Raw genomic sequence first — 144179 nt, 5'->3', positions numbered from 1 at the left:
AAGGAAATTAATTTGGCAAACAAAAAAAGCCATCTGCACATTAATGTTTATTGCAGCTCAATTCACAATAGCTAAGACCTGGAACCAACCCAAATGCCTATCAACAGTAGACTGGATAAAGAAATTATGGGACATGTACTCCATAGAATACTATACAGCAGTCAAAAACAATGAAAACTGGTCATTTGCAACAAGGTGGAGAAATCTGGAAAACATTGTGCTGAGTGAATTAAGCCAGTCCCAAAGAGACAAATATAATTTGTTTTCCCTGATTGGAGACAACTAACTGAGCACCAAAGGGGAAACCTGTTGAAGTGAAATGGACGCTATGAGAAACAGTGACTTGATCAGCTCTTGTCCTGACTGTTGGTCTACAATGTAATATTTTATCCCTTTTCGTATTTTTTTTTTGTTCTAGTACTATTGGTTGAACTCTGTAATTAACACACAATTATTCTTAGGTGTTTAAATTTTAACTGAAAAGTGATCCCTGTTAAATATAAGAGTGGGAAAAAGAGAGGGAGGAGATGTACAATTTGGGATATGCTCAATCAGACTTGCCCCAAATGGTGGAGTTAGAAACGTGCCAGGGGATTCCAAATCAATCCCATTAAGGTGGCATGTACCAATGCCATCTCACTAGTCCAAGTGATCATCTTCAGTTCACAATTGATCACACTGATAGGTCTAAGAGTCAAAGGCATCACACAAACAAGACTAGTGTCTGCTACTACTAACTCATAGAATCAAAAAGGGAGAGAACGATCCAACTTGGGAAGAGGGAGATACGGCAGACTCATAGAATGGCAGAAGTCCTAAACAACACTCTGGCCTCAGAATCAGCCCTTAAGGCATTCGGATCTGGCTGAAGCGCCCATGAGAGTATTGTAGGCATGGAAAGCCAGGGAACTCTGGCAAAAAAAAAAAAGAAGACCTAAATGAAAGACCTCTGTGAGTGAGATCCCAGTGGAAAGAACGGGGCCATCAAAGAAGGAGGTACCTTTCTCTGAAGGGAGGAGAGAACTTCCACTTTGACTATGACCCTGTCCAAATAAGATCAAAGTCGGCGAACCCTAAAGGCTTCCATAGCCTTGGCAACTCATGACTAGAACCTAGGGAGATTCCTGACGCCATAAACAAGAGTGTCAAATTGTTAAATCAACAACAGGAGTCACTGTGTACTTACGTCTCATGTGGGATCTGCCCTTAATGGGTTGTCCAATGTGAAGTAATGCTATAACTAGTACTGAAACAGTATTTTTGCACTTTGTGTTTCTGTCTGGGTGCAAACTGGTGAAATCTTTTCTTAGTATATAGTGAATTGATTTTCTGTATATAAAGATAATTGAAAATGAAAAAAAAACTTGGTGTTAAATTGGAAATTGCATAGAAAATTAATCAATTTTTTTAAAATATCATGTAGGATCTCTGTCCTTAATGTGCTGTACATTGTGATTTAATGCTATAACTAGTACTCCAACAGTATTTTTCACTTTGTGTTGCTATGTGGGGGCAAACTGTTGAAATCTTTGCTTAATATTTACTAAACTGATCTTCTGTATATAAAGAGAATTGAAAATGAATCTTGATGTGAATGGAAAGGGAGAGGGAGTGGGAAAGGGGGGGGGTTGCGGGTGTGAGGGAAGTTATAGGGTGTGGGGAGCCATTGTAACCCATAAGCTGTACTTTGGAAATTTATATTCATTAAATAAAAGTTAAAAAAAACAATTGGCAAATGAGAAAAAATTGGCAACAAAAAGGAAAAAATAAATTATGTGATGTCTTTAGACATTCTTTAAATCAGTATTTAAAAAAACACAAATGACTCGAGAAATGTGTCTTATGTAAGTTGAAAAAGAAGGCTCAGAGGCCCCTAAATATCCATTAGATTGTAACTTACCTGAAGCAGGGTCCTGCAACCTCCACGTAGGATCCTTAGAGTGACAGGGACCAGGGAGCAGGAGAGAGCCCAGCAGGAGGCAGGACCAGGGATGAAAAGCCCTCCCACAGAAGGCAGGGCGGAGCACTGGAGAATGAAGTTTTGGTACTGAACCCAGATCTCCCCTCTTATTTTTTCCCTTCTGGCACTTAAGCACTGTAGAGGATGCTGATTGGTTGCATCTTTTATGACACTGTACATGCTCATGGCTATCTAAACTGTGCAATCAGGAGTGATGGATAAGTGCTACATAACTGTGAAGGATTTAGATGCCATAATCATTGTCTAGTTCTGTGGCGGACAGAGGTCCTAGGAGGGGGCTGTGCTGCTAGGAGATTCATCCACTGTTCTCCGAGGGTCTTTCCCCACAGGATTGTGCACCCCTCAGAAGCTATGAAAAGGTGAGTGTAGGGTGGGCATGCAGATGGGGAGGGCTCTGGAATCTGTGGTCCTGTCTCGCTGCCAGCACAGTGCTTCCCTCAGCCCCTCTGTCCACAGTGTTGGGGCTGGGCTGGCACCCTGACTCCAGGAGTCCTGTCCCTTCCTGGCAGAGACCTGTTGGCCCAGGAGCCTGGGAGTTGTCTCTGGGCAGTTGTGGGTCAGGAGCCTCGCATCTTCCCCAATAGTACAGTGGGGATCAGGTAGTCACTAGGGAGAATACGGGCTATGGGTTTCATGCAGGTGAGGGGCTGTTGTTTATGGGGTGATTGGTTCCTCTTTTCTTCCTAGGGTGACCTGATTCCCAAAATTTTCTGAAGATGTTGGAGCAGGGTCTCAGTCCTGGACCTTGACCTCTCAGCATAGCTCTTTCTGGGGTCTGACCTCTCTTTATGTTGCTGACATAAGTGTCACAGACTAGGTGAATTAAAAACAAAACAGGTTTATTTGGTGCAGGGTTTACCTTGATGTGTTAGAGTGGCAGGATGCCACTTTAATGTGGTACTTGGATGTCATCTTAGCCCTTACACATTACCTTGACAGGTGATCATCTGTCTTTGAACTTTCAAAATAAAAATTTTAGCTAGTCATATTATGACTAAAAATTATTTTTGTTCCATAGTAACCTTCCCAATCACAAAAATACAAGTCTAGATTCCTAAATTATTTTTAATTAATAATTTAATATAGTGTAATTTTTCAAGAATATTTGAGTATAATTAAGATTCAAAATTTGTATATACTCAAGTTATGCAACCTGATGTTTTGACATGTGAGGGGACTTTTAAAGGCTTATCAAAAATTCACCTTATCTTGTAATCGCATTTTTCAAGAACCTCTTTGTGAGGGGATTTCAAGCTTTTAGAAAATTCACATTTTTATGCTATTTTTAAGGAACCTTTTTGTGCCCCCTTGTACATATAAATTATTTAATGATAGGACAATCAAACTAACAAACCAATCATCTTATATAGTTTGTAAAAAAATACTTAAGATCTTAACAAGTTGTATCTCATACTGTATTCATTTTTCATATACTGTGCTGTGTTTTAGGTCTCAAGGAGTCAATTTATCTCCTAACTGCAAATACATGTCATTAAACTACTATTTTACTTCTTTCATTCTCAGCCCCTGATAACCACTATTCTGTTCTGTGCTTAAGTTTGATGTTCCTAGATTCCTCATGCATGTGAGATTGTGTGGTATTTATCTTTCTGTGTCTTATTTCAAGCATTCTGATATCCACATTCATATATTTGGATCCATTTTTGGAGATGATTGGCAAGAAAATTCTACCTAGATTTTGAAAAGATGTATGTATTAGAGAGTGAGTGAGCGAGAGCTTCCAATCACTGGTTCACTCCCCAAATGTCTGCAAAGCCAGGGCTGGGCCAGGCTAGAACTGGGAACACCATCCTGGTGTCAGGAACTCACATACTAAGGTTATCACCATTGCTTCCCAGGTGCATTAGCAGGAAGCTCAATTGGAAGCAGGGGCAGGACCTGATAGTTGTTGTACCCATAGTTATATATGGTAATGCAATCTAAGTATGAATAGAGATTTGATTGAATGGGTTTGCAGTAAATTCATTGCTTTTTTATCATGAAAAGTTTAACGACAAATCAATATTTCCAGTAAAATCATTGTCTGCTTTTGTCAGAATGAGAATGGAAGGGAGAAAGCTGAAGGAGAAAGAAAAGGTGTCTGTATTTTTAGAAAGATTGGGAATCACAGCAACAGTGAAGGAGTGAGAGTCCAGTCTTGGTGTTGTAGAGGAAGGTGTGTTTCCCTTATCATGTCCTCCATTCAACCCATGGTATAGGAAGCCAAGTGCAATTAGAACACATCTGATTGTCATTTAGAATTTGCTCTGAAGTTATGGGAGTTGCTCATGGCCCCTTTCCATGATAAATGACTCTTTCAGGTGAAGACTGTAATTAGCAATGGGTTGAGTAGGAGGTCTCCTTTGGGAGATGCAATTTTCCCTACAACATTTCATTAAGGAAAAACCTAAGAATATTAACAAAGTATTCACAAAAAGTGTCCAATCAACCCAAGCTTGTGAGGTTACTCAGACATCTAAGTACACAATCCTGCATGGGGGCCCCCTGATCAAAAGAGCACATCTCATTCCCTTGTCACAGCTCTAACATTCTGTTCCTCATTTGTTATTGTGGCCTAGGCAGTCTTGCAGTAACATGCAAGCATGAGCAATATGAGAAGACCGACATCTCACAAAGAGATTACAGAATTTATAAATCCAGAATCTATAACCCAAAGGTTTTACAGGACCCCAGATGTTAGCAGGAAAGAAAATGCCTGGGGAAATGGTTCTGAATCTATCAGTGTTGATAATGAAGCTTTTGTGTAGAATTAACAGCAAACCTGATTCAAGTGGCTGAAATGTTAATACCAGAAAAAAAGGAACTTCAAAAACCCTTCACATGACATTAAACAGAAACAGAAACACCAAAAAATACATTCAAAATCAAGATTATACACTGTATGCCCTGAAACTCTTAACCACTGCAAACACGAAGATGAACTATACCTGTATCTTTATCAGGAATCAAAAAGACAGGACTGCCTGTTGCTCAACCATCTACACCCACACCTGAGCAGTTTCTAGACCTGTAAGGAAGATGTTTTAGAAATGGAAACATGTGTTCAATGATGACATATTTTTTACACCCCCACCTTCCTTATGAACACAGATGCCATCATTTACTCCCCTCAAAGTACTTATTTTCCCCATACAAACAACTGATAGCATTTGTTGTCTATTCTTCTTTTGTAAGAATAGAAACACCAGATTTCAAGACTTTGTTTTAGAAGTCACTATCTAGAACTCTTCATGCGTGCTATTTTTGTGCCCAATTTCATGCAATTTGAGTTTACAATTCTGGCTTATGGGGGATGTTGACAAATTAGCATCAACAACATATTTTCTAAACCTGAAAGACTTGACTGGAATAATGATCATGCTTTTTTTTCCTCTGCTGGATTTACATTCAGGCAATTTACTCAAATGTTTGGCCTTATTTGAATTATTAAGGTGACTTGTAGTAAAATGTTGCATAATTTTCTAAGAATGAGAATTTACTTTAACTGGAGTATCTAATAGAAAACAGTGTTCAATACATTGCATGCATTGCAGTCCATGTTTAGCTAATTAGTAAGAAAGACAAAACAGGGCCTGAAGACTGGAGCTGGCCTCACCTCAACGAAAGGCCAAGACTTATGCTGTTGAAGAGATGTCTGAGTTTGCCACACACTCTCAACATCAGACAATGTGTCTCCATGACTATGATGAATCAACACAAAAGATTTTGTGTAACCATGTCTCAAAAATGAAAAGGGGACACATTCCAAATCCTGAAAATGCGCACTATGTCCCTCTTGTCATTTCCATAACTGATTGGTCTTTCTTATGAATTAGCTTTAGTTCCACTCCATTCTCTCTGCCTCCTAGATAAGAACTACTCATATTACCAGGACAGAATAAAATTAACTTCCTCAAAACATCCAATGCAGAGAAGCTTCTTACTTCCTTAAATATTAATCAATATATGTGAAACAAGCACAAATCCATTAAGAAATTCTTTGGGGAAGCAGCCTCTGAGTGATAAACTACACAATCATGTATGGCCTTCTGTCATATTTATTACTCTAAATATTTATACCTCTTTGGACAACAGTTGTCATACTGATGGTCTTTGGGAAAAGTGGTCTCATAAAATATTTTTTGTCAGTTTTGGCAACACAGTACAATAAATAATGATCGTGACAAACATTGAGACTATATGTAGCTTAAAAGTAAATTTACAGGAGAAAACAATAATACTGTCAATATCAAACAAAAATCTAAAGAAAATTATAAAGTTGAATATGAAATTCATTGGACCCCTGAAAGCCAAGGGATATTTTGATTTATCTTCTCAGTAAATCAAAGTCATAGAACATGTACTAATAAACAAGTTGTTTGAACACTAAAATCTCTGCACAAGAAAATGGGGACAAATACCAAATATACATTTTATCATACTACAGGTGCAAATTCTCAAAATCATAAGCCTTTCTCCACAGGGAGTCTTACCCTCTCAGGCGGCTTCATTTGGCACACATTACACTCTGACTACAACTCTCTGGAGCCAAAAACTGCTGGGCCCTGAACTTTTCCGGGTCTGGCGCTACTTAGCTAAAGTGGTTTTTCCTTGGCTTCTGTGACACCCTTCTCCCTTCTCAAGTCTAAAAAATCAAGTTGCATATATGAGCATCTGAGTAACTGCTATATCTCCCAGCAATGGAAACTGTGGTTAGAAGGAAATCTGAATGTCCCAAGGGCTTAGAGATACAGACAGCAGGCAGGTGTACCAGGAGTTTCAACCCAGCTCAAGTCAGCTTGCTCCCAGGAAAAGGCTCAGGGCCAGGGGCTGCCCCCAGTGACTCAGGGGCTGGCATTCACCAGGCGTTTCTGGAATGAGGCGTGTTGGCCATCCTGCGCATGCAGTTTTAGGAACCAAACAAGAAAAAGAAAGGAGGGTGGGTGGAGGTGACAGCACCCTGCAAAGTTTGCAAAGAGGAACATCAACCCAATGACGTTCCAATGTCCACACTTAAGGAGTGTAAAATGAGGAGAGGTGCACGGATACTTTGCACTGGAGGGTCGGGTGGGCATTCTCTGCTTTCCTCTCCGGTAATATGGTCACCAAAGTACACCCTTTAACGTGTCATGGTGAAGCCTGCTCTGCCTCTGAACTCAGCAAGTTCATCTTCAGATGCCATCCCCAACCCTGGCCCAAAAAGCTGAGCAAAGTAAGACTTCCATTTCTGACTTCCCCATCTTGTAATGTGCACAGCTGGGGAGAAAGGAGGACTGATGACCCCCAACCTCCTCGCCACATGAACGCCACAGCGCAGTCCACTCTCCAGGATCTCCCTCCATCCTCTCCACACAACCTGGGGAGAGGCGGACTGCGCGCACACAGACGGAGAGGAGGCTCTGGAGGGAGCCGAGGCCGCTGGTGCAGGTATGGGGCCTGTCGCCCGTGTCCGGAGCCGCCCCAGCCCTCAGCGGTGGGGTCCGCGGATGGAAGAGCTCACCGGGGGAAGTCCAGGTCCCTCTGTAGTTGGTTCTGGCAGGATCCATCCGCCCACGGCCTCTTCTGGGAAACCTGGCCCCACACACTCACCACTTCCCGCTCGCGAAGCCCGGGGCTTCCTCTTCTCAGAGCGGAGAAGGCCCAGCCACCGCGGGGACGCTCTGCCCTCTCCAGGCTGGAGGCCACTAGGACACAGGGATCTCGCGAGATTACAAAGTAGACCCGCCACCCTCACCAGGGCCCCTGATTGGACAGTTGCCAAGTCGATGCGCGTTGGGGGCGTCACAAAAGCCGTAGCCAATCAGCACGCTCCCTGGCACAGTGGGCGTGGGGAGGCTGTTGCCGGGCGACGGGAGTGCTGGGCGGGTTTGGGGTCTGAGGCCGCGGCCTCCCTTGCCTGAGTTCTGGGCGGCGGCGTTGCTGTCACCTCCGTGTCCTGCGGGGCTCTTCGGACACGGAGAGTTCTCCGTGAGCTGCAGAAGCCGCTCCAGGTGAGTCACCGCTAACTGCGGTGCATCGTCTTCTCGTCTTGTGTTTCTACATATTCCCCAGCGATTTCTCTTCTGGGAAGTTGTACATGTGTGCAATGTTCGTTTGAACAAGGTTTAAAGGTATAGCGTGGTGAATCTTCTTGATTCGTTTTTCTTCTAGATACGTGTTTTCTAGTCTGTTGTCCTTTAATATGATTTCCTATTTCTTGCTGTTAGTAATGACAGGTTTTTAAAGATCATTTATTTGAAAAGCAGAGGGAGAGATGGTGGGGAGGGGGAAGGAGAGGTCTTCCATCCACTGGTCACTCCCCAGATGGCCACAAGGCCAGAACTGGGCCAATCCGAAGCCAGGAGCCAGGAGCTTCTTCCCCATCTCTGATGTGGGTGCAGGGGCCCAAGGACTTGGACCACCTTCTACTGCTTTCCCAGGCCATAGCAGGGAGCTGGATCAGAAGTGGAGCAGCCGGGACTCGAACCAGCACCCATATGGGTGCTGTATGGTTGTATTCATATAATAATAATTTCCTTATGATATCACCTGTTTATGAAACAGATGCTGTTTAATTTTATTTTTAATCCATATTATTTTTAATCCATATCCTGAAGTTCTTTGCATCGTAGATACAACACTGACTTCCCAAAAGTAATTGAAATATATCCTCTGTTTAGTTCCAATTGGAGCTTGTTTGGGAAATTTCATTTTTTTTTTCTTTCTTAAAAGTTTGGAATATTCCATATGTCTGGACCCAAAATTTGTTTGTGGAACTTTTTTCTTGGTTGATTTGGCTTCTTAAAAATTGGTTCAACTTATTAAATTATATAGAAATTTTTCTATTTCATCTTATATTCGTAATTTGGGAAACTGACTTTGAAAATTTAGCAGATTTTGATCTCCGGAGTCAAATTTTTACTTTTATGAATTTAGGAAAATCCTTAGTATTAGTAAGTTCTATAAGCTCTATAAAGACTGGTTCTGTTTTCATTTCCTGCAATTAGTTATTGGTTTATTTATTTTCTTAACTTTTTTTATTTTCTTAACTTTTAAAATATGTTTTTCCTTATATATTTCTGTAGTACTTTTGTGACTACCAACTTTTTTATTTGGATAGGCAGAGTTAGACAGAGAGAGAGAGAGAGAGAGAGAGAAAGAGAGAGAGAGAGAGAGAGAAGGGTCTTCCTTTTCTGTTGGTTCACCCCCTAAATGGCTGCTACAGCCAGTGTGCTGCGAAGATCCAAAGCCTGGAGCCAGGTGCCTCCTCCTGGTCTCCCACGTGGGTGCAGGGCCCAAGCACTTGGGCCATCCTTCACTGACTTCCTGTCCCACAGCAGAGAGCTGGACTGGAAGAGGAGCAACTGGGACTAGAACCCAAAGTGCAGATGCCACAGGTAGAGGATTAGCCTAGTGAGCCACGGCGCCAGTACTACCAACTTTTTTTAATTGATGTCTGTTGTCATCTGTTACTGCTTTTATTTAAATATTCTTCAACATTTTTCAGCTTTAATTTTTGAGAAAGATGCTGAGATCATTTGGTTTCAGTGTCCTAACATATTCACTTAAGAATTCAAATTTACTCTAAGCACTAATTTATCTGTGTTATCTTAATTTTCTCATTTGTTTCCAAAACCTGTAAGTGTAGACCCTGTCTGCCCCAATATCTCCTCCCCAAGTGCCTGCAACCATGTCAGCCTTCGTGTATCTCCAATCCTGTGCCTGAAACCCCATGTGTTTCCTCCAGTGTCATTCTCCATAGAACTGTGAGCTCTCTCCACTGTCGTATGTTGTCATTTGTAAAATCTCTGTACTCCATGTCAGCTCTCGAAAGTCCTATTCCTTGTGTCTAAAGCATGTGTCTTCATGAGTCTCCATCCCCTGTGTCTCCAGCACATTTTAAAAGTACTTGTTTGAAAGTTATTTATAACCTCCTAAGTTGTAGCTTCCTGCTAATATGTCTAGGAAGGAAACAAGTGCTGGCCAAGTACTTAAATTCCTGTATTTGGGGAGTGAACCAGCAGACAGAAGCTCTTTCTCTTTTTCCTTTTCATTTCTTTTCTTCCTTCCCTCCTTTCCTCTTTCCTTCCTGTCTCTCTCACCCTTCCCTCTCTCATACCACCCATGTGTCCCTCTCTCCTTGAAGTTCTTTCTTGAATTTTTTTAACTGTTTAAACAATGGTAGTGGGTTGGTGCCTCTCCATATGTAAAAGTTCAAATTAAAGCCTCACTTCCCATCTTAAAAGTTAGCAACAATATATGTGAACATTGAAAGAATAAAACAAAAAGCCAAGGTATTAGGATCAAATAAGTATTTCTGAAATGTGGCAAAAAATCCATAAATGGAGAATTCGATAAATACAAATAACTAAAATTTAAAATTTATGTACATCAAAAATATAAATCTTCCAGCTATGATAACAAATGCACCTATGTACAAGCAATATTCAGATATATCTGTAGCCTAAGAAGATACCCATATATCAACAAGAAAATGACAGAAAAACTAATAAAGACTCTGATACACAGGAAGTACCTGTATGATTTTAAAAAATACTATGATGACAATATCACCAATCATCAGAGAATTGCAAAATTAAAATAAGTCATCATTTGATACCCTTCAGGTTGGCAGAATTTATGGTCTGAAACCACAAAATCATAACATGTGAAACAAGAACACTCAGTTGCTGGTAATGATATAGATATATACATATTATTTAGACTGAAATTTGACAAATTTTATTACAGTTGCTTATCTCCACATTCAGCAATTCTAAATATGGTGTACACTGTTTTGTTTTTGGTTTTTTGTTTTTTTTTTTTTTTTGGACAGGCAGAGTCAGACAGTGAGAGAGAGACAGAGAAAAAGGTCTTTCTTTTTCCATTGGTTCACCCCCCAAGTGGCCGCCACGGCCAGTGCATTGCAGCTGGCACACTGCACTGATCCGAAGCCAGGAGCCAGGTGCTTCCTCCTGGTCTCCCATGCGGGTGCAGGGCCCAAGGACCTGGGCCATCCTCCACTGCACTCCTGGGCCACAGCAGAGAGCTGGACTGAAAGAGGTGCAACTGGGACAGAATCCAGTGCCCCGACAGGGACTAGAACCCAGGGTGCCGGTGCCGCAGGTGGAGGATTAGCCTATTGAGCCACAGCACAGGCCAGTATGGTGTACTTTTGTCTACATGCACACAGAATCACATCCAAGGATGTTATGATACTGCGTGAATAACTCTCCCAACCTCTCATAAGGGATTGTTTTATTCATACAATAGAATAAGATACAGCAGGTAAGCAGCTTTTCTACATGTGTTTCTACTATAATAGAACACACATTCCTGAATAGTTACTGTTTTACAAGCGGCTGCTGAAAAATAACAAAATGTGTTGTAAAAATTATGAGGAAAATTTTTAGAAGCACCCCAAATGTATGCAGTTTTATAACCAGAGCCTTAGTCATCATTTCAGTAAATGTTAAGACCATTAAATTATTAAGTTGCTGACTTTAAGTAATAAGATACTTGAGTAGATGCAGTACTGTTTCTTCAGAAAACATAAAAGGTGGTTTTGTAAAGAGGTGGGGCCTGGACAAGATATCCTTCCACATCTCTGAGACTGTGATTATTACTAATGCTATTATTAATTCCCCAGAGTCACTGGCATCTGCCCTGCAGGACCTAGGGAAGAGTCTCCCTGCATGCCACTGCTCCAGGCCAATGCAAAATAACCTGTAATGCAGAATAACCTGTATTCACCCTGTAGGACCTATCAATGTCCCATTCACATTGCCTAGTGCTTGTATTGGGGCTTTTGGTGCTGTAAGCCCAAGCATCATGCATGCCCACTCAGCAGGAACTGAGAAGATCCCATGCACATCAGATAGTCCTAGTGCCATAGATATTGACACAAGTCCCAGAATCACTCAGGTTTTCCTGGTTGGACAAGAGGACAACCCTCTGTGTCCCACAGGACAAAGATCATGGCTATCACAAACCTCAAGTGACTGTCACCCAACTTTCTATTGACTGACGACACCTTTGGAAGCACATCAAAGTCATACTACTACTGCCAAGAACTGATACACGCTAGACAACTGTGACACTCATAGACACTGCTAACATTAATTATGATCAAATCACTTAGAGGTTTACTCTTCCAGGAGAATGAATAAGAAATAAAATTTCAGTTCCCTTTGTAAATGTTTATTCTTTTTACTTAAAAGAATAGAAATTTATTAACACATTATTTATTAGATCTAACTGGTGAATGCATACCTATTTTACTATTTTCAAACACTTTTGTATGTGTAAATTTTTAATTGTGAAGAACATAATTTAAATAAAATAAATGTGATGTAAATATTTGACTAAAATGCTGAGTTGATTGGATATAATTTAAATATATAGTTAGGAAAACATAAACATGGAATGATAAATTATATTACTATAAATGAGACATCATGATTTTTGCAAGTGATTTCTTAAACATTTATTAATTTGAGAGGCAGTGTTACAGACGGAGAGAGCAAGACACAGAGAGGTCCTCCATCTGCTGGTTCATTCCTCAAATGGCCACAGCAGCTGGAGCTGGGTCAATCCAAAGCCAGGAGCCAGGAGCTTCCTCCAGGCCTCCCAGGTAAGTAAAGGGGCCCAAGAGTTTGGGTCATCTTCCAATGCTTTCCCAGGCCATAAGTACAGAGCCGTATTGGAAGAGGAGCATCTGGGATATGAACTGGTGCCCATATGGGATGGTGATGCTGCAGGCAGAAACCTAACCCACTAAGCCACAGCCACAGCCCCACATTCAGGGTTCCTTTGTCAATACTCACCTCTGAATGAAATGAATTTTTAATCCCTATGCAAATTTAAGAAAAAGACATAGAGTTTCATAGTAACTAGGAAAAATAATTTTTTTTGACAGGCAGAGTGGACAGTGAGAGAGAGAGACAGAGAGAAAGGTCTTCCTTTTTGCCATTGGTTCACCCTCCAATGGCTGCTGTGGCCGGCGCGTTGTGCTGATCCAAAGCCAGGAGCCAGGTGCTTCTCCTGGTCTCCCATGCGGGTGCAGGGCCCAAGGACTTGGGCCATCCTCCACTGCCTTCCCAGGCCATAGCAGAGAGCTGGCCTGGAAGAGGGGCAACCGGGATAGAATCTGGCGCCCCAACCGGGACTAGAACCCGGTGTGCCAGCGCTGCAAGGTGGAGGATTAGCCTGTTAAGCCACGGCGCCGTCCCAGGAAAAATAATTTTAACAGCACCACCATCCCAAATTAATCTATCTGGGTAAGTTTTTTTTTCTTTTACTTTTGAAATGTAATTAGAGCTAAAAAGCACTTTTAACAAGTCTTTTTTGATTTTTTTTTGAAATTTTATTTGTTATACAAGTTTCATGTAATTCATATATACAGATTTAGGAACACAGTGATATTTCCACCCTCCCACCCTCCCTCCTGCTCACACTCCAACCCTTCTTCCACCTCCCTCTCCCATTCCCACTCTTAATTTTTACAAAGATTTATTTTTCATTTACTTGATGATTGTATAATTAACCCTATATGAAGTAAAATAGTTCAACAAAAATGTGAAGAAAAACAATACTTGCTCAATGGAAGAGACAAAGGCTGTAAACAATCATCGAATCTCAAAATGTCTATTTCACTCCAATACATTACATTTCAGGTACTCTATTAGTTACCTCAGATCAGGGAAAACATATGATATCTATTTTGGGGGGGACTGGTTTATTTCACTAAGTATGATAGTTTCCTGTTGCATCCATCTTGTTGCAAAAGACAGAATTTCTTTTTTTTAACAGCTGAGTAGTACTCCATAGTGTATATATACCATAATTCCTGTATCCAGTCATCAGTCAATGGACATCTGAGTTGATTCCATATCTTAGCTATCATGAATTGTGCTGCAATGAACATGGGGGTACAGGTAACTCTTTGTTATGCTGGTTTCTTTTGGTTTGGGCAAATGCCCAGGAGTGTATCCAGGTAAATTTTGTTTTTCCCTCTTTGCTTAATTTTTGTAGCCATTGGGGAGTGAAGCAGCAGTGAGAAGATTCTCTCTCTTTTCCTCCATGTAGTGCTGCATTTTAAATAAATAAATCATTCAAATATTATTTTTCAAGAAAAATGCAAAATACAGTATCAGACTGAATTAATCCCCAGCAGAGCTGCACTCCAATAAATGTTGAAAAAAAATCCCTTCAGGAAGAAGTGAAATTACACCAGATAGAAATATGTAACTACTTAACAGATTGGTGAGAACTAAAAGTAAATATATGATTATCTCATATTATTTGAATATTTCTGAAATATATTTAACTTTCAGCAAAACAAACTATCCCAATTTTTGGTCATATGTATAAGCAGATTATATGGTAAATACTCATAAAATATAAATGTCAGAAGTGGCCTTTGTGAGTGCTCCACATAAAGTGTTATAATGTCACTTGAAAATAGACTGTTGTAAGTTTACATCAAAATTGTATTGAGAATGGAATTTAAAAGTAAAGTTAGGGTCAGGCATTTTGGCACAGAGGGTTAAGCCACCACTTGAGATGCCTACATCCTCTACCAGAGTGCCTAGGTTTGGGTCTTGACTCTGCTTCTCATCTAGCTTCCTGCTGATGCACATCCTGGGAGAAAGCAAATGATGCAAAGACTTGAGTCCCAGACACCCACATTGGAGACACAGAGGGATTTCCTGACTCCTGCCTTCCATCTGTCACAGTCCCATCTGTTGCAGGCATTTGGGAAGTAAGCCAGTGGATGGAAAATCAATCTCTCTTTCCCCTCCTCCTTCCCAAAACAAACTAAGTCAAAATACAGCACGGTGTTCCCTGTGTGTTGGTAACTGTGTAAAAATAGTTGCATGTGAAGTCTTTAAGACATTCATGTACATTCAAATATGAGACAAAGAAATCTACAGCCCAAAACTTATCCTAAAGGAATCAACATAAATGTGACTAAATTGTATGTGTACAGACGCTTCTTACAGCAAAGCATATGATAAAAGATTTTTAATTAAATCATGACACATCTATTTGAAGACATATTTGTAGTCATTAAAATAGTCTAGGAGTGGGCACTTGACCTAGTGATTAAGATTCAAATTAGAATACCCTCATCCCATATCAGAGGACCTGGGTTCATGTCCCAGCTTTGTCTCATGATTACAGCATTCTGCACATCCTGGGAGGTGGCAATCAATGGCTCATATAGTTGGGTTTCTGCCACCCACAGGGAGACAGCGATTGCACTTTTGGCTGCTGACTTCACTTTAGGCATTTGAAAAGTGAACCCATAGATGGGAATATCCCAGGTGGAAGGGGCCTTGGATTCTTTTTGGAGATCTGCTCCTCAACTTGAATTGTTGCCTACCTGACACTGTTACATAACAGGAAACAGAGTTTGATTATGTTGTTCTGTTACACATCTGGGGATATTTGTATTTCCATCTAGCCTAACCTAATACAATATACCAGAATAAGCCTCAACTCAATCCAGGTTAAAAAAAATCATGTTGACAGGTGTAACAGAGCCAGTACTGATTAACCATTTTCTGAATGATGAAAAACCTTCACACTGGGAACAAACCAACTTAAGATGCAGAGAAACCTTACTTTCTCATGCTTCTGGCTCCATAACTTTGTTTAATTGTACTTAGTGAAAGCAGAGTCTGTCTCAAATAAGCAGAGATATTCACACAACCCCAAGGCAGGGAACTTATTTCAGCGAAAAGCTGGTGAGAATATGCATTTTTATTAGGTATCCATTCACATGCAAGATAGGCTAAAGAGAAATGTACTTCCGAACCACTTGGAGAAAGAGTCCAGTGATTTTTAGTGGCTATTCCCATAGTCCATGTCTGCAGATTTTAAATAGTTGGCTTCAAAACTGCATTTAATTTCATTTAACGTAAATTATTAATCCTGATCTCTGTTGCCTGGAAGCCCAATCCTGTTTATTAATTGACTTATTGATTCCTGTCTCACAACCATTCAAGATGGGATGAAACCTGGGTAATGTGGGCAGGTGGACTAGTGAGTTGGAGGAGGTGAGGGCTCTGTGGGGAAGTGACTTTAATTAGTAATAATGGTTTCATACATAGCCCACTGATTTGTAATGTATGCTACGATATAGAGCAGGCAGACAAACCAACTGTCCATATATTGGAAAATTAAATTAGGTCAATTATCTAACTGTTGGGTGATTTCAAATAGTTACTTATCTCAAAATAAAGCTCTTGCTGCATGTGTCAAATCCATAGCTCAGCCTACAAATCTCACTCAAGTTTGGAAGCACAGTTTTGTCTCTCCCCTGCCTTCCTGATATGAGATTTTAATGCTCAGAAATTTCCAGAAAACCAAGAAAATGGCCATTAGGTATGGCTATATAGAAGATTTTGCTTGTTTGCCTTGGAATAATTATGTAGTCATTTGTTGAAAGTGATTAACTTGACAGAACAGGTTCATAAGTAAGTGAAAGAATTGTGTTCTATATCAGTGTGTATAATACTGTCACAAATCTATAAAACAATTACCAGCAAACATATGTGATTACATGGGCCAACAGAAAAGCATAGAAGAACCCACACAGATGGTAACATTGGTTAACTTTAGAGTGAGCATTGAGGCAGGTGAAGGGTGCACAAATATTCTTGAGATTTAATATATTATTTAGGCAATGCTTACCACATGCCAGGAATTATTCTAGTTATTTTGTAAGCATTCATTATTTTAATCCCATAACAACCACTTGACATTGGTTCCATTGTTATCCCTGTCCTACAAATGAGAAAAATAAGGCCTGGAGAATTGGGCAAGCTGAGTAAGTGGTAGTTCTCAAATTTAACACCATAGACTGGGCTCACAGGTGCTATGCTCTTCTGTCTGTATAAAATGAGACACCAACAAAATAAAAGTTACTTGGGGTATTGCAACTCCAGTTAATTTTTATTCTTTCACATATTCCAATATTCTCATGATGAGCATGGATAATTCATACAATTGAAAAATGGGGCTGGTGCTGCGGCTCACTAGGCTAATCCTCCACCTGCGGCGCCGGCACCCCGGGTTCTAGTCCTGGTCGGGGTGCCGGATTCTGTCCCGGTTGCTCCTCTTCCAGTCCAGCTCACTGCTGTGGCCTGGGAAGACAGTGGAGGATGGCCCAAGTCCTTGGGCCCTGCACCCACATGGGAGACCAGGAGGAAGCACCTGGCTCTTGGCTTCAGATCGGCGCAGCGCGCCGATCGTAGCAGCCACTTGGGGGGTGAACCAATGGAGAAAGGAAGACCTTTCTCTCTATCTCTCTGTCTCTCTGTCTCTGTCTCTCTCTCTCTCTCTCTCTCTAACTCTGCCTGTCAAAAAGAAAAAGAAAAAAGAAAGTATTACTTTGGCCCACCTAATCAGACCAGGGACTAATTTATTCATTTAGCAAGCATTTGTTCAATTCTTACTATGTTCCAATCAGTGTGCTAAGAAGTTGTCCATATTTTTCCAAATGTTTGTTCCACATGATAAATATTCCTGGAGTCTGTGTAAATGTTCCCCACTTGACCCTCAATTGATTAAGAGCCTGATTAAGGGTACACAACTCACAGGTTTTAGCAAATGGTTTTTGGTTAATCTATCACTTTCACATATTGAGTGGCTATCATCATCCATAACTGCATAACCATTACATCTTTTTTCCTCTATTACTCAGGTTTAACCATTCACAGATAGCCTCATTCCCTCATATAAGGGAGCCTCTCTCATATCTAGTCTAATTTTGGTTTCATACTCTTTAGTGTCTAAAGAGTTATTGTCAGATACTGTTTGACCAGCTTCCCCCTTCCACAAAATTTCAGCCACGTTTGTACAGCATCTGTTGTTAAACTTAAAATACCCCTTCCCAAAAGGACAGCCTCATATTTTAGGATTCTGGAATTGGTTAATCACCTTTTAGCTTTTTTGGTTTAGATATTTTTGACCTTAAGTGGGGTGTTCACTGTAAGTGCTCTACCAAAAGTTAATTTTCAGCATTCTTCCACAAATAAGGTAATGGCAGGAGCTACTTGTACACATTCAGGCCACCTCTTAGAAATTTGATTGAGAAGTTTAGATACAATGGCTATTAGCTGCCTTTTTCCTCCCCAGCTCTGGATGAGGACTTCAAGATCCACACATTGATATACCATGACTAAAGGATTAAAAATTATTTCAAGAGAGAGATGTGCTAATTACAGGGGATTTTATGAGGGCCTGTTTTCAATGTGTCTATTTCCTGGATCTCCTCTGTGGACTACTGTAAAGACTCTGGGCTTTTTCACCTAAAAGTATGAGATAAAGAATTTTTGGGGAGAATAGGACTGAATCCAAAGTCAACAATTTCCTCTGAAGCATAATAAGTTTTTCAGATCCCATTTGGTTTTAGGCAAACTCAGACATACAATATCTGATCAGGGTTGATTTGGCACATTATCTCACTTATTAGATGCCCCAAATATTTTACATTTCTTTCCACAAATTGAAGCTTATGTCTAGAAAGTTACAGCCCTCTTCTTGCAAAAGTCTAGCAGCCATTATTGCCATTCGGGGAGTGAACCAGTGGATGGAAGACCTCTCTCTCTCTGCGTCTAACTTTAGCTTTCAAATAATTATCTTTAAAAAATAAAGAAAAAAGGCCGGCGCCGTGGCTCAACAGGCTAATCCTCTGCCTTGCGGCGCCGGCACACCGGGTTCTAGTCCCGGTTGGGGCACCGATCCTGTCCCGGTTGCCCCTCTTCCAGGCCAGCTCTCTGCTGTGGCCAGGGAGTGCAGTGGAGGATGGCCCAAGTGTTTGGGCTCTGCACCCCATGGGAGACCAGGATAAGCACCTGGCTCCTGCCATCGGAACAGCGTGGTGCGCCGGCCGCAGCACGCTACCGCGGCGGCCATTGGAGGGTGAACCAACGGCTAAAGGAAGACCTTTCTCTCTGTCTCTCTCTCTCACTGTCCACTCTGCCTGTCAAAAATAAAAAAAAAAGAATAAAAATGTTTTAGATGGAATGTAAAAATACTACAACAATGTCAAAAGCTTTATCATAGAAGTTTGTTTTGATATCTGTATCACTACGGAACACATTAATGGCTAGTATCCCTAAGACATTCAAATGAATGTTTTGCTTGCTTTTCATAGGAGCAAGCCATCTGTTTCTGTAAACAATGCACACACTAAGGGCTGGGCTTCATAGCAGCAGGTGCCCTTTCCTGACACTTGCTTTGTTTTCTCTATTTCCATCTCCTTCTCTATTAATTTTCAATGTCCCCACATTTTCACTGGAACTTGCATCTTCAACCTGCAAAGCAACAGCAGTGCTGCAGGGTCAGCACCTGTGCCTGTGGATGGCACATTTGTCTTCAAGTCCCCTCAGGTAGAGCCGTCTTAGGAAACGTTACTGACACACCTGGGAGCTCTTCAGATGTTAGGCACACCTGAGGGGAGCCTCAGGGCCTCAGGCACCAGCGCTGACACACAGAGGGCCAACCGACACCTGACGCTTGCTGTAAATGATGTCGGAGGGCAGGGGCTCTACCTGGCTTTTCAGATTCCAAAGGCTGACTTGAACTTGTCTTCTTGCACTTTGCTGTGTCTCAACTTTGTCAGCGTTGAATCACTGCATCAGTATTCACCATCAGGCACATGGCAGTGTTTTCTGGTTGGGGCTCTGACCAGTTCTCTGAGGTCTGACCGCAGGGTTGGGCCATGCTTCCTTTCCTAGGCCAGTGGGTCCATCTACCCAGCAGTCATTGCAGCTACAAAACCTTGTAACTGATTGGGTGTGTGGCAGAGGCCTCTCGGTGTGAAGTAACAGGGATCACATGGAGCACTGGGCACCTCCACCCAGCCTGCTGCCCAGTGGTGGGCCTGACACAGGAACACCCACCTCACCTCAGCGCCTCGGCTCAGCTGCACAACCCCCAGGCCTTCTCACTGGAGTGGAGCTGACACAGCTGCCTCCCAGGAGCAGCAGCACCAGCTGCTGATGCTCAGCCTCACTACCTGTGGCTGCCCATGCCTGGCCCACAGCCCCCTGCAGGGGACGCCAGCCCAGGAGGCACGCCCTGTGGTCTGAATCCTGCTCCAACAGGCTCAGGAGGGAGAGCAGCAGTGCAGGTGTGGGCGGATGTGTGTCCTGCACCTGTGCCCTGTGACTGCAGGTGTAGACAAGTTCTTATGGGAACAGTGACTTATGTCTCTCTGAGAAGGGAAACCAGGAGACAGACTCACAGAGCACCACAAGCCAGAAACAGCCATACCTGCCAGGAAGGCCCTGGAAGCTGGGGCGGACTCTCCCCTACAGCCCCCCAGGAGGGTCCAGCCTGGCCGACAGGTTACCCTCAGACCTGCAGTCTTGGGAATTGTAACCGACATTCCTGCTGCTCCAAGCCACCTAAGGTGCAGAGCCCACCGGGGAACCCTGCTGATGCCCAGGCAGAGCAGGATTTCAGGCAAGCCTCAGCTGGAGGCCAGGTGCCCCCAGGCCAATGCCCTCACTGGGGATTCAGCTCCTGGACAGGACAGAGGGCAAGGAGGGCCCTAAGTGCCTTTCAAAGACCACAGCTCAGCTTCCAACTCAAATGTTTACCAAGGGCATCTGGGCAGAGAAAGGGGCATTTTGGGGCAGAGGCACAACAGTTAAAAAGGAGAGCTTTGCCTCCCTGGGGAGCCCCACTCCCCCACACACATCCAAAGGGACCACAGTGGTTTCCCAGCCCTAAGCACCCTAGAGCTCCCACCATAGGCCTCCCCACCCCACCCCCGCCATCAGGCCTGCAGCTGCCTTGGAGACATGATGTGCTGTGCACCAGGTCCACTCCCCAACCAACCGGAGGGGCATGGACAGCAGCCAGCCTGGACCCTGGGGTCCATGCTCAGGGCAAGATGGGAGGGTGAGTGCTGAGGACTGGTTGGTGGCCAAGTGGTCCCAAGATGGAGACCAGCCCTCTGCCAGCTGGGGCAACTGTGTGCAGGGGCTTCTGAGATGGAACAAGCACTCATGGGGCTACCGTGGCAACAGGTGGGGCTGGACACAGCCTGGGCACAAGGGGCAGGAGGTGTGGGGCTGGGCGGAAGTCTTCAGTAGGATTTCTGGGCCTGCTTTGGAGAGCCTCTTCATGCGCACACGCTCATGGCAGAAGAGGACCGAGTTCTGCCCAAAGCTCTTGACGCAGTAGCAGCACTGGAAGGGCTGAATCGATTCCTTTTGGTGTGTGTGGCTGCAGTGCCCAGCCAGGGGTTCCTGGCACTGGAAGCCAAGTCCCTCCTCATGCTACTTCTGCAGCTCCAGTCTGCTGGGCTGCCGGTGGATCTTCCGGTGGGAGAGCAGGTGGGAGTTGAGGCAGAAGCTCCTCCCGCAGGAGCCACACCTGTAGGGCTTCTGGGCCTCATGGGCCTCATGGGCCTCCAGGTGGCTGTCCAGGTCCTTGCCTTCGCTGAACAGCTCCCCACACATGGGGCACATGCATGGCTTCTCCCAGTACCGGTGTCTGTGTAAGTGCCATACAAAGTTGACCCTCCAGTGGAAGGCCTTCCCACACACGGGCACATATTTATTTTTATTTGAAAGGCAGAGTTACAACTGGGAAAAGACAGGAAGATCTTCCATCTGCTGGTCACTCCCCAAACATCGAAGATGGCTTGGATTGTGCCAGGCAGAAGCCAGGAGCTTCTTCCAGGTCTCCCGTGTGGGTGCAGGGGCCCAAGCACCGGCACCATCTTCCACTGCTTTCCCAGGCCATTAGCAGGGAGCTGGAGCAGAAGTGGAACAGCTGGGACATGTTGCAGGGCAGCAGCTTTACCTGCTTTGCCACAAGGCCAGCCCCAAATCTGTCTTTCAAAAGAATGAATAAATAAATATGACTGCAAAAATAAAGCCTTTGAAAGGATCAGTACTGACCCTGGTCTGTCCTAACTCCCTCGGTGGCAGGAGTGGAGCAGGCCCTCCCCTGCCCTGGAGTGCTTTCCCTACAGGGCTGTGAAGACCCAGCTGGACAAGGTGGGAGGAGGTGGGGACTTGGGGTGGCTGGGATGGGGGGATCAAGGGCCAGGATGGAATGTGCGGGGTGGGACGCACCACAGCATGGCTTGCTGGCCTCACTGCCTTTGCAGGCAGGCCTGGGTACCCAAGCACATGTGCTCTGGGGTATCTTTGAGTCTCATCGACAGGGGGCACTGATTCTGAGGACCCTACATGTGCTGTCCCCAAGGTGCTGACTTCCCAGCTCCAGCACTGCAGGCCCTGGGCACAGAGGAACTGCCCCGAGCTCTAGCATGCACCAGGCTCAGTGTGGGTACCTGAGGGACACCTGGCCCCAGCATGGCTCAGTTAAAATGAGGGACAGGGACAGGACAGGGTGTCAGTATCCAGACGACAGGGACAGGGGAGGACATCAATACCTAGACAACAACAGGGAGAGGGCATCAGTACCCAGACAACAACAGGGAGAGGGCAGGACATCAGTACCCAGACAATGCATGGGGGCACACAGGAAGCCCTGGAACAGCCTGGCTCTGCTCCGTCTGCCCACCCAGTTCTGGAACCTTCACTCACCAGTCAAGAGGGCCTGGGGCGCTTCCTTCCCCTGGAGCTCCAGTAACTCTGGCAGCAGCTCACTCTCCTCTCCCTGGAAGGGGCCTGGCAGGGCAGCTGGGTCGCCTGCTCCAGGGGAGGTCAAGGTACCGCACTGAGTGGCTCCCAAGGTGGCCGGCACAGCCAGGATCAGAGTCCAAGAAGCTGAGCGGAGTGGGGGAGGTGTGTGGTGGGCAGGAACCCCTGAGGGGCAGGGCCAGGGTCTTAAAGGCCAGCAGGTTTGAAGCCAGGAGCAGACAGTGATGCTGGGCCTCTGGTGACAGACAACCCGCGAAGCCTGAGCCACAGGTGTCAAAATGGCAGACAGGGACCAGGTCAACATTGGCTTTGGACAACCAGGCACAGACCTGAATACACTTCCAGTCTCCTGCTGTTATGGGGGGGGACACCCTGGCAGGGACCCCAGCCCCCATTCTGGGTGCACAGTCTCACTTGGGAGGGGAGACCCTGGCAGGGACCCCAGGCCGCCATCTGGGAACTGGGTCTTACTTGAGGTCACAGAGACACCACAGGCCTCCCCAATGATGAACTCTCCATAGAAGCCAGTCTGGCCAGGGTCCAGGAGGGGCCAGTCCTCTTCAGAGAAGTACAGGATCATGTCCTTGAAGGGAGAAGCCTGGCTCTGAAACCACAGGGCAGGCCTGGGTCAAGGGCAGACAGCACACCATGAAAAGACATCTAAGCAGGACCAAGGTAAGCCGGGCATCGTCTGGTGAGGGCCTGCTTCTTGGCTCAGGACCTCCTGGGGTGGAAGGTCTGGTCCCACCTCCTGGGACCTCACATAGGGGTGAGGGTTTCATTCATGAAACCTGGGCATGGATGTCCCCACCCTGGCGCTACAGCCCCGGCAGCCAGGCCCACGTCCTCCTTGCAGGCAAGCACAGTCCTTGAATCCTGACAGCCCCCATCTGGCGCAGGTGGCGCCTGTGTAAGGTGTGGCTCCAGGCGTGTCTGTGGAGATGACTGCTCCTGCCGGGAGTGGAATCAGGCACATTCCAAAAGGGTGAGATGAGGGACAGGAGGGAAAGGCCCCAGACAAGACCCAACCTGCAGGCAAGACAGCAGCCCTCTCTGGGCCTGCATCTGGGCCTCCAAGGCTCTGTGTGGCTTTGGGCAGCCCTGCCCCCACGCCACTCAGTATCCCAGCTGGGATGTCCCTGAGTGTCCCATGCTGGGTCCAGGACAGCAACTCCACCAGTCAGAGACTCTTGCACTGAAGCTGTATGGGAGAAACAGCACAGCGACTTGGGGCCATTTGTGGAGTAAATCAGCTGATGGAGTCAGTCTGTCTCAGTCTCTCTCTCTCTCTCTCTCTCTCTTTCTCTCTATGCCTTTCTAATGCATGCTCACAGGGCCACACCTTTCCAACTGTCTCTTGAGCTGCCACTCTCATTCTCCTTAACACAGACAGCCTGAGAATGTTCCGGATCTTCAGGCTCTGCTTCCCTTCTGAGTAACAACTCCATCACAAATCATTCCCCTTGTCTCACGTTCTTCACCCACAAAGTCTGCCTTCCACAGGGCACAGATCGGGGCACCCCCCCGCTCAACCCTTCCCCGTGTGACCAGGCCTCACCCACCCACATGTCCACCAACAACCTGTTCTCACCACACTGGACCTGAGGTTGGCCCCCGAGGATAGCACTCCCTCTGGCCCAGAGCCCTTGCCCATGCATTCACAGCAACACAGCTTTTCTAGGACATAGCCCAGACCCTTCCAGCCTCTCCACAGCACCCAGCTCAAAAGCCACTCCTACACGTGGTCTTGTCAGCCAGCACCTGCCGCCCTCTGGGCCAGCCTCCCCCAGGTGTCTTTGGCAGGTGTGCAAGTGTCAGTGTCATGCTGGGCAAAGGCCCCTGCCCTGGTCACAGTGGCCTTCCTGTCACTGTCCCCGCATGGCAGATGGGCTAGGCAGCTTGTGGTCTCTTAATGGTTCTTACCACCATCTGCTTGGAGACTGGGATTCCAGACCCTGGATTCTGGGGGTTGCACACATTCAGACCCTTGTACCAAGGGAGAGGGTGAGCTGGAGATGGGCAGGGAGGAGCCCCAGCAGTACACAGCTCAGGGCCAGATGTGAGAACAGGCCTACTCCCAGTGCTCTCCTGTGACACCCACAGACCACCACAGTGCTCACCCCCAGTCTATTCTGAAGGTGCAGTGTGAGGTGGGCATCGGCTCCCTGCCCTCTCTGAGAAGGGATGCAGCAAGGGCAGCACTGATGCAGCCAGCAAAGGGGTGAAGTAAACCACAGTCACCTCCAGGGACAGACATACACGCACCAGCAAGAACAAGTCAGGAGGAGCGGGATGCAGAAAGCAGCCTGGCTGGCCACTGTGTGCAGGGTGCCCAGAGGGAGGGAAGGGTCCAGAGCAAGGCAGACAGGGACAGGCATGGCGGCACAGTGAGGCTGGCATCCAACATGGTCTCCACTTCAAGACCCAGCTGATCCACTTCTGATCTAGCTCCCTGCTAATGCACCTGGAAAAGCAGCAGATGACCCAAGTGCTTGGACTCCTGTACCCATGTGGGAGACCTGGAAGAAGCTCCAGCCCCCTGGCTTTGGCCTGGCATAGCCCTGGCCATTGTGGCCATTTGGGGAGTAAACCAGCTGATGGAGGATCTCTCTCTCTCTCTCTCTCTCTCTTGTCTCTCTAACTCTCCTTTCCAATAAATTAGCAAATAATTAAATAAAAACTTAAAAAAGAGATGTACACAGCCCTACAGCATAAAATGCACACATACCCCCGTATGACAGAGAATGATCCAGACAAAAGATCAACAATGCCATGGTTGAGAAACTGCTCTGTAACACTAGAGAAAGTTAACATTAGTTCAATAATCTTCACAGGTGCATCAGCCAATCTGGGTCCATCTTGTTAGCTCACTTATTCTTTTTCCTACCATTTTCTAAGGGGCTCCTTTTTTTCTTTTAAAGTGCTTGAGGTTTACTTATTTACTTAGTTGTACTCATTTTATATGAAAGCTGGAGGGGGAAGGGGAAGGGAAGAGGGTAGGAGGGGGAGGCCGAAGGATCAGGGAGAAAGGTGGAGAGATTAAACTCCCATCCACTGGTTCACTCCCCAAATGCCCCAATAGCCAGGGCTGGGTCAGGCTGGAATCAGAAACTCCATGGGTCTCCCAGGTGGATGGCACGGGCCCAAGTACTTGAGCCATCACCTGCTGTCTCCCAGGGTGCGATCAGCAGGAAGCTGGCATCTCCCAGGAACAGAGCTGGGACTTGAACCCAGCACCATGACCTGGGATGCAGACATCCAATGGATGTTTTAACCACTGAGCTAAGCTTGCACCCTGGGCTTGTCGTTCTAATTGTTCATATGTTTTCAGTGTTGTAACAGAAAGACCAACACTATTTCAACTTTAAAATAAAATAAAAAAAAACCTTAGGGGCAGGAGTTTGGCTTGGCAGATAAGACACTGGTCGGGAAACCTGTGGCCCCTTCAGAGAATGTGTGTTGGATCACTTGCTCTGGCTCCTGGTTCCAGCTTCCTGCTAACACAGACCCCAGCAGGCGGCAGTGACGACCCCAGAAATGGGACACCCACACGGGAGTCTGGGATTGGATCCCTGGCTCCCAGCATCAGGATATTTCAGGAGTGAACCAACAGATGGGAGCTTGCTCTCACTCCATCTCTCTCTCTCTCTCTCTCCCCCTCCCTCCCTATCCAATAAGGAAATAGTTTTTAGAAGAAAAACTCCCATCACAGTCCAGGAAAACGCCCACCCAACAGAGGTGCCAGGGAGGCCAGAGCCACGTCCAGGGATAGGACAGGGCCTGGAGTTGCTCTGTGTAAAACTCCACTGCCCAGATGCCGTGCTGGAGGGCCTCGGGGATCCTGCACTCCCTGCCCACACTGCCCAGACACACGCCCAGCATCCAGGCCTTCCTGTCCCCTACCTCGACCTCCCAGTAGTACTGCCCGGTGGAGAACTGCTCCCAGGCCAGCACTCAGGGGTCCTGGTCAAACCTGCTGGCTCAGGGGGGAGGTCCTGGTCGAAGAGCAGCTGCCTCACGCCCTTCTGATCCTCAGACAGGGAGAGCTTGGGGCTGCTTGTGGCAGGGTCCAGCAAGGGACTCACTATGGAAAGAGGCCAGGGCCGGGTGTCAGGGGTGGGTCCACTGTGCCTCATGCATAGGAATCTCATGGTCTGCCCCACGTTGGGACCCCTGTACTCTTCCTGTGCTCCCTGCTGGCCATCAACCCCAAGCAGGTGACTGGGATCTGCTCCTGGGGCAGCAGAGACCTGGCTGAGTGCACAGTGTGTCTACTTGTATGTCTGTGAGACAGTGCCTGTGTGTGTGTGCATGTGTGTGTGTGAACATGCCAGTGTGTACCTGTGTGACAGTGCCATTGTGTGCATGTGTGTCTGAGAGAGCACACCAACATGAGAGCATGCCAGCATGTGTGAAAGCATGCCAACATGTGTGTGCATGTGTAGAGTAAACCAATGTGTGTATCTGTGTGAGTATAGATCTTTTCTTTATATTCTTGGCTTATTTTTCTGTTACATATTTTTTATATTGAATTGAAGATTCAAAGATATTACAAAAATTTTTTATTATTATTTTTTGACAGGCAGAGTGGACAGTGAGAGACAGAGAGATCTTCCTTTGCCATTGGTTCACCCTCCAATGGCCACCACTGCCGACGCGCTACAGTCAGCACACCACACTGATCCGAAGCCAGGAGCCAGGTGCTTCTCCTGGTCTCCCATGCGGGTGCAGGGCCCAAGCACTTGGGCCATCCTCCACTGCAATCCCAGGCCATAGCAGAGAGCTGGCCTGGAAGAGGGACAACCGGGAAAGAATCCGGCGCCCCGACCAGGACTAGAACCCAGTGTGCTGGTGTCGCAAGGCGGAGGATTAGCCAATTGAGCCACGGCGCCGGCCACATAAATTCTTAATTCATTTCTCCAATCAGAATTTATTTGCTATTCTTTATTGTGTCACTTAAAATCATTTCTTTTCTTGGTGGTACATACTAATCCACTCATTTGTATATATTCATCTTGTATTCAATAATATTGCTTAATTCTTTTAATGGTTTGTCTATTTGGATTACCCCTATATGTAATGGCATTGCCACATATACTGACAGTCTTGTTGCTTAAAACCTGATCCTTATAGCTAATTTTTTTGTACTTAATTTCTTTTACTAGAGACCTAGGAAAATATTGAAGAGAAATAGTGAGAGGAGGGAGCATTGTCCAAGTCTACTACCCAGTAAAAGTTTCAATCTCTATTAATTAAGATAGTTTTATAGATTCCTTATAGATTGCCTCAATAGCATAAAGAAAATGTTTTTACTACTCTGCTAAGAGTTCCTTTCTATGACAACATTAAATTTTATTAAATGCTTTTTAATATTTAATCAAAATGATCATGTGATTTTCTTCCTGTATTTTTCACCCACAAAGATGAGTTGTTGTATTTTGGAATGTTAACTACTTTTGCATCTTTTAGTATATCCTGCTTGCTAGGCATCTATTATGATTCCAGAAAGACTAAACAATTGTATTTTGCTTAATATACTTGGATCCATCATTATAAAAAATTGATTTAAATATTTATTTCATGCCCTTATATGACATGCTGTTCATGTAAAGCTGGATTCAGAAGAGAAATTCAAATACATTTCCTGCTTATTGCCACATTGGAAGAATTTGGCAAACTGACAGTATTTTCTTTAAACATTTGGAATACTTCACAAATCCTGGCCTGAAATTTTGCTTGTGGAATTGATTTGTTAAATTATTTTTAATTTTTTATATTGATTCAGTACTTTATATAGGAGTTTCCTATATTATGCAGTATTTGTGTTTTGGTAAATTGATTTACAAAATTTGGTAGACTTTGGTCTATGCTTTAGAAACCTTATTCTAAAGTATTTCAGAAAATCCTCTGCCTATCTTGTTAAGGTTTATACATTTTATGAGAAATGAGTTCGATTCCTGAAATTGTTTCATTTTATTTTCCTTAAATGTTTACCAGTTTTTAAAAATTGTTAATAGTTTAAAATTTCATACTTATAGTTTTGTTATAGCTATCTTGTTGATACCAGCCTCTATTTTTACTTGTCTCTCTTGTATATAATATTGTACAGTTCATTTTATTTCTTTTAAAAAAGATTTATGTACTTGAAGCTTAGAGGGAGGGAGGAAGGGAGGGAGGGAGAGTGAGAGAGAGCGAGAGCGAGCGAGTATGCACGAGAGAGCACTTCATCTATGGTTCACTCCACAGATGGCCATGTCAGGCTAGAACAGGCCAAAGCCAGGAGCCAGGAGATTCATCTGGGTCCAAACACTTGTGCCATCCTCTGCAGTCTTATTAGCAGGAACCTACATCCAAAATGGAGCAGACAGTGCTTGATTGGTGCCCATATGGGATGCTGTCATTGCAGGCCTTACCCACAATGCCATGATTTCAGTCCCTCACTTTAGTTCTTAAGAAATTTAAAATGTCAGTCTTCTAACATATTCATTTGAGGCTATACCTTTTCTAAGAACTGATTTATATAATATCTCTTGTAACTGTTCCTTTATTCTCAAATATTGTACACGCAGGTAGTCTACCTCCCAGTGTCTCTAGTACCATGTTCCTCTAGCTATGCCTTGTTTTGCCTATCTCTAATCTTGGCCCCAAAACCTATGTGGTATCTGCAGTTTCAACATCTCATGTGACTGAGACTCATGTCTATTCTTGTATTTTTGCCATTTTGAAAATATTTTTCTGCCAACCAGGCAAGCTCTAAAAACCGTTACTTGTGTCTGCTGCATGAGTCTCCATCCTTTTTGTCTACAGCATGTCTTTCCTCGAGTGTCTTTATAGTTTCTGTATCCAATGCCAATTGCCATGCATTTCTCACCTCTCTTCATATAGCTGCAATCTTCCTGTTTGCCTGGTCTATACAGCCTATGTCAGAACTACTGTTCCAATCCCCTCTCATCTCCTGTGATTTCAGCTTATGGCAGTCTTCAGTTACCACTCTGACTTCACTTAAATCCATGACTTTGTGCAAGCATCTCCATGCTATTGATCTGTAGCCAGTATATTCCTTTAGTCTCTGAAATCCCTGACTCCAGCCTATGCCTTTTCTTTTGTATCCTCATGTGCAGTATATACCAAGTGTCTCATGAGTCCTTCTCCTCTGTTCTTTTTCAAAGGTCCCCACCTACTGGGAAGGTTTGGTTATCTGTTTATATATTTTTTTTGACAGGCAGAGTGGACAGTGAGAGAGAGAGACAAAGAGAAAGGTCTTCCTTTTGCCGTTGGTTCACCCTCCAATGGCCACTGCGCTGCGGCCAGTGCACCGCACTGATCCGAAGCCAGGAGCCAGGTGCTTCTCCTGGTCTCCCATGCGGGTGCAGGGCCCAAGCACTTGGGCCATCCTCCACTGCACTCCCGGGCCACAGCAGAGAGCTGACCTGGAAGAGGGGCAACTGGAACAGAATCTGGTGCCCTGACTGGGACTAGAACCCAGTGTGCCAGCACCACAGGCGGAGGACTAGCCTTTTGAGCCATGGCGCTGGCCTGTTTATATTCTGATGGACCTCTTGGTTTCATATAGGTTATAGTCATTATGAAGCTGCTGGATGTATTTTCTTGCTGCATTGTATGTAGGCATATGATACTATTGTAGGACCTATAATAACATAGCCAGATATCTTATAAAGTATCATTGTGCATTCTGATCAACAAGGAATGAGATTTTTGAGTAGCATACAATTAAACGAATGCTAATAAAATTTTGGATATTCTACATTCAAAAACTTTGGCAGTTACATTTATTCCATTTTCAGTCCATTTTTAATGCATCAAAGCTTGCTAGAAAAGAGTTGGACAAGGCATTGAGTCATTATGTATTGTCTATTAAACTTACACAAAGAAAAAGAAATCTGAAACACCCTATCAATAGACCAAGAAGACAATAAAAGTCCAGGCAAGCCAGAAATCGGTGCAGCATTAGCTCAGAAACAAGCACTTCAGCAAGCATTAGGAAAAGGACAAGGTTAAGTGGGAACAGAGAAAGTCCTCAGACAATGAGGGGCATGGCCTTTGCCCTCACACACAATTCAAGCTGCATGGACAGTGGATAATATCTCCATTCTCCTCTACCATCTTGATCTCATTTCTAAGATTTTCAGAGCAAGGAACTGGGAGCCAGAAAGATGCTATGTATTGACCTCACTCCCCATGCACATAGCCACAACTGGGTCCACATGAATTCTTTTGTTCAATCCACAGGTGGTCCCCTTTGAAAGTTGGCACTCCTTCTCACTTCTGTTTTAAGCTTAACTTGTATATTTTGCCTTTATGTGTGCTAATTTTTCAATAAAATGTGTATATTTTATGTATAACTACTTATTTGCCCTTAAGTCTCCGAGTATCCTCGGATTTGACTCTGCATCTTATGATTAGCACTTGTACTGGATCTGGATATTGCCAATGAACTGTTCCCAACATTTAGGATTAGAGGTGGAAGGAATGACTTGTAGGACTGTCCTCTGGACAGGAAGCAAAAAAAGAGCAACTATAGCTGTATCATTCATTCATCATTACATTTATAACCAAGTCACTGAGAAATGGCCATGTCACCTAGGTAAATTGTCCATCCAGAGTGGGTACATGCTGCTATCAGAGATGAATGTAAATCCAATCAAATCCCAAGAAGAACTTTGAGGAAAGAAATGTAAACACAACATTGAAATAAAACTTAAGAGTCACCATGAGGTGGCGGAAAATAAAGCCAAAAATATTAAAGTAATTGTAAAACTACAAAAATACCATATTATTATATTTTTTACCAGTTTCTCTGTTTCAGGGGGTCCCCTGGTAAAACATTAGTCCAAGTTATTGTTTCTAGGCAAGAAGGAATTTGAAAAAAAAAAAAAGCTAGAAACAAGGAATCAGGAAACTAAATTTAAAGATAGTATGGTGCTGGCACTGTGGCGTACTAGGTTAATCCTCCACCTGTGATGCCAGCATCCCATATGGGTGCTGGTTCTAGTCCCAGCTGCTCTTCTTCTGACCCTGCTCTCTGCTATGGCCTGGGAAAGCAGAAAGTGGCCCAGGTGCTTGGGTCCCTGCACCCAAGTGGGAGACCCAGAGGAAGCTCCTGGCTCCTGGCTTTGGACCGGTGCAGCTCCAACCATTGTAGCCATTTGGGGAGTGAGCCAGTGGATGGAAGACCTATCTCCCCTCTGAATGTAACTCTACCTCTCAAATAAATTTTTAAAAATCTTCAAAAAAAAAAAAAAACAGCTAGTACACAATACTGTGGGCAACCTCAGGAGAAAATGCTGCAATTTAAAGTTTGTAGCTATCCTTTAATAGGATAGTAGGTGATGTCTGGGAAAACACCTACTTGAATATTTAAATACGGCTAAGTTGGGAGCAGGACTTGAGTATCACCCACTTCCATGCTCCTTTTGAAAATCTCAGATTGTCATAGCATCAGGTGCACATGTGGCTGGGATGCATGTGTTGAAATTTAGGAAGTGTCATGGCATGATGGGAAGAGAGGCCCAGGTGCTTGATGTTGAGTAGGTTTGCCAGTCTTCACTCAATTTGGATAATTCTAGCCAATACAATCTTAGGAACAACACACAATGTGTGGAGTATGTTCTATGTGTTCTGTTAGCTTGGGTGCTGATAGTCCTTAATTTCTAGTGCTCACTAGCTACCTGCATATCTCAAGTAGCTCAACAAAATTAAATGAGCCAGAATCAAGCCAAGTGAATACAACCGCCAGAATTCTTTTTTTAATTTTTTTTTGACAGAGTGGACAGTGAGAGAGAGAGACAGAGAGAAAGGTCTTCCTTTTTCCATTGGATCACCGCGCTGATCCAAAGCCAGGAGCCAGGTGCCTCTCCTGGTCTCCCATGTGGGTGCAGGGCCCAAGCATTTGGGCCATCCTCCACTGCACTCCTGGGCCATAGCAGAGAGCTGGACTGGAAGAGGGGCAACCAGGACAGAATCCAGCACCCTGACCAGGACTAGAACCTGGTGTGATGGCGCCGCAGGCGGAGGATTAGCCTATTTAGCCATGGCGCCAGCCTACAACTGCCAGAATTTAATTACAAACAGAAGCAAACCACAATAGAGTGGAATGAAAACAATCCAAAAAATGAAAGCAAAAAGTTACAAGCATAGTTTAAATCTCAGGAGGACTGCCTGGCACTTATGCTATGAGAACATTGTGCACACATCCCCTCTTCACCCAATAAGCAAACCTCTGGCAAAGTGGGCAAATTCAGACTTACACACAGAGAAGTCTATGATTCTCGTGAGTATAAAGGTCATCAGAGACTCATCCCCCAATCTGGGCAAACCACTCATCATTCAGAGCTGGGATATAGTATTATGGCTGGCACATATAAGTCAGGTGGCGGGCCAATGGTCACAACCTGATCTGTAGAGTCATGTGGGGAAGGAATGATAGGCAACCAATAAAGTCAAACAACTTTGCAAATGATTAGGATGATATTTCAAGTAAGTATCACACGGAAAATACTTAACAAAATTTATATGTGGAAATAACTCATTGTCATGGTCCCACTCATAATACGAGAAAGCCACAAATGCAGATTGTATGTCAAAGGAAGAAAAACTAGACTTTAAAGAACATATAGCCAGTGTCTGTCATACAAGGTAAATCCTTCATGTGGATTTCCTAATAACTGCTGAGGTGTGGTTCCATATATGTTACATTTTCAATGTTTTCTCTAATTTTACTGATGTTTCTTAAAATTTGCCTTATAGTAAAGGTTTCCACTTCCAATACATTCACAGGGTTTTTGCTCTATGTGAATCTTCTGAAAGGTGATAAAACATGAATTATGGTACAAAGTCTTAGTATACACACATGCTTTCTCTTCTCAATGTACACTGAAGAGTGACTTTTGGCAAAGATTTTTCACGTACATTATATTGATAGCATTTTCTTCTTTGTGTAGTCTATGGTATCTGTTGAGGTTTAATTGAAACAAAAGTTTTTCTTCCCACTGATTGCATTCAAAGTTTCCCAGTTTTTCAATTCTATGCCTATTGAGGCTTTGATTCTGGGGTGTTATTTTTCCGTACTCATTTAATTCATGAAATTTCTCCTATGTGAATTTTCTGATGTGTTATGAGGTCTGACTTATGGCAAAAGGCTTTTCCAGATTTACTGAATTCATAAGATTTCTCCCCTACGTGAATTCTCCTATGTTTATTCAAGTTTGACTTCTGGGAAAAGGCTTTTTCACACTCACTACATACATAAGGTTTCTCCCCTGTGTGAATTCTCAAATGTCTTATGAGGTCTGAGTTCCGGCAAAATGCCTTTCCACATTCACTGCATACATAAGATTTCTCCCCTGTGTGAATTCTCTCATGTTTCTTCAAGTTTGACTTCATGTAAAAGGCTTTTCCACATTCATTACATTCAAAAGCTTTATCCCCTGTGTGAATTCTCTGATGTGCTATGAGGTGTGATTTCTGGGAAAAGGCTTTTTCACACTCATTACATTCATAAGGTTTCTCACCTGTGTGAATTCTCTGATGAGTTATGAGGTCTGACTTCCAGGAAAAGGCTTTTCCACATTCATTACATTCATAAGGTTTCTCCCCTGTGTGAATTCTCTGATGTCTTATGAGAGCTGATTTGTGGCAAAAGTATTTTTTGCAGTCATTACACTCATAAGTTTTCTCCCCTGTGTGAATTCTCTGATGTGTTACAAAGTGTGATTTCAGGTAAAAGGCTTTTCCACATTCATTGCATTCAAAGGGTTTCTCCCCTGTGTGAATTTTCTGATGAATTAGGAAGTGTGACTTCCGGGAAAATGCTTTTCCACATTCATTACAATCATAAGGTTTCTCTCCTGTGTGAATTCTCTGATGTCTTATGAGGACTGACTTCTGGTAAAAGGCTTTTCCACATTCATTGCATTCATAAGATTTCTCCCCTGTGTGAATTCTCTGGTGTTTATTCAAGTTTGACTTCTGGGAAAAGGCTTTCTTACACTCACTGCATACATAAGGTTTCTCCCCTGTGTGAATTCTCTGATGTGTTATGAGGCCTGACTTCTGGCAAAACTCTTTTTTGCACTCATTACATTCATAATGTCTCACCACTGTATGAATCTTCTGATGTGTTACAAAGTGTGACTTTTGGTAAAAGATTTTTCCACACTCATTACATTCAAAAGATTTCTTTTCTGTGTGAGTTCTCTGATGTGTTATGACGTGTGATTTCCGGGAAAATGCTTTTCCACACTCATTACATTTATAAGGTTTCTCCCCTGTGTGAATTCTCTGATGTGTAACAAAGTGTGATTTCAGGTAAAAGGCTTTTCCACATTCATTGCACTTAAAAGGTTTCTCCCCTGTGTGAATTCTCTGATGTATTATGAGATGGGACTTCCGGGAAAAGGCTTTTCCACACTCATTACAATTGTAAGGTTTCTCCCCCGTGTGACTTCTCTGATGTCTTATGAGGACTGACTTCTGGCAAAAGGCTTTTCCGCATTCATTGCATTCATAGGATTTCTCTCCTGTGTGAATTCTCAGGTGTTTATTCAAGTTTGACTTCTGGGAAAAGGCTTTCTCACACTCATTACATACATAAGGTTTCTCCCCTGTGTGAACTCTCTGATGTGTTATGAGGCCTGATTTCTGGCAAAAGTCCTTTTTGCACTCATTACATTCATAAGGTTTCACTGCTGGGCGACCCTTCTTATGTCTTACAAAGTGTGGTTTCACGTAAAAAGCTTTTCCACACTCATTAATTTCATATAGTGTCTGCCCTGTGTGAATTCTTTGATTTCTCATGAGATATGACTTCCAGGAAAAGGTTTTTCCACATTCATTGTACCCACTGGGCTTTTCCCCTGTGTGAGTTCTGTGATGGACTGCGAGGCAGGATTTATAGCTGAAAGATTTTTTATAGGGTTCACATACATAGGATTTCTTTCCTGTGTGTGTTTTCTGATTCATTGTAAGATCTGATTTGTAATTCACAGCTTCCTCACCCTTAAAAAATTCACAGAGTTTCTCTTTTGTTTGGGTTTGTTGATACTTACTGAGGTTAGAATTTTTATGCAAAGTTTCCTTCCCTATTTGAATTGTCTTCATTGTCTTTCCTACAATAGTTGACTTGTTACAAGTGTCTCTCATATAAGCCTTCTCAAATGTAAAGAACATTTTCTTCCTTTGCAAGGTTTTTGCTTGTTTACTGTGATCAAATGGCACAGTCTGAACCTTGTGATGCGAACTATGTGGCTCTGAGCAATGAGAAGAGTCCCCAGGTACATTAGGAGCATCTAATTTCTCTCCAGCTTGCATCTCATCCGGCATACTAGGGATATGCACATTGTGAAATATACTGCATACCTCAGGTTTCATTCCTGAACAATTTCTCTTTTTGATGATCAGTTTTTGAATATGGCTTGAGCTTAAATTACGTGTTTTTCTTGATTCAATTCCCTTGTGAGTGAATGTATTGTTGTTTGTGACCACATCCTTCCTCAAATTTATGTCTTTACTTTCCTTGTTGGTCACAATCAGGCCATCTCTTTCCTGGGAAACTGAAATGAGAAAAAACACTCATATTCAAGAAGCACATCCAAATGTATCTTCTGGAATACTCAAGTAAATGATGCTTCCTCTTATACTAACTGGCTAAGGCATTCATTTATGACCATTATAAGGCTTTTCTCAAAAATAAGCTATAATAATAAATTATATCAATGCATTTCCCCAATGTTCACAATCTTTTTGTTTACAATATTAAATGCTTTTCTTTTAACTATGACAAAATAGGTTATGTGTTAAGATATGTTAAGCCAGTGCTTGAGATGACTATATCCTGTAAGAGTCCCAGTTAACATCCTGGGACTTGCTTCTAGTATAGTTTTCTGTTAATATACCCTGGGACATAGCAGATGATTACTCAAGTTCTTGGGCTCTGTCATGGAATTTTAAGCTTTTTGCTTCATTCAGAATGATTCAGCCATAACTCTTGCAGGCATTTGGGGAATGATGCAGTGTACAGAAGATATCTCTCTCTCTCTCTCTCTCTCTCTCTCTCTCTCTCTCTCTCTCTCAATGTTTAGTAAGGATATTCCAGCACTGATCACCTGAAATAAAAATATTTACTAAGAATATTCTTGGACGATTCCAAGATGGTTGACTAGGGAAAAAGATAATGCTTTAGGCAAGGGGAAAATAGTAGCAAAAAAAGTAGATGAAGTGCAAGTGAGGTAGAGAGAAACCTGTGGTAGAAATTCTACAGAAAAAAGAGGGATGCCACAGATTAGTGTAGAAGGTCTGGATGCACAGCAAGGAGCAAAAGACAGAATCAATGATCCCCATAGCTGAGAGCCAGAGGAAGTGCCACCTTCGGAGTGTGAGGTGAGAGCAGACTGCAGCAGCCCATGCCACTGATGATATTGCCAGAAGGAGAGCCTGGCAAACCACACTGTCTTTGACTCTGGTCTGGAGCCCTAATGGGGAACAGGGTACATGCCTAACCCAGTTTAAAAGTGGAAAGTTTCTTTCTCCCCATCCCCTAACAAGGGCATGTAGCATCTGGCAAAAAGAAGGCACTATATTGACATCATTAGCATGGGGGACAGCTCTTATGTATGCGTGTGATCCAGATACTACCAGATGGAAAAATCTATGTCCCCCATGACTTTGAGTCTGCTGGCTGGGAGGATTGACAGGGGGCTGGGCACTCACATAGGACTGTGAGGTACTTCCAGCCTCTCAACATATCACAGGTTCTGAGACTCACACCCTCAGGGCAGAGCACCCACAGGCAGTTGGCTTTGGGAATACCTCTGCTGTGTCAACAGACAGGACAGGCTAGTGAGGTAGAGCAATGTTCTGCAACCCATGACTATGGGAGCCTTGGGTGCTGGGACTGTGGAAACTCTGTGATTGCATGATAAGATGCGGGGTGCAGCTGGGTCTCTGGACAATCACTGTGTCTCTTGCTGGAGGTACAGAGTTTCCAAACTGCTTAAGTGGGTCATTGCAGTGGGATCCATGCTCACAGAGAGGACTGCAGAGATCCTTTGTGTGGTTCATGTGGCAGTGTAGGTGAGTGTTTAACTTGCTGTAGACTAAACTCAGGCATTGATCACTTTGGAAGAGAGGAGGTAGGGGTGTGATTATGCCAACAGAGATGATCATACACTCATCCCTACTGACAACAGAGGAGATCTACAATGCCCAGCTTGGATGTCACCCTGGCACACAGACCATAACTCCCTGACACCACCCAGCACATGCCTTTGAGTACTCACTGAAAGAGCAGACATTCCACAGAGGCATAGTTCACAAATAAAGCAACCAAAGGGGAAAATCAAGCATTTTCACAAATGACAAAAAAAAAAAAGTAGAAACTCAAGAAACAAAAATGAGCAAGAAAACATGACTCCCCCATAGTAACACAATAACACTTCAGTATTAGAATGTGAAGACAAAAAGACTGATGAAATGCCTGAATGGAAATTCAAAAGATTGATCACAGGATTACTCAGAAGCAAGGAAAAGCAAATTCATGAGTTAAAGAAATCCATATATTACATGGAAGGAAAATCTTCCCATGAAATTGAGATTTAGAAGAGAAACCAAATGGAAATATTAGAAATGAGAAATTCATCATGTCAAATAAAAATATACTAGAGCCTTAAAAACAGACTTGGTGAAACAGGAGAAACAGTATCAGAGCTAAAAGACAAATTTTTCAAAATATCTCAGTCACACCAAAACAAATATAAAGAAGGAAAAAATGAGAAAAATTAAAAATGGTATTAAAGATTTAAGGGATACGTATCTTTCAAAGGACCCAAAATATGGGTCATAGGAGGTCTGAAGGTGTGGAAAAAGAGAACAGATTAGAACATCCATAAAAATAACTACAGAGAACTTCTCCAATTTGGAGAAAGAAAGGACTGCCAAGTACACAAGGCACATAGAACTCCTAATAGACATGACCAGAAAAGATCTTCATGAAGACACACTGTAGTCAATCTTTCAATGTTAAAACAGAAAAGATTCTTAAATGTGCATGAGAGAAAATCAGATTACTTTGAGAGGAACTCCAATTAGATTAACATCTGACTGCTCATCTGAAACCCTACAGGCTAAAAGAGAATGGCAAGACAGAGTTCAAGTCTTAAGAGAAAAAAGTCAGCCCAGAATACTGTAACCTGCAAAGCTCTCATTTATGAATTAAAGAGAAATAAAGACCTTCCATAACAAAAAGAAATTGAAAGAATTTGTGACCACTCATCCAGCCTTGTAAAAGATGCTGAAGGATATGCTACACACAGAAACACAAAGTATGGCCAACACTATGAAAGAATATGAAGGCAGAAAATCTCCCAGCACAAGTACAAAGTAAATCCACAGCAGAAAATGGGGCCGGCGCCGCGGCTCAATAGGCTAATCCTCCGCCTTGCGGCGCCGGCACACCGGGTTCTAGTCCCGGTCAGGGCACCGATCCTGTCCCGGTTGCCCCTCTTCCAGGCCAGCTCTCTGCTGTGGCCAGGGAGTGCAGTGGAGGATGGCCCAAGTCCTTGGGCCCTGCACATGCATGGGAGACCAGGAGAAGCACCTGGCTCCTGGCTTCGGATCAGCGTGGTGCGCTGGCCGCAGCAGGCATTAGAGGGTGAACCAACGGCAAAAGGAAGACCTTTCTCTCTGTCTCTCTCTCTCACTGTCCACTCTGCCTGTCAAAAAAGAAAGAAAGAAAGAAAGAAAGAAAGAAAGAAAGAAAGAAAGAAAGAAAGAAAGAAAGAAAGAAAGAGAGAGAAAGAAAATGGGAGTATTTATGGAAAAACGGCAGAGCCAAGTCATTACCTATCAATAATAAACTTGAATATAAAAGGCCTAAAATCTCCTATTACAAGATATAGACTGCCTGAATGGATTAACAAAAGAGACCCATCTATTTGCTGACTAAAAAAAAAAAAAAACACATCTCAACAAATTAAAGGATGGAGAAAGATATTCCAAGCTAACAGAAAGAAAAGAAAGCAGCTGTAACCACCCTAATATCAGGTGAAATGGACTAACACAAACACTGTTATAATAGACAAAGAAGGACATTATGTAATGCTTAAGGTATCAATTCAAAAAGAAGATGTGACCATAATAAATATATATGCACCCAATGTCAGGCACCTGGCTATTTAAAACAAATGTTAACGGATCTAAAGGGAGACACAGACTCCAGTACAATAGTAATGGGGGACTTCAACACCTCATTTTTTTTTTTTTTGACAGGCAGAGACAGTGAGAGAGACAGAGAGAAAGGTCTTCCTTTTTCCGTTAGTTTACCCCTCAAATGGCCGCCACAGCCAGTGTGCTGCGGCCAGCGTGCTGCGCTGATCCAAAGCCAGGAGCCAGGTGCTTCTTCCTGGTCTTCTGTGCGGGTATAGGGCCCAAGCACTTGGGCCATCCTCCACTGCCTTCCTGGGCCACAGCAGAGAGCTGGACTGGAAGAGGAGCAACTGGGACAGAATCTGGCACCCCAACCGGGACTAGAACCCAGGGTGCCGGTGCCGCAGGCGGAGGATTAGCCAAGTGAGCCGCGGCACCAGCCCACCTCAATAGGTCAAGAAATCATCAAAAAAATAACAGAGCTAATCTACATAATAGACCAAATGAATCTAACTGATATCTACAGAACCTAGAAGAAGATACAAAAAGTGGAAAATCTTCCATGTTCACAGATTGGAAGAATCAATATCATCAGACTGTCCATACTATTGAAAGCAATTTACAGATTCAATGTGATACAAATCAAAATACCAATGACATTCTTCTCAGTTCTTGATAAAATGATACTAAACTTCATTTTGAAACACAAGAATCCTCAAGTAACTAAAGCAATCTTACACACCAAAAATAAAGCTAGAGGCATCACAATATCAGATTTCAAGACATACAGGGCAGTTATAATCAAAACAGTCTGGTACTAGCACAAAGATAAGACATGTAAGACCAATGGAACAGCATAGAAACTCCAGAAATCAATCTACTCATGTCCAACCAGCTAATCTTTGACAAAAAAGCTAAAATCAATCCCTGGAGAAAGCACATTCTCTCCTACAAATGGTGCTGGGAAAACTGGATCTTCATGTGCAGAAATATGAAATAAGACCCCTACTTTACATCTTATAAAATAATTAACTCAAAATGTATCAAGGGTCTGAATGTACAAACTGACAACATGAAAGTACTACAGGAAAACTTTGGGGAAACTGCAAAACACTGGCAAGGGAAAAACTTCTTGGGGAAAAAAAAAAACAGAACAGGGAATCAAAGGAAATATAGACAAATGGGTTACATCAAGCTGAGAAGTTTCTGCATTGCAAAGGAAAACATTCAGCAAAGTGAAGACGCAACCAACAGAATGAGAGAAAATATCTACAAGCTATGAAACTTATAAAGGATTAATAAGCAGATTCTATGAAGAGCTCAAGAAACCTAACAACAACAAAAGAAACAATCCAGTTAAGAAATGGGCAACTAAACAGCATTCTGGCTTCAGAATCAGCCCTTAAGGCATTCTGATCTGGCTAAAAAGCCCATAAAAGCATTTCAGGCATGGAAAGCCAGTACACTGTGGCAAAATATGACCTAAATAAAAGATCTCTGTGAGTGAGATCCCAGTGGAAAGAAGGGGCCATCAAAGAAGGAGGTACCTTTCTCTGAAGGGAGGAGAGAACTTCCACTTTGATTATGGCCTTGTCTAAATAAGGTCTAAATAACATGAACTCAAAAGGCTTCCATAGCCTTGGCAGCACATGACAAGAGCCTCAGGTGACTACTGATGTCATAAATAAGAGTGTCAATTGTTACATCAACAACAGGAGTCACTATGCACTTACTTCACATGTATGACCTCTGTCCTTAATGAGTTGTACTATGTGAATTAACGGTAAAACTAGTCTTCAAACAGTACTTTATACTTTGTGTATCTGTGTGGGTTCAAACTTGAAATCTTTACTTAGTATAGAGTTGATCTTCTGTATATAATTAAAAATTAGTCTTAATGAAGAATGGGTGGCAGAGGGAGTAGGAGACGGGACAGGAGTGGGGATGGGAGGGTGGGTATGGGGGGAAGAATCACTATAATCCAAAATATGTAGCTATGAAATTTATATTTATTAAATAAAAGATTTCTAAAAAGAAAAACAAGAAATGGGCAAAAGACTTGAACAGGCACTTCTCAAAATAGGAAATTCAAATAGCCAACAGACACGTGAAAAAATATTCAAGATCACTAACCATCAGAGAAATACAAATATAAACCACAATGGCTCTCATATAGAAATCAACAAACAATAAATGCTGGTGAGGACATTGTGCAAAAGGTACCCTAATCACTACTGGTAGGAATGTAAATGAGTACAGCCATTATGCAAGACAGCATAGAGATACCTCAGAAAGTAGAAAATAGATCAATCATATGACCCAGGCATCAGCCTAAGAAAGAGTTACCTATAAACCCATGCTTATTGCAGCTCAATTCACAATAGCTAAGATATGGAATGAACTCAGATGTCCATCAACTGATGAATGGAAAAATAAATTATGCTCTCTCTATATAGAATATGGAATACTACTCAGCAATAAATAAGAATGAAATCCTGTTGTTTGCAACAAATTGGATACAACTGGAAAACATTATACTTACTTGAAATAAGCCAGTCCCCAAAAGGCAAATACCACATGTTTTCTCTGATCTGTGGTAACTAAAAGAGTACCAAAAATATAATGTACAGGAGTGAAATTGACATTCTGAGATCTGATGATTATTTATAGCCCTTGTCTACTGTTGAGGAATTTTTTTTTAACTATTTGTTAATTATCAGCTTCGCGTAGGGTTAACCTTGTGAGTATATAATAAACAGAAAGTAGATCATTATAAAAATTTAGGAATAAGAAAGGAAAGAAGAGGAAGCATGCACAAGAGGGAGCTTAGGGTAGTAGGAAATATCACTATGCTCCTAAATCTGTATATATTAAATACATGAAATCTGTTTGCCATTAAAAAAAAGAAAATGAAAAAAACAAGAATGGAAGGAATTAATAAATACATGAAAAAATTCCTGAGGAAAAGCAGGGAATTAAAGTAAAGAAAGAAAATTAGACTTTAGGGAATATATCTAAGCAAGAAAAAAGTGTAAGTAGGGTCAGAAAAGGATTGGATTTTTAAAAATGAAAGCATATATTCATCAAGAGCCAAAGAAGACGTGGAGAGATACACACATGACAGCATTTCCCAGAATTTGTAGAAAGCCTGTCTGCTGCCTGAAATCAAGCTGTCACCAGGAATGGCACTTCAGAAAATAAACTGCGTGAATAGTTCTAGTGAAAATTCACTGCATTCTTTTTGGCATAGTCTCCATACCATGTATGTGCTAACTGACCTTTTAAGTTTGGGTTTAGGCATTCTTGAACTATCCATGGCTCTTCTCCTTGTTCCAACTTGAAGATCAAGTCAGGTTTTGTAATACAGTACCCTGTTAATAGGAAACATAAGACTTTGTCAAACCACTAATTTAGATGTTCTGAAGAAGGAAAAAATCTTGGTCAAGAATTCTGCAACAGAAGTTCTGATTTAAATTCTTTCCTAGATGGAAGATGTGCAGATTCTTCATGGAATCAAATCCAGTACTCATCCAGCATTAAACTTTATTAAGTGCTCATTTAGTAGTCAAATGGAAAGAAAACACTCCAGTTGGGCATGTTAGGGGACTGTCACTCACCCAAGGACAGCAGGCTGCTGTAGGTCTCCAGCATCACATCCTTGTACAGGATTCTCTGAGCATGGTTCAGGTCCTGCCACTCCTCCCAGGTGAAGTCCACAGCCAGGTCTTCAAATGACACCAACACCTGTAAGATCACATTTCTCCTCAACAGATCAGATCTACCAAAGCTGAAAGAACTGGGGCATACTCTTCCGTGAGTCTTACGTCCCTCTTACATAAGATGCAGCTAACTGTGTAATCTATATGGCAACAGAAAGCAAAATCTGAGGGGGGGGGGGAGGTGATTCTAAGACAGTGGAATAGGGAGGCAGCTTACTATTCTATCTAGGGAAAGACAGTTTAAAAAGTGGAGTGGAGGGGCTGGTGCGGTGGTGTACTAGGTTATCCTCCGCCTGTGGCACCGGCATCCCATATGGGCACCGCGTTCTAGTCCCGGTTGCTCCTCTTCCAGTCCAGCTCTCTGCTGTGGCCTGGGAGGGCAGTGGAGGATGGCCAAGTGCTTGGGTCACTGCACCCACATGGGAGACCAGGAGGAAGCACCTGGCTCCTGGCTTCGGATCAGCGCAGCGCTGGCCGTAGTGGCCACTTGGGGAGTGAACCAACGGAAGGAAGACCTTTCTCTCTCTCTCTCACTGTAACTCTACCTGTCAAATAAATAAATAAAAATCTTTAAAAAATATAAAATAAAAAGTGGAGTGGAATCTCGAGGAAGAGTAAGGGAGAAAACTACAGTGGAAACTGTGCAAGTTAGAGATTACAGGGATGGTGTGGATGTGCACCATAAACATGGACACAACACAGGACCCCCTGCAGCTGAGACCCTCAGCACCAGCTTTAGAGAGTGAGGTGAGACCAGACTGCAACAACCCAAGCCACTGGTGATATAGCTGTAGGGGGAGTCTGGCATATGTCCATCTTAGAGCACTTGGGCCACAGTGTACCTACCAAGCTACAGGGGAAAATGGAGCTTGCTTCTCTCTCCCTATCCACCTAACAATGGCATCTTGTAACTAACTGAAAGAGGGTGGGTGCCATTTTGGACACATGTCACAGCTGCACCAGCTTGTGTCCATACACCCAGCAACCAGGAGACAACTGAGCCTGGTTGGGAGAATTGACAGGGGGCTGGGCAGCCTCATAGGACTGTGAGGTCTCCTCTCTGAGGCTTAGGTTGCCTGGGTGAAAAACCTATAAGTGACTGGCTCTGGGAGTGTTTCTGTCTCTCTGTTGACAGGACAGACTGACAGGGGAGAGTGGATCCTTAGTGCCCAGTGACTGTGGGAGCCTTGTATGATGAGACTATAGAAACACTATTGCTGTGTGGTAGGGCGCAGGGTGTGGCTGGGTCTCTGGGCAATTGTGTGCAGCTCCACACACTCACATCTCCCTAATTGACTGGGCAGGGTCATCGATGCAGGATCTGTGCTCACACTGAGGACTGCACAAATCTTTTGTGTGATTCTTGTGGCAGCACAGAGGAATATTGTACACATTGGGGCTGGTACCCAGGTATTGGTTTCCTTAGAGGAGAGGTGAGTGTGAGATTACACCAACAGAGCTGATCAAATCCTCCCCCCGCAAAGCTATCATTTACGAATGAAGGTGAAATAAAGAGCTTCCATAACAAACTTAAATTGAAAGAATTTATCACCACATATCCAGCCTTACAAAAGATACTTAATGATATGCTAAACACAGAAACACAAAACATGGTCATCATTATGAAAGAATGTGAAGGCAGAAAATCTCCCAGTAAAAATACAAAGGAAATCCAAAATAAATAGGAATATTTATCAAAAAATGGAAGGACCAAGGCATTACTAATCAATAGTCCCTTGAATGTAAATGGCCGCAACTCTCCAGTTAAAAGATATATACTGGCTGAATGGATTAACGATTAACAAAGAAGACCCATCTATTTGCTACCTACAAGAAACACATTTCACCTACAAAGATACATGTAGACTGAAAGTGAAAGAATGAACAAAGATATTCCGTGCTAACAGAAACCAAAAAAAGAGCACGCATTGAGATCCTAATATCAGATTAAATGGACTTTAACATAAAAACAGCTAAAAGAGATAAAGAAGGGAACTATGTAATGATTAAGTGATCAATTCGACTGGAAGATATGACTATAATAAATGTATATGCACCCAATTATAGGGCACCTAACTATTTAAAAGAAACGTTAATAGATCTAAAGGGAGACCTAGACTCCAAAATAATATTATTGGGGGACTGCAATACTTGACTTTCAGCAATGGACAGATGAACTAGGCAAAAAATGAGCGAGGAAACAGTTAATTGATACTATAAGCCAAAAGGACCTAATGGATATCTACAGAACTTTACACCACACAGTTGCAGAATAAACATTCTTTTCACCAGTGCATGGAACTTACTCTAGATTATATCACATACTAGGCCTTAAAGCAGGGCTCAGTAAATTAAAAAAAAAAAATATATATATATATATGGAAATCAAGGACTCAAGAATCTCAGGATGACAAACACATGCAGACTGAAAAACATGCTCCTGAATAAACAGTGGGTCAAGGAAGAATTCAAAAAGAAAACAAAAAATTTCTAGAAATGAATGAAGACAATAGTACAATATATAAAAAATTATGGGATACAGTGAAAGCAATGTTTAGAGGGAATTTATAACAACTGGTGCCTACATCAAGAAATTGGAAAGACACCAAATAAATGAGTTAACAGTGAACCTCAAGGACATAGAAAAGCAACAGCAAACTAAACCTAAAACTAGGGAAAAGAAATAATTAAATTTAGAGAAAAAGTAACAAATTTGGAACAAAAAATTTAAAAGATCTGTGAAATGCAGAGTTGGTTTTTTGAAAAAAATAAACAAAATAAATACACCATTGGACCAACTAACCAAATAGGAAGAAGACCCAAATTGATAAAATTAGAGACGAAAATGGAACTATAACAACAGATACCAAACAATTAAGAAGAATCACCAGGAATTCCTACAAAGAGCTATATGCCAACAATTCAGGAAACCAGGAAGAAAGGATAGATTTCTGGACATACAACCTACCTAAATTGAGCCATGAAGACACAGAGAACCTAAACAGATGAATAATCAAGACAGAGATTGAATTTCCCAACAAAGAAAAGGGCAGGAATGGATGCTTTACTGATGAATTCTACTAGACATTTAAAGAACTAACTCCAATTCTTCTCAAGCTATTCAAAACAAGTGAAAGAGAGGGATCCTGCCAAACTCCTTCTATGAAGCCAGCATCATCTTCATTTCTAAACCTGTAAAAGATACAACAGAAAAAGAGAATAACAGACCAATTTCCCAGATGAACATAGGTGCAAAAATCCTCAACAAAATACTAGCCAATCGATTCCAAAAACACATCAGAATGATCATTCACCCAGACCCAGTGGGATTTATCTCTGGTATGCAAGGATGTTTCAACGTCTGTAAATCGATCAATATGGTGAACAAAAACCATATGATTATCTCAATAAATGCAAAGAAAGCTTTTCATAAAATACAACATCCTTTCATGATAAGAAACTTAAACAAATTGGGTATAGAAGGAACATTCCACAACACAAACAAAGCAATTTATGAGAAACTCATGGCCAGCATCCTATTGAATGGGGAAAAGTTGGAAGCATTCCCACTAAAATCTGCAACCAGACAACAGTGCCCACTCTCACCATTGCTATTTAATATAATACTGGAAGTTCTAGCTAGAGTTATTAGGCAAGAAAAATAAATCAAAGAGAGAGAAACTGGAAAGGAGGAAGTGAAACTATCTGAATTTGTAGATGACATGATTCTATCTATAAAGGATCCAAAGGACTCCACTAAGAACTCACAAAAGAGTTTGGCTAAGTGGCAAAATATAAAATCAACACACAAGAATCAATAGCCTCTGAATTTAAAGACAATGACTGAGAAAGAACTCCTAAGATCAATACTATTCACAGTAACTATAAAAAATTAATACCTTGGAATAAACTTAATCAAAGACATCAAAGACTTCTACAATGAAAATTACAAAACATTAAAGAAATAAATAAAAAAAAGCCAGTGCCATGGTTCAATAGGCTAATCCTCCGCCTGCGGCGCCGGCACACCGGGTTCTAGTCCTAGTCGGGGCGCCAGATTCTGTCCCGGTTTCTCCTCTTCCAGTCCTGCTCTCTGCTGTGGCCTGGGAGTAAAGTGGAGGATGGCCCAGGTCCTTGGGCCCTGCACCCACATGGGAGACCAAGAGAAAGCACCTGGCTCCTGGCTTCAGATCAGTGCAGTGCACTGGCCTCAGCACACCATCTGCAGTGGCCATTTGGGGGTGAACCAACGAAAAAAGGAAGACCTTTCTCTCTGTCTCTCTCTCTCTCACTGTCCACTCTTTCAAAAAAAATAAATAAGTAAAAAAAAAAGAAAAGAAAACACAAAAAATGGAAAAATCTTCAACATTCATGGATTCAAAGAATTAAGAGCATCAAAATGTCCATACTACTGAAAGGAATTTATAGATTCAAGTGATCAATCAAAATACTAAGGACATTCTTCTCAGATATAGAAAAAAAATGCTAAATATGAAAACTCAGGAGACCCCAAATAACTAAAGGAATATTATTATACAGCAAAAACAAAGCTTTGGGTATCAAATTCCAGATTTCATGAAATACTACAGGGCAGTTATAATCAGAACAGCACAAAAGCAGATGTGTAGGCCACTGGGACAATATAGAAATTCCAGAAATTAATCCATGCATCTACAACCAACTTATCTTTGACAAAGGAGCTAAAATCAATCCTGGAGCAAGGAAAGTCTCTTGAACAAATGGTGTTGGGTAAACTGGATCTCCAAATGCAGAAGTATGAAATAAGACCCCTACCCTACACCTTTCACTAAAATCCAGAATGACCTAAATCTACAACCCAATACCATCATATTATTAGAGAAAGTGGGGGAATACTGCAAGACATTGGCATATGCAAAGAATTCTTGGAAAATACCCCAGAACCACAGGCAATCAAAGCAAAAACGGGCAAACGAAATTATATCAAATTGAGAAGCTTCTGCACTCCAAAATAAACACTCAACAAAATAGACAACTTACACATGGGAGAAAATATTTGCAAACTATGCAACAAAGGACTAATTTTCAGAATCTATAAAGAGCTCAAGAAACTCAACAACAAAACAAACAATCTATTTAAGAAATGGGCAAAGGATTTGAAAAACCATTATCAAAACAGGAAATCCAAATGGGCAACAGACACATGGAAAAAAAAAATGCTCAGCATCAGTAGCCATCAGGGAAATGCAAATCCAAACCACAATGAGGTTTCACCTCACCCTAGTTAGAATGGCTTTCTTACAGAAATCAATAAACAACAAATGCTGTTGAGGATGTGGGGAAAAATGGTTCCCTAACCCACTGTTGGTGAGAATATAAACAATCGCAAGATAGTATGGAGATACCTCAGAAATCTGAATATAGACTTACCATATGACATCCCACTTCTGAGGACCTACCCAAGGGAAATAAAATCAGCAAATGAAAGTTATCTGCATCCTCATGTTTACTGTAGCTCAATTCACAATAGTTAAGATATGGAATCGGTGCGGAGGTCCATCAACTGAAGACTGCATAGATAAAGAAATTATGGTATATATACACTATGGAATATTATGCTGTGATAAAAAAATAATGAAATTCTGTCATTTTCAACAAAATAGATGCAACTGGAAAACACTATACTTAGTGAAATAAGCCAGTCCCAAAATACTACATGTTTTCCATGATCTGAGGTAACTGAGTATCTAAAATGTAATGTATTGGAGTAAAATGGACAATTTGAGATTTGATTATTGTTTATAGCCCTTGTCTCTTCCATTAAGGAACAGTACTGAACTCTTTGTTTGTTGAACTCTTTTACTTAGTGTCAGGTTCACTTTATGATCATTAAATAAAATGAAAATACATCTTTATATAAATCAAGATTGGGAATGGGAGAAGGAGGAAGAAGGGTTGGCAAGTGGGGAGGTTGGAGGGTAGGGTGAGAAGTATCTCTATGTTCCTAAATCTGTATATATAAAATAAATGAAACTTTTGTAACTTAAATTAAAAAAATATTGAAAATATTTCATGAGCCAAAAGAAAGGTAGTAAGTAAGAAACAAGACCAAATCAGGGGGTGGAGCCAAGATGGCGGATAGTGAGGACGTGTGCCTTAGTTTGGGAAAATAAACTTTCATAAAAGTGGAATTACTGTAGCCTCAGGAAAAGACTCAAGAAAAAAACTGCAGAGGAAACGCTTCCGGATCTTGTGGATGAGACACAGAGGACTTACAGGGAGCCCACCGCGTGGAAAACCAACCGAGACAAGCCGAATGGCAGCGGCGGGAGAGGAGCCAGAGCCACAGAATCTCGCCAGCGCGGGAACCGAGGAGGGTAAGACAAAGACCTCAGAGCCCCGAGACATTGGGGGGAGGGGGAACAGAGGCCTCTCCCTTCACTCACCAAGCAAAACAAAGAGCACCGCGATTTTACATATGTAAAGCTCAGCCAAACTCAGTATCTTTAGCAAAACTGGAGAAAACATTGAGGGCTGCATAAACTCTGTGTATGGTCCCAGGGGTGGATCAAACAAATACTCACAGAGGCCAGATTTCAACTACCCTCAACTCCACTCCCAACTGAGTCAAAAAAAAAAAAAAGAGAGAGAGAGAGCGAGCCAGCAAGGAGCAAGTGAGTGAGAAATCTGGGAGAGTCGCTCGTTACACAGCCTTAAACCTGAAGAAACAAGCATAGCTCGATGGCCAAACCCATCACAGCCCCTAAGGCTCCAACAAAGAAAACAGCTCACTTAGAGGCATAGTATAACGAGAAAAAAAAAACACCACAGCAAAAACACCACAAATTATCTCCAACATGCCAAACAGCAAACATAGAAGTCGAGGTAACAAGAGCAAGGATTGCACTATGACGCCCCCAAGTGAACAAGACACGCCAATGCAAGATTATGAAGATGAAGAGATAGAGGAAATGCAAGAAGCAGATATCAAAAAATTATTAAGAACATTAAGAAGTTCTCAAAAACAAATTCTTGAACTACAGAAATCCTTAATGGACAAGATAGAAAATCTCTCCTGTGAAAATGAAATATTAAGGAGGAATCAAAATGAAATGTGAAAACTAGTAGAACAGGAAACTACGATAGTGACAAAAAACCACAATGAAATGAAGAACTCAATAGATCAAATGGCAAACACATTAGAGAGCCTTAAAAACAGAATGGGTGAAGTAGAAGAGAGAATATCGGAACTAGAAGACAGAGAACAGGAAAGGAAACAGTCAAATCAAGAAAAAGAAGAAGAAATCAGAAATCTAAAAAATACTGTCAGGAATCTACAGGATACTATTAAAAAACCCCACATTCGGGTCCTAGGAGTTCCTGAAGGCATGGAGAGGGAGAAAGGATTAGAAGGCCTTTTTAGTGAGATACTAGCAGAAAATTTCCCAGGGTTGGAAGACAGAGACATCCTAGTACAGGAAGCTCATAGAACCCCTAATAAACATGATCAAAAGAGATCCTCACCACGACACGTTGTAATCAAATTTACCACAGTGAAACACAAAGAAAAGATCCTAAAATGTGCAAGAGAGAAACGCCAGATTACTCTCAGAGGATCTCCAATTAGACTTACAGCTGACTTCTCATCAGAAACCCTACAAGCCAGGAGAGAATGGCGAGATATAGCCCAGGTACTAAGAGAGAAAAACTGCCAGCCCAGAATATTATATCCTGCAAAGCTCTCATTTGTGAATGAAGGTGAAATTAAGACCTTTCACAGCAAACAGAAATTGAAAGAATTTGTTGCCACTCGTCCAGCCCTGCAAAAGATGCTTAAAGATGTGTTAAATACAGAAACACAGAAACACGGTCACCAATATGAAAGAAGGTAAAGGAAGGAAACCTCACAGCAAAAGATCACAGGAACCTCAAACCAGATATTAAAAAATATCTTTGGCAAATGGCAGGGCAAAGTTACTCCTATTCAATAGTCACATTGAATGTTAATGGCTTGAACTGTCCAGTTAAAAGACACTGATTGGCTGAGTGGATTAAGGAACAAAACCCATCTTTTTGCTGCTTACAAGAAACTCATCTTTCCAACAATGATCCATACAGATTGAAAGTGAAAGGCTGGAAAAAGATATACCATGCCAACAGAAATGAAAAGAGAGCGGGTGTAGCCATCTTAATATCGGACAACATAAACTTTACCACAAAAACTGTCAGGAGAGACAAAGAGGGGCACTATTTAATGATTAAGGGATCCATTCAACAGGAAGATATAACGATTATCAATGTATATGCACCTAATCACAGGGCACCAGCTTACTTGTTAAGAGACTTAAAGGGAGACTTAGACCCCAATACAATAGTACTGGGGGACTTCAATTCTCCACTCTCAGAGATAGACAGATCAACAGGGCAGAAGATCAACAAGGAGACAGCAGATTTAAACGACACTATAGCCCAAATGGATCTAACAGATATCTACAGAACATTTCATCCTACATCTAAGACTTTACATTCTTCTCAGCAGTACATGGAACCTTCTCTAGGATTGACCACATACTAGGCCATAAAGCAAGTCTCAGCAAATTCAAGAGAATTAGAATCATACCATGCAACTTCTCAGACCACAAAGGAATGAAATTGGAAATTAGGAACTCGGGAATCCCCAGAGCACGTGCAAACACATGGAGATTGAACAACATGCTCCTGAACGAACAATGGGTCATAGAAGAAATTAAAAGAGAAATCAAAAATTTTCTGGAAGTAAATGAGGATAACAGCACAACATACCAAAACCTATGGGATACAACAAAAGCAGTGTTAAGAGGAAAGTTTATATCAATAGGTGCCTACATCAAGAAATTGGAAAGGCACCAAATAGATGAGCTTTCAAGTCATCTCAAGGATCTAGAAAATCTGCAGCAAACCAAACCCAAACCCAGTAGAAGAAGGGAAATAATTAAAATCAAAGAAGAAATCAACAGGATTGAATCCAAAAAAACATTACAAAAAATCAGCCAAACGAGGAGCTGGTTTTTTGAAAAAATAAACAAAATTGACACACCATTGGCCCAACTCACTAAAAAAAGAAGAGAAAAGACCCAAATCAATAGGATCAGAGATGAAAAGGGAAACGTAACAACAGACACCACAGAAATAAAAAGAATCATCAGAAATTACTACAAGGACTTGTATGCCAGCAAACAGGGAAATCTATCAGAAATGGACAGATTCTTGGACACATACAACCTACCTAAATTGAGCCAGGAAGACATAGAAAACCTAAACAGACCCATAACTGACACAGAAATTGAAACAGTAATAAAGGCCCTCCCAACAAAGAAAAGCCCAGGACCAGATGGATTCACTGCTGAGTTCTACCAGACATTTAGAGAAGAACTAACTCCAATTCTTCTCAAACTATTCAGAACAATCGAAAAAGAGGGAATCCTCCCAAATTCTTTCTATGAAGCCAGCATCACCTTAATTCCTAAGCCAGGAAAAGATGCAGCATTGAAAGAGAATTTCAGACCAATATCCCTGATGAACATAGACGCAAAAATCCTCAATAAAATTCTGGCCAATAGAATGCAACAACACATCAGAAAGATCATCCACCCAGACCAAGTGGGATTTATCCCTGGTATGCAAGGATGGTTCAACGTCCGCAAAACAATCAACGTAATACACTACATTAACAGACTGCAGAAGAAAAACCATATGATTCTCTCAATAGACGCAGAGAAAGCATTTGATAAAATACAACACCCTTTCATGATGAAAACTCTAAGCAAATTGGGTATGGAAGGAACATTCCTCAATACAATCAAAGCAATATATGAAAAACCCACGGCCAACATCCTATTGAATGGGGAAAAGTTGGAAGCATTTCCGCTGAGATCTGGTACCAGACAGGGATGCCCACTCTCACCACTGCTCTTCAATATAGTTCTGGAAGTTTTAGCCAGAGCTATTAGGAAGAAAAAGAAATAAAGGGATACAAATCGGGAAGGAAGAACTCAAACTATCCCTCTTTGCAGATGATATGATTCTTTATTTAGGAGACCCAAAGAACTCTACTAAGAGACTACTGGAACTCATCGAAGAGTTTGGCAAAGTAGCAGGATATAAAATTAATCCACAAAAATCAACAGCCTTTGTATACACAGGCAATGCCACGGCTGAGGAAGAACTCCTAAGATCAATCCCATTCGCAATAGCTACAAAAACAATCAAATACCTTGGAATAAACTTAACCAAGGACGTTAAAGATCTCTACGATGAAAACTACAAAACCTTAAAGAAAGAAATAGAAGAGGATACCAAAAAATGGAGAAATCTTCCATGCTCATGGATTGGAAGAATCAATATCATCAAAATGTCTATTCTCCCAAAAGCAATTTATACATTCAATGCAATACCAATCAAGATACCGAAGACACTCTTCTCAGATCTGGAAAAAATAATGCTGAAATTCATATGGAGACACAGAAGACCTCGAATAGCCAAAGCAATTTTGTACAACAAAAACAAAGCCGGAGGCATCACAATACCAGATTTCAGGGCATACTACAGGGCAGTTGTTATCAAAAACAGCATGGTACTGGTACAGAAACAGATGGATAGACCAATGGAACAGAATAGAAATACCAGAAATCAATCCAAACATCTACAGCCAACTTATATTTGATCAAAGACCCAAAACTAATCCCTGGAATAAGGACAGCCTATTCAATAAATGGTGCTGGGAAAATTGGATTTCCATGTGCAGAAGCTTGAAGCAAGACCCATACCTTTCACCTTACACAAAAATTCACTCAACGTGGATTAAAGACTTAAATCTACGACCTGAAACCATCAAATTATTAGAGAGCATTGGAGAAACTCTGCAAGATATAGGTACAGACAAAGACTTCTTGGAAAAGACCCCAGGAGCACAGGCAGGCAAAACCAAAATTAACATTTGGGATTGCATCAAATTGAGAAGTTTCTGTACTTCAAAAGAAACAGTCAGGAAAGTGAAGAGGCAACCGACAGAATGGGAAAAAATATTTGCAAACTATACTACAGATAAAGGGTTGATAACCAGAATCTACAAAGAAATCAAGAAAATCCACAACAATAGAACAAACAACCCACTGAAGAGATGGGCCAAGGACCTCAATAGACATTTTTAAAAAGAGGAAATCCAAATGGCCAACAGACACATGAAAAAATGCTCAAGATCACTAGCAATCAGGGAAATGCAAATCAAAACCACAATGAGGCTTCACCTCACCCCGGTGAGAATGGCTCACATTCAGAAATCTACCAACAATAGATGCTGGAGAGGATGTGGGGAAAAAGGGACACTAACCCACTGTTGGTGGGAATGCAAACTGGTTAAGCCACTATGGAAGTCAGTCTGGAGATTCCTCAGATTCCTGAACATAACCCTACCATACAACCCAGCCATCCCACTCCTTGGAATTTACCCAAAGGAAATTAATTTCGCTAATAAAAAAGCCATCTGCACATTAATGTTTATTGCAGCTCAATTCAAAATAGCTAAGACCTGGAACCAACCCAAATGCCCATCAACAGTAGACTGGATAAAGAAATTATGGGACATGTACTCCATAGAATACTATACAGCAGTAAGAAACAATGAAACCCAGTCATTTGCAACAAGATGGAGCAATCTGGAAAGCATCATGCTGAGTGAATTAAGCCAGTCCCAAAGAGACAAATATCATTTGTTTTCCCTGATCGGTGACAACTGAGCACCAAAGGGGAAACCTGTTGAACTGAAATGGACACTATAAGAAACAATGACCTGATCAGCTTTTGTCCTGACTCTAGATGTACAATGTAATACTTTATCCTTTTTAGTATTTGTTGTTGTTGTTGTTGTTGTTCTAGTACTAGTGGTTGAACTCTGTAATTAACACACAATTATTCTTAGGTGTTTAAATGTTAACTGAAAAGTGACCCCTGTTAAATTTCAGAGTGGAAAAAGAGAGGGAGGAGATGCACATTTTGGGACATGCACAATCAGTCTTGCCCCAAATGATGGAGTTAGAAATATGCCAGGGGAATCCAATATAATCCCATCAAGGTGGCATGTACCAATGCCATCTCACTAGTCCAAGTGATCAATTTCAGTTAACAATCGATGGCTTGGATAGGTCTAAGAAACAAAGGGATCACACAAACAAGACAAGTGTCTGCTAATACGAACTGATAGAATCAAAAAGGGAGAGAAAGATCCAGCATGGGAAGTGGGATACACAGCAGACTCATAGAATGGCAGACGTCCTAAACAACACTCTGGCCTCAGAATCAGCCCTTAAGGCATTCGGACCTGGCTCAAGAGCCCATGAGAGTATTGTAGGCATGGAAAGCCAAGATACCATGGAAAAGAAAAAAAAAGAAGACGACCTAAATGAAAGATCTCTGTGAGTGAGATCCCAGTGGAAAGAACGGGGCCATCAAAGAAGGAGGTACCTTTCTCTGAAGGGAGGAGAGAACTTCCACTTTGACTGTGACCCTATCGGAATAAGATCAAAGTCAGCGAACTCTAAAGGCTTCCATAGCCCTGGCAACTCATGACTAGAGCCTAGGGAGATTACTGACGCCATGAACAGGAGTGTCAAATTGTTAAGCCGGCAACAGGAGTCACTGTGTACTTACATCCCATATGGGATCTGTCCCTAATGTGTTGTCTAATGAGCAGTGATGCTATAACTAGTACTGAAACAGTATTTTTACACTTTGTGTTTCTGCGTGGGTACAAACTGATGAGATCTTTACTAATTATATACTGAATCGATCTTCTATATATAAAGATATTTGGAAATGAAAAAAAAAAACCTGGTGTTAAATTGGAAATGGCATAGAAAATTAATTAATTTTTAAAAAAAAAATATTATGTAGGATCTCTGTCTTTAATGTGCTGCACACTCTTATTTAATGCTATAACTAGTACTCCAACAGTATTTTTTTTTTCACTTTGTGTTGCTATATGGGGGCAAACTGTTGAAATCGTTACCTAATTTATACTAAACTGATCTTTTGTACATAAAGAGAATCGAAAATGAATCATGATGTGATTGGAAGGGGAGAGGGAGCGGGAAAGGGGAGGGTTGTGGGTGGGAGGGAAGTTTTGGGAGGGGGAAGCCATTGTAACCCATGAGCTGTACTTTGGAAATTTATATTCATTAAATAAAAGTTTAATAATAAAAAAAAACAAACAAACAAACAAACAAAACCAATTAAGGCTTCATTATAAGTAGCCTCATGGATGACAGAATTGGAGACAATTTGAATAAATTATTTCAAAAATCAAAAAAAAAAAAAGAACAAATCAGATAAGACACACAGAAAATAAGTAGCCAAATGGCAGACATAATTTCAATCATATCAGAAAGTAGTTTAAATGTAAATGAACTAATAATTAAGGCAAAGGTTGTCATATTTTGTAAAAGAACAAGATGTTTTAGTATGCTATCTACAAGTTTCACTCTTGAGATAGAAAGACAAAAAAGTGAAAGGATGGCAACAGATATACTATGCAGAACTAGATTTACAGCCTAGTGGTTAAGATACCTGCATCACATATGAAATATCTCAGTTTGCGATATACCTTTGCACCTAACACTATTCTGCTACTACAGATCCTGGGAGGCATCAGTGATGGCTCTTGTAATTGATTTTCTGTCTGCTGACTTAAGTCCAGCACATTCTTGGCTATTGTAGTTATTTGGAAAGTCAACCAGTAAATGGGATCTCTCCATCACTGTCTCTCTCTGCCTCTCGCTCTCTTCCAAATAAATAAAGAAACAAGTAATTTAAAAGCCATGTACTATATAAACACTGACCATGAAAAACAAATGGATATACCATTTAGCAGATAACAAAATAATCTTCAATAAAAATGTATAATCAGAGATAGAGATTTTTTTCATAATAAACAGATGATAAATCAGTGTGATGTACCAATTATAAATGTTAATGTTTCTTAAAAAAGACATATAATCGGGCCAGCGCCGCGGCTCAATAGGCTAATCCTCTGCCTGCGGCGCCGGCACCCCTGGTTGTTGTCCCGGTTGGGGCACCGGTTCTGTCCCGGTTGCTCCTCTTCCAGTCCAACTCTCTGCTGTGGCCCAGGAGTGCAGTGCAGGATGGCCCAAGTGCTTGGGCCCTGCACCCGCATGGGAGACCAGGAGAAAGCACCTGGCTCCTGGCTTCGGATCAGTGCAGCACCGGCTGTAGCGGCCATTAGGGGAGTGAACCAACGGCAAAAGGAAGACCTTTCTCTTTGTCTCTCTCTCTCACTGTCTAACTCTGCCTGTCAAAAAATAAATAAATAAATAGACGTATAATCAACAGAACTAAAGAAAACATTTTTTAAAATTTACAAATATTGCTGGCTAACTAACACTCCTCTTTTAGTCATCTAAAAACAAATGTAAAAAAATATATATATATACTCCTCTTAGCTCTCCTCTCCAGCTCTCTGCTCTCTGCTCACCTCTTCTCTTTACTCCTTGCTAGCTCCTCTCCTGTTTCTCTCTTATACTCTTTTTCCTTCGCCGCCCCTTCACTATGGTCTGTTGGGTGTCCCCCAATAAACCCTTTCCCTTACTCCAGTGTGCTTTGTGACAGCTAACATTAAGATATAACATTGGTGCCGTGACTCCGATAGCCTTATATTGGTAATCCAGCATCCTCCAGTTCTTTGGGGTCCTGGATTTTTGCTGGTCACGAAGCACACCTCCGAAACTCTTTCCAAGCCACCGAATGCTCTGCGATCTCCATCCACACATCAACCTTCCAAATTTTGAGGCACAGCTGCCTCCTGAGGCCTCAGCGGCTGAAGTTCCAGCACCATTATCTCCCACACAGCAGCTGCATCCTCACCTCCCCCTCCTGTGGAATTCCAGGGGATGGTGTCAACTTCTTGTGTCCTAGCTGAAGCCCCTTGCTCAACTATTCCTCAAAGCCATTCTCAAGCCCGCCTATACTTCCTCCCTAGCTCCTACCCTCACTCTCTGTATCTCCCCCTCCCACCTAGGAATTCGGACTTTTATCTTGGAACCAGCCCTGGCCCAAAGTCTACTGTCTCTGTCTTGTCAGTTTGGGAAGGGCGGTCTCCATGATCTCCAACTGGTCTTTTGTCCCTCTCTAGTCCCAGTCTTACCACAAGAACAGCAAGGAAATGGTAGTCCCATCCTTTTGGGCTCCCTACTTATTGAGAAACAAATTAGGTATCCCACCCTTCTGATGGCTCTTTGTTTTATCAAGAGCAAGCCAGACAGAAAAATTGGGTTTCCTGCATGGACCTAGACCACTGTAACTAATTTTACTTTAAATCTAGGAAAATCACTACCTTTAAAAATATTGCTTTGTAACTTGATGAACTTGTTTTGCAATTTATTTTAACAGGTTTCCGGGTAATCAGTACTCAATGAAACAGCAATGGGTAATTAGTGCTTGTCTTAGATGAATGTAATTTTAATTTTCATTAAATTCAGATAGAGATATCAGCATCCTAAGTCATTTAGGTGTAACTGCTAATTTAAACTGGGTAAAACTTTTGTATACTCAGCATGTTATATTCTATAAAAAACTATTTGGGTTAGTTTATAAACTGTCTATGAAAATAGTTCAACACTGTTTAAAGTAACTAGGGCTAAAATTCGATGCATTACCTTAATTTGGAGATTTTAAGCAGGTTGTTTTAAAATGTAAATCAAGGACATTGGCAAATGAAAAATATCACAACTATACTAATCTATTGCTCTTTGACATAAAATTAAAATCTGATCCTCTGTAAAAGCAATGTGTTAATCTGTTATGTTCTCTTGATGTCTGTTAAATTCTAATTGTTTAAAAGCAGCTGAATTTTTATTAAGAGCTATGGGTTATTTAAATATGTGCTTATTTTCAAAGATTTGAATAATTACCTTATAACAATAATCAAATTTGGTCTACATTATGTCATGATGTTAAAGAATCTTCAACCAGATATTTTGGATTTTGAGCTTTCTTGGCATTCTTGACCGGCATTCAAAACATCAAAAGTCAAAGTTTCAAATAATTTGGACTCTGAAATTTCCAGTAAATTTTGGACTTCGGTTTTTCCAGTTTGGACCCAACTGAAAAAAAACGAAGGACCTATGTCTCGCACCTTGTAGAGACACCAACTAATCAGGCAATTTGGATTATATTAGAAGTACTGTCAAGATGTAAAGTGGTGCTAAATTTTAAGTCTATAGTATAAAATGCTACTACTACAAATGTCTAAGAATTAAAAAGTCTAATAATCTTGTGTTACTAGACATGATGGTTATCTTAATAAGAAAGCCCCAGAGGCCTAAAGATGGAAAATGCTTTGTAAAATCCTACGGGTGCTTTCAGTACAGTAACAAATGTGTACAGTAAGCAAATGCCTCTTGTTGGTTAATTAGTTTATAATTTTAAACATGGCAACTTTGTCTTTTGTCATCCACAGTTTCGTATCTCAGATTTGCTGCTCATAAAACTAAAGAATTGTTGGTTCTGTGTTTAGCTGTCTTCCTATAGGTTCAAATGAAATTTTTCCAGGCACATCTATTGTATTCAGTACTTTGGGATGGCTTTGTAAACAGATGAAGCCAACAATGTATTAAAGGTACCAACTGAGAAAATATGGTTAACTGAGGTTATTAAAAACAAAAGTAATTCAACTCAATTGGTAAAAGTTAGATTCTCTTAAAAAGCTATGAAAACTGCTATATTGGTCTATTATGTTATATGTGTATACATACTGTATGTCTACATGGGAAAATTTATTAAGTTTTATTTTAATTGGCTTATAAAGATTGTCCATAAATTTAAACAGCTAAAATTAATCAAAGATATTTTAATTCATGTAACCTAAATTTCTATCATATGTTTTAAACTTGTTGGTAAAAAGAAACTAAAAACATTTTATATGTTTGTGCTTAAATTTGCTGGTTAAACAAGCTATATCATGTTAAATATTTAAGAGAGGTTTCCAAATATATGTATTAATATTTATGGAAGGCATTGGACCTTCTGGTAAATGTTTTCATAAGTTGCTAAGTTTTCACGTGCTATTGCTATTGTTGGTAAGCGATCTAGGACTTGCTCCCTCATTTCTCTATTCTGAGCCCAACTTGTTCTTTCTCTATTCTCTTCGAGGTAGGAAACTAATTCTATTATGAAGGAATCTCCAAGACTCAAAATTTGATTTTAGAGCCTATAAAAAAGAGATGGCTAACATTTTTCTGTAATAGCATAGCCAAAATAAGAGCTTAAATTATAATTTCTTAGCTACATTTACTTCACCATCAACGAGGTAAACAGTAAACAGAAAAGACCTCCCTTTCAAAACAAAGGGAAAGAAAGTTTTAAAGTAAAAATATAGTTTTCTTCATGGGCATTGTCTGCCTCAACATAAACTACTACAGAACATGCCTGTGACTATGGACTTGTAGTTTGGGCCACCGAAGATTAGAGATGGGACTTGAGCTCCCCCCTTGACTTGTATCCTCTGGTCTGCTTTAACAAAAATCAGGAGTAAAAGAAAGCTAGGCATCAGAAAAGCAGAGATAGGTGGCAGGCCTATTAAATGTAGGTCTGCACAGTGATCTGCCCTCAAGGGGACCCAACAGGACAGTCCACTGCAGTGACTTTCAATGTGGTAAGCCTGGGCTTCAGCAGAAGTCAGCTTGTGAAGAGCCCTGGCAGCTCTGCCAAGAGTTGGATCACTGGAAATGAACCTGCCCTGGAGTCGAAGGATGCCCAGGTCAGAGCCACAGATCTTATTGGCTCTAAGCTGAAAAGCCCTTCACTTGGCGCAGCTTCCAAAGTGACCACTGCAACTGAGGAAATGGCCAAGTAGGGTCAGCAACATTGCAGGCAGAACTGTATATTTCCTGTTAAGAGTTGCCACCTGCCTTTACCTGGCCAGCTCTCCTCCCAGGCCAGCTAGGTAATGGAAGTCAACAGGGTGCCTTCCCCAAGGAGGTTCACACCTCCCTTAGGATGTAGACTACATGAAAAGATAGATGAGTCTGAGCCTCATAATTTACAAGGCTTTAAAGCTCACCTGATTATTATGGAGCCCCTCTGTCAGGTTCTATTTGCCTCTCAATCAGAAAACTTAGTTGTAGCTTAGATAACATCTTTCTTAGGTTCTCCAATAACAACTCTGTCCTCTGTATCTAGCCCACTTGGGCCTCATTCCTTTGTAATCATGACCTCTACCATCAATGGCTCTACTCCCAACCTGTGTGTACTGATGGTCCTTTCCCCCACGTAATGTTGTATGATTGTTCAGAATTTCTCTACAGACAAAACCCCGCTACCTGTGAAAGTTAAGTGGCTTTTCTCATAGTCTTGGCTGGAATCAGCTTTAAGCCACATCCATCAAACTGTCCCCATAAGGGTCCAGAGACCCCCCATTTCGTCTCCTCTATGAAATCCTCTCATTACCTGGTTATGCTACTCTTAGGATCATTGGTTACTATTCTCACCCTGTCTTTTATACTTACAGTGTCAGTTTAAGTGTTTACAGCAGGTTATAATGAAACAAATGAAGGCCTTCAACAACCAGGCAGTCCACCAAATGCTGCTACAAGGATTTACTCGGCTCCCCAACCAGGAGACAGCGGCCTGAGACATCACCCCACACCAGCGAAGTCATCGCCCCATGTCAGCAGGAAGTAGTTCTAAAGACAGATCATCATCCCTCTACCCCTCCTGGACTTTTGGGACTAATGTAACCCCATACAAACCCTGCTTTATAAAAAACAAAAGGGGGGAATGTTAGGAAACTGGCACAGTTTTAGCCAGGTGGCTGCATTGCCCAGCTACCTGAGCCAGGCTCCACCCCTATCCTAATGGGATTCGCTGCCCTTGCTTCCCTGCCCACCCTCAGGCGAGGTTTTAAAAGGGCCTGTTCCTGAACACATGCTCTCTTAGCTCTCCTCTCCAGCTCTCTGCTCTCCTCTCTCTTCACTCCTTGCTAGCTCCTCTCCTCTCTGTTTCTCTCTTATACTCTTTTTCCTTCACCGCCCCTTCACTATGGTCTGTTGGGTGTTCCCCAATAAACCCTTTCCCTTAAAAAAATAAAATAAATAAATATACTCATGAATGACAATATGTTGACCTAACATATTTATGGACCAATCTGGAACACTCACCAAGACAAGAGATATGCTGAGACATAAGACTTAAGACCAAAATCTTAGAGTGTTCTCTCTAAACTCAGGGAATTAAATTAGAAATAAATCAGAAAATAAAATTCAGAAAGGTATTCAGTAATTAAAAATAAAGTAATAGGGCCAGCCCTGTGGCACAGTAGCTTAATGCTATGTCTGCAGTACCAGCATCTCATACGGGCACTGGTTCTAGTCTCAGCTGCTCCTCTTCCGATCCAGCTCTCTACTATGGCCTGGGAAAGCCATAGAGGATGGCCCAAGTGCTTAGGCCCCTGCACCTGCGTGTGAGACCCAAAATAAGCTCCTGGCTCCTGGCTTTGGATTAGCACAGCTCCAGCCATTGCAGAGAAAGGTCTTCCAACTGCTGGTTTGTGGGGAACTGCAGGCTGGCCACCTGTGAGAACATCCTCATCTGCATAGCTTGCAGCAATCGGTCGACCACAAGGCCTACGAAAACAGCCAGGTGAAACAGATGAAACAGAATGGACTCTGCATAAACAACTAGGAGGAACCCGGTGAAACAGATGAAGTTGAGGCAGGACGGACTCTGCATAAACAACTAGGAAGAACCAGGTGAAACAGATGAACTTTCGACCTGAGACTATACGCGCCCTTTCATCTGATTGGACGATACCAGCGTGAACTGCATGTGAAGAGAGCCACTATTGGCTGTGGAGCGAATGCTCCACGGGACTTGGGGTATAAAGGGACATTGGGAATTGGGCTTGGAGCTCCTCCTCCTCCCCCCCCCACTCTTTCCTTCTGCCCCTACAAGTAAAAGTTCCTTGAGAACCGAGAAACAGTGACCGTGTCGTGACTATGTTGGACCCTCGCTGGCAAGGGTCCGACACTGGTTCACTCCCCAAATGGCCTTTCTCTCTGTCTCTCCCTCTCACTGTCTGTAACTCTACCTCTCAAATTTTATTCTTATATTCTTTATTTTATTCTTCATATTTTGTTATTGTTTAAAGTATAGCTAAGAACTTAAAGTGTTAAGAATATATAGGAGAGAAATGATAACATTGCAGTGAAATTAACTTATTTGAAATAACCTTTATATTGCATGGGCAACAAAAGGAAAAAAGGAGGAACTATAAAAAACTAAAACTTTTAGGGGGGCTGGCACTGTGGCGTAATGGGTAAAGCTGCTGCCTTCAGTGCCGGCAACCCATATGCGCGCCAGTTCAAGTCCCAGATGCTCCACTTCCCATCCAGCTCTCTGCTATGGCCTGGGAAAGCAGTACAAGATGGCCCAAGTCCTTGGATCCCCGCACCCATGTGGGAGACCCAGGAAAAACTCCTGGCTCCCGGCTTTGGATTGGCACAGCTCCAGCCATTGAGGCCAATTGGGGAGTGAAGCAGCGGATGGAAGACCTCTCTCTGTCTCTGTCTCTCTCTCTCTCTCTCTCTCTCCATCTCTTGTGTAACTCTTTTAAGTAAATAAATCTTAAAAAAAAAAAGGGGGGGGGGCAGCACTGTGACACAGCCTGAAATGCTGGCATCCTATATGGGCACCAGTTCTAGTCCCAGTTGCTCCACTCCCGATCCAGCTCTCTGCTATGGCCTGGGAAAACAGTACAAGATGGCCCAAGTCCTTGGGCCCCTGCACCCGCATGGGAGACCCAGAAGAAACTCCTGGCTCCTGGTTTCAGATCGGCACAGCTCCGGCCGTTGCAGCCAACTGGGGAGTGAACCATCGGATGGAAGACCTCTCTCGCTTGCGCGCTCTCTCTCTCTCTCTCTCTCTCTCTGCCTTTCTTCTCTCTGTGTAGCTCTTTCAAATAAATAAATAAGTCTTTAAAAAAAACAAACCTAAAACTTCGTATATCAAAAGACATTCTCAACAGAGTGAAAAAGGCAACCGATTTCGTGGAAGAAAATATTTACAAATCATTCAACATTAAATCAACATTGACAATATATAGTATATGAGAAAACAGAGATATTTTTGCAAAATACCAGCAGCTTTCAAAATGTAAAAGTTGCAAAAACAAAGAGAACTTAAGAAACTGATAAATGTACTGTCAGAGCTGAGGTGATATGCTAGAAGAGGAAAATGGCATTAGAAAAAAACCCAAAGAAATGTGAACAAAGTATGGAGTTTAGTTAATGGTATTCTGGCATATACACAGTGGATACACATTTATATGGCATGTGTAGATAAATACTAAAATGTGAATTACAGCATCTATTTTCTCTGTAACTGACATTGATTTATAGGCATTTGTAATCAAAAGTAGAGTCCTCAGTTGCCACCAATCAGGAAAAACAAATGATATTTGTCTCTTTGGGACTGGCTTAATTCACTCAGCATGATGCTTTCCAGATTGCTCCATCTTGTTGCAAATGACTGGGTTTCATTGTTCCTTACTGCTGTATAGTATTCTATAGAGTACATGTCCCATAGTTTCTTTATCCAGTCTACTGTTGATGGGCATTGAGGTTGGTTCCAGGTCTTAGCTACTGTGAATTGAGCGCAATAAACATTAATGTGCAGATGGCTTTTTTGTTTGCCAATTTAATTTCCTTTGGGTAAATTCCAAGGAGTGGGATGGCTGGGTTGTATGGTAGGGTTATGTTCAGGTTTCTGAGGAATCTCCAGACTGACTTCCATAGTGGCTTAACCAGTTTGCATTCCCACCAACAGTGGGTTAGTGTCCCTTTTTCCCCACATCCTCTCCAGCATCTATTGTTGGTTGATTTCTGAATGTGAGCCATTCTCACCGGGGTGAGATGAAACCTCATTGTGGTTTTGATTTGCATTTCCCTGATTGCTAGTGATCTTGAACATTTTTTCATGTGTCTGTTGGCCATTTGGATTTCCTCTTTGGAAACATGTCTGTTGACCTGTGGAAGTGTAATGGACACTATGAGAAATAGTGACTTGATCAGCTATGGTGCTGATTGTTGATGTACAATGTAATACTTTATCCTTTTTAGTATTTTTTTGTGAACTCTGTAATTAACACACAATTATTCTTAGGTGTCTAAATCTTAAATTAAAAGTGATCCCGGTTAAATATAAGAATGAGAAAAAGAGAGGGAGGAGATGTACAATTTGGGACGTGCTCAATCGGACTTGCCCCAAATGATGGAGTTAGAAACGTGCCAGGGGATTCCAATACAATCCCATCAAGGTGGCATGTACCAATGCCATCTCACCAGTCCAGATGATCAATTTCAGTTCACAACTGATCACACTGATAGATCTAAGAGTCAAAGGGATCACACAAACAAGATTAATGTCTGCTAATACTAACTGATTAAACCAAAAAAAGGGAGAGAAGGATCCAACATGGGAAGGGGGAGACACAGCAGACTCATAGAATGGCAGATGTCGTAAATAGCACTCTGGCCTCAGAATCAGCCCTTAAGGCATTCAGATCTGGCTGAAGAGCCTATGAGAGTATTTTAGGCATGGAAAGCCAAGACACTCTGGAAAAAAAAAAGAAGAAGAAGAAGAAGAAGAAGAAGACCTAAATGAAGGATCTCAGCGAGTGTGATCCCAGTGGAAAGAACGGGGCCATCAAAGAAGGAGGTACCTTTCTCTGAAGGGAGGAGAGAACTTCCACTTTGACTATGGCCCTGTCGGAATAGGATCGAAGTCGGCGAACCCTAAAGGCTTCCATAGCCTCGGCAACTCATGGCTAGAGCCTGGGGAGATTGCTGACGCCATAAACAAGAGTGTCAAATTGTTAAATCAACATCAGGAGTCACTGTGTACTTACGTCCCATGTGGGATCTGTCCTTAATAGGTTGTCCAAGGTGAAGTAATGATATAGCTAGTACTGAAACAGTATTTTTACACTTTGTGTTGCTATGTGAGGGAAAACTGTTGAAATCTTTATATATACTAAACTGATTTTCTGTATATAAAGAGAATTGAAAATGAATCTTGATGGGAATGGAAGGGGAGAGCAAGTGGGAAAGGGGAGGGTTGAGGGTGGGTGGTAAGTTGTTGGGGGGAAGCCTTTGTAGTCCATAAGCTGTACTTTGGAAATTTATATTCATTAAATAAAAAATAAAATAAAATAAAATAAATAAAGATGGTTTAAAAAAAAAAAAGTAGAGTCCTAAGACACAAAAGTAAAACTGAAATGAAATGACAAAAAGCCCTAATAAGCCTCCTGACATTATTCATTCCAAATTTGTTTGTGGGAAAGTTATTGGCAGGAAATTAGGAATATATTTAAGCACTCAACACACTGTCTTCTATTAAAATACACTTATTTTAAAATTTTTATTTATTTGAAAGGCAGAGAACAGAGACTGAGTAAGAGAGAACTTCCATCCACTGGATCACTCCCCCAAATGCTTTTAATAAGTTGGCATGGGCCAGACCAAATCCTGAAGCCCAGACATCTTGTCTTCCCACATGGGTGTCAGGGATCCAACTAATTGACCCGTTACTGTCTGTCTCCCAGGGAAGAAGCTGGATCAGAAGCACTATGGACTCCAATATAGGAAGCAGGTATTCCAAGAGGGGGCTTAATCTGCTGTAGCAAAACTGCCCTCAGAAAACACCCTTTGTGTGAGACTTGGAACCAACCATCAAAATGAGAGTTTCAATATTCAGATTTTAAATTGCTCTGTTCCAACTCTAGAGTATACTTCCTATGTCACGGGCATCATCATCCTTTTTGACTGATATTCTTGTTTATAAAAAATATTTGTTTGAAAGGCAGAATGACAGATTAATACTACATTTCAGAATATGAGAATACTGTGACTATGTGGTAAATATGAAAATTCTACAACTCAAACCAATAAAAGCTGAGTTAAAAATCAACAAAGATTTAAAGACATTTCTAAGGACGTGACATTGCAGCACAGTGAATTAAGTTTGGCTTGCCATGCCAGTTTTCTAGCAATCCCATATTGCAGTGACATTTCAAGTGCTAGCCACAGTTCTTCTGATCCAGCTCCCTGCTAATACACCTAGAAAGGCAACAGAAGATAAACCACATACTTGGGCCTCTGCCACCCATGCTGGAGACCAGGATGAAGTTCCTGGCACCTGATTTGAGCCTGCTTCAGATCTTGCTTTAGTAGCTATCTGGGGAGTGAAGCAGCAGATGGAAGATCAATATCTGTCTTTTTCTGTATCTCTCTGTCTCTCATCTCTCTGTGTGTGTGTGTGTGTTGCTCTAACTTTCAAATATATAAGGAAATCTTAAAAAAAGACATTTCTGGGGCTAGCTTTGTGGTGTAACAAGTGAGGCCAGCATCCTAAATGAAAGCCAGTTTGAATCTCAGCTGCACCATTTCTAATCCTGGTCCCTGCTAATGTCTGAGAAAGCAGCAGATGATGGTCCAAGTATTTGGGCCCCTGTCACTAACATGGGAGACCCAGATGGAATGCCAGGTTCCTGGCTTAGATCTGGCCCTGCCTGAGTCATTACAGTCATCTGGGGAGATAATCAGGAGATAGAAGACCTCTCCTTTTCTCTCTGTCTCTCCCTCTGACTCTGTAACTCTGCCTTTAAATGAATAAAATAAAGCTCTAAACATACATTTCTATGAAAAAGGATTTACAAGTAGTTGATCAGCACATGAAAAGATCCTCAACATTATTTAATGTTTAGGTAAATGCGAGTGACAACCACAATAAAATGCCACTTTATATCCACTGCAATGTCGTTTATCAAAATAAGTACTGGGGAGCCAGTGCTTTGGCACAGAGGGTTAAGGCCCCGGTCTGCAGCACTGGCGTCACATTTGGTCATCAGTTCTAGCCCCAGCTGCTCCACTTCCAATCCAGCTCTCTGCTGTGGCCTGCGAAAGCAGTGGAGGATGGTCCAAGTCCTTGGGCCTCTGCACCTGCATGGGAGACCTGGAGGAAGCTCCTGGCTCCTTCCTTTGGATCAGCTCAGCTCTGGCCATTGCAGTCATTTGGGGAGTGAACCAGAGGATGGAAGACCTCTTTCTCTTTCTGGTTCTACCTCTCTCTGTAACTCTTTCAAATAAATAAAATAAATCTTTTTAAAAAAATAACCAGTAGTAAGGCTGGAGAAACTAAAAATCTAATGCATTGTTGGTGTGAATGTAAAATACTAGAACCAATAAGGAAAACAATACTGAAGGGCTGTATGTGGTGATGGCTTTTTCAGTAGCAGAACTGAGAGGCAGTACAGAGAGTAACACACCAATAATAAAGAACACCCAAACATCTTGGTCTCTCAACATCTTCTTCTTTTTTATTTGGTAAGATTTATTTATTCGAAAGGCAGAGTTGCACAGAGAGAGAGGGAGACAGAAAGATTTTCCATCTACTGGCCCACTCCCCAAATGGCTGCATTAGCCAAGGCTGGCCCATGCCAAAGCCAGGAGCCAAGAGCTTCTTCCATGTCTCCGATGTGGGCACAGGGGCCCAAGGACCTGGGCCATCCTCTGCTGCTTTCCCAAGTGCATTAGCAAGGAACTGGACTATAAGTGGAGTAACCAGGACTTGAACCAACCCGATATGGGAATCTGACACTGCAGGCTGTGGCTTAATCCATCACACCACAATGCCAGCCCCTCTCTACCTTCTTTTAAAGTCACTGGTAATCAATCAGTTCTGAGTGATCCACCCTGATGACCTCATCTAATTCTATTCACCTCACCTCTCAAAAGCTTTACCTCTATGCACCAGAGTCAGAGAAAATTTCCATTCTCTTAATAACTCAATTTGGGAATTATCCCCCCAAAATCTTCAAATCATAGTAGCATACAATGAAGTAATGTCAAGCTCAAAAAAAAAAAAAAGATTTTGACAAACACTACAACATGGATGAACCTTAAAGACATAATGTTCCATGAAATATACCATTAACAGGAGGACAAATACTGTGTGATTCTACTTATAAGAAGTTGATAGAGAAGATAATTTCATAGAGACTGTCAGGGTCTGTGGTGGGGGAAACAGGGACTTATTATTTGGTGCACACAAAATTCCACCTGAGAGAGATTAAGAATTCTCCAGAGGACGAGGCCAGAGCCATGGTTCATTTGGTTAATCCTCTGCCTGTGGCGCCGGGATCCCATATGGGTGCCAGGTTCTAGTCCCGGCTGCCCCTCTTCCAGTTCAGCTCTCTGCTGTGGCCCGGGAGTGCAGTGGAGGATGGCCCAAGTGCCTGGGCCCTGCACCCACATGGGAGACCAGGAAGAAGCACCTGGCTCCTGCCTTCAGATTGGTGCAGTGCACCAGCTGTGGCAGCCATTTTGGGGGTGAACCAACGGAAAAAGGAAGACCTTTCTCTCTGTCTCTCTCTCTCTCTCACTGTCTATAACTCTTACCTGTCAAATAAAAAAAAAAAAATTCTCCAGATGGATGCTCTGATGGGTCCAAAGGAATCTGAATATGCTTAATCCCACCTAGATGTACACTGAAAATGTCAAATGTTTGTTCATGGATTTTATCACAATGAGATGCTTTTTGAAAAACCGACAGTAGTCAGAGGCTCATTACAGTCACTGCTGTGATTGATGCATACATACATCTAGTTTTCAGTATTCATTTGAAGTGGCTACATGAAATAAGAGAATAAAATGAAAGTAGCTTTAAAATGTGGCAAGTTGTTTTTGGGCTAGAAACATAACTGCATTAGTGCAAACTACAGATAGAATCATGTACATGTATGTAAGCAAAAGGTACAATTATTTTTAAAATTATTTACTTACTTTTATTTGAGAGGCACACACAGAGAGACAGGGACAGAAAAAATGTCTACCAGTTTGTTCACTCCCTAAATGCCCACAACAGCCAGGACTGTTGAAGCCAGGTGCTGAAGCCAGGTGCCTGAAATTCAACATGGGTTCCTATATGGGAGTCAGAGATCCCAGTATTTAAGCCACCACCTGCTACCTCCTAGAGTCTGTATTCGCAGGAAGCTGGAACTAGAAGCAGAGTTAAGGATTCAAACCCACAGAATCAAATATAGGATTTGGGTGAAGCAAGAGGCATATTTTTAGAAGTTGTCATTTGGGGTCAGCAATTGTGCCTCATTGGGTAAATCTGTCACCTGTCACACCAGCATCCAATATGAGCACCAGTTCAAGTCTCAGCTGCTCTACTTCTGAGTCACCTCATTGCTAATGTGCCTGGGAAAGCAGCAGAAGATGGTCTGTCCTTGGGGCCCTGCCACCCATGTGGGAGGCCTGGATAGAGTTCCAAGCCCATGTCTTCAGCCTGGCTCAGCCCTGGCTGTTGTGGTCATCTGGGGAGTAGACACAGATAGATTTCTCTCTCTCTCTTTCTCTGTCTCCTCTGTCTCTGTGACTCTAACTTTCAAACAAATAAATAAATCTCTAAAAAAGTTCTATTTAATTATTTTCATTTTATTTGAAGGGAAGAGAAACAAGGAGAAACAGAGAAGGAAAAAAAAAATAAACATAATCCATCTGTCAGTTCACTTCCTAAATGCCCACTTTAGTTAGAGCTGGGCCAGACCACAGCCAGAAGTGTGGAACTCTATTGGGTTTCCCATGTGAACTGCAGGGACTGAAGCACTTTAATTATCATCTGCTGCCTCCAAGGATGCACATTTGCAGGGAAACTGATTAGAAACAAAGTATCAGGACTGAACCAGGTACAATATGAGATGTGGGCATCTCAAGTGGCAACTTCAGCTTTTTGCCAAAGGCCCACCCAAAAGAGCCACTATCCTAACTGCTCAACAGGTAAAAATGATGTGTTTCTTCTCTCCTTTAATGCGTCTTTCTCTAGACACTGGTTAACAAGTGCTCACATCCCTAACTCCTGAATGCTTTCTCCCACTGATAGCTGAGCCTGTCACATCTTAGGATGGATCAAAACTCATCACTGAGAAAATACACTCTTCCAGATTTTTGTCAAGAGTGACACTTCTCATAAAAAATAATTCTGTTTTTAATGAATGGCAGATCCTCCTCCTTTAATCCAGTGCATGTAGGCATAAGAATAAAGGTTAAAGAACAAAAGAAAAACCAGGGATGGTATTGTCGTGTAGTGGGTAAAGCCTCTGCCTGCAATGCTGGCATCCCACATGGGTACCAGTTCAAGTCCCAGCTGATCCCCATCTGATCCAGCTCTCTGCAAATGTGCCTGAGAAAACAATAGAAGATGCTCCAAGTACTTGGGCCCCTGCACCCATGTAGGAGACCCGGAGGAATCTATGGGCTCCTGGCTTTGGTCTGGTCCAGATCTGACCATTGTGGCAATTTAGGGAGTAAACAAGCAGATGGAAGATGCATATTCCCATTCTTATTTTCATTCATTCATTCATTCTCCCTCTCCCCAACTCTGCCTTTCAAATAAATAATTTTTTTTAATTTAAAAAAAAACAAGAAATGGAAGAAACAAGATTTGCCACCAGATGAAATTTGACATGAGAGTGGAGGAGGAGTCCAGGAAAATTTCCACATTGGTGATCTGGGTCAAGGCTAGCTGACAGAAATCCCTTATACAAGTATAGGGAAGAATGAATAACGTGACCTTCATTTTAGACTCTTTGAGCTTGAGATGTCATTTGGATGGCTACAAAATGTATCCAAAAGGGAGTAGTACACCCTTGGTTACAGCCTAGGGTCAAAGACCTAGCTGGAGGAAAACAGGAATGTCAGACCACAGAGCGTCAAATCTGCCAAGGAGAATTGCAGGGTAGGATGAATGGTGGAGTGCATGGGATACTTGGAGTGGTAATCTTAAGGAGAATAAAGTAGAAAACCCAAGTAGAATGCAAGAAACCATCAGTGAGGTCATGACAGAAACAAAGAATTTTCAGGAGAAAACCATGTACAATAGTTTCAAATATGGCAGAGAAAAGAAGTTTAAAAGGGAGAGTCTTTTAGCTTTATGTTTATGATGTCAGTTAAGGTAGCCTACGCCTATTTCAGAGAGCGTGAGTTTCATTCCCCACTCTGGCTCCTGATTCCAGCTTGTTGGTAATGCAGATCTTGGGAGGAAGTGTGTGACACAAATAATTAGGCTTCTGCCACCCATGTGGAAGGCCAGGACTACATTCCTGGCTTGTGGATTCAACTATGGCCCACCTCTGGCTGCTATAGCTGTTTGAGGAGTGGAATCAGTGGGTGAGAGCTGTCTCTTTATTTGTCTTAAACTACCTCTGAGTGTGTGTGTGCATCTTTAACTCACATATAGTTGTTGTTGTTTTTTTTTAATGTGGCAAAAATTCCATATAAGGCAAGGACTAGAGAATTGTTTTTGGCTTTTACTATATGTTATTTGTAAATATTCAAAATCCAATCAATACTATTTTAAATAGGATAAAGTCCAAATGAAGAATGTGATTATTTAACTGAAGACATAAGTTTGAAAAGTCTGCCAGCCCAATCTGGCTGAGAGAAATGTTGGAAAGTTGTTTAGAAACCTGCAGTAGATTAGGTCCTAAGCATACCCCTGGTCCAATCCATGAATCCAGTACATCCTCTCCAAAACTACTGAGGACCACACTCAATTTTAGTAATTCCAAAAGAACCCTAATCAACTGATTACGGTTTTAGCACTACGTGAGACTCCTATCACTACTAAATGCTGAATGCTTATTTCCAGGTTGGTACTAAACCACTGTCCACTACATTATCTATATGACCAATAAATACAAGTAGAGAAATAAATAAACAAAACAGCTTACTGAAGATGAATTCATTTTCTTTGTCTTGGAAGCACGTAGAGATCTCTAGAATAATACCTGGAAGAGAAGGTGAATGGAGGGAGTTATGAAAGAACTGGTCGGGCTTGCTCCTGGATTTTACTGCACAAATCATGACCATGGTAGAAGTGAACACAGAATCACAGAGACACTAGATAGAAAAACAGCCTCCTTTTGCAGCAACAGTGCTTAGCACATGAGAAGGGTCAGGAAAGAGCACCCAAATTTCTATTAATTGGTAAAGATTAAACACAACTTATCATTAAGTTAATGATAATATTTATGTTACTTATTTTGTAAAAAAATAATATTACTGCAAAGAAATAATTTATAAGTTTAAGGATGACTGTTCATGTAAATCATATCATACCAAAGAAAGATCATGTTTCTGAACTACAGAAAAATACTTCAGTGGTATTAAGTATTTTCTTGTTAATACAGATATGCCACACAGGATTCCATTTAGTGTTTTCAGTAGAACATCTCCAGATTTTGCATATCTAAAATTCCAGAGAAATTATGCATCATGCAACCTGAATTTCTTTGCCCACAACTGTACAGGAAAAATGGATCGAATATACTTTAATGAAGTACACCTTTCCAGAAATTATTCCAAATGACATACCTCCCCAAATTAAAGCCTTCATATAACCCTTTCCCACAATGACTCTTACCTTTGACCTTTCACATGCTTTAGCCCTTGGGACATTAGTATATATGACACCAATATTATTTGAAAAGCATTTGTCTAGTTGAGTTTATCTTATTGGACAGTCATCTTGTGCAGAAACCTGGTACTTGTCTGTGGGAGAAAAAGGTTCTAAAACAAGAGCCAAAGCAAATAACCAGACATGCATGGCAGGGAAGGATGTTGTAATGTGGCAAATTAATCTGCTGCTTGGAACACACTATCTCTCATACCAGAGCACCTGGTTTTTGTCTAAGCTATTTCATACTCTTACACTTTCTGTAAATGTGCCTTGGATGAAGAGGGTGATGAACACACACTTGGGTTTCCTGCCACCCACATGGGTGACCCACATGGAGTTCCTGCTTCCTTAGCTTCAGCCTGGCATAGCCTTGGATCTTACAGGCATTTCAGGAGTGCACCAGCAGGTGGCAGACTTTCTCTCCCCCCACCATCCCCCCACACACACACATACACCCTGCCTCTTGCTCTACCTTTCATACAAATAAATGAATTGTCAATAGCACCAGAAAAAGTAAAATAATCCTATGTGCACTAGCATCAATCCTGTCACCAGATGCCAAGACCCTTATTTGGGATATCAGGCAACACCAGCATAGAAGCGTTTCAGCTGAGTCCACTCCAAAATGCAGATTCAGAATTAGAAATAAAATAGTTGTATTTTAAACCTACACATTTACTGTGGATTTTTCATACATCAAATGCTGGTATACATTGATGAATGAACAAAAATGAATTTAATTCCACCCAAAATAGAGCCAAGAGAACATCCCAGTCACAGTTTTCATAAGCATGATATATGCCCGCCAGAAAGAAAGGTGTCAGGTGTTGTCACACAAAACAACATTGCCTGAATGAAGTTCCTAAGACTGTGTCTTAAATTTTCAACATGTATTTTGGAACTGTATTGTGTTTTATGTGTATTTATCAAACTAATTACCAGCAAAAGTGTCATTCCAATTTTAAATAATTTAAAACAGACTCATATTCATCTACAGCATTTATGATTGTCAAGAATGGTTAAATGGTATCAAGTGAGGAAAATTTCCAAAAGAAGCGCATTGGATTTGCACAAAACACTAAAAAGTGGGTTTTTTTCCCCCCATACTATTTGTTGATCTCTTTATTTAGTGTAGGGTTAATTTTATGGGTATAAAGTAAACTGAAAATAGATTTTTGTGAAACTTAAGAGTGGGGTTAGAAGAGGGGAAGAGGAAGAAGGGTGAGAACATGGGCAGAAGAGAGGGTAAGCTGAGAAGTATCACTATGTTCCTGAATCTATATGTAAGAAATTTGTATACCTTAAATAAAATTTTAAAGAAATAAATTATAAAGGAAAAAAGGCTAGTCCTGTTCAAGGCAAAGTCATCTGAAACCATGTTTCTAATACAATGACTTCACTTCCTAAAAATGTATCTCAACAGTGAAGATGAGTTTTGAAATACCTATGGTAAAACGGAGAATACTACTCCAAAAGACAGGGTGCTTGACATCTACTCATCATTTGACACTTGTCAACACTTTGTGTCATCTTTCTTATCCGGCATACAGGTCCTGGCAGTACTCCTGGTGCTACCAGGAAGAAGCATCAGGAAAGAGGGATTATCTGCATAGCTCTAGATGTGAAATATGTTTACAGACCAATGTTCCAAGAGCTCCAATTCTGGAAACAATGGAGGTGGCATAAAGTAATGAGAGCATGTTTGGGAGCAATGTAGGCAGATTTTCACATATGATAAGCTGTTCTTCCACTGCAGACCATACCTTCAAAAATATTAAAATTCCCTAAACCCTTGTCTATCTTTCTCAACCCAATCACATCTCCCTTTTCAAAATCCACATAAAATTGCCAATATTATCCAGTCTTTGGCAATGTATGGATGAGGTGAAGTAGTATCAGTCAAATCTTGATCACTCTAGGCAGTAGGTTCAATGATTGCTTGGGTAATGCAAAGCTAGGGTCTTCACCTTTCTGGTATTCCTTTGCCTCTACTGTGACACACTGGAGAGAGCACTGGGCCATAGGGGTATTTTCACTCAGATGAATTCAAATTCATGAAGCCCAAATCTTCGTTCAGAATAAACTGCTTTGTTAGAAAGGAAACAGGATCATCATCCAGTACCCTAATTTCCCTCATGGAATAATTTGTATAAATTTCTACAAACTCAAACAAGAATACTGGGCAGGCTATCCATAGGAATGGGCCAGAAAATTTACTTGCAGAGGAGATAATACAAAACCCCATCAAAGCAAATGTATATAGTAAGAAATCTTGAACACACTTCAAATTTATTTTGCTGGGAATTTAGGAAATTTCACTGGTAATATAAATGTCCTTTCCCTACAGAAGAAAACATGTCATACAGTCAGTAACAGCAAAATCCAGTGACTGGATTCACACCAGATAGCTTCCTGCTCAAATAGTTTGCAGATATATCTTGCTGCACTGCAATCTTGGCCCAGCCACATTTCTGGAGCTTCTGGAATCAACTGCTTCTACATACCTGAAAGAGCTCACTGGCCATCTGACAGAGCATCCACCTCTGAACAAAAATAATTTATGGAAGCACAGTCTATGCTTTCCCTCTCCTTGTCCCAGATCTGAGGGTCCAATGCCAGTGTGGCCTCCCCTACAGACTTAAGTCTTTGGCTCATACCTCAATGTCTCTGGTCCCAAGTGGAGAACACGTGTCTCTTTCCCCATTGCTCCCTGTGGCTTGGAGTACTCTTCTGTCCCACTGGAATCAAACTTCAAGGATACAGAATTCATTTAAAGCTCATGGGGCAGCATCAGGAGAGATTTGGGGCTGGAATTTCTGGGAAGAGGAAGGCAGGAGTGGGCAGAGGGGCCCATGCTCAGAAGCAATGTGAAAAGGTTCTTCCTCTGGTTCTGTACTTGTGGTGTCATGGGGAAGGGAGGCTACATTTCCTACAAGCTCCTCCATCCCACACTGGAAAACAAGAAGAATAATTTGCCTATTTCCTGGGTATCTGGCCCTGTTCTCTGGAGACTTAATATGATGCGTAACTCATCTCCACACATATGCTAAGTACAATTTTGATGATGAGCTCTTGGTTTGACAAAGACACATTTGAAAGATATGTGCTAGGAATGGAGAAATTCCAAGGTGGAAAAGTGTTTGAAAATTGTTACTATTTTCATTTTTGTAATTACATTGCTGCCATAGAACACATCTCTATTGTGTTACAGAAGCTTGCTGAAAGCATGAGGAGAGTAACAATGACTCTACTTTCCTTTAAGATACTTAAAAAAGAAGCTAATATTTCTAGGGTAACTCATTACTAAATCTTCAAAAAGAAGCTTTCCTTCCTTTATCTGCTAAAACAATTTGTGAGCCATAGATGGATGATAGTCCACGATTAAGAAAATTCTTCTATTGAATATACTAGAATAAAATAATAATTTTCAAGTGTGTGCATTCCAAACTCATTATACAAATGTAAAAGTCCCAATCACTGGTAATTACTTATCTAGAACTCCTGAAATCCATCATATCCATCTAACAATGTTTCACTTACTGTTTTGAGAGTTGGATTTGGCTCTCTTCCTTCATTTGCTGGATTCTGCAACAATTTAGAAAAAATAGGTCAACACCAAGGTTTCAGGAAGCTCCCATAGCTACTACTGATTTCTCCAAATGGGTATGGTCACGGTTGATGTGGGCTTAGTAGGGGTAGGAGGAGGGTACTGATTCTTATCCTACAGGCGAGAACTGGTTTTCTCAATGCCTAAGATATGAGTTGCCCAGTCCATATACATGAGTCTTCTCTAATTCTGCCACTGAACTTCAGCAACTATTCTGCAAATGCAGGAACCTCAGTTCCTTTTTAAAGATGTATTTAAAAGGTAGATTTACAAAAAAATAGAGAGACTGACAAAGTGAGAGAGAGTGCTTCCATCCACTGGTTCACTCCCCAAATGGCCACAATGGCCAGAACTGGGCCAGGTCAGAGCTAGGAACTTCATCTGAGTCTCCCACACAGTTGCAGGGGGCCTTTGTACTTTGGCCATCCTGTGCTGCTTTCCCAGGCACACTAGCAGGGAGCTGGATCAGAAGCAGAGCAGCCAGGACTCATACCATCCATGGTTTAACGAGCTACACAACAATGCCAGCTCTGGAATCTCAGTCTTGAGCTTCCTAGTCTAGTAACCTTCACCTCAGATCACAGAAGCAATTCCACAAAAAAGTCTCAACGTCATATTTCTTAAAATAGAAAATGAACTTTCAGGGATCAAAGAACTAGCTCAGTACCATGGAGTAGTGGATCTGTATATTCACCATGGACATCATATACCTCTGCCAGCAAAAGCTGTTCTCACTGGGATTGGAGATGTGGAAACTCAGTACTCTTGCTGTCTCCTCTGTATCACAAGCACTTCGAACACAAAGCTATCACAAATCTCAATTCCTGTACAGCTGCCTTCTGTGTCTATCCCATGTAATGGAATATGGGATTCAAGTGTAATAATGTTCAATACAGAGCCTCTATCACTCAAGTGGTGTCTGGGTCCTACTTCTCAGTTGTACTCTCCCAGAAAATAGCTGTGACAGCAAGTTACCAACGACTAAAGGAATGAAGGTATCTTGCCTCTCAGTTGGCAGTTGGTAGGAAAGGGAGCCCTGTGTTCTCAGTTGCGCTTGTATGGAATAGTTTCAGTTTCACTGATTTCACAAATCAGGATGGGGAGGAAGGAACGAGGTATGAATTCAAATAGCACTCCCTGTTCTTACCTAATCTTAGTTTTATTCTATAAATATTTCTTTAGAGTACAGCATCGTAGTTCATCAGATTAAGCCACTAGCATTCTATGCGTGCTGGTTCAAGTCCCACCTCCTCAATTTCTGATCTAGCTCCCTATTAATGCACCTGAGAATGCAACAGAATATGGCCCAAATGCTTGGGCTGCTGCACCCATGTGGCATACCAGGATGAAGTTCTAGACTCCTGGCTTCAGCCTGGCCCAGCCCTTGTCATTGTGGCAAATGTGAGGAGTGAAGCAGTAGATGGAAGATCTTTGTCTTGCTCTCTCTGTAACTCTGCTTCCAAATAAATAAATATTAATAAAAATATTTCTTTACTATATTTTTGGGAATATTTCTAGACTTTACAAGGTCTAGAAATGCTAGAATGAAGGTCTACACAGCTATTCATATCGCCATGCCAGAATTCTCTCCAGGAAACATACAACTTTAATGCTTCTGTGATCTGTGAATCATTATGCTTCTAACTGCCACATAATATTGACACATAAGCTAAATATTAAACTCAAATATCAGTATCATATACATGACTGTGCTTTAGAGGCTTTGCAAATGTACCTGTGTCATTTAGTGCAAATTTTTTTATTTCAAATCTTGGCATTGGTCACATCCAACTTCACTGAAATGGTAATATCAACACATATGCTGAAAAACACATGGAAAGATAAATTTCAAAAGCTATTAAGTATTATAAAATATAGTTAAAGAGCAGATAAATTGACAATGATTCACTACGTGTTTAATTTAATAGATAATACTGAAAATCAAGAAAGACTAAGATTTTAGCTATAATGAAACTGGACTCATTTTTTGGAATGTATCTTTTCTATGTAAGACTGTCACAAGCAGTAGGTTTGAATAAGAGTGATTTAAAATTTGCAAGGTCTATAGGATTAGAATTTATGATTTTTGTATTGCTTTATTTCTCATATTTCTGTTTATCTTTTAGAAAATATAAATATTGGATATCATATGTATATTGTTATTCTTTCTACTTATATTCTTTAATATTTCCTAATATTCCATCTTATAAATAAAGTCACTGTATTGACTTTATTTGTATGTAATCATCATACTTCTCCATTCTATCCTGCATATGTGTATTGAGGCATTTGTATGTGTATGTGTGTATGCATATATATACTAAGTTTCATAGAGACTATTTTTTTTTTTTTTGACAGGCAGAGTGGACAATGAGAGAGAGAGACAGAGAGAAAGGTCTTCCTTTTGCCGTTGGTTCACCCTCCAATGGCCACCGCGGTAGGCGCGCTGCTGCCGGCACACCGCACTGATCCGATGGCAGGAGCCAGGTGCTTCTCCTGGTCTCCCATGCGGGTGCAGGGCCCAAGGACTTGGGCCATCCTCCACTGCACTCCCGGGCCACAGCAGAGGGCTGGCCTGGAAGAGGGGCAACCGGGACAGGATTGCTGCCCCGACCGGGACTAGAACCGGTATGCCGGCGCCGCAAGGCGGAGGATTAGCCTATTGAGCCACGGCGCCGGCCCACAGAGACTATTAAAAATGATACTGTTGGCTGGCGCCATGCCTTAACAGGCTAATCCTACGCCTTGCGGCACCGGCACACCGGGTTCTAGGCCTGGTTGGGGCGCCGGATTCTATCCCGGTTGTCCCTCTTCCAGGCCAGCTCTCTGCTATGGCCCGGGAAGGCAGTGGAGGATGGCCCAAGTCCTTGGGCCCTGCACCCGCATGGGAGACCAGGAGAAGCACCTGGCTCCTGGCGTCAGATCAGCGAGATGCGCCGGCCGCAACAGCCATTGGAGGGTGAACCAATGGCAAAAAGGAAGACCTTTCTCTCTGTCTCTCTCTCTCTCTCACTATCCACTCTGTCAAAAAAAAAAAAGATACTGTGAGAAACAATAAATTCATTCAAAAGCCAAATCCTCATCAAGTGAACCACTGGGCCCCTTCCCACTCTATATAAGTGTGTTTCCCTAAAACTCTTTTTTACTTTTTGACAGACAGAGTGGACAGTGAAAGAGAAAGGTCTTCCTTTTGCCATTGAGTCACGCTCCAATGGCCACCGCAGCCGGCGCACCGTGCTGTTCTGAAGGCAAGAGCCAGGTGCTTATCCTGGTCTTCCAGGGGGTGCAGGGCCCAAGGACTTGGACCATCCTCCACTGCACTCCCAGGCCATAGCAGAGAGCTGGCCTGGAAGAGGGGCAGCTGGGACAGAATCCGGCGCCCCGACCAGGACTAGAATCCGGTGTGCCAGCACCACAAGGCAGAGGATTAGCCTGTTGAGCCACGGCACCGGCCTAAAACTCATATCTTAAAGAGCTAACCACCAATGTGACTCTATTTGGAGACAGAGCCTTGATTCAGGTGATTAACACCAAATGATGTAAGCATGAATCTCTTACAAGAAGAGAAATCAGAGATATACAAGGACAGAGGAAATACCATGTGAGGATACAGCAAAGAACTGGCAGTGTGGGAGCCGGGGGGGGGGGGGGGGGGGGACCACAAGAAAAATCAAACCTGCTAAAATTTTTATCTTGGATGTCTAATTTAAAGAAGTATAAGGAATACTTTTCTGTGCTTTAAGCCACATATTCTGTGGTATTTTGTTATGGAAAACTTAGAAAACTAATAAATTCAGACCTCTGCCAAAATTTCAGGAAGCCAACTAGAAGGCTGAGAAAGTCAAACAACTACAGAAAACTAAAAACTATGACATTTGGTAGCCAAGCATCTAAAAAAGAAAAAGAAAAAAAGAAAGGGATATTAAATAAAAAACCTAATTACCCATCCCAGTGACCTAGAAGAACAACAACAGTGGGCCAAATTCAAGGGCAGTGCAATGCAATGAATAATAAAAATCAGAACAGGGGGCGGAGCCAAGATGGCGCATAGTGAGGATGTGCGCCGTATTTTGGGAAAATAAAGTTACATAAAAGTGGAATTACTGTAGCCTCAGGAAAAGACTCAAGAAAAAAAACTGCAGAGGAAACACTTCCGGATCTAGTGGATGTGACACAGAGGACCTACAGGGAGCCCACCGCGTGGAAACCCAACCGCGGGAGACGAGCCGCAGAATCTCGCCAGCGCGGGAACCAACGGAAGGTAAGACAAACACGTCAGAAACCCGAGACATTGGGGGGGAAAAGCAGAGGCATCTCTCTTCACTCACAGAGCAAAACAAAGAGCAGGCGCCATTTTACATATGTAAAGCGCCGCCAAGGAGTTCACAAACTCAGTAACTTTGGAACTTTGGTGAAACTTGAGAACACATTGAGGGCTGCATAAACTCTTTGTGTGGTCCCAGGGGTAGATCAAAGGAATACTCACAGAGGCCAGATTTCAACTACCCTCAATTCCACTCAGTTGTGCCGAATTACTTCCCAACTGAGTCAAAAAAAAAAAAAAGAGAGAGAGAGAGAGAGAGCCATCCAGCAAGGAGCAAGGGAGAGAACAATCTGGGTGAGTCACTTTTTGCACAGCCTTAAACCTGAAGAATCAAGCGGAGCTCTCTGGCCACACCCATCACAGCCTCTAAGGATCCATCAAAGCAGACAGCCCACTTAGAGGCATAGCATAAGGAGAAAAAAACACCACAGCCAAAAAAAAAAAAAATACCATAAATTATCTCCAACATGCCAAACAACAAACATAGAAACTGAGGTAACAAGAGCAAGGAAGACACTATGATGCCCCCAAATGAACAAGACACCCCAATCCAAGATTATGAAGATGATGAGATAGAAGAAATGCAAGCAGCACCACAATGAAATGAAAAACTCAACAGATCAAATGACAAACACATTAGAGAGCCTTAAAAACAGAATGGGTGAAGCAGAAGAGAGAATATCAGAATTAGAAGACAGAGAACAGGAAAGGAAACAGTCAAATCAAAGAAAAGAAGAAATCAGAAATCTAAAAAATATTGTCAAGAATCTACAGGATACTACTAAAAAAACCAACACTCGGGTTCTAGGAGTTCCTGAAGGCATGGAGAGGGAGAAAGGATTAGAAGGCCTTTTTAGTGAGATACTAGCAGAAAATTTCCCAGGTTTGGAGAAGGACAGAGACATCCTAGTACAGGAAGATCATAGAACCCCTAATAAACATGACCAAAAGAGATCCTCACCACAACACGTCATAATCAAACTCACCACAGTGAAACACAAAGAAAAGATCCTAAAATGTGCAAGAGAGAAACGCCAGATTACTCTCAGAGGATCTCCAATTAGACTCACAGCAGACTTCTCATCAGAAACCCTACAAGCTAGGACAGAATGGCAAGATATAGCCCAGGTACTAAGAGAGAAAAACTGCCAGCCCAGAATATATATCCTGCAAAGCTCTCATTTGTGAATGAAGGTGAAAGAAAGACCTTTCACAGCAAACAGAAATTGAAAGAATATGTCGCCACTCGTCCAGCCCTGCAAAAGATGCTTAAAGATGTGTTGCATACAGAAACACAGAAACATGGTCACCAATATGAAAGAAGGTAAAGGAAGGAAACCTCACAGCAAAAGATCACAGGAATCTCAAACCATATATTAGAAAAAATCTTTGGCAAATGACAGGGCAAAGTTACTCCTTCTCAATAGTCACATTGAATGTTAATGGCCTGAACTGTCCAGTTAAAAGACACCGATTGGCTGATTGGGTTAAGGAACAAAACCCATATTTTTGCTGCTTACAAGAAACTCATCTTTCCAACAATGATGCATATAGACTGAAAGTGAAAGGCTGGAAAAAGATATACCATGCCAACAGAAATGAAAAAAGAGCGGGCGTAGCCATCTTAATATCGGACAACATAAACTTTACCACAAAAACTGTTAGGAGAGACAAAGAGGGACACTATTTAATGATTAAGGGATCCATTCAACAGGAAGATATAACGATTATCAATGTATATGCAATAATTACAGGGCACCAGCTTATTTAAAAGACTTGTTAAGGAACTTAAAGGGAGACTTAGACACCAATACAATAGTACTGGGGGACTTCAATACTCCACTCTCAGAGATAGACAGATCAACAGGACAGAAAATCAACAAGGAGACAGTAGATTTAAATGACACTATAGCCCAAATGGATCTAACAGATATCTACAGAACATTTCACCCTATATCTAAGGATTTTACATTCTTCTCAGCAGTACATGGAACCTTCTCTAGGATTGACCACATACTAGGCCATAAAGCAAGTCTCAGCAAATTCAAAAGAATTAGAATCATACCATGCAGCTTCTCAGACCACAAAGGAATGAAATTGGAAATTAGCAACTCAGGAATCCCTAGAGCACATGAGATTTAACAACATGCTCCTGAATGAATAATGGGTCATAGAAGAAATTAAAAGAGAAATCAAAAATTTTCTGGAAGTAAATGAGGACAAAAGCACAACATACCAAAACCTATGGGATACAACAAAAGCAGTGTTAAGAGGAAAGTTTATATCAATAGGTGCCTACATCAAGAAATTGGAAAGCCACCAAATAGATGAGCTTTCATGTCATCTCAAGGATCTAGAAAATCTGCAGCAAACCAAACCCAAACCCAGTAGGAGAAGAGAAATAATCAAAATCAAAGAAGAAATCAACAGGATTGAATCCAAAAAAACATTACAAAAAATCAGCCAAACGAGGAGCTGCTTTTTTGAAAAAATAAACAAAATTGACACACCATTGGCCCAACTCACTAAAAAAAAGAAGAGAAAAGACCCAAATCAATAGGATCAGAGATGAAAAGGGAAACGTAACAACAGACACCACAGAAATAAAAAGAATCATCAGAAATTACTACAAGGACTTGTATGCCAGCAAAAAGGGGAATCTATCAGAAATGGACAGATTCTCGGACACATACAACCTACATATATTGAGCCAGGAAGACACAGAAAACCTAAACAGACCCATAACTGACACAGAAATTGAAACAGTAATAAAGCCCCCCCAAACAAAGAAAAGCCCAGGACCAGATGGATTCACTGCTGAGTTCTACCAGACATTTAGAGAAGAACTAACTCCAATTCTTCTCAAACTATTCAAAACAATCGAAAAAGAGGGAATCCTCCCAAATTCTTTCTATGAAGCCAGCATCACCTTAATTCCTAAGCCATAAAAAGATGCAGCATTGAAAGAGAATTACAGACCAATATCCCTCATGAACATAGATGCAAAAATACTCAATAAAATTCTGGCCAATAGAATGCAACAACACATCAGAAAGATCATCCACCCAGACCAAGTGGGATTTATCCCTGGTATGCGGGGATGGTTCAACATTCGCAAAACAATCAATGTAATACACTACATTAACAGACTGCAGAAGAAAAACCATATGATTCTCTCAATAGACGCAGAGAAAGCATTTGATAAAATACAACACCCTTTCATGATGAAAAACCTAAGCAATCTGGGTATGGAAGGAACATTCCTCAACACAATCAAAGCAATATATGAAAAACCCATGGCCAACATCCTATTGAATGGGGAAAAGTTGGAAGCATTTCTGCTGAGATCTGGTACCAGACAGGGATGCCCACTCTCACCACTGCTAGTCAATATAGTTCTGGAAGTTTTAGCCAGAGCTATTAGGCAAGAAAAAGAAATTAAAGGGATACAAATGGGGAAGGAAGAACTCAAACTATCCCTCTTTGCAGATGATATGATTCTTTATTTAGGGGACCCAAAGAACTCTACTAAAAGACTACTGGAACTCATCGAAGAGTTTGGCAAAGTAGCAGGATATAAAATCAATGCACAAAAATCAACAGCCTTTGTATACACAAGCAATGCCACGGCTGAGGAAGAACTTCTAAGATCAATCTCATTCATAATAGCTACAAAAACAATCAAATACCTTGGAATAAACTTAAGAACGTCAAAGATCTCTATGATGAGAATTACAAAATCTTTAAAAAAGAAATAGAAGAGGATACCAAAAAATGGAAAAATCTTCCATGCTCATGGATTGGAAGATTCTAATGCCACTCTCCCAAAAGCAATTTATACATTCAATGCAATACCAATCAAGATACCAAAGACATTCTTCTCAGATCTGGAAAAAATGATCCTGAAGTTCATATGGAGACACAAAAGACCTCGAATAGCAAAAGCAATCTTGTACAACAAAAACAAAGCCGGAGGCATCACAATACCAGATTTCAGGACATACTACAGGGCAGTTGTAATCAAAACAGCATGGTACTGGTACAGAAACAGATGGATAGACCAATGGAACAGAACAGAAACACCAGAAATCAATCCAAACATCTACAGCCAACTTATATTTGACCAAAGATCCAAAACCAATCCCTGGAATAAGGACAGCCTATTCAGTAAATGGTGCTGGGAAAATTGGATTTCCACGTGCAGAAGCTTGAAGCAAGACCCATACCTTTCACCTTACACAAAAATTCACTCAACATGGATTAAAGATTTAAATCTACGACCCGAAACCATCAAATTATTAGAGAGCATTGGAGAAACCCTGCAAGATATAGGTACAGGCAAAGACTTCTTGGAAAAGACCCCAGGAGCACAGGCAGGCAAAACCAAAATTAACATTTGGGATTGCATCAAGTTGAGAAGTTTCTGTACTTCAAAAGAAACAGTCAGGAAAGTGAAGAGGCAACCGACAGAATGGGAAAAAATATTTGCAAACTATACTACAGATAAAGGGTTGATAACCAGAATCTACAAAGAAATCAAGAAAATCCACAACAACAAAACAAACAACCCACTTAAGAGATGGGCCAAGGACCTCAAGAGACATTTTTAAAAAGAGGAAATCCAAATGGCCAACAGACACATGAAAAAATGTTCAAGATCATTAGCCATCAGAGAAATGCAAATCAAAACCACAATGAGGCTTCACCTCACCCCGGTGAGAATGGCTCACATTCAGAAATCTACCAACAATAGATGCTGGAGAGGATGTGGGGAAAAAGGGACACTAACCCACTGTTGGTGGGAAGGCAAACTGGTTAAGCCACTATGGAAGTCAGTCTGGAGATTCCTCAGAAACCTGAATATAACCCTACCATACAACCCAGCCATCCCACTCCTTGGAATTTACCCAAAGGAAATTAATTTGGCTAATAAAAAAGCCATCTGCACATTAATGTTTATTGCAGCTCAATTCAAAATAGCTAAGACCTGGAACCAACCCAAATGCCCATCAACAGTAGACTGGATAAAGAAATTATGGGACATGTACTCCATAGAATACTATACAGCAGTAAGAAACAATGAAACCCAGTCATTTGCAACAAGATGGAGCAATCTGGAAAGCATCATGCTGAGTGAATTAAGCCAGTCCCAAAGAGACAAATATCATTTGTTTTCCCTGATCGGTGACAACTGAGCACCAAAGGGGATACCTGTTGAAGTGAAATGGACACAATAAGAATCAATGACCTGATCAGCTCTTGTCCTGACTCTAGATGTACAATGTAATACTTTATCCTTTTTAGTAGTAGTTGTTGTTGTTCTAGTACTAGTGGTTGAACTCTGTAATTAACACACAATTATTATTAGGTGTTTAAATTTTAACTGAAAAGTGATCCCTGTTAAATTTCAGAGTGGAAAAAGAGAGGGAGGAGATGTACAATTTGGGACATGCTCAATCAGACTTGCCCCAAATGTTGGAGTTAGAAATGTGCCAGGGGATTCCAATACAATCCCATCAAGGTGGCATGTACCAATGCCATCTCACTAGTCCAAGTGATCAATTTCAGTTCACAATCGATGGCTCTGATAGGTCTAAGAATCAAAGGGTTCACACAAACAAGACAAGTGTCTGCTAATACTAACTGATAGAATCAAAAAGGGAGAGAAAGATCCAACATGGCAAGCGGGATACACAGCAGACTCATAGAATGGCAGACGTCCTAAACAACACTCTGGCCTCAGAATCAGCCCTTAAGGCATTCGGATCTGGCTCAAGAGCCCATGAGAGTATTGTAGGCATGGAAAGCCAAGATACCATGGAAAAGAAAAAAAAAAAAAAAAAAAAAAAGACGACGACCTAAATGAAAGATCTCTGTGAGTGAGATCCCAGTGGAAAGAACGGGGCCATCAAAGAAGGAGGTACCTGTCTCTGAAGGGAGGAGAGAACTTCCACTTTGACTATGACCCTATCGGAATAAGATCAAAGTCAGCGAACTCTAAAGGCTTCCATAGCCCTGGCAACTCATGACTAGAGCCTAGGGAGATTACTGACGCCATGAACAGGAGTGTCAAATTGTTAAGTCAGCAACAGGAGTCACTGTGTACTTACATCCCATGTGGGATCTGTCCTTAATGTGTTGTCTAATGTGCAGTGATGCTATAACTAGTACTGAAACAGTATTTTTACACTTTGTGTTTCTGCGTGGGTACAAACTGATGAGATCTTTACTAATTATATACTGAATCGATCCTCTGTATATAGATAATTGGAAATGAAAAAAAAAAACCTGGTGTTAAATTGGAAATGGCATAGAAAATTAATTTTTTTAAAAAATATTATATAGGATCTCTGTCTTTAATGTGCTGTACATTGCTATTTAATGCTATAATTAGTAATCCAATGGTAGTTTTTTCACTTTATGTTGCTATATGGGGGCAAACTGGTGAAATCGTTACCTAATATATACTAAACTGATCTTCTGTATATAAAGAGAATTGAAAATGAATCATGATGTGATTGGAAGGGGAGAGGGAGTGGGAAAAGGGAGGGTTGTGGGTGGAGGGAAGTTTTGGGAGGGGGAAGCCATTGTAACCCATAAGCTATACTTTGGAAACTTGTATTCATTAAATAAAAGTTTAATAAAAAAAGATAAAAAATAAAAATCAGTACAGAAATTAAAAAAAAGAATCTTAAATAATGTTAAAGATAAATAAAATGAAGAATGGGCTTATGAAAAGGAAGAAGTCAGTACTCCTTTGGGCAGATTGAGAGAGTAACTGAATAAAATCAAAGAAGAAAGGTAATACTATGCCTAAGCACTCATATCAAAGAAATATAATAAATCACTAGGGACTTTTATGAACAGCTATAAACCAATAAATTGGAAAATCTAGAAGAAATGATTAACTTCTAGATACATGTAATCTACCAAATTTAAATCAAGGAGATACAGAAAGCAACACTGAGGGCCAACACTGTAGTATAGTAGACTTAGACTCTGCCTGTGGCACCAGCATGCCATATGAGTGCTCATTCATGTCCCAGCTCGCTCCACTTTCAATCCGGCTATCTGCTATAGCCCAGGAAAGCAGTAGAAGATGGCCCAAGTCCTTGGGCCCCTGCACCCACATGGGAGACCCAGAAGAAGCTCCTGGCTCCTGGCTTCAGATCAGTGCAGCTCCAGCCATTACAGCCATCCGGGGAGTGAACCAGCAGATAGAAGACCTCACTCTCTCTCTCTCTCTGCCTCTGCCTCTCTGTAACTCTGCCTTTCAAATGAATAAAAAAATCTTTAAAAAAAAAAAAAATCCAAGGAAAGGTCAATACAGAATGGCTACGGTATTAAATTACATCTTTCTTAAAAGAACTAACAGCAATCTTTCTAAAACTATTTCAAACATTCTGAAACATTTCAAAACTAGAGTGAACCAACAGAGAGATCAATGATTATCTCTGTCTTTTGAATTAAAAAAAAAAAAACCCTCCAAATAAAAATTCTCATAATAGTACCAAAATGAAACTAATAGCACATAAGAGTTCAGACATCATAATCAGGCCAGTTGTATCCTACGGATGTAGGGAATAAGTCAACACAGGCAAAATCAATTAAACCAAATAAATCACATTAGGAGGAGGAAGGATAAAAATCACTATAATTATCTCAACAGATGCAAAAAAAGTATCAATAAAATTCAACATCCATTTATGAGCAAATCTTGAGCAAAATATAGAAGGAACATACCACAACTCAATGAAGCGAATATATCACAAACTCACAGAATATCCTTTCAATGGCAAAAAGCTGAAAGTATTTCCGCTAATATTTAGAACCAAAGATACCATTCTGTTCACTATTATTGGCTATTGCACTGAAAGGTTTGATCAAAGCAAGTAGGCAAGAAAAGGAAGTTAAAGGCACACAAATAAAAAAATAAGAAATTCAAATTACTTATGTTTTCATATGATACAATAGAGAAATATAATTATTCCAAGAAAGTGATGGAATAGGTAAATAAAGTTGCAGGAATGAACAAAATGAACATCAAATAAAAATCAGTAGCACTTTTACATACCAATAATGAACTCTTTGAGGAAGAAATTATAAGAACAGTCAAATTCACATTAGTTATATGAAAATATAACACGGGTGCCGGTGCTGTGGCGCAGTGGGTGGGGCCACCACCTGCAGTGCTATCATCCCATGTGGGTACCAGTTCTAGTCCTGTCTGTTCCACTTCTGATCCAGCTCTCTGCTGTGGCCTGGGAAAGCAGGGGAGGAAGGGCCCCTGCACCCCCATGGGAGACCTGGAGGAAGCTCCTGGAGGAAGCTCCTGGAGGAAGCTCAGTGCAGCTCCAGCCATAGCAGCCATTTGGGGAATGAACCAGGGAATGGAGGACCTCTCTCTCTCTCGGCCTCAAGAAAAAAGAAAAGAAAGAGAGAAAGAGAGAGAGAGAGAGAAAGACAGAGAGAGAGAGAGAAAGAGGGAGGGAGGGAGAGAGGGAGGAAGAAAATATAACACCTTGAAATAAATTTAACCTAGAATGTGGAAAACTTGTAAAATAAAAATCAAAAAATACTGATGAAAGAAATTCAAGACACAAAAGATGGAAAAATATCTAGTATTGATGGATTTGAAGGATTATAGTCTCCATGCTACCCAAAGAAATTTAAAGATTCAATACAAGTCCAACAAAATATTAACAAAGTTCAAGTAACTAGAAAGAAAAACCTCTAAAATTCATATGGAATAAAAAGCCCTCAAATAATAAGGCAATTTTAAAGAAAAAAACAAGTGTGGAGGTACTACAATATATGAATTCAAGACATTCTATAGAGTTATGGTAAACCCTGGCAAAAGAAAATAGACACACAGACCAATATATCAGAATAGAGATCACAAAAAGTAATGTACACACACATAGGCAATTGATATTTAACAAAGGTACCAAAAACACTGGAAAAAGAAATTTCTTTAGCAAATGGTCCAGAGAAAATTGGATATCCAAATGCAAAAGAGTGAAACTAGACTCCATGAACACACCTTACCCTATTCAAAAAACAACTCAAAGTTAGCCAAAGATCTATATGCAACACCTAAAATGAAACATGTAAGCATTGGCATATGTGTTAGCTTCAAGATAAAATCCAAAAAGTACAAACAGACAAATTCAGTATTAAAGTAGGAAAGTTCTTTACAACAAAAGAAATTATCCCTAGAGTGAAGATGTAACAAACAGAATGAGATAAATTATTTGCAAAGTATACATCTGACAAAGGATGAGACTCAAAATCCACATTGAACTGGAAAAACTGCACAACAGCAACAATAAACATTATAGTTAAGAATTGATGGGCTGTCTTTGTGTCATAGCAGGTAAAGCCACTGCTTGAAAAGCCAGCATCCCATATAGGTACTATTTTGAGTCCCCGCTCCTCCATTTCTGATCCAGCTCTATGCTAATGCACGTGGGAAAACAGCAGATGGCCTAAGTGCTTGAGCCCCTGCCACTGAGGTGGGAGACCAGGAAGAAAATCCTGGCACCTGGTATTTGGTCAAGACCTAACAAGAGCAGCTTTTGGGTAGTGAACCAGCAGATGGAAATCTCAATCTCAATCTCAATCTCTCTCTCTCTCTCCCTCCCTCCCTCCCTCCCTCCAACTCTTTCAAATAAAATAAATCTTTATAAAAAAAGAATTGGGAAAGGATTTTAATAGGTATTTCTCATAAGAAATACAAATGGCCAACAAATATATAGAAAAATATTTAGTAAGTTAATTAGTCATTAGGGTAATGTAATGTAAATTAAAATACAATCTAATATCCCCTCACTCAAAAACCATCAAAAATAACAAATGCTGGTAAGGGTACGGAAAAAAGAAAACATTTATACACTGCTGATAAGAATGAAAATCAGTACAGGCATTATCCAGAACAATATCATCATTCCTTTAAGAAAATTAAAATGGACACAGCTATCCAATTCTGAGTATATTTTAGAAGAGAAAGCCATCATCAAATCAAAGAGATATCTGCCCTCCCATGGTCACTACAGCTCTAGCCACAGTTGCCCAACTAGGTGTCTATTAAGGATGAACGCACAACAGGACAACATTCAGCACTAGAAAATAAAATATTGCTATTAGTTGCAAAATAGATGGAATTTCAGATAATTAATTTAAGTGAAATAAGCAAGACATAGACAAATGTCACATGTTCTCTGTCATACAGAAGCATAAAGACTAGTGAATCTGAACATAAAATTATATAACGGAGGCTGGGAAGGGTGAGGGATGAGGCAGAGAGAAGATATCAGGTACTGAAAACAGGGACTGAAATAAGAAGTTCCAGTGATGCATATCACAATGTAGTGGCCACAGTTCACAATACAATAAAGAAGTGGAAAGGAGAAGCTTATAGCATGTTAAAACAAAGGATAAAGAAAGGCCAGTTGCCTGGTTTTAACAGGTTATGCTGAGTATAAGTGTTCAAATATCATACTGTACCCATAGTACTAAACAACAATACATGTTGCTTAAAAATTGCTTAAATAAAATTTATTTAGTTGAGTAAAACTGATCTAAAAATAAAAAAGAAAGAAATTGAAGAGTGCTATGGGGCTGGCACTGCAGTGTAGTAGGTTAAGCCTCTGCTTTAAGTTGTGGGTTTTGAAGGCAAGTACAGCAAGAAGAAATTAAAAAAAAAAAAAAAATAGATCTTTACACTGGGGCCCACACTGGTGTAGAAGGCTAAGCCTCCACCTGCAGTGCTGGGATCCCATATGGGTGCTGGTTCATGTCCCAACTGCTCCTCTTCTGATTCAGCTCTCTGCATACGGTCTGGGAAAGCAGAAGATGGCCCATGTACTTTGACCCCTGCACTTCTGCAGGAGATCCAGAAGTTCCTGGCTCCTGTCTTGGAATCCTGGCTTGGAATCAGCTTAGCTCCAGCTGTTGAGGCCATCTGGGGAGTGTATCAGCAGATGGAAGACCTTTCTTTCTGTCTCACTTCTATCTGTAACTCTACTTCTAAAATAAATAATCTTAAAAAAAAAAAAAGATGAGTTTTCCTCTCTTGGAAGGCCCCCTCCATGCCACTCTGGCTGGAGGCCTTTGATTCTAATAAATACTTTTAAATCTAAAAAAAAAAAAAAAAAGTCCCATTTGCAAAGCATTAAAAAAAAAAACATAAGCCAATATTTTTAGGGATTATTTAAATATACACAATCTTATAGTCAACAAGAAAAGGTTACCTTTCTTACTAAACATTCAGCCCAGCCCTTACATGATTTACAACAGTTATCTGTTATTCTCTACATTCCATTATTCACAAATTACCCTAGAAATTAGGTGGAAGACAGTTAAACTGTTTTTAAGACTTACATATTCACATGAAAGGCAGAGTGACAGAGAGGGACAGGAGAGAGAGAAAGCAAGAGAAAGAATGATTTTCTATCCACTGGTACAATCCCCCAAAAGCTTTCAAAACCTGTAGCTGGGACATGCCAACTCCAGGAGCCAGGAATTCCTTTTGGAACTCCCATGTGGGTAAGAGGTACCCAAGTATTTGGGGCAACATCTTATGTCTCCTAGGTGTATTAGCAGAAAGAAGGACCGTCAAGTGTGGAGTAGCCAAAATTTGAATATGGCATTCATCCCAAGTGCTGGCCTAACTCACTATATTCTTTTTAAGATTTTTTTTTTTTTATTTGAAAGACAGAGTTACAGAGACAGAGGTCTTCCACCTGCTCGTTCACTCCCAGATGGCCGCAACAGCCAGAGCTGCGCCCATCCGAAGCCAGGAGCCAGGAGTTTCTTCCTGGTCTCCCATATGGGTGCAGGGGCCATCTTCTACTGCTTTCTCATGCCAAAGCAGAGAGCTGGATCAGAATAGGAGCAGCCAGGACTAGAACCGGTGCCCATATGGGATGCTGGCACTTCAGGCCAGAGTTTTAACCCGCTGTGCCACAGCACTAGCCCTTTAACTCACTATATTACAATACCTACTCCTTATACAGTTTTATTCATTGTTAATAAAACTGCTATAAAATCAGAAGCAAGAGATTTAACCTTGGATCCATGTATCATATTAAAAAAGGTTTGTGTTTGGTGTTTAGTGGAGCAGTTAAGTTACTTCTGTCCTACACTGGCACACCTGGGCTCAACCCCTGGCTTTGGCTCCTGACACAGATTTCTATTATGGTAGATCCTGAGAAGCAGTGGCGATGACTCCAGTAGTTTGATTCTTTTCAAGCACATGAAAAATCTGCAGAGTCCCTGACTCCCAGTTTTGGCTCTGACCCCTCCCTGGCAATTGTGGGTGTTTGAGGAATGGATCAATAGATACGAAGCCTTCTGTGTCTTTCTCTCTGTATCTCAAATAAATAAACATATGTCAGACAGAAAGAACAGTATAGTTTTGGATGTCAGATCACATAAAGAGAAGAATGAAAACAATTTAGAGAAGGCACCACAAAATATTTACCTTATTCTCACATGACTTAAATAGACAAAAGAAATTATTATTGAATTATTAATCAAAATGATATCATGAATGAACTGGTTTGTTACAACTTGCCATAGCAAAATAGAATGACAGAAATTTTATATAGGACAGGAAGAAGGAATTGGGAGAATTCTACCGCATGATACTTGCACTTCCAAAGAAATAGTACAGTGTTATTTGAATGTGAGTTAAGATTATTTGAAACGTATAATTAAGCTCTAGGGAAATTACCTCCCAAAATTAGGAAAGACATACCCCTAATATCTTAACAGAGGAGAAAAAATGAAGTCCTACAGGATGCTCAATTAAAAAGAGAAGAAGTGTGGACATTTGACATAGCCATTAAGCAGCTGTTTAGAATTACCTCGTTTCACATTGGAATGCTTGTGTTTGGCTCCAGTCCCAATCCCAACTTCCAGTTAATGTACAAACTGAAAGGTAATAGGAAATGACTCAAGTACTTGGCCCCATGCCAACACAATCTGGGATGCAGACTGAATTCCAGGCTCCTATTTTAGAATTGTTTCTTGTAAGAATTTGGGTAATGAGCCAGCAGATGACAGAAAATTCTGTATGGCTCTCTCTGTGTGACTTTGCACTTTATATATAAAATTAATAAATAATAACTATAAGATGAGAAGAGGAAATTTCAGCAACAATAACTGGCATGGATGTTTGATGCAGCAGGTAATACACTATTTATGATGACAACTTCCCATATCAGAGTATGAGATTTGAATCCAGCTACCCCATTTCTGATCCATCTTCCTATTGCATTAACCAGGGGCTACAAGTCATGGCTCATTTGTGTCACAGCCACATTTGTGAAAGACTTGGATGGACTTCCCAGCTCCAGTGTTCAGCCTACCCTAGCCACAGCTGCTGTAGGCATTTAAGAGAGTGAAACAACAGATGGAAGATGTCTTGCTCCCTCTAGATCTCTCAAATAAATAAAAATTAATAAATACATTTATAAAAACAAGAATAATATGGAGAGAAAATAATTATAAGTATGGTACATATTAATCCAACCATACCAATAATCATTCTCAGTGTGCATTATCTAAATACACCAGTTAAAAGATAAAGACTAGGGGTCTGGCACTGTGCCGTAGCGGGTAAAGCCACCATCTGCAGCACCAGCATCCCATATGGGTGCTGATTTGAGTCTTGGCTGCTCTACTTCCAATCTATCTCTCTGCTATGGCCTGGGAAAGAGGAAGATGGCCCAAGTGCCTGGACCCCTGTACCTGCTTTAGAGACCTGGAAGAAGCTCTTGGCTTCAGATCACGCAACTCTGACCATTGCGGCCATCTGGGAAGTGAACCAGCGGGTGGAAGATCTCTCTCTCGCTCTCTCTCTCTCTCTCTCTCTCTCTCTGCCTCTCTGTAACTCTTTCAAATAAATAAATACAATCTTTAAAAAAAAAAAAAAAGAAAGATAAAAACTTGTTGAGGTGGATTCCTTCTGAGAGGAGGAGCATGGTGGGGGCAAGAGGTGCGGAGTCACCACATAGACCCCGGGAATCAGGTAAAAGCAGGCAAGAGGCGAGCAGCCCACAGACTCGTTTATTTCAGTTGGTACAACAGCTTAAATAGTCAAGGCAGCCAATCCGGCAAAGTGGCAGTCTATACCCTAACCAATCACAGCCTGTTGCCAGGCAGTTCTGTTGCCAGCAGCCATCTTGGCATGGCCTTCTCATTCCACCACATTTCCCCTTTTTCGTTTATTTTTGAGCAATGGGAGGCATGATTCTTGGCCATACCATTGTTGACCCTGTTTCCATACGCAGCTGTGCCTGTCTTAGGTTGTCCCCCAGGGGATCTTACCCGTCATTGACTAACCAGCGCTCAAAACGGGAGACCACAGGAGTGCTTGCTCAGATGGGGGTAGGAATGAGGAACAATGATAATCAAGAATGGCATGACCACACACAGGCTGTGGGCCGTTTGAGTGGCTGACTGGAACTAGTGGGGTATAAAACAGTAGCAGATGTGGCTATGGGCAGTTCCTCAGGGCAGGGTGATAGGGCAGATGTGTCTGCTAACAAGGCAGACTCTCAGTCTTGTTCAGCTGGTTCTGGTTGGCTGTCAGTTGCGGGCTTGATGTTTCTGGCTGGTACTCAAATGGGCTGTCCCGCATTCTCTGGAAAGACACAAGCATATCCTCGACCCTTGGTTAGCAGAGGTTGTGGTCCCTTCCATTCTCCTGTCAGGGGCTCTTTCTACGTAACCATAGGGGCTGGGGTCTGGGATGGAAAGGATCCCCAGTGTTTATAAGCTGGGCTGATCCCTTGGGAATCAAAAGTAAGAAAATTGATAGTGAAAACGATCTCAGTTCAAGCAAGCTGTGGGTCTGGGGGCATATGATTGTTTTTCTGTCTTTGTAAGAGATCTTTAACTGTCGTATGAGTTCTTTCAATGATTGCCTGTCCCTGTGGGCTGTATGGGATACCTGTGGCAGACTGTATGTTCCAGGATTTCAGGAAGGAATTAAATTCCTGTGATGTATACGCTGGCCCATTATCAGTCTTTAAGGTCCAGGGGACACCAAGGACCAGTATGGCTGACTTAACCACCTTTATCACGTTACTAGCCTTTTCTCTGGATTGGGCTGTTGCAAATACAGCCTTTGAATAAGTATCTACCACCACATGGACAAACTTAAGTTTACCAAAGGAGTTATTGTGGGTGACATCCACTTGCCAGAGCTTATTAGGAGCAAGGCCTCGCGGGTTCACTCCTGCTTGTTGCAGTGGGCCTAATGGGGCAAGGGGTGCACAATTCTTTCAAGAGTGCACTAGGTGTTTGCACTGGCTCACTGTTAGTTCTGGGAAAAGCAATTTTATGTTGCTTGCTGACATATGAAATTTTTGGTGTAGAATACGGCTTGCTCTAGGTGTCCAATGGAAGCAGTGTTGCAGGAGATAAGACGATCAACCTTTTTGTTGCCTTGGAAAATAAAGCCAGGTAACCTAGTATGTGATCTTACGTGAGAGATACAACATGGGTTTTTTCTGTTTTCAGTTAGCTCTTTAAGTGTTGTGAACATCTGGTCTAAGTTATTGGTCAGGTTAAAGACTGCAAAAGGGATCGTCTTTGCTACCTGTACTGAGTATTTGCTGTCCGAAAATATATTTACCAGCCCATCCTGGCTAAGGAGTAGAACCTTGACTATTGCCCTAGACAGGCTCTTATGACTCACAGATTCATTATGTTTAGTAATCTGTGTGGGACTCTGAAAGGGGGGTATCCTTCCCATGTTTGAGTGCTTAAGAGTGGCATGCCACACCAACTCTAGCCAAAGGAAAGACACGCACAGCACTGCTGCCATAACAAAACAAATTCCTAGCACCTCAGCAGCTGATGGCATTATGCAGGGGGTTCCCTACGTTAGACGAACAGACAGTGGTGTATCAGATCTTACGTAGGTCCTGTGCTTAGAGGGGGACTTCCTTGATTCGTCAGGTCAAGGCCATATGCCCACAAGGTGTCTCCGGAGCATCACCTCTCTCACTGAGGAAAGATGACTTGGTTCCAAATTCTAGGACGATCAGTCCCTTATGTGAATTCGCCGGGCGAACCAAAAGTAGGAGGAGGAGCCGAGAAGCGGTGTTACGCTTCTGGGTGGTGTGTGCCTAACCTGGGGTCACTTTGACCAAGGACGAGGACAAGCAAAGGGGCTTAGGAAGGGGTCCTGTGCTCACCCTCACAGAACCGAACAGCACACAAAACACCAAGGGGCCTACTTGCCGAAATCAAGGGGGGACATACTTTCAGTCACGTTGGGCGCCAGATGTTGTGTGGATTCATTCTGAGAGGAGGAGCATGGTGGGGGCAAGAGGTGCAGAGTCACCACACAGACCCCAGGAGTCGAGTGAAAGCAGGCCAGAGGCGAGCAGCCCACACACTCATTTATTTCAGTTGGTACTGCAGCTTAAATAGTCAAGGCAGCCAATCTGGTAAAAGGGTGATCTATGCCCTAACCAATCACAGCCTGTTGCCAGTCAATTCCGTTGCCAGCTGCCATATTGGCATGGCCTTCTCATTTCACCACAAAGACTGACAGAGGAAAATTAAAACCAAGACCCAACTCTGCGTTGTCTACAGGAAAAATCATTTCAATATAAAGACACATGGAGGGTAGTTTGAGGCCATTTTGACCAAAGGAGAATGCATTTCATTTATAGAGGAGGAATAAGTTCAAGAGTCTACTGAAAAATGTGGTGATAATAACCATCTGTTAAATAACAATCTGTTGTAGTTTGGAAAGTAAGAGATTTGATATTGGTGTTCTCATTCTAAAAAAAAAAAGTATGTAATATATATGGCAAGTGTCTTCCTTTATCCACCAACATTGTTTAAATATTTTCAAAGATCATTTTTATGTGGTAAACATTCCATTTTCCTCAACATAAGGAGCATAAGCATGCATTTTAATAGCAAGGTAAACATGAAGACTTAGAACAATTAAATATAAAAATATGAAAAAATATAGTCCATTACAAAACTATCTAATTCAACCTGGAAAAGCAATATTCACTTTTTACTTATCAAGATTTAGATCAGCAAATTTATAAGGGTTATACAGTTATACAGTGCACAACAGGAAGTTTTCCAAGAAGACATTACAATGTTTCCAAACTGAGCATCAAACCATGTAAGGCAAAATTTCCAGGAAAAAAAAAAAATATAGATACATCTGTTGTAATCAGTGCAAATAAATATAACAGCATAAATATCCAAACAGGGGCAACTATTACTTCACAGTAAGTAATCACAGAGATGTCAATTAACACTGGATGGAAAAATTTAAAAAGGTCACACTAAATGTTAGAAAATCACAAAACAAATACGCATGCATGAAAAGTGAAATGCATGCATGAAAAAATAGATGGATTACCCTCTACTCTATCAGTAATTCCTACTAAATTTGAATTTTCCCAAATCCATACCTAAAAGTATGTCACCCTTATGTAACAAATTCACTATGCATTATCACTTGAATAATAAAAATCAAAAAAGACATTTCACCAATATTAAAAAGTAAACTTTAAACAAACCAAGTCCCCTAAGTACTCAAAGCAATGAACAAATTTGCCTGAGAAAGCAGCACACGTGCATAAGAATAAGGCAAAAGCAAAACATCTTTCAGCATTAAAAAGTAGAGAATTATTATGTGAGTTCAGATTCATAAAGAAATAGAGTATAGCAGTGGCTTCCAGAGTGTGACATGGTGGGGGATAGGGATTTAGTGTTTAATGTACAGAAACTTCCACCTGGGGAAGATTAAAGAATTTAAGATGGATGGCAGTGATGGTTGCACAGTAATGTGCATATGCTTAAAGCCATTGAAATACACACTTTAAAATCTCCAATGTTATGTTACGCATTTTGTCACATTTTTAACCAATAACCCAAGTCCTCTTCCAAAATCATTGATACTATTGATGCATACATCTATTTTCCATTACTCACTTTGAAACGACTATATGAAATGAATGCAACAATTAAAACTTTAAAATATTATTAAAACCAATGCACAGAAATCAACAGCCTTTGTATACACAGGCAATGCCATGGCAGAGAAAGAACTGCTAAGATCAATCCCATTCATAATAGCTACAAAAACAATCAAATACCTTGGAATAAACTTAAGTACATCAAAGATCTCTATGATGAGAATTACAAAATCTTAAAAAAAGAAATAGAAGAGGATACCAAAAAATGGAAAAATCTTCCATGCTCATGGATTGGAAGATTCTATGTCATGAAAATCTCCACTCTCCCAAAAGCAATTTATACATTCAATTGAATACCAATCAAAATACCAAAGACGGCCGGCGCCGTGGCTCAACAGGCTAATCCTCCGCCTTGCGGCGCCGGCACACCGGGTTCTAGTCCCAGTCGGGGCACCGATCCTGTCCCGGTTGCCCCTCTTCCAGGCCAGCTCTCTGCTGTGGCCAGGGAGTGCAGTGGAGGATGGCCCAAGTGTTTGGGCTCTGCACCCCATGGGAGACCAGGAGAAGCACCTGGCTCCTGCCATCGGAACAGCGCGGTGCGCCGGCCACAGTGTGCTACCGCGGCGGCCATTGGAGGGTGAACCAACGGCAAAAGGAAGACTTTTCTCTCTGTCTCTCTCTCACTGTCCACTCTGCCTGTCAAAAATAAAAAAAAATAAATAAAATAAATAAATAAATAAAAAAATACCAAAGACATTCTTCTCAGATCTAGAAAAAATGATGCTGAAATTCATATGGAGACACAGGAGACCTCGAATAGCTAAAGCAATCTGGTACAACAAAAACAAACCCAGAGGCATCACAATACCAGAATTCAGGACATACTACAGGGCAGTTGTTATCAAAACAGCATGGTACTGGTACAGAAACAGATGGATAGACCAATGGAATAGAATAGAAACACTAGAAATCAATCCAAACATCTACAGCCAACTTATATTTGATCAAGGATCCAAAACCAATCCCTGGAGTAAGGACAGCCTATTCAATAAATAGTGCTGGGAGAACTGGATTTCCACGTGCAGAATCATGATACAAGACCCCTACCTTACACTTAACACAAAAAGCCACTCAACATGGATTAAAGATCTAAATCTATGATGACACATTCAAATTTTTAGAGAAAATCGGAGAAACCCTGCAAGATATAGGCACAGGCAAAGACTTCTTGGAAAAGATCCCAGAGGCACAGGCAGTCAAAGACAAAACTAACAATTGGGATTACATCAAATTGAGAAGTTTCTTCACAGCAAAAGAAACAGTCAGGAAAGAGAAGGCAACCAACAGAATGGGAAAAAGTACTTGCAAATTATGCGACCAATAAAGGATTAATAACCAGGATCTACAAAGAGATCAAGAACTCCACAACAACAAAACAAACAACACACTTAAGAGATGGGCCAAGGACCTCAATAGACATTTTTCAAAAGAGGAAATCCAAACGGCCAACAGACACATGAAAAAATGTTCAAGATCATTAGCCATCAGGGAAATGCAAATCAAAACCACAATGAGGTTTCACCTCACCCCAGTTAGAATGGCTCACATTCAGAAATCAACTGACAACAGATGCTGGCAACAATGTGGGGGAAAAGGGACACTAATTCACTGTTGGTGGGAATGCAAACTGGTAAAGCCACTATGGAAGTTAGTTTGGAGATTCCTCAGAAACCTGAATATAGCCCTGCCATGCTACCCAGCCATCCCATTCCTTGGAATTTACCCAAAGGAAATTAAATTGGCAATAAAAGAGCTGTCTGCACATTAATGTTTATTGCAGCTCAATTCGCAATAGCTAAGACATGAAATCAACCTAAATGCCCATCAACAGAAGACTGAATAAAGAAATTATAGGATATGTACTCTATAGAAAACTATATAGCAGTAAAAAAAAAAAAAAAAAAAGAAGAAATCCGGTCACTTGCAACAAAATGGAGAAATCTGGAACACATCAGGCTGAGTGAAATGAGCCAGTCCCAAAGGGACAAATATCATATGTTCTCCCTGATCGGTGACAACTAACCCAGCACCAAAAAGGAAACCTGTTGAAGTGAAATGGACACCATGAGAAACAGTGACTTGATCAGCCCTTGTCCCGACTGTTGATGTACAATTTAATACTTTATCCCTTTTAGTATTTTTTTGTTCTACTTAATACCATTGGTTGAACTCTAATTAACACACAATTATTCTTAGGTGTTTAAATTTAACTGAAAAGTGATCTCTGTTAAATTTAAGAGTGGGAATAAGAGACGGAAGAGATGTACAGTTTGGCACATGCTCACTTGGACTTACCCCTATTGGTAGAGCTAGAAATGTGCCAGGGGATTCCAATTCAATCCTATCAAGGTGGCATATACCAAGGACATCTTACTTGTTAAAGTGATCAATTTAAGTTCATAATTGATCAAAAAGATAGGATTAAGTGTCAAAGGGATTACATAAGTAAGACAAATGTCTGCAAATAGTAATTGATAGAATTAAAAAGGAGAGAATGATCCTACATGGGAAGCAGGATACACAGCAGACTCATAGAATGGCAAATGCGATAAACAGCACTCTGGCCTCATAATCAGCCCCTAAGGCATTTGGATTTGGCTAAAAAGCCCATGAGAGTTTCGCAGGCATGGAAAGCCAAGACACTGTGGCAAAAAAAAAAAAAAAAAAAAAAAAAAAAAACAAACCCTAAATGAAAGATCTCTGTAATGAGATCCCAGCAGAAAGAACGGGCCATCAAAGAAGGCAGAACCTTTCTCAAAGGGAGGAGAGAACTTCCACTTTGAATATGGCCTTGTCTAAATAAGATCAGAGTTGGTGAACTCAAGAGGCTCCCATATCCTTGGCAGCTCATGACAAGAGCCTCGGGTGATTACTGACACCATAAATAAGAGTGTCAATTGTTAAATCAACAATGGGAGTCACTGTGCACCTGCTCCCATATAGGACCTCTGCCCTTAATATGTTGTACCATGCGAATTAACGGTAAAACTCCTACTCAAACAGTGCTCTATACTTTGTGTGTCTTTGTGGGTGCAGTCTGTTGAAATCTTTATGTAGTATATACTAATTTGATCTTCTATATATAAGGATAATTGAAAATGAATCATAATGAAAAATGGGATGGGAAAGGGAGTGGGAGATGGGACGGTTGCGGGTGGGAGGGAGGTTATGGGGGAAAAAGCCGTTATAATTCAAAAGTTGTACTTTGGAAATTTATATTTATTAAATAAAAGTTAAAAAAAGAGTTTAAAATATTATAAATTACCTTTGGGTTAGAAACATAAAATTTTGTGTTAGTAAAATTACAGACAGCATTATATACTGTAAGTAAGCAAAAACTATAAAATATTTTAATATCAATTAGTTATTTACTTACTTTTATTTGAAAGAAAGACTGAAATAGATAAAACTTCTATCAGCTTATTCACTCCCCAAATGTCCACAACAGCCAGGGCTGGGCCAGGCTGAAACCAGATGCCTGGAATTTAATCTCCGATGTGGATGGCAGGGACCTAAGTACCTGAGCATCACCTCCTGCCTACTAAGGTCTGCATTAGCAGAAAGCTGGAATTGGAAGCAGAGTCGAGACTCAAAAGCACACACCCCATATGTGTTTCAGGCGAGTCAAGAAGTATATTTTTAAAAACTTTTATTGATTTTCATTTATTTGCAAGATAGAGAAACAAACAGAGAGAGCTCTCCCATCTTCTAGTTTGCTTCCCAAATGACCACAATATCCAGGTGCCTAGAATTCATTCTGGGTTTCCAATGTGGTTGGCAGGCACTCAGCTACTTCAGCCATCATTTAGCACATCTAGGATACACTTTGGCCGAAAGAAGACGGCCAGGAAGTTAAGTCACTGCTTATGAGAACAGCATTACATAACATGATGCCATTTTGCATTTTGGCTGCTCTGCTATTTTTTTTTTAGTTTGTTTGTTTGTCTGTTTATTTATTTATTTGAAAGGCAGAGTTACAAAGAGAGAGAGACAGAGGCAGAGAGAGAAAGAGAGAGGTCTTTCATCTTCTGGTTCACTCCCCAAATGACTGCAATAGCCAGAGTGGGGCTAATCCGAAGCCAGGAGCCAGAAGCTTCTTCGAGGTGTCCCATGTAGGTGCAGGGTTACAAGGACTTAGGTCATCTTCTACTGCTTTCCCAGGCAATACCCAAGAGCTTGATCAGAAGTGGAGAAGCCAGGACTTGAACCAGCACCTATATGGGATGCCGGCACTGCAGGCAGTGGCTTAACTTACTACTCCACAGCACCAGGCCCGGTTGCTCTACTTCTGATCCAGCTTCCTGCTAATGTTCTTGGGAAAACAGCAGAAGATGGTCCAAGTACTTGGGTTCCTGCCACCCATATGAGATACTAGGATGGAGTTTCTGGTTCCTGGTTTTAGTCTGACCCAGACATGGTTTTTGTCACAACTTGATGAGTGAAGTAGAAGATGGAATACTTCTCTGTCTCATTCTCTGTTTTGCTCTGCCTTTCAAATACATGCAGAAATGCATATATACATATATGCATACATAAATCTTTTTAAAAAGAGCATCGGAAGGCCGGCGCTGCGGCTCAATAGGCTAATCCTCCACATGCAGCACCGGCACACCGGGTTCTAGTCCCGGTTGGGGCGCCGGATTCTGTCCCGGTTGCTCTTCTTCCAGGCCAGCTCTCTGCTGTGGCCCAGGAGTGCAGTGGAGGATGGCCCAAGTGCTTGGGAGACCAGGAGAAGCACCTGGCTCCTGCCTTCAGATCAGCGCGGTGCGCCAGCCGCAGAGGCACTGTCCACTCTGTCAAAAAAAAAAAAAAAAAAAAAAAGAGCATTGGAGAGTGGGATGAATGGGAGAGCACACAGAATCCTTGGATAAATGATGTTATGGAGAAAAAAACAGAAGAATTCAAGGAGAAAAGCAAGAAACCACCAGTGATGTCATCATGGAGACAAAAAAACAGAATCTTCAGAAGCGGATCATGTACAATGCTTTCAAATATGGCAGACAAAAACAATTAAGAAGCAGAGTAGATGTTTAGACTAATGTTTATGATGCCAGTTATGATATCCCAATCCAAAATCAGAGTTCCTTGATTTGATTCTCAACACTGGCTCCTGATTCCAACTGCTCACCAGTGCAGATTCTGGGAGGCAATAGTGCTGCGTAAAGGAATTGGGCTTCTGCCACCCATATGGAGGGTCAGGATTTCCTTGCTGGCTCTTGGCTTCAGCCTTACCAAGCCCTGGTTGCTCTGGGCACTTTGGACTGAGTCAGTGGTTAACAGCTCTGCCTCTTTTGTCTTAGTCTCTCTCTCTCATTATCTATATAGCAAAAGATTTTAAGTAAGACAAAGACCAGATAATAACATTGGCTTTGAGTATGTTATTGATAAATATTAGAAGAATTGAATTGAGACTATTTTGAGTATATGAAACTCCAAATAAAGATTGGAGTTATTTACCTGAATATATAACTTTGAAGAGTTTGCAGTTGACCTGGATCTATAGTTTGGCAGAGAGGAATGTATCATGAGTTATTTAAGAACCTGAGAAAGATTCTGTCCTCCACACATTCTTGATCCAATCCAGGAATCCAGTATAGCTTTCCAAAAGCTATTGAGGACCACACTATTTTAGCAATTAAAAAAAAAAAAAAACACCTATTAAATTATTTGTTTTTATCACTGGGTAGCTTTTTCCAGTTCAAAATTTTGAGTATTTATTTCTAGGTTTTCAGTACATAACTATCAATTATATCATCTATAGCATCAATAAAACTGCTTCAGACTCTACATCCCACAAATTTAACAAATTTTCTACCGAGTTTCAATTTGAATTATATAACTAATGTCTTTTTGTTTTGTCATCAGAAAAAACAGAAACAAATCTGCAAACAGCTTAGATGGCTCTAGTGTCTTATAAACATAACTCTATCTTGTTAATAAATATTCTCTGATATTGAGTTATATTTACTTTTCCATTTTAATTATCAAATCTTCATAAGGCTCTGAAAATATAATATAAGATACACTAAAATATAAATAGACTTACTGGAGATGTATTCATTTCTTTGCTCTTGAAAACACGTAGAGTACTCTAAAATTATTACCTAGAAAAGAAAGTGGGAGGGAGGGAGAAATGAAAATGGAGGGAGTTGTGAGAGAACTGGTCTCACTTGCTCCTAGATTCTACATAGCAAAGCAAGATCATGATAGAAAGGAATAAGAGACACTTTAGCTGGGAAAACAAAAACAATCAGGTGCCCTGTGCAGGAACAGTGCTTTACTCATAAGAAGCACAAAAGATCTCCTTGAAAGAGCACCAACAAGTACACTAATTAGCAGTGATTACAAGCAATTATAATTAGGTTAATAGAAATACTTATTTCATTTATTTGATAATTTTTTGTAATAAAGTTACTGTAAAGAAATAATTGTTAATTTCAAGGATGACTGAAGACTTATAGTATGCCGTGGAAACACCATGATGTCACTAAAATCTACACTAAAGATAATTACGTGGGTGGTATTAACCTTTTCTCAATGATACAGATGTACCACACAGTACTCCATTTTAGTGTTTCCCCTGGAACACCTCTTGCTGTACACCTACAAATCTATAGAACATATATTTCTTGCAATATGAATTCTTCTGCAATAGGAGAAGGGGGTATAACCTATCTTCATCGTAGTACACCTTTCCAGTAAATACTCCAAATGACACTTCCCTGTATCCAAGTCTTCACAATATCACTCAACGCAGTAATCCTTGACTTTGCCATTTCACATTCTTTAGTGAAAGACTATGATACCATCTTCAAAGAATATGATACCAATATACTTTAAAAAGTATTTGCCTACTGGGGTTTGCCTTATTAGACAGCTATCTTGTGAAGAAGTCTGTAACTTGCCTGTTGGAGACAGACAGACTAGGAAAGAACCGGAGCAAACCACTAAACACAGGAGGAATGGACATGTGGTAAGCAGGTTAAACTGCTACTTGTGACACAAGTTTGTCTCCTGGCTATTCCAGTTCAAATACAACTTCCTGCTAAAGTACCTGGGAGACACTGCATCATGGATCAATACTCAAATGGAGTTCTCACCTACTGGCTTTAGTCTTACATGGTCCTGACTGCTAAAGACACTGGGGGAGTAAACCAGCAGTTAGAATATTCATTCATTCATTCATTCATTCTCTCTCTCTCTCTCTCTCCTTCTCTTATTCTATCTTTCAAGTAAATAATTTTTAAAAAGAATTACAAATAAAATAGTTGTACTTTTAAGCTACATGTTTTTGTTGATTTGTTATATATTAAACGTTGATATACCTTGGAGAGCAGGAAATAATTATAAGCCAAATCCAACCAAGAGAACTTCACAATCACATACAGACATTTCTATGAGCATGATTCATGCTAACCATGTCAGCAAGGATGTCAGCAAGGCTGCTGCCACACAAACTGCCTGAAGACCAAAAGAGTATTTTAATGTTTTTACAAATATGTGGTGCTCTATTGTGTTTTATTTATATTTAACAAAGTAATTGACAGTAAAATGTGATTTATCTCCATTTTAAATAATTGAAAATGACCTCATACTAAATTTTCGCAGCATTTAGGATTATCAAGAGTGGATAACTGGCCGGCGCTGTGGCTTAACAGGCTAATCCTCCTCCTTGCGGCGCCGGCACACCGGGTTCTAGGCCTGGTTGGGGCGCCGGATTCTATCCCGGTTGCCCCTCTTTCAGGCCAACTCTCTGCTATGGCCCAGGAAGGCAGTGGAGGATGGCCCAAGTGCTTGGGCCCTGCACCCGCATGGGAGACCAGGAGAAGCGCCTGGCTCCTGGCTTCAGATCAGCGAGATGCGCCGGCCGCAGCGGCCATTGGAGGGTGAACCAACGGCAAAAGGAAGACCTTTCTCTCTGTCTCTCTCTCTCTCTCGCTATCCACTATGCCTGTCAAAAAAAAAAAGAGTGGATAACTATCATGAATGGAGAAAAACTTGCACTATAAACCTGTTGGATAGGGGCCGGCGCTGTGGCGCAGCGGGTTAATGCCCTGGCCTGAAGTGCCAGTATCCCATATGGGCACTGGTTCGAGTCCCAGCTGCTCCACTTCCAATCCAGCTCTCTGCTATGGCCTGGGATAGCAGTAGAAGACAACCCAACTCCTTGGGCCCCTACACCCACGTGGGAGACCCGGAAGAAGCTCCTGGCCTCAGATCGGTGCTGCTCCGGGTGTTGCAGCCATTTGGGGAATGAACCAGCGGATGGAAGACCTTTCTGTCTCCACCTCTCTCTGTAACTCTGTCCTTCAAATAAATAAAATAAATCTTTAAAAAGAAATACCTGTTGGATTCACACAATCCATAGAAACTACTGGTGGAAAAATGACAGTCATGTTCAAGGAAAAGTCTTCTAAAACAGTGTTTCCTCTATATTGGCTTCACTTTCTTAAATGGATCTCAAAAGTGAACAGTTTGCAGTTACCTGTGGTAAAGTGAGGAATACTACTGAAACTAATCACTTGACACTTGTGAACAGGATTATCTCCCAAAACATACTTCACACTTTTTTGCATCTTTTTTATCTGGTATAAAAATCCTGACAATTCCTGAGTTACCAGAAAGAACTATCAGGATACAGGGAGCATCAGCACTAACTCCAGATACAAAATGTGATGGCAGACTAGGTTTCAGAGAGCTCCAAATCTGGAACTAATGAGGACAGAATATAGTAATAGGCCTGTGTTAGGGAGTAGTGTAGACAGATTTTCAATGTGACAGGTTATCCCTCCACTACAGGCCACACCATCAAGAATTTTTCAATATATAATGTTTCCTAGGCCCTTGTCTACTCTCAACTCATTCACATCTTCCCTCTCAAAGTTCATATAAAACTTCCAATACCACCAATCAGTGGAAGCTTATAGATGAGGTGAGGTAGCATCACTGAAATCTTGATCCTCTGGCAGGAGAATCAATAACTGCTTCAAGTCCTCAGCACTTTAGGACTCCTTTCTCTACCGTGATGCACTAGAGAGTTTGGGCCAGAGGGGCATATTTCATTGCATACATGAATCATGTTTATCAACATAAAAAAAAAAAGTTAGTACCCTAACTTCCATCATAAACCCCACTGCCCTTGGGAACTAGCTTTGTATAAATATCTATAAGCTCAAACAAGGGTACTTGGCAGGTGGCAACACACAGGAAGGAACCAGAAGCTTCACTTCCTGAGGGGATATCACAAAACCCCACAAATGCAATTATCCCATAGTAAAAGATCTTACACACACCTCACAACGATTTTGCTGGGAATCTGGAGATATTTCACTGGTATCTTCATTCTTCTAGTGAATATATTGGAATAAAATAGTAGGTCTTAAGGTGGATGCATTTCAAATTCTTTGTGAAAATACGAAAGTTCCAATCCATTAATTACTTGACTAATAATTCCTGAATCCCGTCTCTCCACACATCCATCTGTCCACCTATCTAACCTAACAAATCTTCACTTGTAGTTCTGATAGCTGGATCTGAAGTTTTAATCCATTTGCTGGTTTCTGATACAAACTTCACAAGCAAGTCAACACTGGACATCACAGAACTCTCGTTGCTGTTGCTGCTTCTGTCCAAGTGGGGATGGTCAAGATTGATGTGGGCTTGAGTAGGGGTATTAGGAGGGTAAAGATTCTTGGCCCAGAAACTATTTCTGGTTTTCTCTATGCCTAAGATGTGATTTGCTCTGTTCAAATTGGTGAGTCCTGGTTATCACACATCTCTACCAGCAGGAGCTGTTCCTGGATGTGGACTCCATGAGGATTCCTGAGAAGAGAAAAAGTGGCAAAAACACACTGACTGATAATTGGCTAATCTTAAGCAACTCATTTTCTCTCTTTGGTATGCCTTCCATTAATGATTGTATTCTTAATTTTGAGCACTGAGTCAGTGATAGGACTTTGGTAATTAATTTGTACTGAATGCAGAATGGTAAAAGACAAAGGGAGTGATGAACAGAGTGTGGGACTAATTAAGACTCCCTCAAGGATTATGACCTGAGGTTAGTTTTCATTTTTTTTAAAGATATAGTTTTTGAAATAGTAACAAATAAACACGACAGAAAACAAAGAGTCAGAGAGAGAGAGGGAGAAATGTTCCTTCTCATGGTTCACTTCCCAGTTGGCTACAAAAGCCATTTCTGGGCCAGGATAGAACCACTAGTGATTCGATCTGAATCTCTTACATGTGTGGAAGAGACTCAAGTACTTGGGCCATTTTCCACTCCCTTCCCAGACACACTATCAAGAATCTGAATTGGCAGCAAAGTAGCCAGAAATCAATATAGGATGACAGCATTGCAAGCAGTGGCCTAACCCAGTACACAATGGTAACCCCAAAGGTTAGTGTTTTCTGACTAATAAAAACATTTAGTCATACACCTCTTGTGTCTGACCATGCTTTGGTTTGTATTATTTTATAATTCTATTCTATTCTAAAAATGACAGATAAGATTAAAGTAACTTTTCCCCACAGTTCCTGTCCCTGTAACAATCACTGTTTATATGCTGTTTATCATCTAGTTATATGCTGCCATCTCTTGCTCCAGCATTTGTATCCATTTCTACTATAAATACACAATGTAGGCCTACAGAGGAAAATCACATTTTATGTGGACTGGGGTTTAGGATACTAAAATATAAACTATTATGTGAAAAAAATGAAATAATTAAGTAAGTCCCTTTTATCATATCAGTTTTCATATAACTTTTTAAAATTATTTATTTATTTGAAAGCCAGGGTTTGAGAGAGAGGGGGAGAGGGAGAGAGGGAGAGAGGGGGAGAGGGAGACAGGGGGAGGGAGAGGGGAAGAGAAAGAAAGATTGAGAGAGAGAGAGAGACAGAAAGAAAGATTGAGAGAAAGAGGGAGAGATCTTCCATTTACCGCTTCACTCCTCAAATGGCCACAATGGCAAATGGGCTGTGCCAAACTGAAGCCAGGAGCCAGGAGCTTCTCCTGGGTCTCCCATACAGGTGCAGGGGTCCAGGGACTTGGGTCATTCTCCACTGATTTCCTAGGCACATTAGCAGATAGCTGGATCAGAAGTGGAACACCTGGGACAAGAATTGGCACCCAGATGGGATGCCTGGGCTGGAGGCAGAAGCTTTACCTGCTATGCCACAATGCCAGCCCCAATTACTTTCTCAAATAACAATACTAAGATACAAATAGAATTCACCAAGCAATTTGTCCATTAAGGGTGTTCTCACTGGGGTCCGGCACTGTGGTGCAATGGGTTAAAGCCCCAGCCTAAAGCACCAGCATCCCATATGGGCACCAGTTCAAGTCACAGCTGCTCTACTTCCGATCCAGCTCCCTGCTAATTTGCCTAGGAAAGCAGCAAAGGATGGCCAAAGTCCTTGGGCCCCTGCAACCATGTGGGAGATCCAGAAGAAGCTCCTGGCTCCTGACTTTGGATAGGTTCAGTTCTGGTCGTTGTGGTCATTTGGAGGAATGAACCACTGGATGGAAGATCTCTCTTTCTTTCTTTCTCTTCTCTCTCTCTCTCTCTCTCTGTGTGTGTGTGTGTGTGTGTCCCTCCTACTCTTCCAAACAACTAAAATACATCTTAAAAAAAAAAAAAAGTGTTTTCACTTACTTGTAAACCATCACCATCATCATTTTTTCAAATATCCTTATCTCCTAAAAAATGCTGCAGTTGGAAATGGTGGTTAAGTTGCTGCTTGGAACAAACACATCACAGAGTGAGTTTGAGTCCAAGCTCCTCTCCTCTTTCAATTCCAGCATCCTGTATATGCCTACCATGGGATCATATCAGCATAAGGCAGAGGCTCAAGTAGTCACTCTGAGCTATGTTGGAGACCTAGATTGCATACACAGCTTCCAATATTTAACCTTAAAAAATTATTTTATTTATTTGAAATGAAGAGAGAGAGAGAGATATCTTCCAACTGGTGGTTCTTATCCCCAAATGCCTACAACAGCCAAAGCTGGGCCAGGCTAAAACTAGGATTGAGGAAATCTATCCAGGTCTCTCAAGTAGAGGACACAAACCCTCGTAGGTGGGCCATCATCAGCTGTCTAGACACATTAGCAGGAAGCTGGATTGAAAGCAGAGTAGTCAAGACCTAACTGATGCTCTGAAAAGGAATATGAGCATTCAAATCAGTGGTTTCACTTGTGTTGCCAAGTGCCCCTCACTAGCTCCCAGCTTTAATGTAGTTCAGCCTGATGTTACAAGCATTTGGAGAGTGAGCCAGCAGATGAGAGTGCCCTGTCTGCTGTCCCTGCCTCTTAAATAATTAGGAATTAAAGCTGGCGCCGTGGCTCACTTGGTTAATCATCCGCCCGCAGCGCCAGCACCCTGAGTTCTAGTCCCGGTTGCTCCTCTTCCAGTCCCGCTCTCTGCTATGGCCTGGGAGGGCAGCGGAGGATGGCCCAAGTGCTTGGGTCCCTGTACCCGCATGGGAGACCGGGAGGAAGTACCCGGCTCCTGGCTTTGGAATGGCACAGCGCCAGCTGTAGCAGCCATTAGGGGAGTGAACCAATGGAAGGAAGACCTTTCTCTCTCTCTCTGTTTATAACTCTCTCTCTCACTGTCTCTCTCACTGTCTAACTCTGCCTGGCAAAAAAAAAAAAAAAAAAAAAAGAAGAATATATGAAAGGAAATTCAGTACTGTCTGGATATCTCCTCAATAACGCTAACTGTTCCAATCCAAAGCCACCACATATGTGCTGTTCCTACAGATTTACCAACTATAGGCACTGCTGGTAGTGGAAGATGGAATCCAAGTGTCCTCATGCCCAATATAGAACTTCCATCACTCAGGTGGAGTCTGGACCCCATATCTCAGCTTCACTCACCCAGAACACAGTTCTGGCAGCAGATAATTGAGGCAGAAAAAGTGATGATGTCATCTTCAGCTGTCACTCAGCAGGAGAGGGAGCCCTGTGTTCTCAGTTGCAGTTGTATGATGTGGGGTTTCCATTTGACTGAGTCATGAGAGGGGAGAGAAGAATCAGGTCTGGATTCAAATAGCACTGAATCTCCATATTTTTATATTTTAAAATTTCTTCAGTAAATATTTATTTGCTGTGTCTTTGGGACTGTTTATAAAGACTTTATAAGAATTTTCTATTGGTGTTATTTTAAAATAATTGTTATCAAGGCTGGGATTCATACAAAGCAGGCTGAGACAAGACTTGCAGGGCTGGCATCCTATATCAGCGCACAAGCTCCAATATCAGCCACTCCGCTTTCTGATCCAGCTTCCTGATAATGCACCTGGAATGGCATGGTCCAAATGTTTGGGTCCCTAACACCCGTATGGGACACTCAAATGGAGTTCTGTGTTCCTGTCTTTGGCTTGGCCAAACCTAGGCTATTGGGGGAGTGAACTGATGACTGGGTGGGGCTCGGGGGTCTTTTGTCTTTCCCACTGTCTCATTAGTGCTTATATGCTCTGAGAATCAATTGTTTCTAATTACCACACAGTAAGGGCACATTAGCTAAAAATTGAAGCTAAACCAAACATCTCCCATAAATGACCCACATTTTTATTTATGTTCTTTGGTGGAAGTCAGAAGATATTAACAAGATCTGTGGGGGCTGGTGCTGTGACGAAGTGGGCTAAGCCTTCACCTGCAACGCCAGCATCCCATATGGGCACTGGTTCAAGTCCAGCTGCTCCTCTCCTGATTCAGCTCTCTGTTATGGCCTGGGAAAGCAGTGGAAGATGGTCCAAGGGTTTGAGCCATGTAGGAGACCCAAAAGAAGCTCCTGGCTCCCGGCTTCAGATGGGCCCAGCTCCAGCCATTGCAGCCGTTTGAGGAGTGTGAATCAGAGGATAGAAGATCTTTCTCCCTGACTCTTCCTCTGTCTATAATTCTACCTCCCAAACAAATAAATAAAAATCTTTTTTAAAAAATCAAGTAAATAAATATTTTTAAAAATACCTATGCTATTGTAGTAGAAATTTTATTGTTAATCCTGTAACTGTCACCCTCTTATTCATTACACTGGTAATATCAGTGTATGTGTTGAGAAAACACATCTGATGATAAATTTGAAAATTTACGTACAATAATTGCTTGTCAAAGAGCAGAAAATCCACAATGATTCATCATGTGGTTAATTCAGGAGATAATGCTGAGAAAATCAAAAACTGTAACTAAAAATTTTGCTAGAGTGGTGCTGGATTTATGTTTTTGGAAATGCATTTTTGTCACTTGCCTATATACTCCCAAGTGCAAGTTTGAGTAATTTACGGTTTGCAAGGCTTTAGGAAAACATGCCCCAAGCAAGCTGTTCTGTAGGATTATAGGTATGGTTTTTGCATTGTTTTATTTCTCATATTTCAATGTTTATATTTTAGAAGCTATAAATATTGTATAATACATAATCATTGTCATTTTTCTACTTCTCATGTTTTAATGTTTGTTATCTTATGAATTACTGTATTGATTGTACCTGTTTACAATCATCATTTCCATGATAGTTAAGTGCGTATACAGGTGTTTCCTTGTATTTGTGTGTGCCCATGCATGCACCAATTTTGACAGTACTGAAAATGATAGTGTGAAGAATCTTAAAACTCACTTCAGAAACCAAGACTTCCTCAGAATGGTTATCAAGCAAGACTAAGGCCCCTGGTAACTGCTATCTCCCTAAAACTTACATGATGAACTGCTGAAAACCAATGGGACTTCATTTGCAGACAGGACCTTTAAGCAGGTAATTAACATCAAATGATATAATTAGTGTGAAGCCCTGATGCAAACTGACCTATGCCTTTATAAGAAGGGATACACATGGACAGAAGAAACACAATGTGAGGATGCAGCAAGATGTGTATGGTACCCAGAGGGAGAGGCCTCAGGACAAACTAAAACTGTTAACACCTTGCTCTTAAATTTTCTATCTCTAGAACTACGAAAAACAAATTGCTGTGACTGAAATCTCATATTCTACCAGTATTTTGCTATGATAATCCTAGCAATGCAGGATACTCATTCCTGCTTGTATTTCCTGCAGCCAACCAGAAGGCCCCTATCATTATCGTAGAAATGTAGAAATTAAAAGCTATGGCTTTAAGTGGCCAAACATCTAAATGAAGAAAAATACCAAATAAGCAACCTAAGGACTCATCTCAAGGACCTAGAAAAACCAAAAGGAGCCAAATGCAAGGACAGTACCAGGGAATAAATAATAAAGATCTGAGGGGCCGGTGTTTTGGCATAGCAGGTAAAGCCACCACCTGCTGTGCTGGCATCCCATATGGACGCTGGTTCAAGTACTGGCTGCTCCACTTCCAATCCAGCTCTCTGCTGTGGCCTGGGAAAGCTGTAGAAGATGGTCCAAGTCCTTGAGCCCCTGTACCTGCATGGGAGACCCGGAAGAAGCTCCTAGCTCCTGGCTCAGGATTGGCACAGCTCCAGCCATTGCAGCCAATGGAGGAGTGAACCAGCAGATGGAAGACTGACTCTCTCAGTCTCTCTCTCTCTCTCTCTGCGTCTCCTTCTCTCTCTCTCTCTGCCTCTCCTCCTCTCTGTGAGTAACTCTGATTTTCAAATGAATAAATAAATCTTTAAAGAAGAGTTGTTTGGTAAAGTTGTAGAATATAAAATCAACATACAAAAATCAATAGCCTTTGTATATACAGACAATGCCATGGCTGAGAAAAAATGTGTAAGTTCAGTCCCATTCAAAATAGTTACCAAAAAAACTTAAATATCTTAAAAGACATTTAACCAAGGAAATGTAAGATCTCAATGATGAAATTACAAAATAGTAAATTAAAAAAACACAGAAAAAATGGAAAAATCTTCCATGTTTGCTGATTGGAAGAATTAATATAACCATAATGTCGATACTACCCAAAGCAATTTACACATTCAATGAGATCCCTATCAAAATTCCAATGATATTCTTCTCATATCTAGAGAAAATATGCAACTCTGGGAGCAGCATGAGCAAACTGAAGTGCATACAAGAAGACTTGAAATATTCACGGAGCATGGAACAATGTAGTAATTTTCTAAATATAACAATATTCACATATATGCATTAAGATTATTTATAGGGGCAAGCATTGTGACATAGCAGTTTAAGCCTCCACCTGTGATGCTGGCATCCATGTGAGTGCAGGCTTGAGATTGGCTGTTCCTATTCCAATCCAGCTCCCTGCTAATGTGTCTGGGAAAACAGTGGAAGATGCCCCAAGTTCTTGGCCCCGTACACATGTGGGAGACCAGAAGAAGCTCTGAGCTCCTAACTTTGGCCTAGCCCAGCCCTGGTCATTGTGGTCATTTGGAGAGAAAACCAGTGGATGGAAGTACGCGCTCTCTCTCTCTCTCTCTCTCTGTATCTCTATCTCTCTCTCCTCCTGTTCCACCTCCTCTCTCTATAACTCTGCCTTTTAAATAAATAATAAATCGTGGGGCCAGTGATGTAGCATAGTGGATAAAGCCGCTGCCTGTAGTACCAACATCTAATTTCGTAGCCAGTTCAAGTCCCAGCTATTCCACTTTTGATGTGGCTCCCTGCTAATATACCTGGGAAAGCCCCAAAAGATGTCCCAAGTTGTTGAGCCCTTGCACCCAGGTGGGAGACCCAGATGAAGCTCCTGGCTCCCGGCTCCTGGCTTCAGCCTGGGCTCGATCTGGATGTTGTGGCCATTTGATGAAAGATCTCTCTCTCCCTCCCTCCCTCTGATTCTGTCTCTTCTTCTATGTAACTCTAACTTTCAAATACATAAATCTTTAAAATAAGATTATTTATAGAATGATGAATCTAATTAGTCCAGAATTGAAAGTTTAATGATAAATTCTGTCAGATGCAGCCATGGGGTAAGAAGACATGTGAAGCTTGAGGTTCAGGTTCTTAATCAATAGATGTGGTGAATGACTATATGCAATCTTAGGGAACATGTGTACAAATGAATAAGTGGTTTGATTGGTGCAGTGAAAATGAGAAAATGCTAGGCTACTGAATGGAAAGTGGATCCAATGCAGAGGGAGTTCCTTGTGACAAGACAAATGAGTCCTGTGGAATAATTGTGTGAATAAGCTAGGAAGTAACATTCTAGTTGAAGTTCACATCTGCTGTGCACCCCTGAAAATGAAGATGTTTAGGAACATGAACCAATTCTTGCCACTTAATATTTTAGCCAGATAATTTAGTCACATTTGGAATTAGGTAAATAGTATTTAAATAGCAGGCTTGCTGTGAGAATTAAATAAGAAAATATTTGTAAAATCTCATGACCACTGTCACAATTAATACAGACTACAGGTTTAGTTTTTTCTTTTGGGCACTTCAGTACCAAAGGGGGAAGTTAATCTTAGTTGTTATTACTATCATTTATGCATGAGGTATCTTTACTTAGTGCCAGTGTATTAGGCAGAACTACAGTTTACAAACGCCTCACATCCACTAATATGAAATGCACGATACTGCTGCTCTTAAAAGATTATTATTGTAAGACAGGGATTAAAGAGAATAAAAGATGGAAACAACCAAATTTTCATACTCCTTTGTGTGTATTTTATGATCTTTGCTGCCTTGCAGGGGTCATAAGATGCATATCCACCCTTGTGTACAAGGAAATTTGGAGTTAGTTTCACGTAATGGAAATCTTTGAATCTTCCAATAGGACTTGCCTAATCATGAAGTTAGTCCCAAAGTTGCCAAGACATAAATCCAAATACATGGTTTTTCAAACCAGCAGAAAGCTGGATTGGATGCAGAGCAAACTTCAAAACAACACTCCAATATCGGATGCCAGCATGGAAAATCATGTATTTGGATTCTTGCTTATTTGCCTGAAACAAAATGGTGGAAGATTGCCTGAGTACTTGGGCCCTGGCCACCTTTGTGGTAGATCAATATTATTTGAATCACCAGCATGGAAAACTCAAAATCACTGAGGTCAGTTGTCCTCAGAGGACAAGAGAACAACTCAGACTGCAGAGGATCTGAGAATGAAGGATTCTAGAAAGGACAATGGGGTGTATAAAATTAGTACTCCAAACCAGTAAAATTAAATCTGAAAAAAAAAAGTAAGTAATTTCCTGGATCTAGAGACAAGTGTTCCTATGTGACATGTGTCAGATTGTCTTAGATTTGGGTTTAGAGGGAGGTAGTGAATAATACCTCTGAACACTGAAGATAATTAACCTATAAAACAATAATAGTTTTCTCTTATATGTAAAATAGGAATATGAACGTGTTCTTTACAAGTAGCAATAGTCAACGTCTTCTGCCATTTGAACATGGGAGAGGAAAAGGTCCCCCTGCTGTCACAGAGCACGCTGCATGTGGGTGAAGGTATCTATGAGGTGAGGGTTTAACGATTCATGCAGACAACACATACCTCAGGCTTTCTGCCTCCTTGCTCAGGATGTCTCTGAATGAGAGTGTAGAGGAACACAGATGGTAGCTCAGTTCTTGGCAGTGAATAACTAGGGCACAGAGACTTGTTAATTTTCCTACAGTGTCATCTGTGATCAGCAGATGGGCATGTTTCTTCCCTTGGCTGGCATCTTTGTACTTGACATACTCAAGGATCTGAGTTTGGCAAGTTTCCTAAGGTCTGTCTGATGCTTAGTGGGCCTCAGATGGATTCAGAAATAGTCAAATTCCCACCTTCACACTGACTTAATCTGCGCTCTAGCAAAGCTGTCTTGTACAGAAAGAGTATAACATTTGCCCTTTTCTCACTTAGATCAGTTTTGATAGGGAAGAAATCTGTTGAAGGAATCAAGCTTATAACTGTAATAGGCTTAAGAAAATGGCAAGCCACAGAAGATAGAACTGAGTAAGGGAGAGGAAGCTCAAGGCTGAAAGGAGGAGGAAGCTATTTCAGCAAATGAGGTGAGTACCAGGAAGGCACTTGTACTTCTTTAGGTTTGGCAGAGCAGTGATAATTTTCTTATTTTTTTCCTCTTTTAAGTATATTAAAATTTTGATAAAATATACTTGAAATGTCTTAAAACACCAAAAAGAAAATTCTTCTTACATTAATGTCATAAATAAACCAAGTTTTCTTTGCATTAAGTACCTAATCAAGTTAGAAATCAGAACAAATTGAATGCGCTATAAAGAGAAATCCAACAGTAGGTAGAGTGAACTGTAGAGTACAGAGATCATTTTTAAAAGACTGGAAAGATCTGAAGCTATCAAGAGACTTCTGTTACTGTGTGAGCAGAGAGTCAGGATGAACAGCCCGGAGAGAAGATGAAGACTGATCTTTTGAGGTCCCACAGAACCAAGAGGGAAAGACAGTTCACTAATACAAGAATAATAAGGCTAGGACTCTCCTTCACTATAGCTGTTCTGGAGCTACTGGCTTGTTCTATGAACCCATTCGTCTTGATTTCTTGTAATAAATAACTGAGCCATAAGGAGAGGAGAGACCTCATCTGCTATCACAATTCCATATTAGATTTGTTCTGGCATGGATGATGCTAGATACTGCTTAAAGGTGATTTGATATGTTACGAAGAATGGATCTACCACTTGGGTTTGTTGAGCCTAGAAACTCTACAAGGTTAAAATAAAATCATTTTACAGATGAAGAATCTAAGGTTCAGGCAGAAGTATTTTCCTACTTTTCATACTTGCTAAGTGGCAGATCATGGATATTGCTTGGTAATGAGTCTATAAAGCTATTGGAAATTGGTAGTATGAGACTTTAGCTATGAAATAAAGCCCAAGAGTAAATTTTAAATTTTTCTCTTAGGAAATCAGAAATAGTGCTGTATTAGATAACCAGGTGAACTCAAACCTCCCTTCATGTGATTTTTCTGCCCATGGGAATGCTTTCGTAATCACAGTGTGTCCTTTACTGTGAATCTGTACGAAAGGCAGTGTCCCAGTCAAGAGAAAAGGCTGCTAGGAATCTCAGACACATGTGAGACTTCTGTACAGACTCTACCTTCCGCAGTGCTACCATATCTACTAAAATCCTGCCCACACTGACAGGGAGGTCTCTGACCTAGAATGTCTGATGTTTTAGAAATCAGTGACCTTTGTGGATGCGTCTGTGACTTCATTTGAGAGAGCCCTATTAGACACATCCAAAACAAAGATTTGCAGACATTGAGTCATGTGGTATCCGTGGGTGAGCCTCTCAGATTGGATTTGTTCAAACAGCATCCAAAGCAGCATCTCTATATCCCACATCTTTCTTAATCCAGACTCGTATCTTTGTAGCACTTCCAACTGCCTCCATGCCATTTAGTTACTCATAACTAAATGACCTATTAAAATGCACTATTCCCGACCATGAACATGTCTTCCTGATGCCCTATCTCTTACATGCTGAGCAGTGCAAATAAAAAAATTAAGGCATGTACGAAGTGTTCTGGTGGAGTTTATAAGATAAAATAATTCCACCTCTGACTATATGTCTAAAATAACTGGGGGCCAATAATAGTGGACAGTAGTGGTTAAAGCTTCCACCTGTGATGCCAGCATTCCATATGGGCACTGGTTCAAGTCCTAGCTGTTCCACTTCCAATCCAGTTCCCTGCTAATGCATCTGGGAAATCAGCAGAAGATGATCAAAGTGCTTGGGCCATAGTCAATGTCTGGAAAAAAGACAACTGTTACACAACAGATGAAAATTTTTAAATTGGTCTATGGAGTATTATGAAGAAATAGAAAAAAAAAATCCTTTGACATCAATTTACTTTGAAAATATTATGCTAGGCAAATAACCCAACAAAAATACTGTAAGATTCCAATATTGTGAAGTATTTTAAAAAAGTCCTAGAAACTGAAAATAGAAAGGGGGTTATGGATGGCAGGAGGTCTTTATTTTTCATTAGGCACAGAGTTTGGTAGATGAAAAAAGTTCTAGAAATCTATTATACAGATCATTTGTCTATGTATTCCCATTGAACTCTATACTGTGAACGACAGTAATTTTAATATGTGACTTTTACCACAATATGAAATGAAGGTATTGATGTTTTCTTTGTGAGATGTAATGTCCAAGCCCACTTCTACCTGGTGCTGGAGGTAGACAGGGCTGCTCTTATTGCTCTAAGGTCACTATGCAAGTGCCTTGAAGGCTTTGCTGATGGCAGCTTCACTTCCAGGTTTCATGTGTTGAGAAAGGCTGCAATCCCGTGTCTCCATTCTCTCTTCCTACTTCTATCTGCTTAGTTATCAGACTCTCCTTGGGTGAAGGTATAGAAGGACAAGCATGTGTCTGCTGACTTTATGACAGTGCACTTGCAATTGTGTGAGACAGATAGACTGTGCCACTGTCAGTAAGGGGTAGTTTTCCTATCTTGGTCTAGAACTTTTAAGGATATCCGGAACATATTAGTTCCAGTTTTATTTCACTAGGACTCTGGTAGATGTATATAACAGAGTAGAGAATAATCGAGAAATTATAGCTGTCCCCACATTTACACTAACATTTCTTTCTCCATTAGTGATGTTTATATGGAATAGGAACACGGAAGACTGAGATTTTTCTCCTCTACCCTGTGGCACTGGTGAGAAAATAATCTCACTAACCATGGGATTAGGATTGTGGTGGACACAGGAGACAGAAATGAGAGCAGAAGCTCATAGTTTAGCAGGGAGACTGGATGTGCTTCTTCAGTGAACTCTTTATTAAGAGATGCTATAAGGGGCCAGAGCTGTGACGCAGCGGGTTAACACCCTTGCCTGAAGCGCCAGCATCCCATATGGGCCCAGTTCTAGTCTCAGCTGCTCTACTTCCAATCCAGCTAACTGCTATGGCCTGGGAAAGCAGTAGAAGATGGCCCAAGTCTAAGATGGCCAGATCTAAGCCTATACTGAAGCTGGAAGCCAGGAAATTAATCCAGGAGGTCTGCATGGATGGCAAAACCCCAATTACATGTGCCATCACTGCTGCATCCCAGAGTGTGCGTTTGCAGGAAGCTGGAGTTGGAGGCCAGTGTTGAACCCAGGCACTCTGATGTAGGATTCAAGGATTTTAACCACTAAGGCAAATATCTGTACCCTTTTATACATCTTTTTTTTTTTCCTTTTATACATCATTTTAAAATACATACACTATCTGTGGAGTATTGTTTCTTCAATTTAGGCTGTGCATTTTGTAGTTATGTAACAATGAAAAATAGGGTATGTGATCATTTGAATGACTGTTGAGATGACACACAATTGAAAGCTTTCTACTACAGACTAGGCAGATAGACAAGATTAAGACACATGGAAAAATGAATAGCAGATTTTGAGTACTTGTATTTCAGTAGTCTTATTTGAATTATCTGTCATATAATGAATATCTGGTCTGATCTATTATTGTGGTTGACTTAATTATTAACTATTACTGGATGGCTATGCAATACAATTGATACGTTATCCACTTTAAAATTGTTTACCAAATTGGCTCTAAAGCTCTGGCCTATATTTTTCAAATTTTGGCCAAGTGCTATGTAATGTTATATAGATTACTACTTAGGTAGATATTTTGATTAAAATAACCAAGGAGATAAATTTCTTTTAAATTAGTCTGGACCGGCACTGTGGCGCAGTGGGTTAATTCCCTGGCCGGATGAGATGGCGGTTCAAGACCCAGCTGCTCCACTTCCATTCCAGCTCTCTGCTATGGCCTGGGAAAGCAATAGAAGATGGCTCAAAACCTTGGGCCCCTGCACCCACTTGGGAGACCCGGAAGAAGCTCCTGGCTCCTGGCTTCAAATTGGGGCAGCTCCAACCAATAAATAATAATAATATAGATAATAATAAATTAATAATTTTTTAAATTAGTATGAATCTGTTACAAGCACAATAGTTCCAGTGTTACATCCACTGCCCATTACACAATGAAAGTTCATCTATGGTACTAGGTTAAACTCCATCTCTTCCTATTTGTCAGTTTTTATGATGCTATTTTTAAGCAATTTTAAAGATATTAATCCAATAAGTAGTAAAATTTCATTTTTTCTTATTTTACCTTCTATTTTTATTTTGTAAATTATTTATTTCAAAGGTACTGACGGGAGAGAGAGAATCAGAGAGACAAGAGATCTCACCCATTGGTTCATATGTCAAATGTTTGTAGTGATCAACAATGGGCTGGACCAAAGCCCAGGCTAGGAACTCCATCCATATCACCCACGTGGCTAGCAGTGACCAAAGTATCTGAGCCCTTTCCATTGCTTCCCAGGGCACATACCAAAAAGAAGCTGGAAATGGGAGTAGAGCTGGAACTTGAACATAGGCACTCTGATATGGGATGTCTTCCTCTCAAGTAGAGTCATAACCACTGCACTGAACACCTGCCCCTGTCTCCTATTTGTAAAATTTTGCTATTTTTAAAACAGATTCTTATGGCACATGCTTATCACACATGATCATCATTATCACCTACAAAATTAGAGGCAGTTACTACCATAGCTTCTCAGCCTTTTGGCTAAGATCAAGTGTGTAGAGGCAGTTACTGTTGGATGCCTAAGTTCTAAGTGTAATTACCAAAGAAAAACAATTCAAAATCATCTTGGAATGGGAGAAAAAAATGTTTCTGAAGAGTATTGCTCAATGTGTTCAGGCTCAATGTTGCTGGGATTTCAAACGAAGCATTCTGCAAATGTTTCTTTTGGAATGAAAAATAACAAAAGTTACTCAATGCAGTGATGGATATCTGCAAATTCTGGAATTTACTTTGTGTTTTAAAAGAAAAAAGTTGCTACTATTTTCAAAGCATAACTGCTTAACTTTATGAGAATGAGACTTATTTTCATAATCACAAAATATTTTAAAAATGTATAAAAGATGGGGCCGAAACTGTGGCGCTGCAGGTTAACGCCCTGGCCTGAAGTGCTGGCATCCCATATGGGCGCCGGTTTGAGAACCAGCTGCTCCACTTCCAATCCAGCTCTCTACTATGGCCTGGGAAAGCAGTAAAAGATGGCCCAAGTCCTTGGTCCCCTGCACCTGCTTGGGAGACCCGGAATAAGCTCCTGGCTCCTGGCTTCTGATTGGCGCAGCTCTGGCCATTGCGGCTATCTGGGAAGTAAACCATCAGATGGAAGACCTCTCTCTCTCTCTGCCTCTCCTTCTCTCTGTGTAACTCTGACTTTCAAATAAATAAATAAATATACTATATATATATATATATATATATAAACAATAAATTGAGAAATGAGAATTAGCCACAAAATCACCACTTAGAGAAACTTACTAAATGCATTTCCATATATGTTCTTATAATTTTTTTCATCTGAATAGATATGTTTTATAAAATAGGATTATAACATACAGAATTACAGAAATGTTCACTTAATATCACCTGTGCATTTCCATGTTATTAAATAATCTAACTCACTCTTTTAGATGGCTTTATGATATTAAGCACTACATTACTTCATTTTCTTTTCTGTATATTTACTGCCACTTTTGATCCAGCTCCCTGTTAATCCATCTCGGAAAGCAGCTGATGATGGTCCAAGTACTGGGACTCTGCTACCTATGTAAGAGACCTAGGTGGAAATTTTAGGCTCCTGGCTTCAGCCTGGCTCTGCCCCAGCCATCTGGGATAGAACCAGCAGGCAGGAGATGTCTCTTGGTCTCTCCCACTCTGTCTTCATCACTATTTTTCAAATAAATAAAAGTAAATTTAAAAACATATATGAACGGTCTCGAAAATTTTTATGGCAAGTCATATTATGAGAAAATTATGTATATATTTCAATAATTTTGGTACTATACTAAACTTATATTTTAGTTCCATTTTCCACAAACATTTTGAAATACTCTTATATAATCAAATGATTCTTTATATAATCACCAAGGAAGGACAAACTGAAACGGAGGAGTACTAGTCAGTGAATAAGGAATATGAGCGAATCCTTCACCAGAAAATGAGTCCTGTTTTTGCTGTTTTATTCATTCATGTTTTTTACACCTTGGAGGTTTTAGTTATATTGCATTTAAATTAAAAATAAATACAGCACAGAAAAACAGTTTAGGGAAAAATGAAAGCCAGAGAGCTTAATATGTAGAAATAGCTCACTAATGGAAGAAACTGAAGTTACACCCTGTTTATACTTAGATTGCACACACAAAGCAAACTATTATACGCTCATCCCAATATAACATAAGATTGAAATCTGTTGCACATAATATTCTGTGGGTGAAAAGGATTGTGGAGAACTGGCATTATGGTACAGTAGATAAAGCTACTGCCTATAATACCAGTACCTCTTATGGGCAACAGTTCTTGTCCCAGTTGCTCCACTTCTGATCCAGCTCCCTGCTAATGGCATGGGAAAAGCAGCAGAAGATGGTCCATATGTTCCAGCCCCTGTCACCCACATGAGAGACTCTGATGAAGTTCCTGGCTCCTGGCTTTGGCCTGGCCCAGTGCTGGCCATTGTGGCCATCTGAGGAGTGAGCCAGTAGGAGGAACATATTTCTCCCTATGTCTCTCTTTCTCTATAACTCTGACTCTCAAATTAAATAAATATATGCTTTTTAAAAAGGAAAAGGGCTGTGTTCCAAAAACTGTGAATGTGTCTCACCCTGAACATTTAATCAACATGTCATATTTTATACCATACTCTTAAAAATAACAGTGTATATAATTATATGCTTTTACACATGGTTCAGTAAGTTAAAGCACCACTCAGAATGCCTGCAACTCCTATTGAAGCGGATGGAATTGAGATCTTGTTAATGTATCTGGTGGGTAGCAGATGATGGTCTGAGTACTTGGGTTCCTGCAACCCACATGTAAGACCTGGATGGGGTTCCTGGGTCCAGGCTTCAGACAGGCCCAACCCAATTATTGTGGGTAATTGTGAAGGGAAACAAGGGATGGAAGATCTATCTCTGTGTGTTCTCTGTACCCAGCCCTGACCTACTTCCAGTAAATATTTACATAAGGAGTATTCTGGCAACTGAGGTTGATAATACAGGTGATATCATGCACATTACTCTGATTTCAGGGAAAGTTGCAGAAAATCTGAACAGGAACCCTTATGTACAAATGAATAAAGGCATTTTAAAGACATGGGATGAGGTTTTTAAGACAGCCCTGGCCTTTTCATTTTCACCCAACGCTAAGGGAGTAAAACTGCCAGGACTTTCCCAGGTCCCCTTGTCCAGAATCTCCAGCTATCCTGACTGTAAAAATAGTTAAGTTCCAGGTATAACACACCGGCACTTTTAACAAATTCTTCAAAGAACACTGGTGCCCACATGCCCTTGACAGCCAGTGCAGTTAAGAGTCTTATTTCACTGTTCTCATCTCCTCCCATCCCTCTTTTCATCCATAATCAAAGACAGCATCTAGTTTGTTTTTAAATATTAGGATTCTCAATTTTTAAAAGTGCCCAGATCAAGTTCCTCTTAAGCATAGATAATTGTTGTAGATTTCAGATTTTTTTTCACACTTTGGAAAATTTACAGGCATAATGACGTATCTTCAGGATGAGACCTAAGTCTAAGAGACTTTACATATGGAGCATGAAGGTAATTTTTTACAATATTGTTAACGCACTGGTGTTTTGACTGAAAACCATCAAGAGATCAGGAACAGAATCTTCCACTTGTGGCATCAAGTCTGTTCTCAAAAAGTATCAGATTTTGGGCCGGCGCCATGGCTCAATAGGCTAATCCTCTGCCTGCGGCGCCGGCACCCCAGGTTCTAATCCCAGTCGGGCGCCGGATTCTGTCCCGGTTGCCCCTCTTGCAGGCCAGCTCTCTGCTGTGGCCCGGGAAGGCAGTGGAGGATGGCCCAAGTGCTTGGGCCCTGCACCCCGTGGGAGACCAGGAGAAGCACCTGGCTCCTTCCTTGGGATCAGCGCCATGTACCAGCCGCAGCACACTGGCCACACCGGCCATTGGAGGGTGAACTAACAGCAAAGGAAGACCTTTCTCTCTGTCTCTCTCTCTCACTATCCACTCTGCCTGTCAAAAAAAAAAAAAAAAAATTGTTTTTTAGCCCTAACAAATTTTGAAATACAAGCTCATAGGGGCTCTTCAAAAAGTTTGTATAGAGTGTATACTAGCAAAAATATGCATGGATTTCAACTTTCAGGCACTAAAATAGACCCTTTTTTTTTTTTTTGACAGAGTTATAGACAGTGAGAGAGAGAGAGAGAAAGGTCTTCCTTCCATTGGTTCACTCCCCTAATGCCCGCAATGGCCAGAGCTGCACCAATCCAAAGCCAGGAGCCAGGTGCTTCTTCCTGGTCTCCTATGCGGGTACAGGGACCCAAGCATTTGGGCCATCCTCCACTGCATTCCCGGGCCACAGCAGAGAGCTGGACTGGAAGAGGAGCAACTGGGATTAGAACCCGGTACCCATGAGATGCTGGCGCCGCAGGAGGAGGATTAACCAAGTGAGTCACGGCACCAGCCATGCCTCATCTTTTAACTCAATTTCCTATGAACTTTTTGAAGTATCTTCATAAAGATGTATGCATTTTTCTACTCAAAATGGTATTTTCATAACTTGTTTACAAGAATTTTGTCCCTAAATCATTTTTGAGCCACTACATATTTAGTATTCTATTATAAGGATATATCATAATGTATTTTATCAATTCCCTATTAATATACCTCCAGGTTATTTGTTTTATTACCATTACAAACAATATCACAATAAATCTACAAATCCTTTATACTTGGCCCAATATATGCAGGATAATTTCCTGTAGTTGAATCCCACCAAAGGATATCTGCCATTTAAAAATCTTTGCTGACTGGCCAAACGGCCCTCCACAGATTCTACTACCTTATACCCTGACCAACTATAAGATCCTGTTTACCATATCTTCGTCACAAATGTATGCTATCAAATTATTCATAATTCCTTAAGATATTTCAAGTTTCTCATCTGCTTCCTACATCTATCTTCAAGTTTTCCTTCTTTCTTTTTTAGCTCCCTGTTCACATTTGGTTTTCTTACAAAATTTCTATGGGAAGACTGCCTTGCACGTATTTACCTATATTTATACTCCAGATTTCCTTCTCTCACAGCTCCAACATCATTTTCCCTTCTCACAAATTTCCCTTATATTTTACCTGTAGGAAGGCACCACTGAATAGAAAACAGATACTCTTCCCCTGTTCCCCCAACCTGCCAGCCTCTTGAACCAACAGAAAATGTTAATCAGGAAATCTGGAAACACTTAAATTGGGTTGCTCTATCATAAGGAATAAATTTCCACTGATGTAGCTCTGGGGAAATATCATCTATAAGAATTCTGCCTTGTGTCTTTTATTAACATGGAATTTCTTTTTCTATATTCTTCAAAGGACAAGATTCCTCCCTTTGAAACAAGAGCTCAGCATTCTTATTCATTACTCTCCACTCTCCTTGTCCTAACTCCCATTCCCTCAGGGTCCAACTCCTATTAAAAACCTTCCTTGTGATGTTGTCACCCCAGATGAGGGATCTAGAAACCATAAACATCAATCTCCTCAGGGAGATTCTTGCTAAAGACACAGAATCCTGGACAGCTTTCTCTGTGATTCTGTTCAACAGGATGAGTGCAGGCACAGGGAATCTGCATTATATATAACGATCTCTACACTTCCAGACCCTCTTCTTCAACCCCCTATCACATATGATCGGAAGCTGGTAGCCCTGAGATCAGAGGATGACTCCTGCTCTTGGAATGCTCAAGTCCTTCCTGTCTGACCATGAGACTCTGAGGAAGACAATGTACAACATCATCCTTTGACTACTCTGCAAACAGCCCTGGGAACACTGCTGTACACACAGGACCCCAAGAAATGTCCAGGATACACAGAGATGATGAAGATAAGAGGCCAAGAAAGGAAAGTCACAAAAAAGATGGCAGAGTACAGTGACTTTGGGTGGAATGAACTGTTTTAGTATGCCTGTATGTGCTAGGCCAGAACAGTATTTCTCAGTCCCTTTCCTGTGTCCTTCTTCAATATGCTTGGCACCACAAACCTAAACTCCCTCATGAACAATGCACATCCCATGGGAAACTGTGCAAAGAACTCTGCTCAGAATCCCAGGTATTAGGAGGCTTCAGCTAATGGTCAACACAAATGAACATGTCTCTGGAGAGGTCTGAGTACTTGAATTTCAGTAAAAACAGAGGACCCTTAACTCACCTCAATATACATCAGCAGCGTCATGACCTCCTTCATGCAATAAATACTTCCTGAACGTCTCCTCTGTGCCAGGCATTGTTCTCTGTAATCTGGGGGCTTCTGGTGATTAAGAGATCATAAGTCACAAGGAAGTATTAGATAATGACTCATCTTTACAGGTACTTGAAAAGCAAGACTCTTATTGACGTCAGGCCTCAGAACAAGAGCAAGAAATGGACATCCTCAAGAATCCCTGGCTGTAGGATGGAATATACTATACAGCCAAGGTCAGCTCTCAGCCCTGGCAGGGAGAAATTTTATTCTCATTTTCTCATGATCAATCCTTGCTGATTCTGGAGTTCTTTCTTCCACACAGATGATAAATGTTGTCCAAAAAAGCAAACTGCCTTCCATAGCTTCTTTGAATAAGTAACTCTTTCATAATCTTCAGATTTCAGCACAAAGGTCACTTGTTCAAGAAGGTTATTCTTGATTCTTGAACAATACTACATGCTCATACCTTTGAATCTCATGGAATTTTATACTCACATATTTGAGCACTTTTCACAACACCCTGCAATTGATAACTAAACTTAAGGTCCAGTTAGCCAGAAGCACAATGTATTTTGCTCAACACTGTATCCTCAGCACGTAGCCTGGTGCCTGGAACATGGTACTACTCATTGTATATGGCTGGATACTTAAATTAATGAGTGAGTACATCACACCCTCCACCTCTCAGGACAACTGTGTAATGCCATATGACTTCTGCCATTGTTTCATACACTGCCATCAATCAACACTTAAGATGAGGCAGTACAAAGCCTTTTTAGTACCAACATCTGGGAGACTGAAATGGGGCTCACAGGATTGCCTCAATACAGCCTGCAGCAGCATTTCCCATTATCAAAGACGGATGAAATGTTTCAAAGTCAATACATCATCAAGAGGTCTATACTGGCCATGGGCCACAATGCCAGCTCTCTCCCAGACTCGATGGGAAGGACTCTTATAAAACCATTCAGCATCTCCTAAATAGCTTTATAGTGAAGAGGGCACTTGGCCCTTCTGCAACAGGTGCTCTCTTTAAATAAAGAAAAAAAAATGACAATAAAAGCTGCCCACATCATGTTGAGAAGTCAGGAGGAGGAGGCAGCATTTGCATGGAATCATCTGTGCTGTTTGGGAAGAGTTAAGTCCACCTGTCTATATTCTTTTATGCATAAATCAGCTTTGACTTCAGCACAGTTTGAATGAATCTCCATCAGGTTAGTATGTCAAGAAGGAAGCCCATGCATCCAGACTTTTCCTGTTCTAAAGCTGGTTTTTAATTTTACTGCTCAGGAAGGAAGTTAAGCTTAGATCCTAACTGTAGTCTTGCTGATTCCTCCTCCAAGCCTAGGCTGCTGCCCCCACTCTTTAGCTACTTTTCATACCACCCTTGCTTTATCTAGAATTCCCTTTTCATTATGACTGTGGCATTTGGGCCAAAATGGCATGTTCAGGGTTGTTCTTCCTGCCTCCCATACTCATTTGTGATCATATATAGGAAGGATTGTGGACATGGATAGAACTGAGTGCTCCATGACTGGCAGGGATGCTCTGCACAACGGTGAGCTGAAATCCTTCCCTTAAACTTTAAAGGTGGCCATGACAGAGTTGACAGGAGTGGAAGTATCAGGTATCTGACTGTTTCTGCTATATACATACGTGAACATGAGATTTCTCAAAGGTGAACCATATATAAATGAGTCTATTTTAAAAACAGGTTCAAAGCCAAGGTCAGCAGACAGGACCAGTGTTTCCCACTCTCATCCTCCTACTCCCCACTGTCCCGCTGACAGAGCCCTTCTCTGGTACTTGCAAGCCCCATGGCACTCCATTTCCACGAAGAAAAAACACTGGGCTTTTTCATGCACTCAGGGTAGTGGGCAGCTTTCCTCCACTCCTAAGAGAATGCACACAGATGCTAGGTGAGAGGCTGTCCCCAACCAACTCCTCTCCCCTTCCCCTGTCAATCCCTCCTCAGAACCCCCAGCTAAGCCCTGCCCTGTATTTCTCTCCCCACCTACAAGGCCCCTTCAAATCCCATCCTAAGCTCTCCTAAGAAAAGGCAACCCATTGTGTTGCAGTCCTGTGACACACCTGGAGGAGGCTTGCAGATGGGTCTCACCTAGGCAAGAAAGTAAAATGTCTGTGTAACCTACAGTCTAAGCACACACCAGAGTCTAAAATGCGACTGCTACTCAAATATCATTACAGCAAATCTGATTTTCTATTGCCCCAATCTCCCTGACACACTAGTTCCAGCAGCCCTTTTATTTCTAACAATATCGAATAGTATAAAATCTAGAATAAGAAAGTATCTTGAAAATAGAGGTTCTCTAATCTAGGCTACCACACAGATACCACATAGATATCTAACGCTAGTCAAGTCCCTTCCTGACTCAGACACCCAGATTCTCTAAATCTAATATGACCTCACATCTAAATAAAATGAAGGGACAAAGCAGTCAGAGAAAATGCAGGGCTATTCCAGGGGATGGATAATAACAAAGAGAGAAGCAGCTGGACCAGCACAGAGATGGATTTTGATCCTTGCTCTCCCTTTCTGCAATACTATAAACAGGTTGTGGAGCAACTTGTTATTTGGACACAATGTTTATGTTTTATTTCAAAGAAAGGCCTCCAAAACTCAAACTGTGTTTGACCAGAAGGCATCCCTAGAAATCTTCCCATGGGAAGAGTTCCAGAAACTACCCGTGCCACAGTGAATGCTGAAGTTCCTGCTGTGGGTATCAGACCACGGAGGCAATTTCAACTCACCATGCGCAGAAACCATTACAGAGCCTGGGTTTGAGAAACACTCCTTTAGTGATTCATAGCCATGAAAAAGAGACAGGAAATGCTGCGGATTCAAAGGACAACTGTGCAAGTGCAGGAAGAATCATAGGAGTGACACGGTGTCCACAGGAAAACTGGATCAGGGTGCACTAGTCTGCACAGCCATGCCAGAGGTCTCACACACACTCTCCCCCCTTCTAAAGTGCTCCCACATGCCACCCCTGTGCATGTGCTTCTTTCCCACCATGCACCACCTGTTACCTCCTGCCCACCCCCATCATCCCAGTGTGGGAAATAAGCCCACCTGATACCACCTACCCACTAAAAGGACGGACCCAGGAACATGAGGGAAACAGAAAGTGAGGCATTCATTGAAACCTAGAATCAAGAGCAATGATCACACAGTGGAAGCAGACACTGCCTTCAAAAATTCAGCTCCTTTTATCACTGCTGTTTGGAGGTCCCTTCACCCAGTTCCTCACTGGTTGAGAAATTTGGGAGATACAACCTAAATGTGACATGGTGCCTAAGGTAAAGTGAGGGTAACGGGGATGGGTGTTGCTGGGAAGATCTAGATGGGGGGAGCAGAGAGGTTATATCATGGTATCAGCAAAGCCAACACAATTTCAGGAACTAGGATGTGAGAGCACTGTGTAACAGGCACTGTAACAGTCATCAGCAATTACAGAATTGCTGAAAGCGACAAAGATTGTAAAGCTAGCTCAGCAGTTGATCTGCTCTGGTCAACCTACACTGTGGTCAACTACTGCGACCTGATATCCATGGCTGCACCAAAGCTAAGCTACGTCTTTCATAAAAATATACCACAGTTTTTTCTCACTTTAAGGCCCTGTGGTCTGTCCTCCAGCTCACTAGTTGTCACACTCTACTTCCCATCACTATCTACCACCTTCTGCTTAAAAGACAGATAGGAAATCAGCCCAGGACTGAGTCTTTAGGATGACCTCATGGAGCAGGGAAGCACGACGTGAGGGGCACGGCCCCTGCTACCCCTGTTTCCAGGTATGGAACTCTCTGCTCTGTGTCCTGCAGAGAAGCAGTGAGGTCACCAACACCATGAAAGCCCTTGCAAGCCTCATTAGGGGCAGATGCTGGGGGGAAGAGGGTTGGCAGGCAAGCTTTGGTGCCCCTCTGAGGCCTCACCTCTGCCAGTTGGTCCAGGCTCCTCTTATCCCTCTCCCTGCAAACGCTCAATTTCCAGCCAACCTTCTGCCTGGCACAACTACATTAGCAGGCATCTGTTACCAAGTGGTAGCCAAGATCACTTCTGCATGACAATTGCCAAGAGGGCAGAAGTAGCCAGGATGGCAGAGCACAGCACCTGTCAGAGTCCAGCCAACAGCCTGCACAAGCACGGCCAAGCCAGGCTAAGTCAGATGGCTCTGCAGGGATGAGTCTGCCCCGTTAGTCATGCACACATTTCTCCACCACAAAACAAACCCAGCAGCACGAAAAGGGGTCTCCGTGACTGTGCTGAGAGTGAACAACCAGAAATGACAACACCACACACACACTATAGAATTCTGTGTTCCCTGGAGAGGGAGAGGAGAAAAGTGGCTCAGGGAGAACCTAGGAGTAGCGAAACAAGAACAGTGCTAGGTCTGGGCAGTCAGAACAGAGGGATGGCCCATGTCTGTAGAGACTTCTGTGTTTCCATACAGCCCAACACCTGCCATGGCAATCACCTGTAACACCAGGTGGACAGACAGGCAAGCCAACTGGAGTCATCTCCTGGGATACAGGATATTTTATACAAGTTGCTATATTTCATTCTATTGAAACACACAAATAAAGTCACAAAGAACTCCACCCTATCAGTCCCCAGGATGAATCAAAGTGCATGTGCATTACTCCAGGTCTGCAAGCGCTGTTTTCAACGTGCATATGTGTGGGTCTTTATATGTAAGGATGTACAGCGTGAGCGGGGGTGGCTGCAGCAATAAAAAAGTCAATGTTTCAATTATAAAACTGATTTTAATGATCTCAAATTCAGTTATAAAACTGATCTAAGCAAGGGTTATACACACATCCCCATACTCACTTCTCTCTCAACTGCCAACAAAACTCGAAAGCTAACTGCTTATTTAGCAGTTCCCCATTGAATTTAATTATACCACTTATCTATATCTCACAAAAACTTCTTATTTATATGAAGGAAACTGAAAAGTGGATCAGCTATATCAGAAACTGTATTAGAAGTTGACTCTAAATTTTAAAAATTAAAAAAACCTAAAATATACATGGTTAATTTTGGCAATCTGCACAAATGATCTGTGTCAGATCACCTTGCTCATTTGAACACATTCTAACCTCTCTTCTGGCCTCCCCATTCTCCCTCTCCCCCCACCTCCACCCCACATCACTGCCCCCTCTACCCCTGAATCTCTCTCTGGAAGCAGTCTTGTAGATGGTCACTTGATTACATAAGAAATGTTACTCAGCTGAAAATAGCTCTGCACAGAGTGCCTGAATGGCAATTAATGGGAATAATCAGGCTTTCCAATGTCCTTTAAATATGTATTTACATAAAACAGACTCTAAATATTCTGACAATTATCAGCATATGACAGGGATCAAAAAAAAATTGCTGCCAACTTTGTCTAGTGCCACGCTCAATCCTTTCCTAAAGAAAAATGATTTATCTCATTTTCCACTCAAAATCAAAAGTACCAGTGCTATGCAATACAGCTCTGTGAAGGCTGCTCCAGCACGAGGGAAAGATAAGGAGCAAGAGGCACAAATCCAGGCTGGCTACAGGGTGACAGTCTCCTCCTCACTTTGCCCCTTGGTTTACGGTTAGTTAGAGATGGTCACAAAGGCAACACCAGACACTGCTAATTCACAAACATCCCCATTCACAGATACCCACAAAGGCTCCTTGTGTGTGCAAAAGGAGAGCGCTGAGTACTCCGTAAGTAATCCATAAGGGTTGGAATATATCAATCAGAAGAGGAAAGGGTGCCCATTCATATAGCACTCAACTTGAAACAAAGGAGGCTCCCCAACCTGCTGATGACAATCGCATGATTTTCCAGTTAGAATTTCATGTCACTTTTGGAGAGAGACTCATTGAATTTTTCTCCATGAAGTTGTATTCCTGTGTAAGGGATCTGTCTCCATGAGGGATGTACCATCATACAATGCAAACCAGAACAGCAGAGGTATGGCTCTGACACTCCAAGGGGAATGGATATTCACATCTGTCAGTTCCGACTGGGCTAACAAGCTTTGTCCAACTCTAGGAGTCTGCTATATGTGTGGGCTAAAAAGACATATACAGAGACCAGCTGGATCTGTTAGGTAACAAGAAAGGAATCTCAATCTCCAGTTGTTACTTTGCAGCATATTAGGCTTAAGAAGATTTCATTTTCCACCTGTATTTGGAGACAGGAAAAGATAGAATCAGTTGCACCCTAACCCAGAGAAGCTTCAGCCACCAGTCAGATTATAGCTAGCTTTGAATACTTATATATCACTCAACAAATGACAATCAAAACAAAATAGAGCAGCCCAACACAAGGCCAAGATCTGATCAGCAGGTATCTTCAAGAAGCTATGTTGACACACAAGTCAACACACAGGAAGAGGAAGAGCTGGCACTGTGGCACAGTGAGTTAAGCTTCCACCACCTAAGATGCCAGCATCCCATATGAGTGCCAGTTTGAATCACAGCTACTACACTTCTTATCCAACTTCCTGCTAACGCACCTGGGGAAGCAGCAGAAGATGGCCCAAGTACTTGGGCCCCTGAACCCACATGGGAGACCCAGATGGAGGTACAGGCTCCTGGGTTTGCCCTGTCCCAGCCCCATTCATTACAGCAATTTGGGGAGTGACTCAGTAAATGAAAGATCCCCATCTCTCTGTGTCTCCCTCTAACTCTGCATCTCAAATAAAATAAGAAATACTGAGGCCAGGGCTGTGGCACAGCAGGTTAAGCCTCTACCTGCAGTACCAGCATTCCATATGGATGCTGGTTCAAGATTCAGCTGCTACTCTTTTGATCCAGCTTCCTGTTAGAAGATGGCCCAAGTGCCTGGACCCCTGCACCCACATGGGAGACCCAGAAGAAGCTCTTGGCATACTGACTGCAGTACGATCTAGATTTGAGGGAGTAACTGAGGACAAAGGTGTAGAAAGGACAGCAGAAGTCACAACTTCAAAGGAGCCTGGCACCCCACCTTACTAATGGTATACAGAGGGAAAAGTGTAGGAGCCGCTGGTGAATGGAGTACACATACCCTGTCTACCAAGATAGAGGACACCAAAGGCTCATGGCTGCTGCCAAGGGCTAGAAGCACCAGAGCTGAGCTTGGCCATGGTACCAAAGCCATCAGGGCTGGGGATGCTAAGGGTTGGGAAGATAGGACAAGTTGTCCATCTGGAAAATACCCAGTGTAAGCCCACCACAGTCTTTTTCAATGGCCAGTGTCACATAAGCAGCAGTCATCCCAGGGAGACAGGCTTAGTGGCACCTTGGATCAAGGCAGTGAATATTCCTGGGGAGTCATCCCCTTTGCAGAGTAGCAGACAGTCCAGAGCCCCCACCATCTCACCAGCTCTTGTCTGCAAGGTCAGACTGTTCAAATAGGATGTGGTTCCCAACACTGAGGGGCCAGATGTGCTCATTTCCAACTAGCCTAACCACAAAAATTCTGCCCAAAAGTCCCTTCTTTGCAATCCTGACCTTAGCTACCCTGCCCAGCAACAACAGCCATCACGGCAGAACAAACCAGCTTCAGCACTGTCTGCCTGTAGAACACAAGGCATTTAAGCAAGTCCCCCTCAGCTGGTCTCTCCACCAGCCCCTCCCACTGCAGGAGACTTTCCTACTGTCTGCTTCCTAAGGCTTCACACCTCTTCAGCATTGCATCTGGTCTCATCAATCTTCTCTGCTGCACAGACACCCATCTGGATCTGATCCACAAAATTCCTGCAACACCCACATTATGCATCTCACATTAAAAAAGTTTTCTCTTCCAAATGTTAAGTAACTTGCCTGCCAACTTATACTAGTATAGGGAAAGATCTGCCAAACACAGTCGATCAGTCTGACAGGTCTAGGAATCCTGTTCTTAGCTGCTTCCAAGTTAGATGAATGGTCACACGACACATTTGCTCAGAAAGTCAGCATACAACTATATTGAGGGTGGAAGCAGCTCTTCACATCAGAAATACATAACTGCTTTCCCATCAACAAGCACTATATGAGGAAAGGAAAAACACATTCGGGATGAAAGCAGGAATGCTGCCATCCTAAAATTCCACCTACCCACGATTCACTTTATGTGACTGCTTCCTGGATGGCCTCGGGTTAAATGAGTCTCATAAATTATTAATCCAGTACCAGCAGGAAACACTCTACCAGAACACGTGAATTACTCAAACCTGGTTATTCACATGAAAACTTCATCACACTGAAAAAAAGACGGGAATATTTTTCAAGGCCACATTTCTTTTACTCTATTGTGTGGAACTATCTTTTGCCGGGAGGGCAGCACTTTTTTACTTTTATTTTTCTTATTCTCCCCCACACACTAATAACTTGTTCAGAGGCTTCAACAAATAATAGTCATGAAAATCTACAGCTAATACGCTCCCAATGTCAAAAATGGCATGGTCTTGGCCAGCGCCGCGGCTCAATAGGCTAATCCTCTGCCTTGCAGCGCCGCACACCGGGTTCTAGTCCCGGTCAGGGCGCCGGATTCTGTCCCGGTTGCCCCTCTTCCAGGCCAGCTCTCTGCTGTGGCCTGGGAGTGCAGTGGAGGATGGCCCAAGTGCTTGGGCCCTGCACCCCATGGGAGACCAGGAGAAGCACCTGGCTCCTGGCTTTGGATCAGCGCGGTGCGCCAACCGCAGCACGCTGGCCATAGAGGCCAATGGAGGGTGAACCAACGGTAAAGGAAGACCTTTCTCCCTATCCCTCTCACTGTCCACTCTGCCTGTCAAAAAATAAATAAATAAAAAATTTTTTTAAATGGCATGGTCTTAAACACAAAACCCAAAATAAAAAAAAAAAAAAGGTGACCTTCTTGAATAAAAAATTATGAATTGTATGATAACCATCCATAAAGAAATAGGCAGAGAGAAAAGCGTGACTTTTTTGCCTGGATGTTTTTATAGCTTAGCACTTCATGCAAATCCAGACAAAAACAGCTCCAGTTAACCACAGTAGGAGACTTGCAGTTCACTTCTCACTTTGTAAAGGGATCCGTAGAGTAACAGTTGACATCCCCGTTAAAAGGAGAAGGGCTGAAAACAGACACCGAAAAGCAGCCAAATAAATCAGCTACTTTTCCACAGCCTCAAACTCGAGACGGCAAAGTCTTTGTGAACTCGACGTGGAGGCGGCATCAATCCACAAAGCCACTGCACACCCTCCACGCTGCTCGCGCTGGGAAAAGGCCGGAGAGGCAAGGCCCTAGCTGCCCGCAGTGTCCGCGGGGGCGACTGTGGGCGCGGCGGGCCAGACACCCCCGGGTGCTCCTTCCCCACCCCTGCAGCCGCCTCGGGCTCCCCGCTCAGGGCCACCAGCCCCGAGGGCACTCTCGCCACCGACCCAACGGCAACGCAGCTGGCTACAATGTGGAGAACAGGAGTCGCGCTGCCCTCCTTCGCGGTGCTCCCGCCTGCCCTACCTGTGCCGTCCCGCGCTGAGGCCCACCCGCTGACGCCCCTAAACAAACCGCAAGCAGAAGTTTGCGAGCGGTGGCGGAGCGCTGGGCCCGGGAGGCGGCTGTCCGAGACGCGACAGCCCCCTCCCCAGCCCGGACCTCGGAGGCGCAGCCAGAAAGTGAGCCGAGGGCCCCGGGCGCCGGCCGCCCTCGCGCCCAGCCCTCTCCCGCGCGCACGCCCCTCGCCCCCTCCCGGGCGCCGTACCTGCCGGGGATGCTCCCGGGGCGCTCCGCCGCGGGCTTCGGACACCGGGCTCCAGGCGGCGAGCGCGGCAGGAAAACCGCGAGGCGCGCGGGGCTGGCACAGGCGGCAGCGGAAGCGGAAGCCACGGGCGGGCTGGCCCGGGCTGTGCGCTTGCAACTGCCTGGGATTGCAGGGAGCTGGCCAGGGACCCGGACGCGGGAGAAGGGGTGCGCCGCCTCCCAGCGCCGGCTCCGATCGGTGAATGAGCCTCCGCCGTCCCGGAACTCGGAGCCGCCCCCGCGCACACGCATGCGCACATCCACACGCGCGCGCGCACACAGAGGCGCTCGGCGTGCGGAATGCGCTGGGACTCCTAGGAACTCTGGGAAATGGAGTCCAGACCCAGGGTTGCCAGAGAGCCTCCCAGGGGCTTCAAAGCCTGCGGCAGGTAGAGGCAGGTGGAAACTAGAAGGCATTTGTCCTTGTTTACACCCACTCCTCACTTCCCCCATGGAAAAAAATCTCAGAGATTGGTAGGTGCTCTTTTTTCTGGCTTGTGCCAAAATCTTTGACACCTCCATTACTAGCTGACTGCCAAATCCTGGCTTCTTCCTAAGCTTCCTAAACTTCTTTCTGAAAAATCGTACCCTCTGCTTTGTTCCTGGCGGGCTTCTCTGTGCTTTTGCCCGTAAGAACCAAATAATGAGTGGGTGTGAATTCCCTATAACTTTTAGGGGGATTGCAGAGGGCATAGTTTAGCATTTAGATTTCTCTCTGTGTGTAACTCTTTCAAATGAATAAATCTTTTAAAAAAAATTCTAGCCCTGTTCTTATTACGTGGTCACTTTTTTCATATGCTTAATTCATGGTACTACCTAAATAGTATGAATTCTTAGGTATATATGTGCTATTTGTATTTTAAAATTTTTATGTAGAAACTCATTAAGTACATGATTAACGGGATCATGTGGAGCTCTGTGTTTATGACTGCTTCTGTCTTTTACAGTTTATGGTATTGGAGTTGCTTGATTAGGAATGTGTAAATCTTTGTCCACTCACTTCCCACTAGTATTTATATGTAGGTAATATTCTTGGGCTAGATTGCTCTTTCCTGCAAGATTGTAAACTTCATGAGGTCAAGAACCAAGTTTGCTTTATTTGACATAACCTCAGCACCTGACAGAGTCAGTTAGTTGAACAAATAAATGAGAGTATAAACAGTGAACAAAAAAAAAATCTCTGTCCCCCAAGAGCTCACTATTTAGTAAAGGCAAAAAGAGTTAGAAATATATTTGATAACACTCTGGCCTCAGAATCAGCCCTTAAGGCATTCGGATCTGGCTGAAGAGCCCATGAGAGTATTGTAGGCATGGAAAGCCAAGATACCATGGAAAAGAAAAAAAAAAAAAAGAAGACCTAAATGAAAGATCTCTGTGAGTGAGATCCCAGTGGAAAGAACGGGGCCATCAAAGAAGGAAGTACCTTTCTCCAAAGGGAGGAGAGAACTTCCACTTTGACTATGATCCTATCGGAATAAGATCAAAGTCAGCGAACTCTAAAGGCTTCCATAGCCCTGACAACTCATGACTAGAGCCTAGGGAGATTACTGACGCCATGAACAGGAGTGTCAAATTGTTAAGTCAGCAACAGGAGTCACTGTGTACTTACATCCCATGTGGGATCTGTCCTTAATGTGTTGTCTAATGTGCAGTGATGCTATAACTAGTACTGAAACAGTATTTTTACACTTTGTGTTTCTGCGTGGGTACAAACTGATGAGATCTTTACTTAATATATACTGAATCGATCTTCTGTATATAAAGATAATTGGAAATGAAAAAAAAAAAACCTGGTGTTAAATTGGAAATGGCATAGAAAATTAATTAATTTTTTAAAAAAATATTATGTAGGATCTCTGTCTTTAATGTGCTGTACACTCTTATTTAATGCTATAACTAGTACTCCAACAGTATTTTTTTCACTTTGTGTTGCTATATGGGGGCAAACTGTTGAAATCTTTACCTAATATATACTAAACTGGTCTTCTGTATATAAAGAGAATTGAAAATGAATCTTGATGTGATTGGAAGGGGAGAGGGAGCGGGAAAGGGGAGGGTTGTGGGTGGGAGGGAAGTTTTGGGAGGGGAGAAGCCATTGTAACCCATAAGCTGTACTTTGAAAATTTATATTCATTAAATAAAAGTTTAATAATAAAAAAGAAATATATTTGATAACTGCCAGAATTAGGTAGTTACACAATGAATTGTTCTAAGAAAAGTTTAATCATAAAAAGAGTATATTAGTATTTACACAGGGAAGAAACGTGTGAAGAGAAACCATCCAGGACCACTCAGGTTGAATTGTCACCCTGATATGGGATAAGACAAGTAGCTAGATTAGGACCACAAGCTGGAAGCAATACTTCCCTCATATAATCCTATTGACACACCTGTCAATTAAATGACTCCTTCCCTAGGATGCACCTCCTCTGATATTGGTCCTGTGTAACCACTCCCCTTTTCCAACCTCGTAATAGACCCAGAACAGGGAGAGGCATGCTTTCTCTCTCCCTGCTGACATAGAGGAGCAGGGTACTGAAATATCTCATCTTTTTCCTTCCCAGACCAATCTATTCCTGAATATAACCCAGATGTGTGTGTGATTACCTCACCTTTTATATAAACTGTCATTTTGTTGTATCTGTACCTGTGCTTAGAATGCTTCTCTAGGAAAGAGGCAAGAGCCTAGAATAGGTATTTTTAGATCCCCACATAGTTCACAATAACCCTAGCTGTATAAGATGATTCATTCATTTATTTAACCAAAATTTATTGAGCAGTATTTTGTGTGGTGTGATGAAAGAACTACCAGCCACTTGCTTTCCCTAGAAATTGAAGTAAGAGAGATTGAGGAGCAAGATATAAGCCAAAGGCTTTGGCCCCAGAGATAAGAAAGACAAGAAGCACAGAGGTCAACTCTGAAGTCTATTAAAGGAAATTTAGTTGAGATATAGAAGAGCAGGAAGCAAGGTTACGAGACAGTGGGAATGGAGACAAGGGGATACATCACAGTGAGATCTAAAAGTAGAATCAATAGGATTTTGGCATTTTACTGCGGTAGGCAGAAGGAAACTCCTAGGTAAATCCTAAGTAGAATTTTATTGTTTACGGAACAAGATGTTAGCACATTAATGTTCATCAGTGGTAAAAGGCTTCCTCTGATCAACATAAAATCCCCAAAAGTCCAGGACACAAGTTCATGGATGCATGCAGCACATAAGCACTACGTCAATGATCAAGTCATCTTTACTAGCATATGCACTGATCCTCATTATAATGCAGTTACTTAGAAACTAGAATAATCATCCTCTATAGGATCAATATAAATAAAATATTAAATTCAAAAACCTACAAAATTATAAAATGCAAAGTTGAATATGTTATTCCTCACTAATTCACAGTTCATGTGTCCACCAACCTCAGCTACCTAAAACTCAATGAAGCAGGAAATAAGTAAAAGTGTCCAAGAATATCTGAAATAGACATCATAGAGTACATATGATGGAGCCTGCTTCTGGTTCAGCATCATGACTCTTAAATAAACCCCCTCTATCTTGGCTACTCTGATGGGAGTAGTTGGGCACAAAGAGAAGATAAACTCAGTAGATGTGCACAGTGAATACATGGAATGGCTCTAACAACAGTGCTTTGGAGCTCTATGACCCCTAACTGAATGTAATATGTAGGCAGAAATCTTGACATCTAGGAGATCACCATACTCACAGCTGTCATGGAACTGTAAGAATAGAATATCAAGGCATTCAAGGCCAGCATCCATGATGCACTCATGGAGCAAAACCAAGGCCTTTGGAGTAACATTGTTAGAAACTGGTAATTTTACAGGAGCAAGTTGCAGCCTAGCATCAGAAAGAACAATGTATTAAAGCTGATATAAAATCCTTTATGCTGAAAGCTGATATAGATTGTAGGCCTGGGAGCATCTGCATTGCTACAGATGAAAAGGAAGCCCAGGGAAGCAAAGGCAATCAGTGGAATCAGAGGCAGCAGTTTATAGGTGAGTTGGGAAACAAGGGACCTGGTGGGAAGGGAAGAGAAGGGAAGGGAAGGGAAGGGAAGGGAAGGGAAGGGAAGGGAAGGGAAGGGGTGGGGAGGGGAGGGAAAGGAAAACCATTCCATAGAGGCCAAGGTGAATGAGGAAACCTGATGAGTGTTAGGAAAACCCCAGAAGGCTGAGCTTGAAGCTGAGATAGGGACAGATAAAAACTGATGAGCAAGCTGAAGAGGAAATTCAAGGGTGCTTCACTCTTTAGCAACGCACCCTATGCTGGAGGGCATGTGCTAAGTTTATTCTTTGCTACATTGATCATGCAAGTATCATCTTTATTTTATAATTGAGAAAACAGGTCAAGAGAAAGTGATTTCACTTATTTCTAAAATATATCAACAAGGAATATATTGATGGTTAAGGTTCCCCTAAGAATCTTCAGATTATTATAGGAGATAGACCCAGAGGCAAATCATTTTATTACAGGATGGTGCTTAGACAACGTGGAATAAAACCACAGAGGTTTCTCAAGTCACAGAGTCCATAAGCTTGAAAACTAGGATTCAAATTTTGTACTGTCTAGGTCCAAACTTCAGCCCCTTTCAGCACTTTAGCTGTTCAGCTATAGTTTCCAGGCCCTTTACTCATATTTAGAGCTCTGAGGAGGGCCAGTGATCCTTGCTGCTAGCAGGGCTTTTATGGGCAAGGAAAGAACATTGGGGATTGGGAAGTGGAATGTTCAAGTAGCCTAGCACCTCACACCCAGAAGAGATGATGGTGTTTTCAAGGTTACCTTCCACCTGGGTAAGGCTGATTCCCAACCCTAGACGTGACAGTGATTCTAACTGGAAACTAGTGGTTCACTGGATGCAGAAAACTAGGGCTGGTCGTTAGTGAAACTGATTGAGTACAGAGAGTAGAGGGCTCTCAAGATAAGGTTGAGAGGAGAGGGCATAGGGGAGTAGCAGTAGTGAATGAAACATGCCAATTCTTGGGTTAGGAGGAAAGTTACCCACCATTTTGGATTGTCATCTCCTTTTGCTTCTTTTGAATTTGATAGATCCTGAAAGCCTTGTAAATAATAACACTTTTGCTTTCCAACTTTGCTTTTTCCTTCCCCTTGGTGTACCATATCTAAAACATAGTGTAGCCCCAATTTTTCTAGAGATGTTTTGCCTCTGGGTAGTGGGTGGGTATCTCAAGCAGACCTTGAACCTTTGGACAGGACTGTGGGCTTCACAAGTTTGTGATCCACATCTTAGGGGGGCATGTGCATGGTCCAGTGGGCAAGGTTAGATGAATAGGGTCAGAGGATGT

General features: G+C 41.6%; 1 protein-coding gene across 20 annotated transcripts; it reads right to left on the bottom strand.

Moving 5' to 3' along the window:
* Positions 1-27107: 27107 nt before the first annotated feature.
* LOC133776546 (zinc finger protein 665-like) lies at positions 27108-139042 on the bottom strand. Of its 20 annotated transcripts, none has more exons than XM_062215530.1 (12): positions 138819-139042; positions 129096-129194; positions 112859-112987; positions 109272-109800; positions 108323-108463; positions 106025-106082; positions 105436-105601; positions 79364-79450; positions 73294-77606; positions 43377-43503; positions 43038-43130; positions 27109-36170 (listed from the first exon to the last, which is right to left on the bottom strand). In XM_062215530.1, the coding sequence occupies exons 9-12, from the start codon at positions 73306-73308 to the stop codon at positions 33697-33699; spliced, it is 2709 nt and encodes a 902-aa protein (XP_062071514.1). In that variant the 5' UTR covers positions 73309-77606; positions 79364-79450; positions 105436-105601; positions 106025-106082; positions 108323-108463; positions 109272-109800; positions 112859-112987; positions 129096-129194; positions 138819-139042; the 3' UTR covers positions 27109-33696. The 20 variants fall into 20 exon arrangements, with proteins under 20 accessions (XP_062071535.1, XP_062071514.1, XP_062071522.1 ...); XM_062215538.1 differs by lacking the exon at positions 108323-108463 and having other exon boundaries at positions 73294-73350; positions 73986-77606; XM_062215540.1 differs by lacking the exon at positions 108323-108463 and having other exon boundaries at positions 73294-74113; positions 76679-77606.
* Positions 139043-144179: the final 5137 nt, after the last annotated feature.

This window comes from Lepus europaeus, chromosome 18, assembly GCF_033115175.1.
Source record: "Lepus europaeus isolate LE1 chromosome 18, mLepTim1.pri, whole genome shotgun sequence".
Lineage (NCBI taxonomy): Eukaryota > Metazoa > Chordata > Mammalia > Lagomorpha > Leporidae > Lepus > Lepus europaeus.
This window is presented reverse-complemented; position numbering and strand designations above follow the sequence as displayed.

What these genes read in the sequence shown, in the direction of transcription:
- LOC133776546 (XM_062215530.1), bottom strand. An exon ending in CAGCAGCCTGCTGTCCTTGG is followed by an intron (nt 43,131 to 43,376) that starts GTGAGTGACAGT and finishes TCCTATTAACAG; the next exon opens with GGTACTGTATTACAAAACCT. An exon ending in CCTAAACCCAAACTTAAAAG is followed by an intron (nt 36,171 to 43,037) that starts GTCAGTTAGCAC and finishes TTCTCATTTCAG; the next exon opens with TTTCCCAGGAAAGAGATGGC.